A 144,179-nucleotide genomic window follows, 5' to 3' on the forward strand; every position below is an offset into this window, starting at 1 on the left:
TTGATAGGTGTGGTGTGTCGCCAAGATGAAAGCGACAGAGTAAACAACAATGAAGGGCATAGAGCAGATCTGGTTCTTGCTTCTCAGCATGTGGCTGTTTGTCACAAGAAGACGACAAGCATTTATTGTGTTTCAGCAGTATATTACCAAATGGAGCCTCTTTTGTTGTCTTGTAGCGCGCATGAGTCTCAATTCTCTGTCAACAAATCAACTTCTGCAGTGAGTCTAGCTCCACCCTTTAGGTACCAGACTATTGTGTTAGGTATCCGAATGAAAGGGTCACAAAAAAGTCTTATGGTACATTTCTGTATTTTGGTTCCTTTCACAACTTCTGACAATTGAAACGGAAATAATTTTGTACCTAACTATACTGTTCTATAATGTACCACTCGGTGGAAATGAGCAATGTATATAGAGACAAGTTTATGGAACATTTTGGTCCTATTAAATGTAGTCGAAATATTTGTTGGCACCGTTATTATCAGAAGTCTCATTGCTTAGACAAGTAGCACCTTTCCTTATAAACGGCATAGTTTGTTGCACAATTCAGGTCTGTAAAGTTTAGAAGTTTTAGATAACAAACTGAACAGTGATGCATGATTTAGCAAACACGACCAATGAAAACCAATCACCATCACTGTGAAAGCAGTACATTTTTCAGTTTTGAGAGTGACATTTAAACGTGCATTGTTATAGTGACTTTCTTGCAAATTAACACATGGAAGTGAATTTGGTTGTATAATGTGGTTGTCACTCCCATGACCAAACTTGTGTGTGTGTACAGGATAAGATTAAGCACTCAACAACCATATTTAGCTGCTGTTTGCACGTATTCTTATAGTAGGTGTGAAGGACAAGGTTAGGAACAGGTGCCCTATTGGAGGGTTAAATAGGGGGCAAACAGCTCCAACTGACCCAAATGTTGGCTTCTACTGTGCCAGAGACACTCATTGATCCCAACGGATGTCGTCGATATCTAGGTGCTTGCTCTAAGGAAGTCCTTTGGCCACATCTCTTGACCCTCCAGAGACTGTAACCCCAACAGCTTCTGTAGATACCATCAGAACTCTGCCTGTTCCTCTTTCTTCAAATGTTCTCCACACCCTGACAGCACACCTGTTTGGGAGCCCAGACAAGACCAAACAGCCGTCTGTGTGCTCTTTGCTGTGAGTCAGTGCATTCTAAAATGCTTGTTCTTGTTGTCTGGCTGCATGGCCCAACTAAACCTTGTGCGCACAGCATCTGCCGGACTATAGATCAGGCCTGAAAGTACATTATAGCCTCCTTGTACTGCTACTGCAGGTGCCCTTAGGGGTGGTGTGGAATTATTTTACATAAGCAAATATTTGGTCAAACGAGTAAAACCTTTGAGGTATTGTTGAACAATGAATCTTATTGATCCTCAAAGCAAAAATATACTTGGTGACAAAACTGGAGAATGGATGGAGGGATGAAATCAATATTTGGGGTGTGCCACTATGGACAACTAGTCGTTTGTCCAACAACAGACTAGCCAGTTAGTGAGGTCTAATAGTATATCAAGTTTTTTTCTTGTAATATATTGTAGTTTTACATGTACAAATCATAGAAAATCTTGGATTTGTCATAGAGCACCACCAGTTCAGCCATTCATATTCTGATTTTTCCGTAAATATGGAGTCTTTGGTCACTGCGATGTGTTTAATGTTCTCCTAAAAAAATAACATTGCGATATTTAGATTTTCTGCATTATATATTGTGATATGAAAAATACACTATTTTTTTATCAGATGACTTGAATAGCTTTATTAATAAGAAGTTGGAACGACTGAGGTGATTGTTATCTACATATAAAAAGCTGAAAAATAACAAAGGTTTTATCAATTCTTTTGCATGTGAACCACCCTTTTAGGGTTAACCATTTTGTGGAAAATGTGGGTGTTCACACACTAGACCCCGACATTCTGTGGGATGGGGGTTGTTGGGGTGGGTCCCCCTCGGTCCATTCGCCACAGAACACTTATAAAATAACAATTTTTTATTGTGATTAAATAAAAATACTGAATTAATAAGAAATATATTCAAATTACAATCATTGTATGAAAAATATTTATTTAATAGAACTGTAAAATTACAAACTAATAATTTCAGTAATCAAGCTTTTATTTTGGCAGTCAAATCATGAATATTGTGAATTAATTCATTAATTATATGCGCTGCTGGTTTCAGAGTGATTTGTGGCAGTGTGTTTATTTACGTTCATGCAGCTCATGATTTGGTGTTTCAGCAATCCATATATCTATTTAAATCGTAACTTTTCGCAAATTAACTATTGCATTAAGCCATATAATGATTGATTTTTTGTTATAATATATCATGCAGCCTCATCTCCAACCACAAACGTTGTATAAAACAGTTTCAAATAAAAATAAAAAGCTGCCTTAAATGCCCCTAAAAACCCATCTGTTTGATTCTGAAACCAGCCTAATTATATAGGGCTTACTCTAAAGACGAAGGGTCCATTTATACGACACCATTTTCAACTAAAAACTGAAAACTTTTTTGGGCCATTCATTTATACAAAAGCAGCGATTTGGGGACATGGACATTTTTGACAACGATACCTTTATCTTCTCCGTGTAAAAATGAATTTGTAAAAACGGTGACAATGCACATGTGTACTACATTTCAGTCTGAAGTAGTGTTTCTTTACAAAGTGACATCTACAACTACTGGCCTGGCATGAATGATACAGCGATTTTAGTTGTTTTGACTGAACGGTGTGACGGAGGGTTGTTTAGACAATGGTGTTGTATGTACGTGGATAATACAAAGGACTTTATGCTTTTAGTACATCATTGTCATGTAAACGTACCCTAATTAAGTCATGGGTTTCCACTAGTGTTCAACTTCAACGAGTTTCAGATCCACCTGGCTCCATCTATTGAAAATATGTAGTTTTGAACATCCCTTCATTATACACGACCAGTATCTCATAGTAAGCCTTTACTGCTATTAGCTCTATTGAAAAAAAGATCTATAGCGGAGACCTCCATTGGCTTTTGTTGCCCTTGAAAGAATGCTCTGTACAAGGCCTGAAAGAGCCAACCTTTTTTTGCGCATTTCCCCAACAACCCCTCCTCCAAGAAGGACTGCAAATGCTTCACTTATTAATTCAAGGTATCTGGTTGCCCGGTATCTTGTTTTACAAAAAAGCCTGTAAAAGACAGATTGGTTATCAGGACCAGCTGTCCAAGGCACGGCGGCCCTACTCTCTAGGAGGCCGGCGGACTTGTAGACACAAGCCAAGAGCAGATGGATGGATTCCAGGATCAATCCCGTGAATCAATAGCCGGCGTCTGACTTGAGAAAGGGGGTTGGAGTGGAAAGGTGAGTTTAAGCGAGTGATACGGAATTGAGAGGATATGAGCAAGATGTACTGATGTCACTACCTGTGCATTTCAATAGGGGGCATGAGATGTCAACAGAGGCGGTGGGTTTTTCAGTGGCTTTATATGCATTTTACAACTAAGAAGTACATTTTTAAAATATCAGTTTCTGTTGAACAAAATAGACACTTTAGTAGGTCAGAGTTATATAGTACAAAACATAAGTTCTTTCTTACTGTTGTATTATTGTCTCGTCTCCAGAGTCCCATATCTAAACATTCCTAAAAGCAAGACTTTTTACTTGAGAAGCAAAAGTACTTTAGATATTAAGTCAAAATTTGTTTTGAGTTCTGCCAATGGCATCAGAAAAATAAGCTTAATTTAAAGGGAAACCAATAATTCTCGTTTTAAGCAAAAACTCACAAAAATAAACAAAACTAAGTATCTTTATTATTTTGCTTCTCAAGTTAAATGTATCTTGCTTTCAGAATGTTTAGATATTTGTACTGCTAGACAAAAAACACTGAGTAAGAATGTTCTTTTTTTTTGCGGTGTAGCGAGTTTTGTTGACAGTTTTGAGCGACTGTGTACTCAATCAAAAACTAGAGGTAAACGCACAAAAAAAACCCTACTTCCTCTCACATTCTGTTTTTTTCTCTTTCAATTTCCTTTTTTATATGAATACAAACCATCATCCGTCTTGAATAGTCTGAAAACTAATTTGAATCACAGAGAGAGCAGAACATGGTCTGGTATAGAGCTAAGCAGGCTAATTTGTTCAATCGTCCATCCATCATCCTGCATGTATATGTTGCCTTCGTGAAACAATAAGAGCCTGGGTCAGAACGGGGAGCTCCCAACAACAGGAACAAGACAACCTGTTTTCAGCCTTGTCTGCTCCCCTCCCCCCTTTGTAGTAGCATCTGTTTTGTGTTAGCTTGTTAGCCATGTTATACTTCAAATATACATCAGGTAAGCACAGACTCACTAAGCTAAAACTATGTTTCATAAACTGACTAAAAAAAGATAATATATATATATATGGTAATATATAAAAGGTAACTATGCTGTGACTGTTTTTGTGACTGTAAATGGTACAAACATAGCTACCGGTCACTAGCAAGTCGAGAAGAGAACTACCGGTTGCGAGACATAAGTCAGAGGGAGTGCACTAATGCACAGGGTTTCCTGTGAGGGTAATGAGTACCCACAGTTCCCTGCTGAGAGAGGAAGTAGAGTGTAAATAGAGGGATTCCCACCTCAGCAGCGCAGCCGTTGCCGTTGAGATAAGAATGGAAATTTCACAATGGCTCCCGTTAGGGGATTCCGGCCTCCTGTTCTCTACCAGACGCTTGTCTTGCCTGTTCAAATATCTTTTGGGTTTGCCTGCCTGGCTGGTGGGAGATTCTGCTAGTTAAAACTGTTGCACGCATGAGCTGATGAGAGTCATGAAGCACAGGAAATCCTCATGTTTGTTTTCATAGTTAGTCTGAAACAAAAATATACGGCTCTGTTTAAGTAATGAGGATGTAGCAAGCAAAAGAATAGAATATATTAAAGCTGGCATGAAATGGAAATCTTTTCTAAATGCATCTTATTGTGAAAAATTCATACATGCATGTTTCATTGTCCATTTTTGAGTTAGTAAATGTAATCGAAATCTCAACTCACCTTCCGATTGGTGATGCGTGCCGGATTTCTCCAATCATTTTGTCCGATTAAACCCCGCCCCTTTCTTAGAAGTGACTGCAAACTCACGGTCAGATCTGCTTTCATCCAATCAGAAAGTGGTGGATTGAACCATGCCCCGCACTACATTTTTGTGATTAATAAAATTTCACTTTAATTTGTACAGAATATAATACAGAAGAAAAGGGTACATTTTATTGCTGCTTTAATTGTAAAGAGTATAATTGAATTTAATGTATTTTTGTATTTAATTGTATTGTTTATATTTTCTTGACGTTAGAATGCAACTATGAGTAACTTTTGTTTTTCTCTCTTATTTTAAGCATCATAACCAGCCTAACACAACAACAACAACAGCCTAACTCAACCAATGCCATGAGATTGGGGCGGGACTATTTGTTAGATCCACCAATGAAAGAGGAATGTTCGGGAAACCAGTTTTAAAACGATGCTAATGCACAGAAATTACTCACTTCAGCTATAACAAAAGTGCTCATACATAAAGAAAAGTGGCACAATTAAACTGCAAAGCTTTTTAAAGCTCTATTTATACCCCTCGGCAACTGAATCTTTGCAGCTTATTAGAATGGCAGCCTATTATGATTTAGAGGCCTTTTCAAACATGTCAAAAGAGTCAGCTGGTGCTGCTACAACACCTAAAAGATCCAGATCTAAATCCTTTGTGAATTGATTCAGCTCTTTTGAATATTTAATGTTAATGTAATGGCTTGGTGTAACAAACCAGACCCAAATCTCAATTTACCCTGTCAAGCCGTCATTGATTTAATTTCAGGATTTATAGAAACATTCTCCTTTCCTGGAGGCAAGGATAAACGACGTTGGTGTAAAGAGCAAGCGAAGCGCACTGTGAGATTTTCTTTCTCCTTTTTACATTTCAAAGCATCTAACTATCTCATTTGAATTATTTACTCGGGCACGTGACGGAGAGCCCAGCAGAAGGGTATTGATTGGACTGATTTAGGACCTGCTGCTTGGCTAAATGCAATTCTCTGCTGTGCTGATGCGAGTGTGGGAGGTCTGGCCATCTCGGAGTCCATCGTAAAAATAAAAAAAAAGCATCAATCAATCAGTATGTAATAAGGTATGGGTGTGAAAACCTGCTCTGGTTATTTAGCTAAACACAGGCAGCTAAATGGCTATGGCCGTACAGTCATTAGCTATTCAATCAATGCACACAACAAACAGCAAAAGGATTGTACATTTTTAGGCTCTGTTCCAAAACCTAGTTAGCAGCAGGCAGCTGGTTTTTAAGCAAAATTAAATGACCGATTTGGATCGTTCACACAATTGATTTCAACAGAGTTTGTCATTAGCATGTAGCTATGCTAACAATGCAATACATAGGGAATAAAAAATACACAGCAAACACATCATAGAAGGCAGCCTTTTTAAAATTGAGTTTTCAGTATTAAACGTATATGTACAGCTCACCATTCACTGCAAAGTAGCTATTTTAGAAACAAGCATAATTATGTTAACTGCCTTTTAGAACACATACAATATCTTAAAAGGCTGCCTACACAAGTAACTCACTTAGATCAGAGCCTTATTTCTTCACTAAACTTCAGCGTGCGTTCATATTTGAAAATATAGCTGACAGCTCTTTAAGGGCACCTTGGGAAAAACAATTCTGTAGTTACCAAATCGTAGTTCGCACTGAGAGGACAGGGAGTGATGATTAAGAGAATAGCCAGCACGGGTCAAAGGATCATCTGTCCCTCTCCCTTCTCAGGCCAATGTGCGCAGATCAATACATAATATCTTACAAATTGAATTCGACCTGAATCGACCCAAAGAGGCGGGAGCCTTGCTCTGCGATTTGTAGACAGCTTCACTACAAATCCTGATGATCAGCATGGATTAAGTGCATGTGTGCGTGTATGCGTTTTTGGGGTGTATAAATAGGTTTATGACATATGGACAGTGCGAGTAATGGAAACAGAGAAGGAAGTATGGCCTCCACATGCACATATTCACAAATACCCTCGATTATACACATACCATAAACTGCACTGCTGCGTAGAACAGTTCCTGCTTTTGACTTCCTCTTTATTCACCATAAACACGCCTGTTTTAAGGCTAGTTCACATTTTACCCTCCCTCGTGCCCTTTAAAAGCTAACAAAAACATTATGATAAAAGTATCATTAAAGTGGTCCACATGGCATATGTGCATAGTCTTCTGAAGTCATATGATAGCTTTGCGTGAGAAACAGACTGAAATTTAAGTTGTTATGGCTGTGTCATATTAGCAAAACTTCTGCAAAAAATTTGCAGGTAAAGTAGTCCAAATTTTACAGTGTTAGTTCACCCAAAAATGAAATTTATGTCATTAATGACTCACCCTAATGTCGTTTCACACCCGTAAGACCTCCGTTCATCTTTGGACCACAGTTTAAGATATTTTATATTTAGTCCAAGAGCGTATCCAATTGTATGCACACTTTACTGTTCATGTCCAGAAAGGGAATAAAAACATCATCAAAGTAGTCCATATGTGACATCAGTTAGTTAATTAGAATCTCTTGAAGCATCGAAAATACATTTTGGCCAAAAAATAACAAATACTACGACTTTATTCAGCATTGTCTTCTCTTCCGCGTTTGTTTTCAAACCTCAAATAAAGATTCAAACGGTCATGAATCAGCTTATTGATTCATGATTCGGATCACGTGTCAAACTGCTGAAATCACGTGACATTGCCAATCTGAATCATGAATCAATCCGCTGATTCATGACCATTTGAGTCTTTATTTGAAAATCTTTATATGGACAGTATAGTGTGCATACACTTAGATACGCTGTCAGACTAAATATAAAATATCTTAAACTGTGTTCCGAAGATGAACGGAGGTCTTACGGGTGTGGAACGACATTAGGGCGAGTCATTAATGAATAATAATCAGTCCCTCCAGGATTTCGCGGGCCTTTTTTGTGACTGTTGTGGCCTAAAATGCCTGATGTTGCGGTCACTTTTCTTAAAAGTTGCGATGAAATTGAGATGTTTTAAAGTGCTCATATTATGCTTTTTTGCTTTTCCCTGTTCTTTATTGTGTTTTTAATATCTTTTTTTGTTTATTTTATAGGTGAAAAACTGAAAAATCCCAAAGTGCACCACAAAGGGACTTACCATGTCCCACAGAAAACACTGTTCACCTTCTGCTCTATTGTACTCCAGCGTGGTGTACCTGGTAAATATGAAAAATCGTGTTGCAGGGGGTAAAATAGGCAGTTTTTTTGGCAGGGTTCCAAAAGTAAATTGCTAAAATTCACATTCCCGAGGCCAAAGATCCCATTATCGGGGTCGCTTTAATCCGCGGATGTGAAAAACAGCCCTCTGCAGCATTAATTGCATTTATGCACCCTAATAAAGCGATGCAATGCAATATTGCAATTAAACTTTACCTCATGTAAACGCAATACTTCAATCAAACTAATACGATCAAAGGTTTCATGAACCGGCTTTTTACATTTTTTATATACATTATTTAAAAAAATACCTGTTGTCTGAGGTCAACTTATGATCGCATAGTTTTTACATTCAAAAACATATAACTAATAAGTAATAGGCTATTTTCTACACTGGTTTTGAGACAAGGGTTCCCTTGTCAGTTCATAGGAGGGATTGTTTTGAAAGTGGCAATCGGAATAATTCTCTGACAGGGAGCTCAATTTATAACTTGGCCCAGCGCCCAATTGGTGGATATAAGCGCAAACCGTGGACGCGCGCTCTTCAAATATCAAGTTAAGATAGTGAACAACAGATGTTATTTCACTATTGAAAATTCACCAACGTGCTAACTTTTTGGTAGCCCTTGTGGAAAACACATGCACCATTCCTGTTGGATCCAATATAGAAGGCACAGCATTGTGTTTTAATCTCAATATGTCTGCAAATCCAGTGTTGACCTGTGTCTTGTTTACAAACGATTATCTTGCTATCTTCGTCGTGTTTACAGCTCGTTTAGCTCCACAAGGCGGTGGGCGGGGCTATCTGTAGAGCCGGCATTTTCCCCTTCTACGTCATTGATTTGAGAGCCTCATTTTCTGGGCCTGGTGTCTATAAAAGCTTTTCTTTTACTAACAAGGAATTTTTCAGCTTCGAAATTTACAGGATATTCTAATGTTACCATGATCTTTATATATCAAAGGTTCAAGGGAAAGTTGATTTCTCAATTCATCACCCCTTTAAGGTCATAATCGTAAGAACCATAATCACATTTAACTTAAATCGCAATAAACAGGCAAGCAAACTCTTTAATCACATTTTTATCGCTCTGACCAAAGTGCGCAACCCAAATCGCTAAACTTTGTCAACACAACTTGCTGCGCAGTCTCTGTTCTGTATCTTCATCAAGATGGCGCAAACGTGATGACAGCGTAGGAAAACCTGGCATTGCCATGCTTAATAATATCCAGTACGTCCATAAAAATGTATTTTGAATTTGATGCGAGTAGATTAAAACAATGGCCAGTAACATGCATAATGTAGGCCTATGCAAATCCGAGTGTGGTATAATCATACTTATTAGCGAATACTCAGAATAATGAAAATTGCATGTAAACTGGAGTGAAGAGTTCTGCTCATATAATATAAACATTTTACTGCGATTAAGACTTTACTCTGATTATTAGAAATAATTTCATTATTTATGCACATGCAAACATAGTCAGTGTTTAGATAGCCCGATGCCATGGGAAAGCTGCGGACTTGGGCAACCCTGCTGCTCACTGCAGAACCAATGGATGGAGCTTGATGTCCAGCCTGCTGAAAGTAATGGGTTGAGATAGATGGTCCAACCACACCCTACTTCTGAATTTAGTTTTTAAATTTAGTTTTGTTTTAAGTTTACAATGCTTTTAGGAAACGCAGCTATGTTTCTCTAGTTCAACTCGCTCTCTTAGTCCTGTTACAGCAAAATGTAGGCCTATTGATCCTTTTCCTCTCACAAAGCTATTGTAGCATATCTTTAGTCTTTGCAACGGCATGGGAAAGAGCAATCAGCCACGTTTATATAATGTATATATTATTAACTCTTTTCCAGCCAAACACTGAATTTTCCGTAATTTGTGACAAAAAGCTTCCCAGCGAAACAGAATTTTCCAGCTTTCTGTGTTTTCACTGTTATTCTATGACACATCTTCTGAAAGAGTACTGAATCCCCTGATCAAAGCCCACGCGAAGAAGTTGCAGAAACAAGCGATATCATATATGATTATATGTATGCAAAATAACGCAATCACCAACTTTAAACGGCATATAAATCAAAACTGCCTAATGTTACTGAATGAAACGTAAACCCAGGATGACCTCCATCTATGTTTTGATCACTGTTCTAAATCCGATCAGGACAAAGTAATTTTCTTCTCTTTTTGCTAAAATGTTGCTTTTCTTAATGAAACTTACCCACATTCAAGTGTTGATAAGAAAATAATGACTTCATGCATTATTTTCTTATCAACACTTGAATGTGGGTAAGTTTCATTAAAAAAATGTTGTTGTTTTTTTTGTTGCTGTTGTTTTTTTAAAACAAAAAGTCTTTTCTTTCTCTTGCTATATTACATGTTCAGATATCCATACAATCAAATATTCTGGGGCCATGAATTTTTTAGTGAAAATGATCAAAAATGCTGTAGGTGGCTGGCAACTATTTTTCTCTTTAAACACTAGTGGGGAAAGAGTTAAGAATTAGTCACACAGACTGGGGAATAGCATGAGGATTAGTAAATAATGGCAGAATTGTAATTTTAGGGTGAACTATTTGTGTAACACACTAATAACCCTCAAATCATCAGAATTTCCTGGTATTATTTGTTTGTTGTGGCAGTGTGAACTAGCCCTTATATGGACTTCTTTTGAGAAGATAAGGAAGAATATTATGTGGCAATTGTTTAAATTCCTCATTATTTTATGGACTTTTTGTCGTGCTCTCACTGCAAATGTGTCAGTTTCAATGTCAACCATTAGGTTAAAGACAAGTGTCATGAAACCAAATGGGGGTAAAGCTGTTGCAACAAGGTCAACTGAATAAACGCATACTGTTCCTGTGTGTACCATAATGTGCATATATATGTGTCTTTATTCTAGAGTGCGTGTCAGTGTGTGTGTAAATGTGAAACTGGCTGTGTTGTAGCGACGTGCTGATGAGCTCTTTGGGTGAAATGACTGTTTCTCTGAAGATGTTCAGATATTTCCCAGAAACCATTTCAAAAACCTTAAAAAAAAAAAAAAAAAACCTCTCTCGGACATTATTTTAAAAGAGCAAGTCACATGCACACATCAGTGCAATCTCCAGTACAACGCTGTTTGCTTTTACAGAAACCACACAGAGTCATTTCATAAATAACTGCGTGATGCATTTCTCAGGGTTAAGTGAGACTACGATAATTGTCGCAATGCTTGCAATCTTTGCGTCGCATTACAACAAATGGGCTCTCGTGTTGGCGTTGGCGTGTGGGTTTTTTCTGCATATGCTCGCCAAGGTTAACCGCACATTCATTTGAGTCTATCCAATTGATGTCTTGCGATCGATTGAACAATGAGGCTCTTGGCCAAGCAACCCACCTACTCCCATGAGTCTTGGAGCACGGTGTCCGCCACCCCATCGGTCACATGATTGCAGATGTCTGAAAGACCTGCTCCACATTCTGCACCGGCCCGCTTAACAAAATCCCTATTGATTGAACCACCCCCCTACCCATAGAAAGGCGAGGACAGCACTTCGGGGTTCTTGAATGATCCCTCCATGAACAATTAAATCCAACTGAGAGGTGTTTATTTTGAAGCCTGGCGAATGTTCCTCAGATGCTGAGGCCTTTCTTGTGGCCCAGAGGGACTAAATATGTTGGATATTCAGTCTCTGGTGGAGATGTGTCTGAAAGTAGGTCATCAAAATGATTTAGTGACAAACATCAGTCTGAATTATTATGTGCAGTAGAGAGGCTGATGCAACAAGCACCTATTTACCTATTCTTTAGTGTGAAATAAAGCTGTTGTATGAGAGCAATCTGTAAATTTATAAAGCACAAAGGGTCCACAAAGGTAGTTAATATTTCCAACAGAAAAAAAACCCTGCCTCAAACACCTTGTGTGTAGCCCTGCTATTATTTCTGTGACTTAGCTACTTTACTATGTTACACATTTGCATAATGTCTGCTGTCTGCTTTGGTCCCTCCTCAAAGAACAGGCATTTCACTATGTCCAGAAAACAGTTTTTTCTTTGTGAGGGCATTAAAAACACTGTAAGGACAAACAGTATAGACGCTAATAGGGTTTACACCTGCTCATTAAACCCAGATATGGTAAGGGCCATTACATTTCCTACACAAGCTCTAAGCGGTTGACCAATCACAACAGACTGGATTTTCGGAAAGGCGGCTTTAAAGAGAAAGGGAATTAAAACTGAGCGTTTTAAGCAGAGGTTAAAAAGTGGTGCTGAAGCAATGAACAGTAAGAACTTTTTTTAAATCATGTACATGTACTCTAGAGCAGACCCTGAAAAATAAAATGATGAGCTTGTAAATAAGCATAATATCGGCACTCCTCTGAACAAAAAGTTCTTGAAAAGTTGAAAATACTATACAAATCTACAAAATGCCAACTGTGGTAATATAGATCATGTATTGCACAAGATTTCATTGGCTTAAACGCCCTATGTTTTGTTGTGGTTAACATTTCAAAATGGTGAGAAAGTATTTTGACAGCTGAATATGCCAAGGGTCTATTTAAACCCTGATTTGTTTTATTAGGTACTCAAAGTCATCAAATAGCAGAGCAATTTTGACATGTCAAATCAAAATCCTCAAACAATTTACTTTCTATATTCTCCTGGTTTTATTATGTGTTAAAAGGGACCCATTATGCTCCTTTTTACAAGATGTAATAAGTCTTAAATTTACCTAGAATGTGTCATCTGTAAAACTTCCGCTTAAAATACCCCACAGATCAAATACCATGCCGAAATGTCCCCTTGGAAGCAAAAACACACTGTTTTTGTGTGTGTATCTTTAAATGCAAATGAGCTGTGGCTCCCCACCCCCCTTTTCAGAAGAAGGCTGTGCCTTTAATGCTTGTTTTTTCTTATGCCTTTAAACCTTGTATTTTTTCTTCCCATTCAGTGTCATTCACACACAACTAGGGCTGAACGATATTCTGTTTTAACATCGACATCGCGATGTGCGCGCGATAGACACATTGCCGGAACATACGATCTGAAGGCTAGTAGCCCATGGTGTATTAGAGGTCCCATTCTTCGGATGTTTTCGAAGCTTTGATTATGTTTACAGTGTGCAATATAACATGAGTTTATGTTTCGCGTGTAAAAAAAACAGTATTTTTCACACAATTGACTTATCTGTACAGCGCTGTTTCCTCTGTCCTAAAAACGGCCTGATGATTTCCTTGTTCTATGAAGTCCCTCCTTCAGAAACACGTAACGAGTTCTGATTGGGCCAGCACTTCCCGTGTTGTGATTGGACAGCAGCTTAGCGCACTTTGCCCGGAAAGGTCCCGCCTCTTACCATAACGGGGAGATGCAATCGCTGAATGCGCGCTCTTCTCCACATGGGAGAGCAACAAGACCACTCCCCCTTTTTTGCATGTTCTTGTGGGCGGAGGGTTAGTCAACAAACGGTTCTAGTGACGTCATTACATCCCTGCACTTCCTGCTGTAGTCCAAACCGGCCTTTCGCTGTAGACTTTGAAAGGGAACTTCTGTTAAATAAAATATCTCACTTGGCATTGAACTTTAAGCTTTATAACTTTACAGGTATTATTTATGCTCTAAAAGCAACATTACACACTAACTAAAGTTTGAAAGATGGAATCGCGAAGAACGGGACCTTTAAGAGAACGGTAGCACACAGTAAACACGAGTTTGTTGCTGGGGTGACATGCACGTTCCACACGCCTGCACAGTGATTGTTTCGCTGATCCGCTGCTCACCGCTCACAGCCAACATTTACTGCTAAAAATGCACGACGAAGAGGATCCACCACACAAAATTATTTTGTACCAAAAAGAAAGTCGAAATCATCTATTTGGGACTATTTCGACTACAAAAAGGAGGATGGTGACCAAAAAGAGGTACTTTGCATGGAGTGTCATAAAGTTTTGTCTGATGGCACCACAAAGCTCTTTACGACGAATAAAAAGTCAAATCTGGTTGTCAACCAAAACAAACAAATATTTGTGATGCCTTTGCCAGTGTGACACCTTACCAGAAAGGCTCTCAACGACAGAAAAAAAATAACAGACGCAATAACGTTTTATATTTTTACCATTTATACCAATCAGGGGCTTGGTGTAAAGCTGCTGTTTTATTTAAAAATGTGTTCTACTTTTGTGTTCACAGAAATTTTCTAATTTTGGAATAAAGCTTATTAGAGAAATTATAAATATCAGAGAATGGTAATGATTGACTAACACAGTTATTTTTTTCCAATCTCGTGCAGCCATATCGTGCAACGCATTTTTGAGTCTTAAAATGTGAAACACAGAGAGTGTAAATGTAAGGTGCCGTTTTTTAAAAGTTAAGCTTCTTTTTATTTGAGCGCTGCGTTTAGAACGCCATTTCCTGCGCTAAATTTTGTTTAGCATTTAGCAAAGAATAGAAAAGTAGCGCTGTGAAATGAAAAAAAAAAAATCACATTCTGTGTTCACTGATACAGCCAACAACAGAACATAGTTTGTCTCAGCTACATGATAAACAATTACCCAATGGTACATCGAAACGAGCACGGAAATCAAAATGGATGAACATCTTGTACTGTGCGTGTCGGAATTTCCGGAACTTTATAATACAAGTTTGCGGTCATATAGGGACATCGGGAGAAAAGCGGTGTCATGGAGATAAATCTTCTTCTTCTTCTTACTATAACGGTTATTGCTATCGCTCGCTTCTTCGCACTGACTGGACACATACATATTTGCTGCTGATTTAATGAATTGAAATAGCCTACTTTGCGCTGGCCAGTGAATGCATCTGAAGGGCTACGCCGAACGCGTGGGCAAGTGCAGCGCAGCGCATTCCGCGTTCGGTGTGAAAGGCCCTTATGGATCCATTCTGGAAGGTAACCACCACTTTTTGTGATCCAATCAATTCAAAGTTTGGCTGGTTTGCATGAGCTATTTAGCCCCTGCTGGTAGATGTTTTGGCTACAACATCTGGACCCAAATAGCATGTTTTTCCATTGATGGCCATTGTATTTTTTATATGTAATAATAATTTTTTTTTTGTGTGTATTTTTCATATTATTTTTATTATTTTTCTAATTTCAGGAATAAAGTCAAATGAAAGTAAACCAGCCAAACTTGGCATATACCATTAAAGAAACGACTTGACAAGTTTGATGCTAAGTATTTTATGTTTACCCAGTGGGATGTGGCTACTGTTTCTTCACACGTCAAGCCAGAAATGATTTAGTATGTCAGTCAACCCCCTAAAACCTTTACACACATGCACACGCGTGCACACACACACACACACACACACATAAGCAGCACCTGTCCTTATTCCCTCATCAGCGCATTTCTGAGCTGAAGTGGGTGGGTGTTAAGACAGGGCCGTATGGGAAACCAAGCTGTCCGTGCGATTATCACAGAACAGGACTATCCGAGTAAGGGGGAGGGAACGGATAACATGGTAGGGGCTTTGTGAGGCTGACACATAAACATCAGCTGAAATCCAGACATTCATAATCACTGATACAGACAGAGAGACCTCATGGTGTGGATGACAGTGTTTTGGTTAACTCTTTCTATCTCAGCTCCTCTTTCCGTCATCGGCGAGCACGCAACACAACAAATCACACCTCATTTCTGTACCCAGGAGACTTCGCCTAGATGACATTTCTTTGATTGCAGCATGAAAGGAAACCACTGACTCATATATATTATTCATTCAAATCAAGGCAAATCTGCAAGAATCTAGAGCGTAAATTTCCAGAGGAATCGTGACCGCAGCACTGTTCATCGAGCCGGTTAGTTATTGAGAGGCGGTAAAGGTCAGGGGAAGGTCAGCGGTAAAGGGCTTCAGTCAGGTTCTCCTCATTGATCTAAACTGCAAACAGCTTTCAGGCTCTTCATTGCACTAGTGCGGTAAAATTAACTAGCAAACATACAAAATCCCTGGTAAAGATGACATTTACAGCCATTTTTTGTTAACCGTCCAGTAATAAACCTTTTACAGCCCATATGGCAAAAATATATATTTAAAAGCATACAAAAGGCTAATATAATTTTTCTACTCATCTAGTAAATCTACTCATCTCTCTCTATTTTGGTCAGAAAGCTTTCTGAGAAAACAGTGCCCTTCCAAACATCGGGCCATGGCTCTCGTGTAGCATTTCTGAGCGAGCGCTCTAAAGTTCATCCCCTCCTTTGTTTATTTTATGTCTTCGGCAGCTGTTCTCACTCGCTCTCTCTGTGCGCGAAATGACGTCAAAAGAGAGCGATTCGCGAGAGCTCCACCAGGGCTCCTTCTTTCAGTTTGTTACCATAGCAGCCGTTCCCACTTCCTGCCAGAGTGAGGTTTCCTGTGTTCATTCATTTCTTTTTCTCTCTCTTTCTCAGCTGGATTTAAAGCACTCTGCTTACAGTACCATAAAAGGACCTTGGTGCATTAAGTCGAGGGATCCTAGCTCATTGGAATCTGGAAGTTGAATACCGCATACATGCTGTTCCTTGACACAGATTGTAATAAAAACAACATTTTTTGAATGGTTTTGGCTGTGCAAAAGCTGCCACCATAATGTTAGTGTCGTGGGTGGTTACCAGAGCTTCTGTGATGAGCATGTTTTTTTTCATTATGATATTTTTAGGGGGCACGATGTAAAAAAAGATGTCAGTAAGATACAACTCTCCTGATATCATAAAATGATTCAAATGTGTACATACATGTTCGAGGTGTACAGAATTTGTTTTTTACTTATAACACTACTTAACATTTTTACACTACATGACACAAAAAAGATATATTTTTGCATTCCACTTTGCATTGTTTTTTCTAAATAAACATGCATTTACATTTTTGATTGTTGCACTCATGTCTTTTAAGTTTAACCCTTAAACACAAGACTGGAAGTCATTCACTTCCCTCATCCTCCTCATTAACTTTTTTTAAAGTTAGACATCAACAAATTAGACACACACACATATTTATATATATGCAAAAGTTTGAGAACTGTAAGGTTTTTTAATGTTTTTTAAGAAGTCTCTTCTGCTCACCGGGCTGCATTTATTAAAAAATTAAATAAAATAAAAAACTGTACTATTGTGAAATATTATTAAAATATAAAATAACTGTTTTCTATTTGAATATATTTTATTTGGGCATCACTATTCCAGTCTCCAGGAGAACTTAAAAAAATGAATACCTTCTTCAAGAATGCAATAAATAGGTCAAGTGACAGTATAGACATTTGCAATGTTGCAAAAGCTCTATATTTCAGATAAATGCTCTTCTTTTAAACTTTCCATTCATTAAATAATCCTAAAAAAACTATTTTCAACATTGATAATAATAATAATAATAATAATAAAAAATGTTTCTTGATAATGCAGCCTTGGTGAGCAGAAGAGACTTTTTTAAAAACATCAAAAAAATCATACTGTTCTCAAACTTTATATAAATAATGTATTACTACCACGTTTTGTAAAAACTGTATAGGATCACTAAGGACTCCGAGGTGTGTAACAGTGTAAGTATATTTTTTTCTGCACAACAATAATTGAATCATTGAAGACTGAATAAGTGCAATTCACCTTTATTCCACAAGGTGGCAATGTCTAATAAACAATGATCAAGTGACGTTTTACTCATAATTACCGCAGACAGAAAACAGATAACAATGTGAAGTATCATCAGCAAAACTTATGGCTCAGTAATTTAATGCAGACGCAATCAAATATTAGCGCCTCTGCCGTTTGATGGTGGGTTTGGTGAAGAAGCTTTCAGCGATTAAAACATTGATTTTGAAGATGTTAAAAACGATAGTTTTGTGAATATGTTTGAGATGAATATGTGCCAGATGCTGAACGTCCTGGGAAATGAGCTCTGACGAGGACACTGATGATGGTATAAAACATCTGCTCAAACTGAACCCTTACAAAAGGTAACTAAATATGTTTTTTATTCTTCCGTAATTTTTTCTCTAATATCAGGTGAGTGCGTCAGGCGTTTTAGATATAGATCCGGGTCTCTAAAGACCCGAATATGTAATAATGAATGGCGAAGCATTCTTGCATCTAAGGGTTAAAAAAAGCACGTATTTTTTTGGTTTTGTTTCGAAACAAAAAAACCATGTTCTCTGTGAACAGCCCCCAGGAACATACTATGTGCATTTTAAACTAGATTTTTCCTTTTCTATGTTGTGGAATACTCTTACTTGCCATTACCTCTAAAGTCTCTACAATATTCAGGTCACTAGATGTAGCACGGAACTGCTGTATTATATTTTTACCATTTTGTCGTACCTCATCTAAAATTCATTAGTCAGGTTGTTAGAACAGTAAAGCGCACCTCTCTTCAACAAGCTGCAAAATTTGAGGTATCATTCATGTCCACAAGCACCACTAATAACTGGCATTTTTTTGTGCGCCCCGCAGCCCACTTTCATTAGACGTGACACTTCTAACACATTTCAGACACTTGTACCCTTCAAGCGCAGTGCAAGGGACGGCACCTTTTGCACATTACAGGTCACCCCTGATATCTATTATGCAGATGAAGAAACTGCCGAAGGGAGATGCACTTTACGAAAGCCGCTGGCGGTTCTTTAATCAACACCTGCATGTGTCGCATTAGTAGCTTCGTTCTCCCAAGGCCACAGGATCCAGCTGCACAGATAACGGGTTTACGTTACAACACCCGTCTTTCTGGGCTTGTACTTCTCCTCAGAAGCGGAGTAGACATGTCTGTTTCGGGTACGCGTGGGTTGGCTGTATTTTCCACTCAGTCAAACCTCAAGGATGTCGAAGTCTCACCGTGAGGCACGAGACTGCAACCACAGTGTAAGTTAAGGCAGTTGCACAAGGTCTCCAGGATTTTGCACAGTTGGGTGCCGTTTGAAAGCCTTTTGCAGGGGTGTTCCTGAGGTGTCAGAGAGGGCTCCATGCCAAACTTTAAATGCCAAGTGTCTTTAAATGGCACATGTGCAATCTAACAAGGAAGCCAGCTGTTCTTCGCAAAGTAATGATATCCTGTAAGATACATGTCTGTAAAAGTTGCTCCTAACTGATGATCCGAGACCATCAGAGCTGACATTTAACCAGAGAAAGATGGTCTGTCTGGAGACCCTTCAGGAGATGCAGATTGGCCGTCTTCCCACCTGTTTGGGACCGCAAGGATTCCTTGGCCTTTCTCGAAGCATGCCGCAATAAATCATGTCATTTGCAGCGCAGGCCTTCAGAGCCTTGAGCAGCAACATGTAACACAATTAGCTTCGAAAGCCCGTAATTAGACCACAGATCATTTGGTGAGGTTCTGCCTATACTTGAGAAGCAGGTTAGGTCATGACCGGTAAATGAGAGGCAGCGATTATTAATTTCAAGGGTAACGTTTGCAGCATTCAATGTGTATGCTAAAACGAAGTGGTTTTGGCCTTCCGAAGCACGCGTCGTCATAACGCCTGTTAAAGGTCACATGTGAGGGGGCTCGAGCAGCGCTGTACTAGAAAGACGAGGACAGACCACACTTAGCGCATCCCACATAGGTGTGACACCAAAAAATGTCCCAGCGCTAATTACACAAACCACATACTGTTAAATTAATGTCATGAGAACTGGGGTAACAAGGACAAAGCATGTAGGATTTGCATGCATGATCACTGACAAATAGCCAAAATCTAAAATCTGCTTTACCACACCACAAAGTGGTTCAAGCAAGTCTGGTTCCATGCTCCAGAAAAACTCACTGTTAATTCACCATGGTGGTGGACCAGGGTGAAAGGTTAACCCTGGTGTTGTGACTGGACAGCTGGAAAAGCACGAGAACCATCCAGGACAGCTTGGTGTTCCAAAAGCAGTAGAGAAGGACAGAAAGTTAAAACTATGATGGTATTAAAAGTCCATTCAGCCCCAACAGCTGCATAAATAAGATGAACATTTAAACAGATCACCATTCTTCTCTTGCAAACTACACAGGAAACTAACAGACGTGGATGGAGAGCAACAAAATGCCTGTCAAGAAATCACATGAGGGTTTTCACTTCGTGTACTCACAAGGAAACCGTTCTGTAAACGTACTGCATGATGCATTTCAGTCATGTTTCACATGTTAAGTAATAATAAGAAAACCTTTTAGCATGAAAAATGGTCCAGTTTGTACGCGTGAAGGAAAAATGGGTACAAAAACGAGAATGTATAACGTTAGCTTTGTTCATGAATATATATTATATATATAAATGAATATATAATGTAACATTTTTTGCTAAGCACTAGCTATGATTACGGTCTAAAAGGCGTTTTTTTGGTCAATCAAAACAAAAATATAATGATTATGTCCCAAATTGAGTGGAAATGCCTCTGAACTTACACAAAGCATAATTTTTCAATCAGCTAATGCTAAACATAGAAAGTGTCAGTGTCACGTGACCAGTCTCAGCTGTGCCCAGTCGAACCGTGGAAATGTCTTCATAACTCAACCTCATGATCTGCAGTTTGTGGTTTAGGTCCTTGGCCACAGGCTCGTCTCTGTTCCCTATTGCTAAGTTTCGTTTTAAATACGCATAACTAACATTCGATAACTGCAGTTTTCTTCTCACCAGCTGGGTGTGGAGGCAGATGCAAAGCTAAGACAATACATAAAAGGCTGTCTGCTTCTGGGAAACTCGTCTGACAGAAGAGTTTTAGCATTACAGGAAACTTAAAAGGTTAGCCTTCAAGCTTTTGCTTGGGCAGCAGTTCTTACAATGCTAACAGTAGGTTGCAGCAGTTATACTTTGTTCTTGTGTCAGCATGAACTTGGACTCAAATTTTATACATTTTTGTCTCTTCATATCCTATTAATTTCCAATGGCAATTTTACATACGAGTTGCACATGTGGAGAGATCTATGTGAATTGCATGATGCTGTCAGATTCTAAAAATGCTATAAAACCACAGACATTCAGTCAGTGGTTGGCTAACTGCCTTTTGGTGGCACGTCTAGTAATTTTTTGTCATTTTATCCCTCTTTTAATTATTATGAATTATGAAGAAAGTGGTTGCAGAGCATGGATCATTTGAGTTGGTGCAGAATGAGGAAATGAATCAATGTAAAGTTCACAGAGACCTTGTTTGAAGCAGTGAAATGAAAATGTTAGGACGTTGCTAGTGCTACCATTGATCAAAAGCTGAATTTTTAGATTAGTTCATGGAAGGGGTTAATGGGTGCTAATGATAATACCTATGAAAACTAGCCTATCCGCACCTGGAAATATCCTCACTGAGGCAAGACCATAGGGAACTTGGGGAGTTGGCGGTTTTCCCTCTCTTGCCAATAAAAACTACACAATCTTCTTCTGGCACAGTACAGATAAACATCCATAATCCATTATCTATCTATCTATCTATCTATCTATCTATCTATCTATCTATCTATCTATCTATCTATCTATCTATCTGTCTGTCTGTCTGTCTGTCTATCTGTCTATCTATCTATCTATCTATCTATCTATCTATCTATCTATCTATCTATCTATCTATCTATCCATCCATCCATCCATCACTAGGCTGAGAGATAGACATCTCATTGTTGTTTTTGGATTGTTCTGCTGACTAAATACTGCAATCTTTCCAAGAAGTTTCAGCAGACAAAAAAACTCCAGACAACATAAGCTGTAGAAAATTACAAGTAATTAGTCAGCTTTATACAGGGTTTTTTTTTAACGGATGCCATTGCAAACAATTCTATCCCTCATGCATGTCATGGCGCTGCTCTGAATATTGTATATAGAGACAGAAATAAAGTAATACACCATTCCAGTTATATATTTAAATGTATGCTCATTTTCCTACCTTTTGTAGATGAAATTCATTCTCCGATCCTTCTTTGGTAACGATGATGTTAGCTATGTTTTTAAACCCATTTTTGCCAGATAGGTCTACTTTGTTTATGTCAAAAATGACTAAGGTGGATTTTTTTCTATGGATTTTCACAAAATTTCACAAACACATAAAATACAGTCGTAGTTTTTTTTAGTTAGCTTGATTTCGCTGAGTTATTAGCATGCGCAGATTCAAGGGCAGCATTTCTAACAAATGAAATCGTTCTCATGACAACCAACCAATGAGAATGAAACGTCCTCATGACAACCAACCAAAGAAACGATGATGACGATTCATCGCAGCTGAGCTAGGCGCTAAAATTACAATTTAAAAATTTAAATTGGAAAAAGATTTAGACCTTACAAGAAAGTTTCTCACTAATAAAGTAAAATAACTGTCTTTCAAATTAAAATAAAAAAGAATGATTAAATATAAAATTAATATGGGCATAAGAAACTTTTTATCCTTTATTTTGGTTGTTTCAGTGCTGAACAACTATGGAAAAGGATTGACACATTTATTAAAGATAATTTCCAGCAAGATATATCGTTTGGTTACTTTGACTCTGACCACACAAAAATAAAGATTGCTTTGTTATCAATATATAGCAAATTCTATATCCATAAATGTAAATTCATAAACATCAAACCCATTGTTGATACATTGTCTGTATACAAAGTTGTATATCATTAATGTCATCTATTGATTGCAATCCATAAAACAATTAAAAAGGAAATAAATATTAATGTTACTATTAACATTATAAATGTTATTTATTGACATTTAGAGATTAAATGCATTGCATTTGTCTCACTGCATGGTTAACTTAAGACTTAAATGGTGATTTAATATGGTGAAAACCTAAAATGGTGATCGGTCACAGGCTCACAGCACCTTTTAACGTACACTATATATTGGTATATTTGAATGTAGCAATCATAAAAATGTAGAATTGACAGAGAAATAGTGCAAAATCAAAAAAGTATTTTGTATGAATTTTACACTTTACTTTCATGTGGATTCAGACTGTAAATAATTCCATAGATCCATGACCCATTGTTCAATTTACTTGAAGCAATAACAGAGCTCAAAAACGCTTTATAATTGTGTTTGGCATTGCAGATTGAAGAGACCCAGAGGGAAGTCACCCACATACTATTTCTGAGATGACCCCACTCACTGGCAGAGATTTTAAATGGAGTAGTTTGAATTAACGCGCGTGGTGTGTGCTAGTGAGCTTCCTCATTTGAAAACCAATTTGAACTCCAATGTTCTTGTCTTTCTGCAAATGGCTTTCATTTATGTTATGAGATATTTTATTTCTCAATTCTTCGGGAGTGGGAGATTCTTTTTAAAATAGCATGTGTCTGTGCACCCCTTGCCTACTGTACCAGCCAGTTGCGGCTCACCCTCAATCTGTCATCCCGTCTCAGCTCTCGAGAGGAGGACGGACTGGCTGACAGATGGGGGGAGCGTTGGAGTCTCAGTCGCCATCACTTTGCTCGATCCGGCTCTGATCTGGCACCCCTGCGGTCGAGTGAACAGCAGACACATATAAATCTGTACGCTTTAAAGCTAGCTTTCATCATGAAACTGCGCAGCTGCTCTGACACTCCATGCAGTACGTGGAATACTCCACCCTCATTATAAACTAAAAGGAACTGGTAATAGAAAGACATGAGTGAGCAGTAAGGTAGCAACACAAGCTACCAACATAATTGCTCTGCTCCCAAACCCAGTGAGCTAGCTTTAGCATTTTAGCAAACATAGCTTTTTGAAGCATCAAATGTGCTCTTGGCACAAAGTTTGTTCTAAAAGTTGAGTATTTTAGCTATTCTGCCTATTGTGTTTTGGCCAAATTAACATTCAGACAACATGACAAACTCATTGAAAACATGAATACAAGATGGTGGACAATGCCTGAGTAAGCTATTGTTGATTATAAGTATCTATCTATCTATCTATCTATCTATCTATCTATCTATCTATCTATCTATCTATCTATCTATCTATCTATCTATCTATCTATCTATCTATCTATCATTAAATAACTTGTAAATTCCACAGAAATTCACAAATATAGTCACTCATACACAAAAAACACCAAATACACCAAAAAGTCATTTTTTTTCTTTCAATTTATTACCTAAAAAAAGAAAATGTTCTATCACAAGTCACACTGAAATGTATTGCTTAAGAAAAAAATATATTTAGATATTTTCCTTTTTTTTTTTTACTCGATTATTTCCATTATATTCCACAAAAACAAAACAGGGCACAGCAACGCCCTTTTTTCCACCATCTGCCCACTTTAAAAAAAGCACAAAGAAATACATAATTCACAGTTACCATTTTGGTTTCATAAATTAATACAGTCACACATGTGCTACACCGGTCTATAGCTAGAACATTGTAAATTGTTTTTTTTTCTCGACTCTTGTAATCAGTTTTCATTGGCTACAAGAAAGAACAGGCAACTTAAATGATGTGATCAGAACTCCAACAAACTATTGAAAATGCCCCCCGTTCCCTCCCTCCACCCTCAATTACCCTTATCCTAAGACTCAGATCATCTCCTATGCTTTTTTTAAGTTTTCACTTTTTTTTTTACCGTTTTACATATAGGTGAGGCACACACAGAGTATATTTCATACATATATAAAATTAAATAATGATTTTCTTGGGGGGAAGGGAGAAATCATCCATTGAATTCATTTATCTGAGAAGAAGGGAAGTGCATGTTGTCAATGTGTCCTTAAAGGACTTCTCAGTTGAGAGTTAGGGCACTTTTTCACTATAGCACTGCAGTTGAAACGTCCTTTTTCGATTAAAATGTGTAAATTTGTTGCTTCTTTGTAGGGCAGCAGGGTTCAAGGGACGTAATCAAACAAACAACGGAACACACTGATGGAACCTGTTTAACCTCCAGGTTGTGACTTGTAACAATCGAACCATAAAAGACAATATTCTACCAGAGCTCCTATAAATTGATAAAAACCTGCATAAATGCAAATCATTTGTTCAGATTTTTTTTTTTGTACACACGACAGGGCAAAACTTTAAGGCACCGAAGCCTTGACATAATAGAGCCTCCACCTCCTAAACACAAAAATTGCCCTAGAAAAAGTGATGCTTTAACAAAAACACAGGACAAAAAAAACAACAACAGAAACATCCCCATGTTGTCCACCACTCTGCAAGTGTTTAGATAATGAACGTTAAGGCCACTTGAACAGAAAAAAAAAAGGATAAGACAATGTTCCCTTTCAGGTAGGTAATCTCATTGCAAACTCAGTGAGTGCAACATCGATGTGGTTTAGGACATTTTCACGTTTATTTCCAAGTAGTCATTAGGGGCGAATGTTGCTTGCTAACATCCCTGTTAGTCCGCATCTGGACAGGTCAATAGGAGTGTTGGGGGGTTGCTCTGAAGATCCCATAGATGTTGGGAGTAGAAAACGTTCCATTGTTCCTTAGTCCAGGAATGATCCATGTACAGTAGAATTCCAGTCCTGTTTTGGTTTGCGACTGATATGTAACATCACGTTTCGAATTCAAAAGAAAAAAGAAAAATAGCTGGGGCAAATGTCTGGGTTTTTCCACCTCATTTTTCACAAATTCATGCTTGTATATCTTTTCTTTTCAGCACCAGTTTCTCAGTATTATTATTATTATTTTCTACAAAAAAAGGATCAGGATAATTCACAATTTTGCATGCAAAGAGAAGTCCCATATAGCAGCAGAACCGTCTGTCTGTGGAACGCCTGATTGAATATGTCAGTGCGTCTACGGATGAGGCACTATCAGAGTGTAAAGGGGGAGATTCGCTCCGGTCTGTATGTTTACGTGGGAAGAAGTCTGGTCGAACGAACAAATAAGGGTAATCTTGTTGAAATTGTGTCACAACTGTCAGCGTTTGCTGGGATAAAACCCTTGAACGGTGCGTTGTTAAGTTGAATGCATAATTGAGAGATTCCACCCTGCCATTATAATGCACATTTGTAAACTATTCTTCTGGCACCCCACTACTCTCTCTATAATACACATTTAGACAGTAATGTATTTAAGTGATTATACAACATCGGATTCATTTCACAGCTTGACTTGAGCCTTGCTGAGCAACTTCTGTTTTACATTTGGTTAGTTTGTTTGTTTTCGTGGAGGTAAAAAAGAAAAGTCGTTCTTTATATATATATATACTAAAACAACCGACTTCACAAGCCTCCTATATTCAGTCGCATCAGCATATTTTTGTTTCGTTTCTAGTTTCCTACTTGAACCTCTGACTCTACTGAGCTGTTGTTGAGAAAGACTTTTTTTGTACATTTATATACTAAACATGCACTGTGCCATCTCTTGGTTATGATATAATTTGTCTGTTTCAAATCACAGGTGTATGTGCAAATGAACCCTCCTCGTCTACAAGATAAAAAACCTGAATGCTTTGTGGGTAATGCTACATATTGTTTCAAAAATCATCATGATTCAAGAAAAACAGGACTTGAAAACGAAGATAACCCCCTTCAAATGATTCTTGAACTGTGAATGCCCAGTCGTAACGAAAAAAGGAGGAAGTAGGATCAGTATCTGATTTTTGTCAGTTCATCGTGCCCTTTATTTGGCCTGTATGGATCTTCCCCCGGATAAAAAAAAAAAGGAAAACATAAAAAAGGAAAGAGAAAAACAAATCCCAACACAGATGACGTCTGCTATGCTCATTTGAGTTTACTTCTTGGACGTTCAGAGTCCAAATGCTGTCTATTCATCAGTCCAATCCGTATCCAAACATCGTCATTTGGAAATTAAAGTCTATTCCAAGATCGTAGTCTATCAAGGACGTAAGGTAAGTAAAAGTCTGTGAATCTTCCTTTGTGTAAAGTCTTCGCGGTCACAGGATAGACGAGGAGTAAAGCCTACCAGATTCTGAATGTGCGTCTGTTTTTACAGTCTTCGGAAATTCTCCTCTCTAAAGTGTAAACCCCAATCTTCCTCGAAAAGGGCGCAGCCTTTGCTGCTTCAGGCCATGATGAACTCCGATTTCATATCAGCTTTGACGTCAGGCTTCCACACAGAGTCCTCAAAGTCCAGGTCCAGGGAGCCTTCGCTAGACATGCTGCTGTTACTGTTGCTGCGCCCGGCCTTGCGATTGGGAAGCCAGTGGTACGGGGCACGGGAGTCTCGCCGGGCCTTCCTGCGGAGACGCTTCTGCTGCATGAGCAGCTGCAGTCGCTCCACCTTGCAGCGTGTGGCTCGGTTCTCCGTCTGACGCAGTCGGTCTCCTGAAAAAACAGGGAGAACAAGAATTTGAGTTAAAAAAAAAAAAGAGTTAAAAAAGGAACTAGTCAAAGAATTGTTGGTTCAGACTACTTGGCTTAGATTAGATTAAACTAGCTAAAGTTGCTAAAAATGTGAAAAACGTTAACAAAATCAAAACATTAACTAGTCAATCAACTAGTTACTCAAGCACAACATCTTGAGATGGATCGGTAATATGCATAAATCGCAATGGTAATTAATACTTAAATGATCCCAAGCTAAAGACTAGCATCCAAAACACAACATAAGGTGGGGACTATCTACACTAGAGCAGGGGGAAGTGCTGGTGCAGTACATATTTGGTCTAGGACAGAATGACTCAGTGCTTTGGATCCCGACTGCTGATCCTGCTGAATGTTATCAAAGGCCGGGTGCTGAATAAATAAACTAAAGTCTGAGTGGTGACGTCAATGTTCTTAAAAAGGCACGCTGCGATTACCTCCGGCCCATCACTCTCTCGCTCTCTTTTAGCCAGTACAGAAATAAGCACTCTGCTGCCGTCTCGTTTTAGAAGAGCATCTCAGTATGTGGCAGCAAGTTCTCTCTTCCCTTATCAGAAGTGGCTCAAAATGTCTTGGCAGGCGTGCCCTTGAGATACGCAAAAGGGAGAAGCGCGTTCTCACAAAGGAACCTACACGCCCGAGGAGACCTACGCCTACATGTGCATGCACACACACATTCCTAACCGATACAATTTCTTTAACAGGAAGCGAATACCTTGCGCTCTCAGATCTCACAAACAATGCTACGGTTTTAGCGGCTAATGCGCCAATTAGGGAGGGAAAAACACAAGGGGGTTTTCCACTCCACAGCTCAACCCTAAACCTTTCATTTATAAATATATTCAAGAGAATGGAATAAAGAAAAAGAAACCACAATCTATTAGCCAGCTCCATTAGGAACTATCCCAGAATTAAATAATGAAATAGCCGGCTAGAATGTCAATAATCCCGAGCATAGACTTTCATCGCATGTGCTCCGCCACACATACACACACAGCACCAGCAGCAGTAGCTTTTAACATGGATCGATGGCAAATTAAAAAGACCTATTGATTAAACCTTAGCTCTAGCGCAGCAATCCATCTCCAGGCGAGGACACTGCTATTGGCTTTCAATAGAAAATGCAAGCGAATGGAAATTGTAAGCGAAGTGAGCCGGGCCCTTTTTTCCCCCTTTCTTTTCCTGGCCTGGGCTTATTGAACGAGTAATCACCCACCCAACCCCCCAATACCGAGGCCCCCACCCCCATATGCACAAATGCTTCACCCCTCCCCAGAACCTCTGGAGAGAAAGACAGACAAGGAGGTAGAGTGAGAAAGACATGCTCTGGAATTCCACCCAGAATGCAATAGAACAACGGCCCAGATGCATATTCTCATTCACTAATCAATTTCATCCACCTCTCCATATCAAAATGAAATCAGGATTTTGCTCTTCAATTCCCCCCTTTACTTAATACCTTTCCAGAGTGGGTGGGTTTAAGCCATCTAGTAAGGATTTGCGATATAAATGTAAGTGGTGGTTTTAATCATTTGAATATTTGTAGAGAAAGAACAGGCTGTACAAACAACAACAGATATCTGGCAAATAGTTCCTTCCTAACCTGGTTAGACAAATCAGATTTGGGGCTTGTTCTGGCATTTTAGCATGATTAGAGTGGCTCTGGTCTTATAGGACTTTACGGGTTAAGAAGGTCTTTGTTTGACTGCACAAACTGAACAGATAAACCATTCAGAAAGGGTTGCTTTTTTTCTCCTTCATCTGCCCTTTCAAAGAGTCTCACTGCAACTCTAGGCCTCAAAAGTAGGCCAGCCACCTCACCTTGCAGCCTGTCAGCTCTTCTCTGCATACCAACTGGGGCTAGTGGAAAAAAACCTTGCTGCATGAGGCAGCGGTGCCCCAAGGGACCTAACTACAAAAATATGCTAGGGGAAAAAAATAAAAGCAGAAGAGCTCATTAACGGCACTGGGCACGGTATGCCACTGTCAAGGTATTGTACGAAGCCCACAATGGTCTCAAAGATATTAAGGCAGACCTTTTGCTACTAAGCCAAGTTCCTTTTTGTTCTTTGTGAGAATCCGTGGCCTCTGCCAATGTACTTTCTCACACAGTCGCCCATCCAAACAGATCCACAGACACTCTGAAAACATCACCACTAGTTTGGCATTGGCTTGGGGACTGTGCTGCAAGGAAAAACAAACTTAACTTGAATGTTTCGAACAACCCCCGCATCATTATAAAGACGAACGTGGCTGCCCGGGGCAGACTCAATGCACCCGTTTAGGGGGGTTATTATTAGACTGTGGCATGGCTCACCAGCCTGAAGCCACCCCAACAGATCCGCCAAAGCTGTTGTGAGTGCAAAAAGAGTGTACGGCTGAGGTGGGGGGGGGATACACTGGGAACAAAGGCAGAACAAGCAGTGCAAAAGCTCTCCTTCTCTGTCCCTTCGTGCTTCCTAGACCCCTCCCTATGCACTAAGGTTTGGACTCATACACATACGGGGGGTGGGTGGACAAGAACAGAGTTATTTTGCTGCCAGCGACGATTGCAAGTGAACATCACGGACAGAAAAAGCACCTCCCCCCTGCGTTCACCCTCTCTGCCCTTCCTCCCCTCATCCTCCTTCACCAACGATGCATTGTCTCAGAGCGAGCCGTGTGTGCTGCAGTGTCCTCACTGCGCACTCGACATTCTCAGGCCCACGGCTCAAATTAGGGGGGTTAGGGCAAAAAAAAGGCTTGTGACAAGCTCTGCCCAAGCCTCAGGGGAAAGGAGCAGGGGGAGGAAAGGACAAAACAACCCTGGCCCCGCCTCCTGCCACACAGCTGTTCGGGCCCGCACATGAGATATTCACCTGGCCTTCTTTTTAACCCCCTCCCCCAGCACCCGCATCCACCCACGCCCCTCCTCCTCAATACAGCCTTGTGACGGAGGGCTCAGAGGAACATAAATAAAGACAGAAATAGGCAAATGAGAACAAGCCATGGAAGGTGGAAGAGATTACACAAAAAATCCCTCTGGAATCTAAAAAGTAGCAGCGTGCTGGCGAACAAAAGCTGGGATGTTATGTGCTCGTCTCATGCTTTTTGAAGGGAACGAGCTGATGCATGAGAATGTATTGATCCCTGCATGGAGGGAGAAAGATTCAGACCGAGTGCTGATAACCACGTGAGAGGGGAAAATGGAAAGGAGGAGGATTAAGAATGAGGAGAAAAAGAGAAACGGAGGGAGGATTTTTACCCAATCGATGAGGCTGTTGGCCTGTCTGCAGGTATTAGGTCAGTTAAGCAGGGTTTTGGGTAAACATTAAGCTCGACCCAATGTGTTGGCCTACAGTACAGCGATCTGGCAGTCTCTCTGAGATTCCCTTTTGCCATTGATCCATTAAAGATCAGCTTAATTAACACTTGTCTTTGACTTGTTTGTTTGTCTTGATAAGTCTTGTGATCTTTTTGAGTCTGGGTGCAGCAATCACTCTACATCAAGGGAAGATGTCTTGGCAGTGGAGGAGGGAGTTACACAAAAGTATGTCACAGAGTGTTAGACATCAACCACTGGCATCTAATAGTCATTTTTTGTCCAGATCTAGCCTATTGATTTACCCAAAAATGCTTTGAAAAAGCAATTCACTCATAAAAAGAGTTGTTGAATATGCTTTCTCTATGATGATCATGGTTTTAATTTAGGTATTCATTTATCTTGTTATATTTTGGAAGCATAAAGGTAAAAAAAACTGATTCTAAACGGATTCAAAAGGGGGAAAGAAAAGGATACATAGAGAACATTTCTAGAACATGGCAAGTTTTAAACTAAATTTAAAAAGAGTTCCTTTCTTGTGGCCACTCTCATGGGTCATTTACCCATCTATAGCCATTTGTAACATTTGCGTTGTTCAACCAAAACTCAGGATCAGGATCTTCTAACAGAGTGACCAGCTTTGCCCCCGAGAAAATAATCTTTTATAATTCTCAAGCCTTTGCAATGCTCCTTTTAAGACGAACTCTGAGATCAGTTGGTACTCCTGTTCTATAAGCCAGCTGTAGCTAACTCCCAGAGAGCTGGGATGGACGCCAGTGTTGCCTCTAGGTTGGGAGGAGCTTGGAGTGGGTGCACAGTATAGGACAGGCATTGTGTTCAGCCATCTGCACCCCTAGCAAGAACTAAACCAGGGGAGCGGCCAAAGCCTGACATCTCCATTGCTTCTCTGATGCGATGGCATCAATGACCCTGCAGGGAGCCGTGGTCTCGAATGACCACAATTTGCATACTAGGAGCAATAAAAGACATCGGATATGGCTAGCCATGGCCCCCGCATGATGAGGAGCTAAGGATAGTCAGCCTGGGGGGTTTCTTACATGCTTGTTGGCAGTGAGCAAGGAGGGGGAATTAATTATTTAACCCTTGGTCGAGCTGGGCAGGTCTGAGCACCACAGTGACATGGTGAGAGCCCTGGGGCATTTGATCAAGCGATCCACACAGAGGCAAATTGTCTCTTTTGGGTTAGGAAAAGAACGTGGCAATGTTTAAGCACCAGGGAGCCCAGGACAAAGAGGACCGAAATCTTGACATTTCACATCACCGCAGTATGTACACAGCAGCCAGTAGCGTTTGCTTTTGGCCAGATTAAATGAGCAAGGGAAGGAATTCAAGCACCCTACCTTGTTCTTTCTCTCTCACCCTTCTAAAATACAGCTCCACCCTGACGCTCTTGCACAGCCCAAACTAAGCTAACCCGAGCTGACAGATAGTGCAGAACATTAAGGGGCGAAAGCATTCCTGCACTTTCCGCCCCCTCCCAGTTTGAGAGTCATTCCATCCCCATTCCCTCCTTCCGCTCAGTGCTGTGGCCAAGCAATACCAAATCCAAAGGCCAACCCTAAGTTTTCATTCTTTCAGTCTACAAAAGGCGAGGCTGATACACTACTGCACTATTTGAGCATGCTGGTCAAACAAAGGGGTTGCCTGCAGAGGGCAAAGTGCTCTGAGAGACCCCAGCGAGCACAGGAATTTGAGTCAAGAATAGGCGACCCTCTTTGCACCCCCAGCTCTCCATCCCCCATATTCTCCCCAATCTCTGCATACACTAGACATTTGGCCTCGCCAAACTGTAGTCAGAGTAATCCAACAACACTGTGCATAGATGGCTGTCAAAACAAGTATGGTGGGGATATCATGTTCGTTTGGTCTGCAATCACATCAAGTATACAGTATAGTGAGAAATGATGATACCCTGCTAAAAGTATGTGACATTTCAAAGGGGTCATGAAAGTCACAGGTGTCTGTCCAATGTAGACAAGTTGGTCACCAGGTGCTAAGAGATAAAGGTCTTAAAGAGATCAAAACAACTGTCTAGCATTTTTAAAACTAGGCTCAATCTTGCCCTACACCATGGGTTCACAAACATGTTGACACGCAAGGCAGTTTGTCCAGAAAATAGGCACAGCGCCCTTCCCTTTTTCTCTCTTGCCCAAGAGGAAGTGCCAATTAATCAGTGGGCAGTCACTGGCCGGATATAAACAACAATTTTATGAATGGACTCTTGGTATTTTCCCTCTGCCTCCTCTTGCTGACTTTCAAACACAATGAGCATTCTCTTGGAGCTCATATATATTGTGTAAATCTCTATTTAAAGGCTGATAGGAAAACAAGCAACCATTGACTATTGACTGGCTGCTGGGACAGTTTTTGCAGATGAGCAAGAGGGGAACCAGTAGGATGGCCTATTGACTTTCAATGTGAGAACAGTATAAAGAGAGAACCGGACAAATGACTAAGCATTATGCAGGCAGAAGAGGGATTAAAACACGGGAAAAGTATGCATCATCTCAAAAAATGCGTAGGATTCCCTACCCCTTTGTGAAAATCGAGTGACCGAAGTTATTCCACCCAAGTAGTTGATGATATGTTTTCATATTGTGCAGCGTAAGCTTGGTATGCTTTTAATCTAGTCTAGATTGATAACAGGCACAAGCTTTGAACAGTGCTAGGATGATATTTCTTCATTATCTCTGTACTCTCCAACAGTGGTGTTTCATGACAGAGCAGTTCAATTTCCTCCTCAGCGCTAAACCGAGCTGCCCCAGATAATCAGTTTTTACCAGACAGAGCGGGGTACCTGCCACACGTCTGTGAGTGCTATCTCGCTTCGTTATCTCTCTCGCTCTGGCTCTCTGCCTCCTTCCTCTTGGTAACAGAGTAGTCCACCCCCATTCTTTGCCTCTCAGAGGAAAGAGGACACCGTCAGCACAGAGACAAAGCCAGACATGCTGTGGCTGCTGAAGCATGACTACCAGGGCCTGAAAGAACAAGCCTAGTTCTTCCTCCCCCTCTCTAACATCTTCACGTTTCTTATCCTCACACCCTTGCCTTGGACCTTCTGAAGCTATGTTAACAATGCCTTAGATTTAAATCCTGAACCTCTTGGCTACAATCTAAATACTTTTGGCTACAGTAAAAAGTCAAAATTCTGGCAAATGCAATAAAACTTACCGGGAGGCTTGCACATGCGGATCTGGCTCTGGCATTGCACCAGTGGGTGGAGGGTGGGCTGAATCTCAGAGGGCACTGTGGTAGGCAGGCCGGTTAGTCCGGGGGTGTGAGGAGGTGAGGGCGGTGGTGATGGTGATGGTGCTGGCGAACTTGGGCTGTTGCACTGGGTCTGGTAGCGGAGCTGTGTGAGCGATGGTGGCATGCCCTGGTAATGCCGGGTGGCACTCAAAAGGTCATTCAAGATTTGGAGGATCGTGCCTATGTCCCGCCTGGGACGTCCGGTGCTGTCCTGACAGTTGGGGTGCAAAGTGCCTTAGGGAAGAACCAATATAGATATTAGATATAGACTATAAATATAGGTCCATTAGATTACATAAATCTTCTATATAAATAGAAGAGCTAGCGTTGTATGTTGAGCCTATCAATTAATGCATTTATTGAGAAGTTGTACCTGAAAATGTCCCAGAAAAGACCCCAGGAGCATGGTTCACAAAACTTTCAATGATAGCGCCTGGTTTGCGGGATCGTGAAGGAGTGTTACAGTTGCCAGGCGTCTTTGCTGGGCAGTTGGCCTGTGCAAAAAATGAGCCAGTGGTCAACCCTTAGTATGGTTTAGACATCTTACTAATCAACTTTATTGCCATTATTATACAAAATTGGATAATGTAGGAGAAACAATGGCTCACCTCTGGACAGGATGCTGCAGGACTAGGGCTGCTTGGAGAGGTGGGACAGGCCGACGATGGCTGTGGGGAGTGAAGAAAACTTCCAGGGAGTTGAGAAGGGTTCAGTGGAGGGCTACAGTGCCCTGAGGCTGAGGTGGGGTACATGGGAGGAACAGATGGGATAGAGGGGGAAGGTGGGGCGGCTGCAAGGTTAGATGGGAGCTTTGTGTTTGGATGGTGAGGATGAGGGTGCGGGTGTGAGTGATGTGGGTGGGGGTTGTGTGAAACCCTCGCCATCCCAGAGGCAGAGCCTGAAGCTCCATGAGACTGTCCTGTTGTACCCTCTGAACTCCCGCGTGATATGAGATGCCGATGCTGTAACTGTGGGCCGCCCGAGTGCTGCGCTGCCAACTGCAGTTGGACAAACATCATATGATCGCCTACTCGCAGAGCCAGGGTTAAAGGAGACCGGCCAGACAGGAAATCACTGACCTGTGGACAGGAAATGAAGAGGGGGGTGGCTTTAGTAATTCCATTTGTACTGCTATAGACTGGAAAAGGATTTGGCAATATGACTGAATGTGAATGCCTTTTTATGAATAAGCAGAAGTATACAAAAGGCACACACATATACACAACACTCTACCATTCAGCACACCCACGAAACACTAACTTCTGTCTGGCCCCAGGCCTGAAAAATCTGCCATAGAAACAGGATACAGACCCACTCGCCACACAGTCACATAATAGCTAATTGTTTGAAAGGCTGGACCGGAAAGGCTTGTCCATTTTAGGAGTACCCAGAATGGTTGTTGAGCCATGTGTCTTTTTGACTCCTTGAAAACAAATGAAATGCAGAGTTCTTTTCTTGACTTTGCTCTCCAAGCAACCTCCTCCTTGTTCGATCTCAACCCTCAAGACTCTCTTTGTTGCACCTGCCACATTCTGAGAATGTTCTTACTTCACCTATGTATAACAATAAATGCCAAGACTCAAAATGACTCACAAATAAAGAAGAATCAAAGGTCCCAGGGAAAAACAAAAAGGAAAAAAATGAAAACCATGAAGATTCCCTGAGCAGATCTAACAGATCTGAGCGGATTCATTGTCCTTCTATTGAGTGTGCTTGTGCTGACTGACCTGTTGTTAACCTTTTGGATCACTGGGGTCTACCCTCCATTGTTTTTTTTCTCTAGCTCTTTTGCTGATCTATTTTTCCATCGAACAGCCACTCTCACAGTCGAGTGACCTTTACCACTCTGTGCATTTCACTGACAGACATGGAGAACCAGACACGGAGACCCTTATTCCATCTTTGAGAAGGATAATGTAAAAGAAAAAAATTCCCCTTGATATCTATGTATGACAATGAACAAATGAAACGAAAAGTACACTAAATTTGATTGCGACCTGTTTAAACGTCAATTGTGAAATTGGTGGCTCACCTAAACGTGAGGGTGGATCGGATCCTACCCCCGATTGACAGCTGTCTTGGGAGTTGATTTACAAATGCGCAAATCAGACTCCAAAAAAAAAGACCCTATAATTACTCTGCTTCCATTACCATATAGCAGAGTGACTTTGCAATGAGAGAAAGGCTTTGAATATCTACAGCAAGGAGAGCACTGAACATCTAAGCACTAATAATTAAAATTATTTGGGCCTGCGAATCATCACATAAAGCATGCCAGACCCCACATTAGCCTTGCAGATCAGTCATCATAAAGCCCTAGCATCTCACTGACTCACTCAAAGCCCAGACTCATCCCACATAATGAGAGAGTGCGTGAACCCCCATAAACCAGTAAAAGTGCCTCTGAAAGGCGAGGACATGGTCTGCAGAGACATTCCCCACAACAGCCGTCAGTTTGAGTCACACAGACCTTTGTCAATGCATCGGCCAGCCCACACGCTTCTGGTGCAATAAACGAATGACCACAGCGGGTTTACAGATCTTCACTTACACGGCATCTGAGAAATGTGTGCACAAGTATACATTGAACAATGTTCTTGACATGACTGGAAAAACTAAGATATATTAACAGACCATTATGGACAGTCTCTATGCTTGTGAAAGAACGCCCGTATTTAGTTGTCATCAAAAGAGTTTTGGAAGTCTTGTGGACAGAAATTCCAGATGTTGGCTAGATCTATAACACAGATATATAGAATCTGTCAAGTGTATGGAGCCTGAAGTGTCAAAATGAAGTCTATAATGCCTAAAATGGATAAGGTTCTCGAAAGAGACCGCAAGTGTACGTTTGCACAGATCTCTTTGTTCTAAAGGCCACTGACTCGCTCTCTCGTCAAGGCACACAGATCAATTTCTATAACCGAAGTACACTTGACACTGGCATGGAAATGCTTTTGAAGGCCTACCTGGATCCACCCTTTCTTTACTCACTACATGAAAATAAACAAACTAGAGATCACAAACTCTAAACAGACCCACAAGGAATCTGCGGCCACAGTTTTTTTCAACATTAAGCATTTCTTCTCCCTTACATATCAGTTTATATGACATTTAGGCTAACAGTCCTATGCTTTTAGCTATCAATAATAATGCTGTACAATGCAGAAAAAATATAACTAGTATTTTTTACTTAATTTTACTTAATAAAGTATTTGAAAACAATTTTTTTTTAATCTGAGAATTTTCTTTCTTATTCTGAGAATGTATATTTTTTATCTCTAGGACTTATCTTCTATAACTTTTGTTTTACTGCATTGGTAGAGTTTTCACTTTTAGTAAACAAGCTCCCTAAAAGTGAACATATATAACTTTTCTCAATACAATTCTCTTATGCAGAGTTTTCTCCTCATGTAAAAGTATCTTTTTTTAAGGATTTTTTTGACATTTTACTGAAAAACTAAATGTAAAACCTTTTTTGCACATCCCCAATCATTCTGCAAATTTCAGTGCAAAAAAGGCGGGAAAAAGTCTGAATGCTCTGTTTGGGAGATACTGACATGTCTATGGCAACAAGTTAACGTGTTGAAGAATTCTACACTTGGATAAGCCAACATTGGCTCACCTAAAACTGAATAGAACTACTATTCCTTTATCTTTGCACTTCGTCCATTTTGATTTGTTGGGGAGGCATTTTGCTCTGCAGTGGGCTGCGGTTGCTATGCAGTGAAGAGCGAGTGAAGGAGAGAGAAAGAAAACATGATAAGGGGAGACAGGGGAGGAGGGCTGGGGGAGAAACCTTGTAGCGAGAGAGAGGGTGGAGGGGTGTGAGGATGCCAGTAGATGCTGATGAAATATTCAGTGAGAGTACGCCTCTGGCTCCTTCCGCTTTTTTTTCTCTCTTTCCCAACTCTATAGCTGACAGTTTTATTTATTGGGGTCCCTGCGGTTCAAGGAACTCATTTGCAGGCGGTTTCTTCTGTAGCACAGGAGCTACGGGCAGGAGCTCGGAACAGCACCAGGCTGACGTTCACTCACAGTCTCAAAACACCCATCTATGAAGGGTCAAATCAGAAAGCAGGTTCTTTTGATACCAAGCATGACTGAGAGACTACTGGTCACCTTTCGAAGGCCTCAGCAAACACAGAAAGTTAAAAACCAGCTTATTAACCCTCATCATCGACTGGCTGGTTTTGAAGGCACCAGGGGGTATAGTCTTCACAAAGGGGCACGAAGAGTGTAGATGCAATAACAAGCTCCTTTACAATAATCAATGACTTGCATCTTTCTCCAAACCCTGAAGAGAAGTAAAGCCCTGCATTTATGCCCGAGCCCGACGGGCCCCGACTTTTTTACGCCCCTCGGGCCGGGCTTCGGGCCAATTTTCATGTCATACCTAAAACGCGGGCCGGGCTTCGGGCCTTTTTATAGGCTTCTCCTTCGTTTTATATTTATTTTATCAATTAAAAGGAACAATGAGTTCTGCGCTGGTGGAAACAACACGAGACCATAATAGCTAACGCAACTGTTAAGATGGCTCGCACAGTGTTCAGAGCATAGGTTCAGAGTCCGCGCCAGCAGCAGCGCACGTTTCTTCAGCGCGGAGACACACTGCAAGCGTGGTGTGAGCATGGTGTTTCTGTTGCGTGTCATCCGCGGGGCGTCTGGTGCTATTAATGTACAGGGAAGCCCTATACTTCATGTTAAATATAAATATATTGCCTATTGATACAGCAAAGACAACTTCGGCAGTAGCCGGCCCATGCCATATCCATGGTATTGACGGCAAAAGGCTACAGAATAATTCGTTCTGTATTGACTGGTTTAATATTTCAAAATCGATAATTAGGCTATGTTGTCTTTTATTATTACAATTAGGCCTATCTGCATTTATGTTAACCTACAGACTTTCAAACATTATGTCATTATGTGTCACAATGTTTTATGGGCTATATGTTGTAGTCAGATAGATATGATGGTGCTGCAACACGCATCGCCGCAAATGACTAATGCAAGCCAACGCAAATGGCCGTAAATGAAACTTAAAATAAGTCTAAGATAGTCAAAAACACCATCATCTTCAATAAAAATGAATGAGATGAATGAGATCATTATCTTACCAGTGCGTCGCGCTCTCTTATGTGGTATTTGAATCTGAAATAAGCTGCTGAATAAAATGCATCTTAATCTTTTGCTTCCGTTGCTGTAAACTCCGTTAAATGAGCATATACCCCGGGAATTGAAGATGGGATTTATATTCATTTGCGTAGGTGTAAGGTAGGCTATAAGACAACCTGCATGTGCTTTTTTTATTTTATTTGTTTTTAGATTGTTTAGCTCCGTTTGCGAGAGCCGCGAGCAGAATCAGCCTGCCTCAGCTCGTCAAAAATGCCTTTTAGGCTACTGGTGGTAATAGTTGGCGAAATTAACTAACATTGTGATGCTTGAAGTGTTTTATGGATTTTATTATAGGCAAGACAAGTCAAGAGTTGATTTGAGAGACTAAATTAATTAAATATGCGGTTAACTCACTGTCGGCCGCTGGCCGCTTTTGGTCGTCACTTAAAAAAATTAAAACTTTAATTTAACAAACAAAAAAATGCTCTAAACATTTTTCTTAATTAACTTACTAAAGAAACGAAACGAAAAATAACTACTTTGACATTAAAAACAAAACAGAACTATTTTAATGGCTGCAACAATGTAAAAAAAAAAAAAAAAAAAAAAAAAAAAACGGGCTCCAGTCGGACTCGGGCCGAGAATTTTGATAAGCTGTCGGACACGGGCCGGGCTAGGGCCTCAGCGTCTCGGGCCCGGGCCGGGCTAGGGCCTAGATTTGAGGCCCGTGCAGGGCTCTAAAGAGAAGGCTACCTTCAAAGATTTTGCTTGAGGGGTTTGACCTACTCAAGGTCTACATGAGATTGAATGCTGAGGATTCAGTGGGTAAAGGCTAAATTCGATCATTCAGAACTTGCATGGAGCCTCTTTCCATCATATTTGCAGACTAAAACTAAATCATTTTAAGGCACAGACAGAAATTATTCTTTTTTAGGGATAGTTCACCTAAAAAACAAAGCTGCTGCTGTCATCCTTTATTCATGACTTCTTCAGTTGAGCACAAAAGAAGATATTCTTAAGACTTTTGTTTTCAACAGAATAAAAAAGGTCATACAGGATTGGAAGAACTTGAGGCAAATCTTCATTTTTTGCTACTGCCGTGTCCCCTTCCTCATTTCTCTGAGCTCCGGGTGGCCAACAAAGATATGCGCGTGAAGGCACAACACCTTTTTCCTCAGATGACTGAACAGATTCGTCTGGGTAGGCGAGAGACTGAGTCAAAACAGACGTGTCACACTTGCAGCCAACGGGATTCAAAATATCTACAATCAAGGGACTCAGCAATAATTAATTACTTTAAAAAAAAGAATGTAGCGAAAGGTCACAGAATAAAGAAACACTAAGAATGACAAATATTTGGAACAGCGCTAAAAAGTAACACTAATTAAGTTTAATTTTAACACTAATTTAAAAAGCTGGTGGCTTGGTTATCGGCTAAAGATAAGTTCTCCATAGCCCCCCCCCCCCCCCCCCCCCACACACACACACACACTCCCCTCCCTACTTTTCAGTTCAGTCACGAAACCAAGCACTTCAATCACAATGGCGGATGGGAAACAAGAACAGTCACGAATCCAAGTGATTGCCCATGTCAGCTTAGTCCCCCTTGGATCGGGAGTGCTCTCTGTGCAAACACACATAGGCATGGCCCTGATCACAGATCAGATTAACGCAACCGAATATCTCCTCCCATGTGTCAGCTGTTCAAACAACATGCCAACACCCTCCTTTTCCATTTCAAATATTTGCAACCCCCCCAAAAAAAAAAAAAATCATTGTGGATATGGCACGAAAGTCATCGGTATCCCGTAGAGCCTTGTGACGTGCCCGCTCACTGCTTCTATTTCTGTCCTCAATCTATACCTGGCATTCTGACTCATCACTGTCCTTCCTGGTAATCACATACACTCCAGACCCTCCTCAAGGGTGACGTCACTACATCCATTTCTCATATTCAGTTACTCTCATCCCTTGCTCCCTCTGGGAAGGGGGTTGGGTGGGTGGAAATGACAGAGAGGTGACTCGCTCTATATTGTTGAATCCCATTATTTGCATCTGTCCATTTTAGACACAATGACAGGCACCGGACCCATTCTAAAACGAGTAGGTGGGTGTCTAGAGGGTGGAGAGTTATGACAGGAAAACATCTCTAGTCTGTGGCACTGAGACCGATTGCTTGCAGAAACAAACCGATATGTTATCCCCCAAGGACAAAGTGCGCAATCTACCTGCCTTTAGAGGTGGGTTAGCACAGAAACCTCTAATTAACGTACTCCGTCGCCGGAAGAATCAGACACCAGTCATTATTTCTACTTGACGAGCAGAGTTTCCAGCAACAAAGCGCAGCTCGAATGCAAAAATGTTGTTTAAATGTTCAAGAGGACAGCTGATCAATCAAATGGACTGCATAAACTAGGCTATATTTTCCCTTGGAACTAAGAAACTCCTTGATGTCATTCTGTTCTTCCTCTTTAACGGCGGAGAGGGTAAAACCGGAGACTATGGAGAGACACGCGAAACCACAGCAGCTTTAAATTATAGGCCAGAAAAGGCTGTTAGGCCAGAGTAACAAGGGGAAAAATGCCATTCCAATAATTGCAAGCCTTCCCTTTCCATAAAACAGTCTGGTTACGAGGAAGTCTGAGATAGATCTTTCCCTGGAAGCTAACACTGTAGCTCTTGGAATTCTGCTATGTGTATGTGGTCGTCCACTGTAACTACAAACCCCGACCGTAACTAGTCATACATGGCAAGAAGGGTAGGATTCATGGAGTGCAGATCCCTTTTTACAATCGACTGCGTTGACTAATTCCAGTTCTGAAAGAGTGATATGTCTCACATTTGGCAATGTTACTGACTCAATTCATGTCTGTAACCGTGAAGCTAAAAAAAAAGACCCAAACGATGACTAAAAATTATGATTTCCAAAACGTGGTCGTTTCATAAGCGACCAGATGAAACCGTTTACAAATAGCACATTAGATCAGAGAAAAACACAGCTAATGTTTGCACGGCACTGCAAAAGGTTTTCTGATTAAAAAAGGCTAAACGTGAGACACTTTTAGCAGGTTAAAAATCTTTTCTACAGAAACAGGAGACATCGCAGCTGCCGGGAGAAGGCGTATTGAGCACTAAGAGTGATGCACTCCCCGTCTACCCTTCCCCCTTGTACACACAACCACACTTCTCTGTCGTCATTACGGATTTACGCTTTACTCTCCTACACAAATGCACACACATATCACAAAAACCCAGGATTTCCCAAAATATCAGCAAGAAGATGCAGTTAAGGGCGGCTATCCAATCAATCAAAACATTGAGTGAAATGAGATAAGAATAGCTTTCATCATGAGGCTTACCCATTACCTAAAACGGAAATACACATTAGAAAGTGGCCATAAAATAGTAGTTGCAGAGTTTCTTTCATATGAAAAGTGGTGGGGTTTCTAGGTGGGGTTTGCCTCGGCTCACAGATGTTGCCTAGAAACTGGAAGGTGTTTCTTAAAATATGCGTAGTAAGTGTGTGTAGGTCTTCGAGTTAAAAGCTTAGAAGGGCATCATCTGTATCCCATTACCCTATGTGTCAGTGCAACATCTTGCCCAGTAGGGAGTTCAAAAACATACAAATGATCCTTAAAAAAAAAAAAAAGAGCCAAGTTCGGGTGTTCAGTGCTGCCCTGGCAATTAGGTTAAGTGTACGCACAACTGTCCATTTTAATGGGCCACTGTGTAATTCAAACATCTACTGGGATGACCTTATTAGAGTGAAATCTTACCTGCGTTTCCGTCAAGCTCTCCAGCGCCTGCATTACTGACTGCTCGGGTCTCGATGCTTGAGACTTTAGGAAGAAAGATACAACAGGGTAAATATGAGTGTGACAAAAAGGGTCAAGGATGTACAGAGAATATAACGTAGATCACGCCATCTTTACCATTAGTCCTGCTTCAACTGTCGGAACCAGTGTTAACTTGCTCCCATCCGTTATTCCCAAATCTTGAAGTTTTCCTGAACTCAGGCGTCTAAAAAGGACAAAGATGTTAGACTTCAAAATTCCAGCATGTAAGTTCCAAAACAGAAATAAGATATTTTGAAGATTGTTATTTATTTTCATACAATGAAAGTAAAAGGGGTACAACATTTTAAAATAAATTTTATGTTGCACGGAAAAAGAAAGTCACATAGCTTTGGAACAACATTACGGTGAGTAAATGATTGAATCTTCAGTTTTGAGTGAACTATTCCTTTTTACTGTACACAATACTAGCATTAAAATAACAGTTTGGTTCGGACATAATGTACACTTATCTAGATATCGATATTTATACAAATGCATAAAACAAAAGTAAGCTACTACATGTGCAGCCTCAACCAGTTGACAAAAAAAGGTGTCTGTGTATATATAAATCAGCATGTTAAATCCAAAAACACCCCCGCATGTATTAAAATGTTTCATCTACACCGTCTCAATGTATTTTTAACACACCAATCCATTAAAAATATCTTTCCTAGTGGCATAGATGTGCACACATGTGCTCGGGCTAAATGTCACCACCTCCTGCCGAACAAAGGGACTGAGCACTTGGCCTGGAGGCAGCTAAACCAAACAGAAGAGATTAAGCGACTCTTCGTTTTAAAAGGCTGATGTAATTTGGTGGTGATTACTTGTGAGGGCTTTTCAATCGGCCCAATTCAAAGCACAAACAATGCAACTGTTAGGGTCATTTGCAAGTGACAAAAGAGCTTCTCTCTCACCTCCTAGCTCCACCACCCAAGTGCAATTGTTAGGCAATGTGCAAACTGCACTGAAACTAACATTGCCCCTTATTCTCTTAACGTTCACTTAAATATTCTAACACAGCAGTGCAAGTCCCACTAGGAATGCTTTATTCCTCCGACATCAGGCTTATAATGAAAATTACTAATTCCATGCATATTTTAACTAAGCAAACGAACCAGTTTAATCAAGAAATTAGGAACTTCTATTTATATGCGTACTAATGTCAACGAGAACACCTTTGGGCCCTTCAAGCTGTAAAACTTATATTTCCTGCATAATGTTTTGAAATACTAGTACGGTTTCATATATGGTCGCAGGTTTCTAGCACACCTTGCACATGGCCTATATTAAACTGACTTCCACAGTACACTGTCAACAGCTTAGATCACTTTCATTTCTTTATTCAAGAGGATGTGGAGTGTCACAGAGCAAAAAAAATGAAGAAAAATCACGGTATGTAACATGGACTGCAACCAGGGCTCCAAGATGCATGCCCCTATGGCAAGCCATTTCCTTAACTAAGTACAGTTACTAGTACTTATACTTGTAGCAGTAACTAACTCTCTTTGTCATGCTAGTACTTATTCCAATAGTGACTACTATCTATTCAGTAAGCCATCAGCTGCTCATTGCATATAAGTGATTATTATTGTAGTCAATATTCCAATATTAGGCCTACTAACTAGAACACTGGTATAAATAATAGTATTTGAATGGTTAAAAACGACTGAGCAGTTAGTACTACTACCTAATGAGTTTGTAAAACTGGAATACATCAGCGACTAGGCTATAAATATAACAGTATACTTGTCATTACTGAAATAGTCTAGTAGCTAAAGAATATGCTATTGTACTTAATGAGTAAGTACTAGTGACTAACTGAATCGACACTAAATTCAATGCACATGATATTTAATGCGTATTTGCTAGTGAAAAGATACTGGAATATAAGTATTAGGGGTTAAAATATACTAATAAGTACTAGTAATATGTAAATAAAATTTTTAAAAAAAGTCATTTTAAATGGATAAATGTTTAAACGGCTTGCCATCGGACTTGGCTGAAAATCTCCAGTCGGAAGCCCAGCAAAAACCAACCTTCTGACGTGCTCTTCTTTTAACCATTGTTAAAAACAGCCAGCCGTGCAACCTAACAGTAACACATCAGGCTACTACTCACGTTTCTTTGTGTAGCAGAGCGAGTCTTTCTTTGGGGACTTTCAGTCTTTGAGAGAGTCTTCGTTTTAGCCCTTCCACGGTCTCTTCTGCGGGAAGGGAGAGCTCGAAGCGTGTGCCGGTGGTGGAGTGGATGTACAAATTCATGGGGGGCTCGCCGGAGACGCTCTCGCAGGACGGCGCAGCTCCGCGACTGCTGCAGCTCCGGGCGCTCGGATGCTGGTCCATTCGATAGCCTACGATAGAGGAGACAGGGTCGATGGAAGCGGGCGGATAGGGCTGGATCTCTCAGTGGAAAGCTATCTGTAAAAGCTCTTGGAAAATATTCCCAATGATTATTCCCGTTTGGTGATCGTTCCTGCGGTGAGCCTCCACATTAATAGCTTCTTTAGCGGCAGTATTTAATTCTAATTTTCCGATAGTGCATAAACATCAGTATTCTGTAAACTGTAGTCCTTTGTCGTTGACAGTGTACTGCAAAACCAGCGCAACGGCTTTTTTTAAACCCCAGCCCTCATCGCGAAGAGAAACTCCAGTGAAACACGCATAATAATGCCCGTTGTTTCGCCGTATCTCACTTCCACAGTGCCGCTATGGTTACACCCACAAAAGCGCCGTCCAATCAGAGGAGGATTCTGTAAAGACGTCACGCTCTCGCAGCCAGCGGAGAAGCGTACGGCTCACCCACGTGGAGCACAAACCCCGCCTCCTTTCTCTCCCCCACATCGCTTTCCTCATTGAGGACAAATCCAATCTGAGTGGGCGAGGAGCTCCAGTCCTGGAGTTCCAGCCCACTCTTAACAATTCCACACCATTCATGAGGCAAACTGTCAAAGTAACAAAAGTCACCGAATATAACCTTGAATGTTTAAATGGCAACACTAAACGGGCTGTTTCCAAAACAACGCTTTATGCATTATAAACGTGTGCATAATAAACAAAAAGTGTCTTAGGTTGCATCTTAATGTTTCCCGCTGACTTTTAGGTGTCGAATTTTCTGTCAGTTTTGTTCTAGGTTCGTCTTGTAAACCATTTTTAGCTATTTTGGTGATATATTTGTAATAATAAAATGTGTGTTCAATAGCGGAAATATGAAAAAATATATAAATATAGGCTATTTTAATTAGTATTATTTCATTTCTTACACGTTGATTTATGGGTGATTCTTTCGGGAACATAAATAAAGGAAAAATGTTCTGGGTGTGGGATAAGTTCAATATAAAGAAATGTAACATACAAGAACATCTTTAAAAATGAGTGCGAATTTAAAGTAGCCTACAACGCTTAAACGATATTGAATAATCATCCATATGCAAATATACACGCATGTTCTAAGAGCCTGTAATCGGTCTACTTGCGCAGCTTACGTTTAAAAGCCTGTATTATGATTATCATTATCTCTATTCAAATAGTCCTCAATAAAAGACAGTATGCTCTTAAGGAAACGTCGCGTCCCAGTCATCCAGCGTAAGCATCGCTTGGGGCGATACACAATTGACACTTACGTCAATCACTCACTATCACGCTCTCGTGCCAAATGTGCTGTAAGCTACAGTCTGCAAACGTCTACAGATGGATGGGCCAGCTATGATATAACACCTTATCTGTACACTACTGGAAAAAAATAACTTGTTTCGGGTTGTATAGCAAATCTGCTTTGCGAAATGTAAAAAAAAAAAAAAAAAAAAACTGGCATAAGGCTTAAGTGTTTGTGCCTTATGCCAGACTTTACAACTCATTCACGTGGTTGCATGAGCAGAGCCATCACTGACTTATGTGAACCCGTGTAAGAAAAACATATCAATCTACAATTTACGGTGTAGTTTTAGCGCCTACCAGTGGCCAAACGAGGTACCATTTTACCCGAAGCAGGTCCAAAACAAACTTTTTTTGTCGTATAAGCAAGACATAAACATCAAGTGGAAGCTTAGAAACCTCGTGGGGGGTTTTTTGCAACTGAGAGGAAAAGTTCACGCAAAATTGAATTTTCTGCCATTTGCCAACACTTCTGTTGACGCAAAACCATTTCGACTAACTTTCTTCCGTAGAGAACAAAAGGAAACTTTAGGCAGAACTCAGCATCTATTTTATGAAAAAAAGATGCTATTGCATCTAAACTGGCTGTCAGTTCCTATTCTCCTTTTGTGTGCCACAAGATATAGAAAGTGACACATGAGGGTTTGTAAAATATGACTATTTTAATTTTTGACTATATTTATTTAATTAAAATATCTTTAAAATACAAATAGTCATTTAAGCAGGTCAAAAATTTAACCTAACACTGCAAAACTCAGCAAATAAACAGGAAACCAGCTGTTGCATAAAAAGTTCACCATCCTTGTCAAAAATGATGACACTTACCAATAATTGTGGCGAAAACTTCAAATTTTCGCGACAATGTCTCAGAATCCTCCACAAAGTTGCCTAGTTTTGGCATGTATATAGAAAAAAAATGTATATAGTTTAGATTTGTCCACAAAGAATATCCACTAAGATGTGGCTCGGCCGTCCCAGACACCGGTTAAAATCCCAAGTCTATTCCAGTGCTCCTGCTATCCGAAACTACACCGTGTGACAGCATTCGAGCGTCGGAGTTGAAGTACAACACCTCTTTACAAAGCTGCTCATAGAATGGGTGGAGACTTTGCTTCTTGCGATGTCAGCATGTGATTTAAGGTGGAGGTATTTAATCACATGCTGTATTTCATTCTTTATGGACGTTTCACAGTATTTGTATTCATTCCTCACAGTAGTGTCTTCAGCTGTACTCTAAGATTCAAAATAAGCTTCAATTGGTTTGTAAAACGCAGATATAGACAAGGTATGAGAGAAGAGCCACCTTAAAAGAGACTACAGTGGAGAAGCCTTTGATTTAGGAGGGGCGTAACCATGCCCTGACGTCATAAAGAAGTAACTGGGCAACCAGTCAAGGAAAACACATTGCTTGGATACGAGAGAAGTCGACGGTAAACAACAAACTTACGTGGAATTCGAATCTCAGGAAGTTGGTGACGCCGCTTCGATAAAGTAGTAGAAATACCAAAGATAAGACATTATCATGAAATACTTCAATACTGCAAGACAGAAAAGTATTATGTCATGCAAGCAAATCATTTGAGCATTTTATTAAAGAGATTTAAAATAAAATAAAAATAAAAGGCCAACACACAAGAGCAAAACCAAACAAATATTGGAGAAATATATTGGTGTCAGAGTATATGTGACCCTGGACCACAAAACCAGTCATAATGGTCAATGCGATTGAATTTTTTTAAATTGATATTGATATTATATTATAATATATTATCTAAAAGATTAATAAATGAGCTTTCCATTGATGTATGGTGACCATATTTGGCCGAGATACAATATTTGAAATTCTGAGGGTGCAAAAAAAAAAAAAAATCTAAATATTGAGAAAATCGCATTTAAAGTTGTCCAAAGTTGGCTATTGCCACAAACATACCAGTGCGACTTATGACAGGTTATGACTGGTTTTGTTAATACATCATAATTATAATACATTTTATTTGTAACGCACTATATATATATATATATATATATATATATATATATATATATATATATATATATATATATATATATATATATATATATATATATCAAGTTATAAATGTGTTTTCTCTCTGGTTTACAGATGCGCTGTAAAGTACAGTTAACTTAAATGTTTAAGTCATTTCAACTTAAATAAGGCTACATTAAACTAACTTGAAAAAAATTAGTTGAATCTTGCAATGTAAACATGTCGTCATAACTTATTGATCATATAATGCTTTTGCAGTGTGTTTTTAAACATATAGCACAAAGCCTATTTAAATGAGTATAATGTTTGTATATTTTGTCAAACAAACTAAAATGACCACCCTAATTTTATAAAAAAAATATTAGATCAAGGCTATTTTCATAAATGTAATGTGGTTACAAAATGACAACTGTAATTTTTTTAGGGGCTATAATAGTGAAAATGTTCAATAGCTATTTTGTAGCCAAGACTATAAGGTGCCTATACATTGATTAAATATATAAAGTAGTCTAAGTAATGATTATGAAATTACTTTACTGTGTGATTTATATATGCACATTTCTGGAATCCATAACTTGGACACAGTCTCCTCTGATAACAAATGACTCTAAATAGACGCATTCATTTTCTGTAAAGCTTCTTTGAAACGATATGTATTGTGAAAAGCGCAATACAAATAAATGTGAATTGAATTGAACCGAATATCTGATTTCTTCCAAATGTCCTAAAATACTACAGTACTGAAATATATTTTATATACTCCTGTAATTATTGAATCTAACACCTTCCCTCATTGCCTTTTCAAAGTGGTGAAGAGGCAAGGTGGAGTCCGTAAACCTGAAACAAATTGTTGATGAATAATGAATTCTTTGTACAGTGCTCCTAATAAGCTGACACATTGTGACGTGTTGTAAGAACGTTTAGCCGCTTTCCCCGCCCTAAAGGGAATTACATTGAAGAGGTTGTTTGCTCTTGTCAATTAAATAGATTTCAATGAGTCAATTAGCCTTATTCATGCTAGAGTTTTTAAGTAGAATGGGTAAATGTGAAGGAATTGAAGTGTCACATACAATGAATATCTTTATAAGCATTCAGATGTGAGACATGTGTGGGACATATGTGGGCGTCTGTGCATGTGTGGGTGAGCAGCATTCCAAACCATCAAAGTCACTCCGGTTCCCATTTTCATGTTCGAGAAATTTTCAACAGCCCATATCCGTCAGCCCATTCCGATTGTTGTTTACCCCAGATTCCTTTGTTGAAACAGAGGGGGAAGGCTTGGGACATGCCTGTCAGTGAGCAGGGCCATGGCTCATAGGTCTGTCAACAGGAAGTTGGGGATAAATGAGTACTGTGGGAACAGAAATTACACAAGAAATTGTTACACATCCACCTAAAGGCTATGAAGTGAAAAGACAACAAAGTGTACTTTGCAGGTGTATTTCCTCCTAGGGTGTGGGAGATATACAATGTGTATGTGTTGACTTTTTTTTATTTTAATATATTTTAATATGTCATTAACTCCTGTGATGGCAAAGCTGAATGGCGTTAATCAATTGAGTCACATGATCCTTGAGAAATCATTCTAATATGCTGATTTTTTGCTCTGGTATCACTTATGACTATCAATGTTAAAGGGATAGTTCAGCCTCATGATTATACTAACCCTCAAGCCATCCTAGGTGTATATGACTTTCTTCTTTCAGACGAATATAACCGGAGTTATATTAAAAAATATAATATTATCAGAGCATTATAATCGGTTGTGAATGGCAGCCCAAAATGTATAAATGCACAAAAGAACGTAAATGGTGCGACTATGACGTCGGACGTAGCATAAGCGTTTTGAACAGCGAGAGGCGATACACTTTCTTCGTAAGTTAAGTACGGAAGGCAGTCCACCGGAAGCTAGATATTTTACAATATATATTTTTATATATGGATACTTTTCTTACACAAACCCATCGATTTCCTTCCGAAGGCCTTTATTAACTAGGCCTTTAAGGCCTTAGACCTAGTCCTTAAAGGGATAGTTCACTTTGAAATTAAATTTTGACATGTTTTAGCTTACCTCATGGGCATCCGAGATGTAGGAGTATTTGTTTCCCCAGTAGTTTCAATTTTGATAATTTTAGGTCAAACCGTTCTTGTCTGTGCCACACATAATGCAGGTCTATGGTCACCACCTCAAAGAGCATACACAGAGAAGTCCAAATTAAACAATCCCCCATCGTGAGTACACACTGATGGCCTAAGACACGAAACAAGTGGTTTGTGTGAGAAAACGAACAGTATTTATATCGTTTTTACCTCTTGTACACCACTACGTCCGACTGATCCGAAGGCGTGCGTGTTTCCTATGGTGTACAAGAGGTAAAAACGATATAAATACTGTTCGTTTTCTCACACAAACCGCTCGTTTTGTGTCTTAGGCCATCAGTGTGTACTTACGATGGGGGATTGTTTAATTTGGACTTCTCTGTGTATGCCTTTTGAGGTGGTGACCATAGACCTGCATTATGTGAGGCACAGACAAGAACGGTTTGACCTAAAATGATCAAAATTGAAACTACTGGGGAAACAAATGAAGAGTTTGGTTACAAAACGCGATAAAGGCCATTTTTTGACATTTAGATTTTATTATTGGAAATAATAAATTTCCAATAATAAATTTCCACTGTTTAGATGTACCTTAATCTATGTGTGAATTGATTAAGTTTCTTTACAAAGTGCGATAAAGAACGTTCAGGATGCTGCGCGAGCTCAGGATCTCACGCGTGGAGAGAATCACCGCCGGTGAAGTGCTCCGAGTTTGCTCAGTGATTTAACGATAATAGCAAAACAAAAAACATATTTTTAAAAAGAGGATTCAATAGGCTAACTAAAAAAGGTTTACCATTTAATTGTTTATACTGTAGGCGAGCTGTCAGTCACGTATAGGCTACGTCACTGATCAACAGCTGTCTGTCAGTCAGAGAATCAAAGCTTCAGAGTCAAGCTTAATGTTATGGATTTCGATGACGGATTGGAGCCGGTCAGGAAGGCATCTTAAGAAAATCATCAAAGGGAGAAGACCAAACGGCAAGGCATTCAGGGGAGCGAAAACATCCAAAGATTTATTTTTGTCATCGTGCGACTGCGAGTAACGTTGGTCTGTGTCATGCGCGCACACACACACACACACACACACACACACACACACACACACACACACACACACACACACACACACACACACACACACACACACACACACACACACACACACACACACACACACACACACACACACACACACACACACACAAGCTTTTCTTAATGGTATTACAGTAGAATAATATAGCCTATGGTGGATATATAGCGTTTTGCAAAAAAAAACATTATGTATGTTCTGGCCAAAACTTACTCAGAATCTTATTATTAATCAATCTTTGTATATACTATTCCATATATTTATGATGTATTGTTTTTTTAACCAATTTAAGATGTTTAACAATGTTAAGATAAATATGTTGCATTTTGGCATGGTTTTTGACCTATTTATGAACTATTTATGGACATAAAATAAAATTAAAAATATCCTGGATTTGAAGAATATTGTGTCCTTGGCCTGCACTGAGCTCAAGTAATAGTTTAATGTACAAAAATTGTGAATGAACTTGACTGTTGATGTCTTAAATAATAATGTCAAATAACCAACATTTCTCAAAATGGATATATCTCGTTTTGCAACGAAACTCTTCAAATACTCCTACATCTCGGATGCCCATGAGGTAAGCTAAAACAGATCAAAATTTACTTTCAAAGTGAACTATCCCTTTAAAGCTTCAGCTTCCTGTACAAAACAATCGGCCAATGTAACAATATTACAGAAATGAGGTTTATTCTGTTACACAGCACGTTTGGTCTTCCTCAAGAACCAATGAGGTTTGTCAAGAAAGGCAATTTTGACTAAACCTCCCTATACATATGGATTAGTTTTACAATCTCTTCATGAACTTTTTGAGTCAAAGTGGTAGTTGCGTAGACTGTCAATGGAGTACAGAACTGACTCAGATTTTATTAAAAAGATCTTCATAAGATGAAAGAAAATCTTGCGCTTCGGAACAACATGAGGCTAAATTTTTGGCTGATCTAACACTTTGAAATATATGACCAATGAACGCTAAGATTAACCAATGAGTATTGTTCAAGAAAGAGTTATGTATGAGAAGTTAATACTGAGCCCTTAGGCCAAACTGAAATAAGGAACTAAAATAACTTGTTTAGATTATGACATTTATATCTTGCAATTCTGACTTTATTTCCCAGAATTGCAAGTTCATATCATGCATTTCGGAGAGAAAAAAAGTCAATTTAGTCAAAACAAAATGACCTTTTTTATTTTTTATTCAGTGCTGGAAACAAGCTTCCATAGCTTTCATTTGGAGTTATTAATCTTCAGCTAACCATGAGCCCATTGATGCAGGTATTTTAGATATATAATCACAATATTACCTCTTTTGTTCCAGGACTTATTAGCTTTGTAGGCATATTGTATTTGTATAGTCTTTTATAAGTAGCCACCTGCAGAGCTTGGCCCCATTATAAATTATGGAAACCGAGAATAAGCACAACAGAATCCGACACGTCAGCCAAATTCCAGAGCAAGTGTGTCTTGTTTGTTATTAATCCACATTTCATTTCATATTCTACAACATCATATGATGAATTAAGACAAAACGAAATGACAGGGGTATCTTTGTTAGCCTCATGTTCTGCAAGGTTTATTTGTTCTCCGCAAACCCTTGTTATCCACCACCCACTCAGCAACCCACACTCAAACAAGCATTCTCCCATGTACTCTCCATGTCCTGCAGGCTTAATCCTGGGTTGGCTCGGATTAGCAACTTCCCACGATAGGCTAATTTAATCAGAACACAGCCTCTATAGAGAAGCAGTGCACGGGGGCTGAATGGCACACTGACATTTCACCTGCATCCGCTGTTTGGGGTAATCTAATCATTGATATGGAAGGTTATTCTGGCCCTCTGATTCCACCTGTGACGTAGGAAGCTCGGTCATCCCGCATCCAATCAGACTTTAAAAATAGAAGCACGCACTTCACAGGAATTCCATTATTTCCCGTCTCTCTCTGGGCTGCAGTCCCCACGACTGGCGTTTCTCGCTAATGTGCCTTATTGCTACTTCCTCATTTCCCTGTGCTATTCGAGTCCACCACAGAGAGTTCAATTGTGTCCATCCGGTAAAGCATTTACATATGGGCCAATGAGCTTGTTTACCTTTACAACTTCCTACATAGTGACAGAAGGAATCAGCTTATGACCTCTATGAAGTGTTCTTGGAAAAAGCTGGGTTAAGTCTAAAACATTGACATTTCCTAACAAATGAACCCGGTTTCTGAACAAGATTGCAGAGATTGTAATCTGAAAATGGTCGCTTAATTAGTGACTTCAGAAGTTACTAGCCATATTAAATCTCATATCAAGTGTTGGTCAGGTTCATTATTAAAACAAGATAGATATTGTGGTTGCACTTTATTTTAAAGTGGGTGTACTTACAGTGTATTTTAACTAAGAAAGTACTGGTTCATATAAGGTAACTATGGGTTAAGGTTAGGTTTAGTACTAAGTACTGTACTACTGTAATTACTAAAATAAGTACTTAGTATGTACACGGTGAACGGGAAAGTCAAATAAAGGGCTACCAATATTGTTTTAAAAAGTATAATGTGCTTATATACTGGAAAAGTAGAAGTTTCAACATTCTTATACCACTTCTTTTCAAAGGAAAAGTGTCCTCATGCAAATTATTTCTTCTTTGTACCTTTCAGTTCCTCATTAGTTGATATTCAGACAGCTGCAAAGGTGTTATACAACACAAGCAAGAATTATACAATACAAAACTGAATAGAATTACAGTTGGCATTAACCACAAATAATGAAAAGGCACAGTTGCATTTAGTAACTATCCGAAGAATGTTATATACAATAACTGTAGAAAGCTATCCGTTTGCATTCACAGTAATTCCAATGGCATTTGCTCGGCTGGTGTTGAGCCCAGTGGAAGTATGTAATGTGAAATCTGGCATCTTTGCTCATGAGCACTTGTTTCTGCAGCCAGCCATGTGACTAATCACACACGGCAGCAAAATGACGTGGCCACAATGCTAATTGGCTGAGGAACATACACGCACTGTACAGCCCTGAACTGTTCACTGAAGATTATGCTAAGTTGTGTTGTGAAAAGGAGCGGAGAAAACAAATGTGGAGCTAAAAAAACTGTCCATAGGAAATATAGTGCAGTTACAACATCTACCAGCAGGGGCTAATGGGCCATGCTAAGAAGCAAAGGCTTGACTCTTTATGTTGCATCAAGCATTCTACATGATGACCATTTTGTGATGTAATCCCTTTTTAAAAAGTTTGAAACGTTGTTTAACCCGGGGGTTGAAATGACGATAAGCGTAGTGAGAAAAACCTAATAGCGAACATCAGAGTATCCAATGTCCGTTGGGAGGAACAGTGCACTGGTAATCATGACTTTCCACTGAATCATGGAACCAAACCTTAATCTCTAAATACATTTCAATTCATAAAACTTCCCCTCAGTGTCACAGACAAGGCTTAAGATAGTCCTGGAATAAAACGCATGTTTGAGCTGTTTCAACTGAAAGCAACTTGCATTGACATATCGTAAAATATACCAGTGCCATTGTTTTGTCTCAATGATGCACACCACTGTTTTTATCTAAGGGACGTTTATAAAAGCTACTTAGATGTCTTAATTAAACTAAGCCCTAATCCTGGCTTAATCTAAGCCCTGCCTATGAAACCAGGCCATTATGCTAAGAGGCAAACAGAGACCGATGCAGCCCATTTTTGGTCATGTCGGGGTATAACAGATCAGAATATTTGATATGGGAAGCAGTTCTAGTGCCTAGCAGTTAATTTGTCAAAGAGGTCTATTTTTGTACACTTGTTAACCTATCTGGCACTAAGCACGAGGATGTGTTTACATGCGGTGCTATGTTAATGTTATGCTAATGTTTCTGAGGACTTATTTGCTTTACTAATGTGCATCATTTGTTGGAGTGTGCGTCAGCATACTTAAGGTTCATTAGACGTTTTGTACCCTGATATTTCACACTGTTCATGAGGTGTTCTTTAAAAAAGACCACACCAGCCACCTTCTACTTACAAGCAGCGGCTTCCCATTAACTGAGGCCTTGTGAATTCTAAGAGGTGATCTATTTGGGGGATTGTCCTGGATTGAACCCTGTATTTTTTCGCCCATGTAATACCCTATCAGCATTCTGTAACCACTGTGATAAAATGTATGCTATATAACACCAGGGCTAAACAGTTTAGATGTGTCGACCAGTCATCAAGTTATGTCATAAATCATGTCCAGTTGCTCCCCAGTGCACATGGAATCGTTTTGATTCGAGTCGCCCTAAATCTGAAGCATAAGCAAGCTTTTACTAGCTTGAGTCAGTCCGGAAAATGTGAAAGCTAGCTTTAGCATTCATGTTGACTATCTTGAATGATGACAAGCTGGGAACATTGCCTCAGAGGGATCGTCATAGCATAACTTGGAAAAGGGCAACAAGGTGGTAAACATAAATAAGTTCTGTCAAGCCTTCGTTTTGACATATATGGCAAGGCTATTAGTTTGGATGTTGCAAAACTGCTGTCATCATTACCTCTCGTCATCATGCCCACCATAAATGTATGTGACCAATTGGCACCATTCTCCATCTAGCGCCTACAGTCAGTGCATTCCTGACCTTGCCTAACAGCCCAACCTTCCCCGCCCTGCCACCTGCTAATACCGGGCCAGCTGACAGAATTAGATCAATGGCCTGGCTCATGGTTATGTTTGATCTGCTGTCTGCCAGCACTGAAAGCGTCATACATTTGCACGTGGGTGTGGGGCCTTGCACCAAAGTCCGGGATTTCTCCTAAACAGCCAGCATAGCCTAAGCGTGTAAATGGTGCTATGTCTACTTGGATAGTGCTAGATGGAAACTAGCGTGATGGCATATTTTCCTAGTGCTTCAGCCTTCAGGACAAAGACATGTGATTAGGAAACCAGCACGAGTCACTCTGTTGGGTAGGGACAGGAGGATACATTTGAATATACATTTGCTAGGCTTTTCAAATGAATGTTCTTATTTTTTATAATGAATTATGATTATGAAAAGAGGTAAACTTATTTATGCCCATCGCCTGTATGTAAATTCCATTAGGGATATTCCAATATCATGTAAACAAATTAAGCTTTACAAATGCAAAGCAGCATATTTTTGCAAACTATACGTTCAGCATAGTTGCTCCTACACTGTAATTTAAAAAAAAAATATAAGTTACCTGTCTGCCTTAAAATTTTGAGTTGAATTCAAATATCTAAGTTAATACAATGTACATTTTTGAGAATCGACAACCTTTATTCAAATATTATTAAACGATTTTGTAAGCATATTGGGTAATTTGTGTGTTTTATTGGTGGTGAATGAAGCAGTGAAACATGCCAAATTGTGCTATTTTCATGATTTATTAAATTTTTTATGGGGTTCAGATTAGGGATGCACCGAATCCAGATTTTTGAGGTTCGGCCGAATACCGAATCCACTGGTTAAGATTCTGCCGAATCCGAAACCGAATACCGAATCCAACTTCCATCCTCAGTCCATTATCACAGTAAACATATTAATGACATAAACAACATCCACAGCATTGTATTTTTAATTTAATTTAAATTTTAAAAAAGGCAACATTATGCCAGGATGACTGTGTTGTATTGCTGTCTGTAGATTCCTTCATGCACAACTCTTATTCTCTCGGATGGGAAGTTCGGTTCTTTTCCGCGAAACGGTTCTTTCGGACCTTCGGATCACCAGTTCTTTTACGTCCTTACGTAATGACGTCATTTCTATCATCCCGGCGGATGAAAATACATTCAAACACATTCATATAATGTATTTGTAATCAAAACTTAGTATGGTAATAATTTATTATTGTCATCATCATCATCTTGGATATGTTTTTTAATTCATGTTTTGCAAAAGCACTCAATACAGCCACTGTCTTGCAAACACTGAGGTTTTACACAGATTAAATATCCTTACATTGACATAACATAAACTTACACAAATCCTTGGTTCACCCGTGCTCATATATTATCAGCATCAGTTTTCCGAGAGAAACAGCAGCCGTCCCACTCCGAGAGAAACAGTTCGGTTCAAGACGACGCTATCACGCATGCAGTATCTCAGCTCACCGGTTCTCACAGCAAAATGTCTCAGTTCAGTGAACTGTTGGAGTTACAACATATACTTCAAGGTATTAGTTTATTTCTAGTCTGAGGGACTGTCTCTCATGTCAGAAAGTGAGTAACTATAGTAACTTGTGGGATCAGCGCTGATTTGAGATGCGAACCGTTTAGAACGATTCAGTCCGATTTGGTGAACTGGTTCGACCGGATCACTAAAAATATCCGGTTAAAAAGAATGATTCGTTCGCGAACCGGACATCCAGTGGCTGTTGTTTAGGGTTCTTGCCACCACAAGACAAATCGGCATTGCAAATTGAACATATAGCTCAACTTGAATTGCCTTCTTGTGACTGAAAGTACTGCCAAACAGCACATTTGCTGTTCACAAGTTCCATTTTCACTTTCTCACAGCCTACTGCATTCGAACGGTGCACCTAGTAAACACGTTGCCATAATCAACCGCGGCATCATCGACCAGTATCGCGTAGTGCAAGCGGGTTCGGTTCAGTGAAAAAAAATTCTAAGGTTCGGCAGAAACCGAACCCAGTCAAAAAGCCCAATATTCGGCCGAATCCAAACCCGAAACCTGGATTCTGTGGATCCCTAGTTCAGATACAATAATATTTTGAGTTTCTGTGTACTAAACCAATTTCCTTCATTGTTTCAACTTAATTTTTTTATTTCAATAAACTCAAAATTAAGGCAACCACGTTACTTATTTTTTAAAGTCAAACCAAGGCACCGCGACTCACTAAACCCCAATAGTGACCCTGGACCACAAAACCAATCATAAGTCGCACGGGAATATTTGTGGCATTAGCCAACAATGGGTCAAAATTAGCACATTTTCTTTCATGCCAAAAATCAGAAGTTCAGATCATTTAATTTGGACAACTTTTTTTTTTTTTTTAAATAGTTGTATCTCAAATATACTCTCAAATATACCAAATATACTAACAAATCATACATCAATGAAAAGATTATTTATTCAGATGATGTATAAATCTCAATTTTACTGACCCTTATGAGTCAGGGTGCGTTCCTACAAGAAAGAGCACCACAGAACTGCATGTGGATGTAGACCATCACTTACAAAACAATGGTCAGGCTGAATGAGCAAAGCAATTTATAGAAAAGTGACTTCACACAGAATCCATTTTGCATTTAAACACTTGAGATGATGGGCAATGGAAAGAAAAAAAATAGGGCAAGACCCAAGACAAAAAAAGTTTACTGGGAGAGTTGCCATTGCAGTCTTTTTTTTCTGATATTGTGTGCAAACTCACTCAATGTTCTTGCCAAACAAGAGGTTCTACTCAGAGATGCATGCACAGAAGCGCGAGTTTACCTTTTTTAGTTAAACAGTAGGTCTATGTGACAACTGCGTTGGCCCAATTGGTTTTCCATGCAGTGCCGCAGGGTTGATTCCACAGTGTAATGCATTCTAACGGGCAATGTTTTCAGAGCTTTTTTCCAGCTGGATACCTTACGTGGGAAAAAGTTTGAGACAAGTGTTTCTTGATTGGTAAATTTGAGACTAGACACTTCTAGGTGACATGGAGTCATTCACTGGAGATCGAAAGGGTAGTCTTTGGATTCTGGCAAGTTTAGGGGGAAGGATTTGTGAATTGTCGGTCATTTCTTCATGTGCCTTACTGAGGAAAAAAATGAGTGCACCTCAATTTCTGCAGCCATAGACATATATTTAAACCTTTACATCATAGGAATGTACATGTTATGAATACTCAAACATAGTTTAACTCAAACCGTGCTGTAGAGTTGTTGTACAGGGTTTCACTCTACAAGAGACCCCTGTGCCCACGCCTCACCCTTGCTTTCCCAGTCAAGTGATTTAACAACCTCACCCTTCTGGAATGTGACACTTTGCTTGATGGAACGTAAGACCACCACAGACCTCACTGGTAGCATGAGGAGATACAGAGAAAGTTAGAATGTCCTTTTTCTTTACTTGCAATCAATAAAAAGAAGGTCCAACCTGCCTCTCTGCCAAGGTTTGTGGAGGACTAACGCATTTGTCTGGACAAGTAGTTCTATAATACCCTGAGAAAGTCAGCTGTTAACATTCCCAGTTATCTCCATTGCTTAACTTGCATAGGACCCCTGGAGGTAAAAGTCTGGTAACTAATATCTCTGGAAAGTTTGCACTATTTGCACTATTTATACTTTTTATACTATTTGCAGCCAGATTATATGTGAAGACATTTACTGGCAGGGGCTAACTTGCTTGAGTTGAGCATGATAAACAGTCAAAACAAGACTGGGGGAGTCATTTAATCGCTAATCTGTTTAGTACTGCGAGAAAGAAAAAAATAATTATACTCAGTATGACTCATGTGAAAGTGCTGCAAGGGGACACTATCATAAATAGCCAAATGTATAGTTGAGTTACTTGAGATGCCAATCAGGGTTATTCATCAGTAGAGCAAAGCTGACAAAGTTCAACCACAAGTTTTTTGAGGTGTGTTGTGGATTTGCAGGTTTCTCTAGAATGCTTGCTCTACGTGCTATTTGTAGATACCTTTGCAAGTGTGGGTGGGAATGACAAAAAAGGATGTGGTGTAGGGTCTAGATCGAGAAACAGCCCTAAAAGACTGACCTAAGACCGGATGCTTTTCTCGGAACTCCAGCCGTAGTCGATTCCAGTAATTGCAGAACTGGTCGCAGATCTGCGCTGGTCCGTATGTCTGCGTAGGCGGGAGTGTCAGGCCTCCGCGCCCACTCCCAGCCTGCATGCAGTATCTCACAGCCACCTGAGAGTCTGAAGCCCTGCAGACTGCAAGCAAAAACAGGTCAGAGCTTTAAGCTGCACTTTTACAGTTCTGTCCTCCTGCAGACATTGCAAGCATGACTGTGACTCCTAAGCCAGTGGTTTCCAATCCTGGTTCTGAGGTAGGCCTAACACCATCACTGCATATTTTTGATGGCTTTCTTTTCTTACACACCCATTTAATGTCTTGGAGTCTTTAGTAATACTGGAGGTACTTCTGCTCCTGCGGGAGTTTGGAACCACTGACCTAAGTAAAAGCCCTCCAACAAAGGTGTCCAATCCTTTTCAATGAGAGGACCATTTCTGCAGTTTAGCTCAGAGGTGTCCAATCCTGCTCTTGGAGAACCACGTTCCAGTCGTGTTTAGCTACAGCACCAATTAAACACACATGAACCAGCTAATCAGTAATTCCCATGTCTCGTCAGGAGATGACCCCTTCAGCTTAATCTTCAAAACCACGCTGGTCCAGCGTTATATCGTACAGAGGTATTAATTCCTTTTTACTTGATTATTAAATTGTCTAATTACGGTTTAAATTCTAGTTTCCATGACAGAGTTCATGCCACTTTGTTACATTTCATTAAACAGCAAGCACAAACTATGCAAAAGCGGCAACCCTTCCGGCACACTCGTTTTCCGAATTTACTCACTCATTTTAATACACTCCTTCAAGTGGACTTTATGTAATGTGGGGAATAGTGAAGGAGGGTCAGCTGCATTGAAGCAGATTGGAGCTAACCTGCAATTATTAATTCAGAAATTAACACTTTCTTATATTCACATTATTTTTCAAGGTGGAAGCTATTTTCTGTGAATGTGCAAGACCTCAGTTTCATTTGCTTTAGGTAAATAACTAGAACAAATTACAGTGAAGAGTAAAACTATTTGTGACAGGTTTTGGGGTAATACATTGCAAGTAACTTGAGTTATGTAATCAGATTACTTTTTCAAGTAGTAAAGAAACTAAATTTTTTTACTTGTTCAAATAAGTAAGCCCATTTATTTGTATTCCCATTTATTGACTGAGAGCTCTCTTGTCCCAATGTTTAGAAAAACCGTAAGTGTAAAGGTGTTGTGTGTAAACATTGTTATGTTAGTTCTAGGCTAAATGAGAGCATGCATTTACTCATCTCACTTGCATAAAAAAGATTCAGTAGTCCTCAAAACGAATCTTCTTCTTCTTTCGGCTGTTCCCTTCAGGGGTCGCCACAGCGAATCATCTGCCTCCATCTAGTCCTATCTCCCGTATCCTCTTCTCTCAGACCGACTGCCTTCATGTCCTCCTTCACTACATCCAAAAACCTCCTCTTTGGTCTTCCTCTTAACCTCCTGTCTGGCAGCTCTAACCTCAGCATCCTTTTGCCGATATATTTACTCTCCCTCCTCTGAACATGTCCAAGCCATCTCAGCCTGGCCTCTCTAACTTTGTCTCCAAAACATCTCACGTGTGCTGTCCCTCTGATGTACTCATTCCTGATCCTATCTATCCTCGTCATTCAAAACGAATAAAAACAGTAAAATGCAAAATCTCAATGCAATGCAAACCTCCAATAAGTTAAATAATAAAGTATCTTTATGCATTTAATCTCACTTTATTGACAACTTTTTTTCTCCTGCATACTTCTTCTTCTGTCAAGAAAGACAAGCCCAGTCCAGGTAAGAAAAAGTTACGTAACATTACTTTTCATAAGAAGTAACTAAGTAGCACAATTAGTTATTTTTCAAGGGAGTAATACAATTGTAATGTATGACTCTCAAAGTAACTTTCACCAACATATAGACCGGTGTGCTTATGGTGACAATATCAAGCAGCATAGGGGGACAGTTTTTGCCCAAAAAGGGAATGACACCTGAGGCCTTGCACATTGCGCAATGGCCATGCCCACTTTTGCTTTTAAGATAATGTGGACAATGAAGATGGCTTTTTTTTCCTTTGGACATTGCTAGATCATTTTATATCAAGTTGGTATACCATTTTTTCACAACCCTTTGGTGCCGTTGGGACATCTTGTTCCTAAAGTTGAATACACTCATACATGGTTTATAAACTTATGAAAAGTTTTACTTGGGCAGAACTTCTGACCTAAAACTGTCCCGTTCTCCAGACTGCAGAGCGGTAATTATACTATCCTGTAGAGGAAGTTTTAAGAATAGAGGCTATACTCACACTTGAGATGTAGGAACAAAAGATGCCAACAAGGGAAACATTGTGGGACATAAATAGAACCCTGTGGTTCCCCAAACCATAAGTACTCTTAAATTCGTATATATCAGTCTTTGCCACACTGATTTCTGACACTGCCTTCATTGTCTGCATTTTTTTTCCCATTATATTTGATAAAGATTCCTAAGCAATCCATCACAAACATAATAGTGAAAACATGCAAGTTACGCACAAGAAACAATTTAGAAAAACTATTGAGCTTATCGCCAAAGAAAAACAACTTTTCTTAGCAAAGGGCGATTACTGCAGTGTTCTCTGCCAATTCCGTACATGTGCAACTGGAGCAAGCTGTAGCATGTTGCCACGATAGACGTCTGACATTCATAATAACGCATGTGGTGTAGTCTCATAAAACTCCAGTCAGTACATGCATATAGCTCTGGAGCAGCCATGTAAAGTTACCCTGTACTTAAGCAAATTCTGGACTTTATGTCTGTATGTTTCTTCTTGCACCATAGACTAGCTGTATTTTTAAATCTGTTGCTGGCTTGTCAGTACCTGCTTATCAGTTTTTAGAGATCTAGAATGCATATGAAGGCACCTTAAGTAGGCTGAAAATTAGCATAACAGCTACTGGGGCTTGAAGATGGACAAGAAACAAATGCAATATGGGTAAAAACAACAGTACATCTTGCACAAGTATTAGTGTCATTAGCTATGTTTCCATCCAAAGTTGCAAATTTAAAGACCCCCTGTAGTGAAAAATCAAGTTTTTAATGTTGTTTAAAGGTACACTCTACCTTTTTTGTAAATTACACTCATTTTCCAACTCCCCAGAGCCCTGTTGCTTGAAGCTAGCTGAACAAACTGAGTTTCAGAGTAGGTTTAGAGTTGACAAATCCAGATAAATCCAACCTGTTTTAGATCAAGTTCAACCGTTTCTCAAAGCTTGGTATTAACTTTCTCTGTCAACTCAGGTTTAATCCAGAGCTAGTGAATAACTCTGAAGCGCGTGCATCTGAAAGTGTGACACGTGCGGCAAACAGCCAATCCCAGTGTCCGTTTGATTCACTTCTCTTCTGAAGATTGAGAGATTGTTTTGAAAATTATTATGAAATAAAATGTGTTTACAAGGCAGGAATAAACACTGCTGCTGCGGCGAGAGTTTGAGAAAGCAGCTGAAAGAATATCTGACTATATCAATGCATGATGTGAATCAAAGAAATATGCCTAATAATTATAGGTTCACAAAGAGCTCAAATGAATACAGATTGTTTAAAAGAATTATGAATGCATGTATTATATTTATATTACTATTTGGCTACTTGTCAATCAATATAATATTAATATGAACATATTATATTAATTCAAAGTGATTATAATTCATATAATAAAAATATAATAGATGCAAAATTTTATTTCAATTTTTATTTATTTATTATAAACTGCTTTAATTGGGAACAAGAGATAAAAGGTGTGTGGCTTTATTGCGTCTTTAATTGCAGCTGATTGGTCCAGTTTGGGTTTGCGATCTCTAACCCAGAATAAAACCTGCTCCAGAGCAGGTTAGCAGTGTAGTGTAAGTTACCATGGTGATGAACATTGATAAAAACCAATACACGTTCTTGAGCCCGAAAAACCAGTTTGCTCAAACTAATCTCAAACTTACCTGGTTAACAACTGAAACCAGCTTTGTGCGACAGGCCACTGGTTTTAAACAGTTGAGTTTTACCGTTTTCGAAACCATTTAGAAACGTTTAGCATAGTTTAGCATGAATCTGACCGTTAGCATCTTTCTCAAAAATGACCAAAAGCGTTCAATATTTTTTCTGCTGTACCATGGGTGCATCGGCGCAATATTACGCCAGAAAATAGTTCCCAGCACGCTGTACAAGCAGTTTGTCTGGTTTATGTTAACGGAAGTGGGACTATTTTCAGATGATGCGTAATATCATTGAGCCTCTGCACCCATGGTACGGCAGCAAAGTTCCTTGATTATTATGCAGGAATAAAAGAGTATAGTTCCTAGCCATATCAAATCACAACTTTTAATTTTCTGTCAGTCTTAGTACACAATGTAACTACAGAAGAGACCAGTTTAAAATATGAAAAATATTGAAACTCTTTGGTCATTTTTGTGTGAGATGCTAACGGTCTAATCAGATTGCAATGGTATATGCTAAGCTATGCTAAAGGTTTTACCGTCAGATCTGGAGATTGGCTGAATGGATTAGAAAATGGTAAAACTCAACTGTGTAACTCTAGGGGAGTTGGAATATGAGCCTATTTTTTTTTTAAAAAAAGTGGAATTCTTAAAGTGTTTTTAAATTGCATAAAAACAAACCATGTGCAAATTTATATCAACACCATTGAGCATTTTCTCCTAACAAACTTAAGTTAAAAAAAAAAGACAGTTTGAAATCGCTGGTGTTTCTAACGTCACAAACTATGTCTCAAAAGAAGCCAGGTCATCCCGGTATTCTTCTGTTGATATGAAAATTCAGGTACATTTAGCAATATAGCAGGTGAATTATGTAGGTGTTTTATGTTATGATGTCATGATGAACTATCTCTTTCTCCATTGACGTTCTATCGATGTTCAAAGTGTTAAGCATGCTGATTTTTAGCCTGAGATGGTGAACGGGAACATGTAACATTAGCAATACATTAGCCAAAAGGCTAATCTGTTATGTGTCTGACGTTGTAGAGAGCGATACATAAAATGCATTACCATTGATACATCGACTATTAGACGAGCCTGAACGAGGGAGTGGAGGCGGGGCTCACTCGCATATTTATGAATCTGCGTAGGCCTACACTAAACGAAGCAAGGGTGTAGTTACATTCAAGCAATTTTAAGGCATGAATACCTTTTTGTTAGTGGACTCCTATTTTTTTTTTTTTTTTGGTAATCAATGGTAAGTTGTAAGAGATAAAACATTTAACTACAGGGGGACTTTCACTTGGAATAACACAAAATATTTGCAAATAAAGCAGCGTTTCCTTCCAGTTAGCCGAAGAGAATAGTCTGATAAACTGGTGCTAAATCACTGGAAAACTGGAAGTTGCTGCAGTAAGAGAAGCCACTATATATAATTATTTTATATATAATAAAATTACCTGTGCCTCAGTGTGCAGTTGAAACGCAATAAAGTTGTCTTGCTTTCAGAGGCGGATACCTGCTGTTTGGGAACGCGGTTGTGCTGGACAGTTCTGGGAAGTAATTATACTGAAGCACTTTGACGACAGGCTTTGCTATTGCTTTTCAGAATGACCACAACAGCATTTCAGAAGCTGTGCAATGAGATAGGTCCACTGGTTGGTCCAGTTATGCCATCTTATCTCAGTCACATTACTTTTTTGATGCACATCAAGGAATGTCTTTCGGTAAATGTGTTCCCATCGTAGTTTAATGTGCATGTTTTCTTATCAGATAAAAAGTTTATCTGAATGAATTTAGCACACACATTTTTTTTTTTAATTTATGCGCATCTTGGCGTTTCCACAAAATCTCAAAACGCTCATAAAAATGTGGTAACATCACTTGAATGAATAATAAGAAAATTGATTCACTCCAGTTTCCTTTGGTAAATGGCTCGGTGATCCTTTAGGTTTCAACAGTACTATACTGCCCCCTTTCTGTCATGAACAGTACTGCACTCAAACAAATCTATAGCAAAGCAAATACAGCTTGAATTATTTAGTGAAGCGCAAAGACAATAAGTGACAACGTGTTATTTCAAATAAATTTATTGTTCATTTCATCCACTGTACAAAGCAAGCAGTCTTGCGGTTTTTGACTTCACTGGGGTGGGGAACAGACAAAGCCGGAAACTTATTCACACCGACAGAATTTCCTACTGAGACACAAAAAACACAATAGAAATTGATTAAGCATAAGTACATTCATATGCAGCCTTTCATCTAATTTGCCAAAAAGTGAACATACCAACACAATTTGTTTACTCCAGCGCTTTGACGATTGCCTCGTTTGCCTCTATGTTGATCAGAACCTCTGCCCGGGCTGCCTCATCTGAAGCGCTCACCAGATCTGACTGGGCTTTCTCCAGGTTCGCTTTCGCCGCCTACAAAAAAAAATAAATAAAAAAGGACATGGCACTTGACATTTGGTTCACATTCACTGTAATCTTGACAGTGATGTATCAGGTGAAAATTCAATCTATAACAGCTGACATTATAAAAGGAGCCATCAATTGGAACAAGTGTCGTATAGATCTGAAAACTTCAATATCTTGAAGCACCTTATAAGTGAGAAAACTCATCTTTGCCTTAAAAATCAATGCTCCTGCTACTTGAGCCACATTCTACACTCGCATGGCCGTTTTCTCAACAGTGAGAGCAAATAAACGTGGCCTCTTTCCTGTGAAGGACATTTGTCACAGTGGCGATTACACAGTGTAAAGGCCAAACATTGCTGGGAGTTAAAGGTCTCTCAGTGGGGATTTGACACATCTGCACCACTTCAACGGTGACTGACCTTTCCTTCCTTATTAACCAGCGAGGCCCCCGAGCATAGCTATCTCTAGGAAGAATAAAAAAGCGGCCTATTTATGTGGAATAAACCCGTAAAGTGCTCTTTATTCCGTGTCGGAAAAAGGGCATGTCCGAGAACATCCCGTTTGGAATAAGCTTGACGTGTCATTCGGAACATTTGACTCGGTCTGAGAAACAGGTGACTAACAGAATATAAAGAGTATTGCATTTCTTTTAATGATGTTGTATGGAGGATAAATAGCATGAATACAACCAAAGGGCGTCTTGACACAGTTTTGAATGCTAAATTTAGATGATAATCCAATAAGAGGTGTCTATACAGTCAGACAGACCGAAAATAGGGCGTTTCCGAAACTGTATGAACTTTCAAATATGGCACAACTACACAGATTCAACCTCTTTAAGCACCTAACAAGCCTACATTATAATCTGATGAGTGTGTTTTTCAAAAAACTATGAAAACTCATCCCTTTATTTCTTAACATTGACCTAGTAACCTAGCCTAGAAATCCAGACGCACCCTAGCGGCAGCAAATTTAATCTGCCCGTGAGTGTCGTCTAGCAACTCTCAATACCCTTCTGTGCTGTAATCGCCTAAACTCTTGCCGGGCCAATCACATCGTGTATAGAGTCTGTGGGCGGGGCCATAATGACGATGGCCGAGTTGCGCTTGCATGCTTCTAGTAAACACAGAAACTGGCGAACGGTGGTCTTTCGAATCAGCTTTGACCGCGATTCTGGAAGACTTGGAGTTAAGCTTTTCTCTGAGAAAAGAACGGCACTGAAGTCATTCTTAAAAAGAAAAGATGTGTTCGGAGTTTTGCCGACCGGATATGGCGAATGTTTAATCGATCAACAAGCTCTGTTTCACCTTCGTTGCTCTGGTTGGTGTAGCGCTATCCTATCGCGTGCAGAGGGAGTTTGAAAGACAACCATTTATCCCGCCCCTCGGATTGAGCCCTGTCTATGGTGAGTTTCCAGACCAAACATCTTGATGTGGGTCTGGCTTGTCAGGCTACTAGTAACCCATTTTTCCTTCAAAATGGTGCATATCTGATTGATTACAACACCCAGATTGGAAAATGTATTTGTTTCAACTTAAAGCAAGTGTTTGTACTTCCTTAAAATTGTAAGTTTAGTCAACTCAAATATTCAAGTTCTCACTTAGTATAATGTTTAATTGTCCAAACTTAAAAATTTTAAGCGTTAGTTTACCCAAAAATGTAAATTCTGAAAATGTAATGTCGTTCCCAATCTGTAAGAGCTTTGTTCATCTTTGGAACACATTAAGATATTTTTTGACGAAATGTAAGAGATCTCTGGCCCCTCCATAGACAGCAATGTAAATAACACCTTCAAGGTCCAGAAAGATAGTAAAAACTTCGTTAAAATAGTCCATGTGACTCCAGTGGTTACATGTTAAATTTTATGAAGTGACGAGAATACTTTTTGTGTGCAAAAAACAAACAAAAATAACTTAATTCAAAAATGTATTCACGTCTGTGTCAGTCTCCTATGCAGTAGATGTAGTAAAATAAATACAGCTCAGTGCGTCAGAGTTACGTCAAAGCTACGCCAGAACGCCGGCTTACCATTGGTTGATGCTGTTCACATGAGCACCACAATGCTAGCCTGTGAAGCTGACACAGCAGCTGGCCAACATAAACTGTGTAGGAGACTGACACAGACGTGAAGAAATTGTTGAATTAAGTCATTATTTTTGTTTGTTTTTTGCACACACAAAAAATTCTCGTCGAAAAATGCTTTGTAAAATTAAGGTTGAACCACTGGAGTCACATGGACTATTTTAACAATGTCTTTACTACCTTTCTGGACCTTGAAAGTGGTAATTAAATAGCCGTCTATGGAGGGGTCAGAGAGCGCTTGTGTTTCATCAAAAATATCTTAATTTTTGTTCTGAAGATGAACAAAGGTCTGAAGAGTTGGGGAAAAATGAGGGCGAGTAAAAAAAAAGAATTAAAAAAAAGACAATTTACATTTTTGTGTGAACTAACCCTTTAATGCAACATGAACACTAAGTTTAAGAAACTTAAGCAACTTTTTACTGTGCAGGATGGGTTGGATTGTGATTTGGAGAAAGGAGCTATGCATGAATGAGTTTTTCCATCATTCTTTGCATTAAGTTAACAGCATTGCTGGAACTCACTGCAAGGTCCAGGCTGTCCAGAGGAACGGCCTCTTCTGCCAGCAGCTGCACCGAGGAGTCGGAATTAACGGTGACTGATCCACTGCTCACTGCAAAACACAGAGCACAGAAGGAACACCATATTATTAGTTGATGCTTGAAGAGGCTCTCATTTCTAGGACAAGCCTGACCCCTTCTGGGTAGATTTCTAAAATCATTTGCAATAAGTAGTCAGGCAGATTGCTTTGAAACATGCTTGCTTCACCACAGAAAATCATGTTACAAATATCCCTCTGAAGTGTGCAAATGAGGACCCAAAATACCCACAAGTAATAGCCACACCCAACTTCTAGTTGCACTCTCCTTGCAAGTGTTTCTATAATTTACATGAATTACTTTTATAAATTGTATCAAATATGGTCTATTCTTTTTAACAGGACTCCACCCAACACAATCCGTATTAGCAACACTTCAGCGTTTGTAAAATACAACATCCAATAGAGCTTACAGTTTAATTTGATTTACAAAAAAAAAAAAACTAATGAAAAAAAACCTTGAATCACTCTGCTTCCAATCATTTGAATATAGAAATATCCTTTACAGTACCCTCTGAACGCACTGCAGAAAAGTGATGTTCTTCTTGCTCAGTATTTTTGTCTAGTTTTTCAGTGATGGAGATTAAAAATGACAAATTATGAAGTCTTTCTGTGAAAATTATCAAAATGAAGTGAGAAATATCAGCCACCTTGCAAAAGCTGAATAACAATCAAATTAATTCAAAAGGAAACATTGACAGATATTTGTTCTTGTTTAAAAAGCATAAACAAGATATTTTAAAACCTTAAATTTAAATTGCATCTCAAGTAAATGTACCTTGATTTAAAGATGGTTAGATATTTGTATTGGAAAAAATAACGATGAAAAATAAGATATACATTTTTTACACTTTTTCCATAAGTTCAATACGGAAGGTGAATCGCCAGAAGCTAGATAATTTACTTTATAAAAATGTAAATATGGGGATACATATACATATATATATATATATATATATATATATATATATATATATATATATATATATATATATATATATATATATATAAATAAAACGCACTGTTATGGACTTCAAAAACAGAACAACAGTCACTGCCATTATGAAGCTTGCAAGAGCCAGGATATTTTTAATATAATTCTGATATTTGTCTGAAAGAAGAATATCATATACACCTAGGATGACTTGAGGGTGAGTGAATCATGGGGTAATTTTCATTTTTCAAAGATGAAAATTCTGTCATTTAATCAGTTGTTCCAAACCTGCATGAAAGAAAATCATACAAGAAAATCAGTTGTTTGAAACAACTTAAGCAACTAATCAACTAAATGATTTTCATTTTTAGGTTAACTATACCTTTAAAGCCCTGGCAATGTATGAACTGATAAAAAGTATGCTTTAAAGAAAACATAAAAAAGCATCTGCCAGTTGCATTCATGTCTACATATTGATATTGACCGCATTCTACAGGTTTGTTAATTCATGATGTACACTTTTTTACCATAAAAGTATTACACTATGCATAACCATAAAGGGAGAACAATCCTACACTTCCGATGATGCTGAAATTATCCTTATGTAAAGTCACTGTCAGCAGTGCACTTTTTGGTTTTGCGTGATTTCAGCAGTTTGGCGCGATCCGAACTGCTGAAATCACGTGACATTGGCGACCCGAATCATCAGGGTTTTTCCTACATTTAAATTTTTTTGGCGGGCGCCAAAGCAAATTTTTTTCCCGTCAAAGCCTTATTTGATGAGTTATTGTGATTTATAAATTGATGTAGATGACTAATGCGCGTGACTCTCTGCTCATTCTGCGCCCTCGCGTTTATATTGATAATGTGTAGTAAATTAGCTACCACAAAAAAAAAAAAAATTAGTTTAGACTGGAATAAGGTGAAAGCAGAACAACGCAAGTTAAATTGTTTATGGCAGAGAATTAGACTATTTGTTATTACATTTTTAATGCTGCTTTTTAATAATTGTTGCCAAAATAATGAATCAGTAAACCATGCAAACTGTGTAAAAATGAGGAACTAAAGAAACAAACATCAAGACATCATACATAATGAAATATCAAAATTAGATGAGCAACAAAAAGCAAAAACAATTTTTGCATTTATTTTACATTTATTGTCATTATTGGGCTCACAGATCACGCGGGTAGATGCTTTTACTGTTGGGGTGTGTGTGTGCGTGCATGCTTGTGTGTGGAGGACTATGACTGGTCAGCCACCACCGTAGACCATTTCTGACCCAGGAAAACCCCTGATCATTGATCAATTCACTGATTCATGAACCGTTTAAATCTTTTTGGAGGAACATGGAAGAGAAGACAACGCTGAATAAAGTCGTAGTTTTTGTTATTTTTGGACCAAAATGTATTTTCGATGCTTCAAGAGATTCTAATCAACTAACTGAAGTCACATATGGACTACTTTGATGATGTTTTAATTATCTTTCTGGACATGGACCGTAAAGTGGGCATAGACTGCATATGCTCTGGCAATAAAATATAAAATATCTTAAACTGTGTTCCGATGATGGTTACGGGTGTGGGACGACATTAGCATTTAATCATTTTAGGGTGAGTCATTAATGACAGAAATTTCATTTTTGGGTGAACCCAAACCAACCCTTTAACAGACAACACACAAACGGCTATCCACCTGTCACTCAAAGTGGCCACGCCCTTAATAAACACGTCCAATTAGAATAAAGGAATGCACGCAATGTAACTGTCAGCTGGAGTGACTGCAATTACACCCTACTGAGTGGCAAAAAGACTGACCCAGCCCCATATACATGCGGGATTCACTCGAAAAATGTAAAGACTGACATTTATAAATATTATAAATGTCGAAATCAGGATCAAATGTCAGGAAAATACGTTTCCTGGCTGGCTGCTGCATTTCATTATCCATGGATCACTGAATTGTTGGTAAGTTGTAAGGAACACTATATCAAGCCCAACCTTTAGTTTAAACTGATAATCGTTTGCTCTACTCGCGTTTTCCTCTATTAACTCCAGTCACGCAGCAGCTCTTTTTCCACCCAGCCCCGGCTGAGGGGGATGTGTTCAGGGAAGGAAAGTGACGTTGATGCATACCCTCTAGAGACAGAGTGTATTTAGGCCACGCCCACACCAGGAGGAATCCACAATCCAACCCTCTCCATTGAGTTTGCATTGCGTGAAGCGGCCTCCTTGTCATTTCAGACTTATTACAAAAAACTAAACAATGTCTAAAAGCTGATATGTGACAAGGTGTGCAGCAAACAAGCTAAAAAAAAACATAACTAAGTTTTTATAAGCTGTCGACCCCAAAAAATTAGCGTTTAAAGTGCATACAGGCAATAGGACGTGACGTTTCAGCAGGAATAATGGGTACATTTTGGCACTCAATATGCCTACGTGTGCATTAAAGGGGTACTTCAGCGCTAGGAAGATGAATCTGTATTTAAACTGGGTCACCAATGTAGTAGAAATGTGAAATTATTTTTGAATTAGGTGCCTTCTAGACTGAGAAAAGACAGAAAATGTATTTTTGTCTCATGGGGATGAAAGACTACAATTCCCAGAATGCTTCGCTGCCCTGTGAGGCCACTCCCAAAGCCACCAACTTGATTACTGTGACGGAGTTGGAGAAGACACTACAATTAAAAACTGAACGTGTCTGTTCAATATAATGAGTAAGTCACCGCGCGAGTCTCACAGCACTGAGCACTAACTGCAGGAGTCAGATAAATGAGCTGATGAGGTCTCGTGATGAGAGCTGAGGTAATCGCGACTACACTCGCGGCATACATTCACAAAGCGAGTTCAGTCTGGCACGCGTTTCAGTTCATGCCTTTGCAAGCTTAACTTTCATAGAAAGTCATTTGAGAAGTTAAAAGACTTACATTGCTCACCATAGCTCTGTTTAAATGAGTGCCTGTAGCTGCGAGCTGAGCTCTGAGTGTGATCTCCATCCCATTTTATCAAATATCCAAACGTCATTTTTATATATTTTTTCTGTCTCTGATGACGCTCCCCTCCAGTGGGCGTAGTTCTCAGTGTAATATAACATGACGCGCTCTGTCTCTATTGCATTTATGCACTTTTAAGTCTTTAAACGTTTTTTTGGGTCAGCAGCTGATAAACACTTCTGGGTTTTTTAGCTTATTTTCTGTACACCTTGTCACATCAGCTTTTAGACATTGTTATTTTTTTTGTTATAATCCAGAAATAACAAGGAGGCCGCTTCCCGCAATAGAAAGTCAATGGAGACAGGTGGTTTGGGCGTGGCTTTCAGATTATGACTCGTCACTCAGTCTCTATAAACATGAAAAGGGGCGGGGTTATGAGCTATACTGGGATCAACCACCTGAGGGCGATCAAGGCGCTTTGGCTTTACTTTTCAGGACGTGTGCGGCACGCTTCGTCTACTGCTGCTAGAACTCACCGAAATACTTAGCAGAGGAACCATCTTCATTGAAGACGGTGACTACGCCAGGCCGGAGCACCTGCAGTGTGGGGACGTGGGCTGGCAGGATACCAAAGGCACCTGTCAGTGTTGGGACGTCAATCTGTTTTACGCTGGCTTCCTTGAAGAACACCTGCAATGCAGCAGATGAACACAGTTTGAGGACGGTGTAGAACCAAATGAGTCAAAGTTTGGACTCCACAAAGAGCAACAAATTAATGAATGTGCTTAACACAAAGATACTCTTCTCCGATAACTCTAGGGAGATTTAGTACAGGTACAACATACTGTAAGTTGCTTTAAACATTAGCTTAAATTTTCCCCAGTGTTTTTTTAACAAACAAATGCACACTTCATGATCATAAGAGACTTCTTTCAAAAACATTTTGAAAAATTTGACTGCTGTATGCATGTGTAAGGGTATCTCTCTCTGTGTCTGTGTGTGTGTATATGGGGGAAACTATAAAATATGGGTGCAGCAAAAAATAAAAAGCCTAGCGATGATTTCCTCAATATTAGTTTTGCAATCAACTAAAATTGTATGCGCACCTAGGGTTATATATATATATATATATTTTTTTTTTTTTGTATATTATTTATATCAGATTTGTTTTTTTTAAAAAATATGTTATGACCTTTGTGCATTATGGATTACTTTTGCATTTGATGTTGTCATAATTTGATAATCAGGAACCAAATGTACAAATTATATTTAATGTATTATTTATATTACTATTTATCATTTTAATATACAATGTATTTATACTTTATAAGGTACATTCAAATACAGCCATTTGGTATAAATGGCATTTTCTACTAAGCACATTTTTATATGGTTAGTAAATAAATGCCATTATGCCCTTCAATTCCATTATTAAAAGGATTAATAACAGTCACTAAATTATTATAGAAATTCCCTTGACTTTTAAAGATTACATTTCAGGGATTGTATTCTTCTTCTGAATAATTACGCTGCTATTTCCAGGATGAGGGTGAACAAATTTTGTAGTAAAGACTGTAACCTCCCACTTAAGCACCAATATAGCAAAACTGTGTGAGATGTACAATTTAATGGTTCATAATTTCAAAAGAAATCACACAAGGCATCAGCTGCCCTAAGACCTTTTAAATGATCTTCCTTCTGATCTGTCAAAAAAAACAAAACAAGTCAAGGTGATCGGTGGCAATGCTAACACGCTGCTAAAGTCATTCAAACTTGTGTCCATGTTTTGCAAGTCAGAAAACAACAAACTATATACATATTTAAAGTGTAAACATTGTATCGTGTTACATTAAATACATTTAACGTTACTGCAGGTTCAAAATAATAAACTATACCATAATAGGTATAGTTTAATATTGACGAGCTCACCCACGTAAGTAGCACGAGCAACATGCACTCGCGCACACAAACCAAACTGTAGCTAAAATAAAGAGTAACGTTATATATACGCCCGGATACGCTGAATCTATATCGTGACATATAGGAGATAAGTTATACTATAACTGAAATAATCCCGGCCGGTGGTTAGCGTGTTAGCAGACCGTGTAGGCCCGAGCGTCAGTACCTGTGTCGGCGATGCGAAAGTGAAGGACATCTCAGCGGTGGCCGCGTCGGCATAACAGCGCACGTGCCTCAGCGCAGGGACCGCGCGACGAAGGAGAAACCTCGCTGCCATCATTTTTACCACGGAGAAGTGACCCGACCTTTACAGCACGGCAATGCACAAGCCTCGGCTTCACTGTCCACACACAGGCACTCAAGTCAGACAGTGCGCTGGCTGATAGGACAAGGGCACGAGCAACCTTTCCCGTCAGGCTTTGCGAGAACTGTGGGGCTGATGGGACCTGTAGTTTTTCTTTTCTTTTTTGTTTTCTTCTTCTGAGACGTAGAGGATTATTTATACATTAAATTTTTTTTTTATTTTTTTTTTTATTTCAATATTAACAAACATATAAATATTAAATATAAATATAAACAACATTTAAAATAAAAGGAAATTATGGTTAAATAGCTAACAGAAGAAATATATAAGAAACGTAATTAAATATATTGAACGATGATCCTAAAAAATAAAGACAGAAGAAGAGGAAAAAAAGAGAAAAGAGAAGAGAAGAAAAATATTTTTATTATTAGTTTTAAAGATTTACAAACACAGATAGACAAAACAGAAAAAAATAACATAAAAAGACAAAAAAGCACACGTTATGTTTACACTTTTTCCAATTTAATTTTGTGAAAATCTAAAAATCAATTTTTTTCTCTCGCAATTCTCAATTGTGACGTCACTTCCACCAAAACAAACATATTGTCCCCCTTTCAAGCTTATATACTCTTTTTTATTAATCAAATATACAATAGTGTTTTGAAGAGTATTGTCAAGATCAAATATGAGAGGATGTGTGAAGAAAAAAAGCTATCACCTGGTAAAATTATTGTATAGCATGTCATTGCTAATCCGGCTGTAATCCTGTCAAATTATGAAAATGTGTAGGCCTATTTAGGGACATAAAATGCTTTAAATTAGCCATAGCAAGACAATTTATTGGGTCGTTTTATTGAGAAGGGAAAAAAACTGTTAAATGAGGTGGAAATGAGTAACTCTGTGGTGGACTTATATTGTTAAACAATATGTATATAGTTATAGTACTGAATTCTCCTGTAATGTGCATGTATGCTCAGTGTTTTTCTTGTTTTTTGGACAAATAATCGATTGTAAAGGTCAAACAATTGGTTTGAAATATTAACTTTTCCATTTTTGCTGTATCGTTTTGTCATGAATGTTTAATTGTAATCTTGCTCATATGCCCTTAGAAAAAAAAAATACTAGGCTAGTAAAATTACTTTAGGAAATACCATAGTGTTTTTGTGTCAGTGAATTGTAGTAGACTATACTTTATGATTTAAAAATTGACTATTTGAATAGACTATTTTAATAGTAAATAGCCTACTATAGCCTACTATAATATACTACAATTTACTGTACTATCTTTACTATAGTAGCTATGCTTCAAAAACACTAGGCCTATAGTATTTACTAGAGTAATTTTACTATAATATAGCCTACTATTAGGCCTTTTTTTCTATTAAGCCATTGGGGCATAGGACCTACCAGCCTATATCAGTAAGCTGTCTTTATAAACTATCAAAATGTTCGGTATCCTTTCTGTCGTTAATTTATTGTTGTCTATAAAACATTCACAAATAAACTTACTGTGAGAAATATTAACTGAAGAAAAAACTAGCCACATTTAGAAGGGTGTAACGGGTGGTACGACCAGGAGGGGGCGCTCAGTAAATATCAATTTAACATATTCATCGCACGGATAGAACTGATTATCATATTCGTTCTAGTTCAAAATGAGCATCCCTTTGAGACATAATAATGATTCATTTCAAATGGATTTATAGCTTACTGTTTGATATAGCCTATGAGCCAAAATAGCCAAAAGTATTTTTTTCTTCTATTCAACAGGCACCATATTTATTAGTTCATTTGAACAGGGACAGTACCCAAAAAAAAGCAAAATATGCACTGCACGTATTACAGCATATGCTAATTTGCATCTCAGGTCCATAGAAAGGCTTTTATAAGAAAACTGCCAACCCTGCTTACCTAAAGTCTACAGCTTATGTTAACCAAAAAAACACATTGAGACCAGACCGCGTGGGGATGCCCGTTATTGAGGATTTTGACTGACTCAAATGGGGGATTACCTCATTTCCATAACATCATCAGAGGATGAGGGCGTGAGAGACACACTCGTGATAAGTAACGCCGTACCTCGCTTTGACGTCACATTCTGTGCTTCTCACTGGGCGATGATGGGTTTGTGGGTGTGTTTAACGGGGCACTTCATTCATAAATACAAAAAGATTTAAAACCCCAAATTAAAGAGAAGACCGGGGAATCGTTTGCGAGCGTTTTGTCACATGGACCACGTGAATTATAGTTAGGTGAGTTGTGTTTGCTTGTCATTCACGCAGCTATTGTTTCTGTGATGAGCGCTCAGTGTCTTAGAATGACATCGTGCTTTATTATTGAAGATGACGGGAGTCTAAAATGCGGAGAGCATCTTCAAACAGCGAGTTTGGAGAACAGACATGGCTTATCTTATGTTATCTTATGTTAAACGGTTATCGATTCGAAATAATAGCTAGGACATCACTGGTTTGGAATTAGATTTAAATTCATTTGAGGTTTGAATCGCCTGTTTGTTAATGCACACTATGGCAAGCGGTTTGAACATTTATTCATGTAGACTAACTAGTTTCTAGTTTTATCTTTCTAATAGTTTTTTTTTATTTTAATAACAAGTAATCCAACACTGACTAATCAATTTCACTATTAACTATTCATCTGATCCTAATGCTAATCTCTAGTAGCCTATTCCAGCTTACTTGTTTTTTTTTTTTTTTTTTTTTTTTTTTTTTTACTATTTATTAGATTATTGTATTTAGGCACTAGTTAGACTTAGTCAGCCTACTAGATATTTTTCAATCTCACAAATTCTTTTTTTACATGTCATATTCATTGAACTCTGAATAGCTGATAATAATTGAATATATGGTTAAAAATGTAAACAATAACACTGTTATTGTTAACAAGAACACTGTTCTAAAATTATATCTATTTAGTATGACCAACATGTGATTAGTTCCTGATTCGTGCAAGATATTCCTAGATCAAAATCTTTATTGATTCTGGTACAACATTCCAATCAACCAATCAGATTTGATGGACAAGTTTAGGTTTACAAACAGAGTTGGGTGTTTCTATATCAGTGTTATTCACCAATAATTTCGCTATAATGTCAGGGATAACTTATGGGTGTTAGGGTTAGGGATAGGGTTAACAACACAAAATACAAGATAACATATACAAAATATGTCGATCCAGGAACGTCTTGGCGAAAAAACAGAACCTAACCTGAATAAGCTGTAGAAAAACTGCAATAGAAACTTTTTGAATTGTTACAACATAAGTAATAGTACATATGTATTTTTTTTGTCTGAATAAATTATATATTTGAAAAAAAAAAACATTTTTGCAACAGAAAAAAAATTCAATCTGTTATCAGTTACAATTGTTAAAATAACAATATATTTAAACAAAATATTTTTGGCTTAAGTTACCTGGTTGAGGTGACAGAGGTCATTTTAAGGGTCATATCAAGTAAAAACACTCTTATCCTACAGCAAAATATTGAATTACAGAGAGAAAGAAGTGCATTAACAGGGACAAGGTAATAAAAAAGAATGACATCTGAAAGAATAGTCCATGAATGGTACAAATGGGTCTCTCTTGATTTGTCCCAATAACTATAACTAATAATGCAGTACATTAGGCGTGAACAATACAGCAGAATTATGCCTCCGGGACGCTAAAGAATGAGCTTAAATTATCTCAGGAATGCCTAACGCTAAAGTCTCCAAGAGGGAGAAAGAGAGAGAGAAGCTATGAAAACAGGTAGGTGGGCAGAAGCTGGATGAGTATGCAGTAAGAGCCCAAGGCTTTGCAGTCCGAGCCGTTAAGCACAAGGCTATCTCTGCATCTCATGCACACAAACGCACGCTGCCTTCAGATAATGGGAGAAAAGGCGGCGTCGCAGTATTAAAGAAGCGAGGACGGCTTGGGAGGTGAGTGTGCTGGAGTGTGAGAGAGGGGCTTTTTGCAGTTCAGGCAGAAAGCTGCGGTGTTAATGGCATTAAAGGGAGCATATGCTGCTGGGCCTCAGCCACTGGATCAAAAAGGAAATGAAAAAGGGTTACTTTGTTGCAGAGGGTGACATTGGATTGCATAAGTATGTTTTTGCATACATGAATTGTGAACAAAAATATGTTTAGAAGGAGATTGGGAACTCTACTCTTGTTTAGAAGCTAAGGAAAACGGTCGGTTCGGGATGCATTTGTTTTATTTTCTTTCTAAAAAAGAACTCGAATCCTTCTTTAGTGCCCTAACCGGCTTCAAAGCAGCTGCCTGACTTCCTGTAATGTCTTTCTCAGGGGGGACACTCTCTCTGGCTTGGACCATGAGCAATGAGTCTGCCATATGGAACCTAACAAAACACCCCACCGTAAGTACTGCTTCCTGTGCTGGTTACTTTCATTACGTCCATTCCCACTCTTTGCAGAGCTATCTCCAGACATTTGAATCAAAAATATCCTGTTCTGCATCCCTTGTAATTGGATCCACCGCAAGATCTAAGCAAATTAGCCCTTGCGAGAGAACTTTGTGTCAGACCGAATCCATCGCGCCGTCAGACGATGTGATAGAGCATCAGAACCCAGAGTTACTGTCAGGAACTTCAATTACCGGCATAAGCAGCATCATTCGATTAAGTTAGAATAGAGCGATTTATTCAGGAATAGTGAGCATTTCCTGGATGTCCTGCGATTTGTGGACCTTATGTAAGGCTTAAAGGAATGATTAACTCAAAAAGGATTCATTTACTTGTTCCAAACCATGCATGACTTAGTTTTTCTAAAAAAGGAGAACATTTAAAGAATGTCATAGCTGCTCTTTTCCATGCAATTACAATGAATTGGGAATTCATATTTAAATCTTTACTTGTGTATTCTTTTAGCAGACATTTTTTCCAGATAGTCTGAATGAAGCCTTACAGAACGATGTAGCGATGTGTGACTTGTGAATGAATCCTTCTTTTTCGAGTCAGATGTTTTCAAGGACTCAGTTGAAAAAAATTGTTCTTTAAATGTTCTCCATTTTTGTTCCATGGAAGAAAGAAAGTCATATAGGATTTGAACAACAATTAGTGATGCGCACATTTTTTTTTTTTTTTACAGAAACATTCAAACTAAATGTCAAAATTGAATTTAGTCTTTAACTTAACCAAAAATAAAGTTTAGGTAATTAATTTTAGGTATTGGACTATTTTTTAGTTCAGGGTGTCATTCAATTAGGTTGGAATAGAGATTTATTCAGGAATAGTAACTAATTCCAGGATGTTCCGGAATATTTGGACCTTATGTAAGGCTTAAATAAATGGTTTACTCTGCTTAAAAAAGGTTTAAAATATGAATTAACTATTTCTAAACCTGCATGACATATAGAACATTTAAAAAATGTCCTAGCTGCTATTTTCCATGCAATTACAATGAAATACTATTTCAAGCTTTAAAAAGGTGAAAACCACTATAAAGACTAATACATGTGGTTTATATAACTCATCTTTGTGCATTAATTTATCAGACATTTTCCCCCCAAAGCAACTTAAAAACAAAGCCATGCGGTAGCTTTGTGTGAGGAATGTAGCGATGTGTGGTTTGCGTTTTTTTTTTTTTTTTCCAAAAAAAAAAATCAATTCACAAAATGGTTCTGGAAAAATCTTATTTTATAGAAGAAAGAAAGTCTTACAGGTTTTGAAGAACAACTAGTGATGCTCCGATTTCTTTCTTTTACAGAAACATTAAAACCGAAATTTCAAATTTTGAAAGAATTTGGGTTGCAGATTTGCTTGTGGACCGCTCATAGTGAAGCTTGGCACCAGATAACTTTCAGAGCCTTTACAATAATCTTGATGAAACAAATCTTAATCCTAACGAAAATTTGGAGAATTTGTTTACCTGAGTTTGGCTTGCAGTTGCAGTTCTTCACCAATGAGCCACCTCTTGTAATTTTAGCCGAACTAATTGTTCATTTTGCTACTGTAGCATAATTGTGAATTAGCATAATTTTTGGTTAGTTGTTTTAGCTTATGCATGTTGTGGATAACAATAGATAGAAATGCAAATTGAACACGCTGTTTCGATCAGTGATTAAGCTTGCAAAACGTTTTAGTCCGAAAACAACAATTCTTAAAGTCCCCATGAAATCAAAATTAAGTTTTTTGGCTTTTAGCATGAATATGTTAGTCTTACTGCTATCTATAAACTAGTGTGTGCCAAAACAATGACAAAATTTGCATTTAAAAGATATAAGCATTCAAAACTTACAGTCTCTCACTTCCACCAATATGGATCAATGATTTTGATGATATCACTCTGTTCTTCAGCTGCTCATCAGATTTTCCTGTCCAATCAAATGATCTCTAGAATCTAAAGCGTCCCGCCCTCACATGTTCACACATTTTCTACATGGGTAATGACACATAGTTCACTATATTGGTGATCAGGAACGATTCAGGCAGTGTAAATAAGATTCGATTCATGTAATATGTGTAAATATGTCGACTGGGGCAAATTACGTTTTTTTCGCATTAATGTCAGGCAAACCGCCGCAGCGTGCACACATTCTGGTCCAGTCCAGAAACACGATAGCACAGAGCATGTGCGAGTCGGCGCAGACCACAGAAGGTATTTGACTCAATTTTAATATTGCAGCGAACGCTATATTTTAAAGCCATATGTTGGAGATTAGGAGGAAACTGCGGCTTTACAGAGCTCAACAGCTGTGCTATAAACCAAACCCTATTGACTAAAAAAGGGGAGGATCTGCCTGATATGCCCCACCCTGTCTTCCTGTTTCAGTGGAAATTGTCAACACATTGGATAAAGCTGCGCGTTTCAATGCACTTCAGCGGACCTTTAAGGTGAAGTTGCATTTTTGACCAAATTTTGCAGGCAAAAAAGGACACCTGTTAATAGTGTATTAATATCTGCGTTTGAAACTTTTTTTGCCCTCGCGTTGTCCCTTTCTTAAAGGGATAGTTCACCCAAAAATTGCTTTCATCAATTTCTCACCCTCATGTCGTTCCAAACCAGTAAGATTTTCGTTCATCTTCGGAACACAAAACAAAGGTATTTTTGATTAAATCTGAGAGCTTTCCTTCCCTCTGTGAAACTTTGACTCTTCAAAAAGGTCATAAAGAGATCGTAAAACTTATCCATATGAATTAAGCGGATTAGTCCACATTTTCTGAAGAGACTTGAAAGCTTTATAAGATGAACAGATTTAAATAGGTGACAGAATTAAACAAAAACAGACAAATCAGTCTTCCAAACGCTTTCATTCACAAAATAATAGACCCGATCTGAATAAACTCTTATCTTTAACTGAACAATGTCTTCTGGGTAATTAGGATGCTGTGCTCCACCAATTGAAACTGTATAATGTAAGAGTAATTGTAAGGTGTTACAGATATGGGTCAAAGACTTGTTCAGGCCTTGTTCTTTTGCTCTTACTTAGCATTCTTTCCATTGAACACCTCTTCACATAGATGACAATTAAACAGGTGGCAGGATGAAAGGTGCTGTATGGCTTTGTGCTTTGAGGAAGAAACCTTCTGTCTTTTTCGTTCTTGTCTCTGTGGCATAAGCCTCCACCTCTAGATCTTTCTACCAACTCGTCTTTGGTAAACACTATACTTAACATCTCAACTCAGACACAAAAAGCCCCCATACCTGAAGGTCCTCCTCTCCAGAAGGGGAATCTATAACCATATTGGGATCTATGGTTCCATAAATAACCTTTTAACATTCACGGAAGCTTTCCATTGGACAAAAGGTTCTTATAGTAGAGAAAGGTCCTTTAGATTATTCAAATGTCATTTTTCTTTAAAGAACTGTTCACTGAAAGGTTTGAGGAACCAAAATGATTCTTCTATGGCATTGCCCTTTTGGAATCTTTAGAGTACCCGTACCAATTTTTGCTTACATGCCAAAATCTGTGTGTCTGGTTTATGTGTATGTCAGTAAAATTGTAACACTGAATGGTTTTTCTGAAAACGTAATTGGAGAAACCTATATAATATGAAAATTCAAGTCATGTGTTTTTACTCAGAGAAGGAATTTCCATTTTGACTGGTTTGTTTCTTTCTCTGTTGTTTACTTAGGACGTCCCGTCGTCGCCGTCGTCGTCAGAGACAGAGAATGGCTATGTCCTCCTGCTGGTCCTCTTGTCCATCTTTGTGGGGGGGACACTGGTCCTGCTGTCTGTCCTTTTGATTGTCTGTCGTCGATGTTGTGACCCAGGGGACAGACGCCATGCGTGGTAAGACCAATACCTCCCAATTTATATGCTGATATTTTAAATATTTCTCTTTAGCTTTAATTATTTTTTTATTTCTCTTTTATTTTTAGTACTTTTAGTACTTTTAATTTGCATTTTACTTTTGTTAGTTGTTTTTTTTTTAAAGTTTTCATCAAATATTTTTATGTTACCTCAGCTTTACTTAAATTAATTACACTTATCTTTTTAAATGGTTATCAATAACAACACTGACTAGTACAGTAAAGGAGCACTTTGTTTATTTTATAAATCTATCTATCTTTTCAGAGCAGCCCCTCTGGATTTTGTAAAATTTACAGAGCCATTTTCTTTTATTTATTTATTTAAAACCATTAAAATGGTTGCAACATGAATAACAAAAGGATCCATGTTAACACATTGTATCAGAGATTGATTTTAATAATAAAATTCTGGATTTTTAATTTTATTTACATAATTGGTGGCACCGCCTGACAGATGGTCACACCAAATGCTAAGACCGTGAGGTTAAAGGGATAGTTCACCCAAAAATGTAATTTACCCAATGATTTACCCACCCTCAAGGTCAAATTTTAGGTGTATATGACTTTCTTCTTTCAGACGAATATAATCAGAGTTATATAAAAATAAATTCCTGGCTCTTTTAAGCTTTATAATTGCAATGAATGGAGGTTGAGATTTTAAAGACCAAAAAAGTGCATCCATCCGTCATAAAAGTAATCCTTACGGCTCCGGGGGGTAAATAAAAGCCCTCTGAAGCTAGGCGGGGCATTTGTGTAAGACAAATATCCATATTTAAAACTTTAAAAACAGTCGTTTGTTTTGCTCTCTCCTCTGCACTTCCACCTTCATCACCAGAGCATACGCTACGCTTGCGTCCTACATCATACACCACTCTCTCGTGAATGCGTGAATGACACTTGGCGGAAGCTAGCGATTACAATTTTTAAAGTTTTAATATGAATATCTTTCTTACACAAATGCATTGCTTTGCTTCGTAGGCCTTTATTAAAGCTGCACTATGTAACCTTTCCTTCCGAGGGCGCCTATTCAAAACAAAGGTGTAGTTTGATGACACCATGTTTGAGCTCAGAATCTTGGGACATGTGGTCTTCACCTCACAGCCGGTGGGAAAGAATCGGGATAGGGCTCGGGCAGAAATCATGTTGATGGATGTGGTTATTAACGTTACTGTAGTGTGAAGCAGAGAAGGAGCGAGTGTTGAGGAGCTGAGAAAAGCAGCTGGAGCGATTATTACGCAACACACGGCTCGCAAGTAGCAGGACTTTTATTATGAAGGGACACAGTCACCGGTGCCATTTCCGCTTTTCCTGTCATGAGTATGAGGTAACGCAGCTCTGTTTATCATATCAGATACATTTAAGTGTGTGTAAAATGATGTTATGACGTTACTCTGTGCGTTCGCTCAGCGGCTGCTGTGAGACTTGTTCACACTGCTAAGAGTAAAGCGTTTCTGCAAAATAAAACCGGAAACCGAGGGTAACGCAGATATGACGCAACTGACAGGCGACTCCCTCAGACGTCCCGGCTCAGCTCCTTGGTTAAAATAGCAATTTTCTCACAATTTACAAATAGTTGAAAACATTTGGGATATTATAAGAACTCAACTGAACAAAATATATAACACTGGCCTGGTGGTTTTTGGATATTTTACTGCAAAAATCCTACATAGTGCACCTTTAAGCATGTGGAGTACTTTTATGATGGATGGATGCACTTTTTTGGCCTTAACTGCCATTATAAAGCTTGGAAGATCCAGGAATTTTTTTAATATAACTGATTGTGTTCGTCTGAAAGAAGAATGTCATGGGTGTACGTATGCTTTTATGCAGGATGTGTTTTTACATTCAGAAGTGCATTTAACTTAAAACTGAACCAATTACAGTTTATACAGTAAAAACAGCAGAGATGAAATGAGGGCTTTCATCATGACTATACGTTATGACAGTCGGCAGATTGTATCATCGTGGCATGGTGTTCTCATGTTGGTGTCATTTCTGACAGACGATGCATATGATTATGTTTGACGCTAAATTATACATCAAATAGAACCGTAGCGCAGAGATTCAACTGGAATAAACAGATCCTCCTGCGAAGCCAAGGATGCTCAGCCCTGAAAATGTTTTCTGTGCACATTCGTCACAGCTTGGCTGTATTTGTCGGCGGCTGCTGAGAGGTGTAGAGTCTGTCTGCTCTCCAGGCAGCCTGGAGGAGTGCAGGCTCACACAAATGACGAGTATAATGAGATCTCATAGCAGCCATCAGCCACGATAAATCACTCCTGGTGCGGGAGAGAGTGCACTCTAGCCAACACCCACTAATACACACACACACACACTCACAGTGTGGCACCGTGCGCTGTGGTTAGAGGACTGGAAACTCATTTCCAGTTTCTCATTACCCACAGTGCCTTATGGCGAATGAAATTGTATTTTATCGCAATAAAGCTTGTGTTGTTATTGTTCCTATCATATGGCATTTAGTTAGATGTCAACGCAGGTGAATGTGAGTGAGGTTTATTCTTTCTTTGTGAATGATTCACAATTGGGGCATTCTCACAATCTTTTTTTGAAACAGGAAGTTTGGGCTGGACATCTGTTAGTTTTAAATTTCATCACAGCCATGAACTCTGATTTACGACTCATATGGTTTGCAGGACGCATTTGGGGAAGGGACATTTTCATTCCAGCATTTGATTGGATTGTAAATTATAAATGTGTATTTAAGTTTTTAACAACTTTCAGTGGTTAAAATATAGATTTCCTGAACAGCCACTTTACATTTTGATTGAACATACAATTTATTTTAAAGGTAAATCACCAAACATCTGGTGAGGAAATCTCTATGTGTACATCTGGACAGGAAGTACTTTTTCACAATTTTTGGATTATAATTTTTTTAACATCGACAAAACCAATAAAACCAAATATAAACATTATTGTTAAATTTAAATATATTATGATTTACTTTGTAATATAATATAATAAATAATATGTGCAAAACTATAGAATAAAACCACTTCATATTATTTAATACTAACTAAGTGATACATTTAATAATATAATATACATTTAACAATAAAAATAAAATGTGCAAAACTAACTTAATATAATTGAATACTAACTAACTAATAATATAATATAATATAATGGGATTTTCAGTGCAAAATAAAATAATAAAATAATATATAAAATAATAAAACTATAGAATAAAACCATTTATATAAATGAATACTAACTTTGTCATTTTGTAATATAATATAATATAATATAATATAATATAATATAATATAATATAATATAATATAATATAATATAATATAATATAATATAATAAAATGTGAAAAAAATAAAGATTCAGCGAAAGAACTCCGGGGACATGTTTGTCTGGATATTTTGAGAATGACCCACTTATGCATGCTGTGAATGAGATCTACATAAATTTGAATTTGACTCATTACATGTTTGCATTGAAGGTTCATTGTTTGCCTCAGGGCTAGCGATGACACCGAGAAAAGTAATACCACCTATATTGAGGAGGCCCAGCCAGTGCATGGTAAGAAGTTCACTAATAAAGTTAATGTTCATATTATTATATGTCAACCTTTAAGTTAATAATTTTCATATAATTTCCATATAGGCTTCAGGTAAAATGTTGAGGTCAAGTTTAAGTGACATTTCTACTTTATGCACATACACATCAGCTGAGGGTATCATGTGAAAAACAAATACGTCCTCAGGTCTAATCTGTCTCTCCACGCACAGAGATTACGATTCGCATTGATGAGTCAGACTGCCTGTCGGCAGCCAGCTCCCACGACATGGAGACAGAGCGTTTCCTTTCCACGGGCACAACCGGCCGCCGGGTCTCCTTCAACGAAGCAGCACTCTTCGATCATAGCAAAAAAACACAGGAGAAAGGTCGAAGGTCAGCCGCCCACTCACTCATGCCGCCCACTCCAGACACACAGAGCAGCTCGTATTCACAGCGCTTACTGCCGCAGCACACTGCAGCTTTCATTATGCCTTTATGTATGCGATTTACATTTACATCTGTGCTTGTCAGATCGTCGCATTAGCTCTTGATGAATAACACGGGCATTTGTCAACATCAAGATTTTGGGTTTAAAATTAATGGGAATGTATAAGGGAAAGTGTATATTAAAAAACATTTTAATCACCTTTCTCTTTTTGTAGTAATTAAGCCATGTCATTTGACAAATGAACATCTGAAAGTATTTTTCACATAGTCTCTAATTTATTTGTAACGTCATTAAAATGAATGCACAAGTATGAAATAATTAATTGTATATTGCAAATGTGTGTGTGTATATATATATATATTACACTTTTGTTTTTAAAGAGTACTTTAAAAAGCATTATAATTCTTTCACTTTTAAATATTTAAATATTTAAATTGTATTAATAATATATATATATATATATATATATATATATATATATATATATATTATATATATGTGTATATATATATATATGTATAACATATATGTGTGTATATGTCTCTGTGTGTGTATTGTTATATTATTATTATTATTATTATTATTATTATGTATTATTAAGTTTGAAATGTACATCATTTAAAATGATTTTTAATTCTGTAATACTTGTACCTAATTTACTTTTGACTTTTGAATTGCTACAAAAAGAGAAAAATGTGATTTAAAATGCTGGTTTTTAAACACGCACAGGCGCACACACACACACACACACGCGCACACACACACACACACACACACACACACACACACACACACACACACACACACACACACACACACACACACACACACACACACACACACACACACACACACACACACACACACACACACACACACACACACACACATATTTTTCTTATATAATTCTTTTATAAAATAGAATTATTCAACAGGAACAACGCATAAATCTAGCACAGTTAGCTCGTCAACATTTCAACATTCAACAAACACTCCCTTGACATATTTGTGATGTGAATCTATAATGAAGTGATAAATTCTAACAGTGTGTCATTTTCCCATCTCACCTCAGGTACACGCTTACGGAGGGCGACTTTCACCACTTGAAGAACGCGCGGCTCACCCACCTCCACTTCCCTCCACCCGCCCTCCAGATACTCACCATCCATGAGTGTGAGTCATCAGAGAACAGCATTGCCATGACAACGCGCCCCGTCGCTAAATCCAGCCTCTCAATTTTTCAGGTGACAGTCACATTGCTCTGCTAATAGGAGAGTATGATGTCAGTCATAAGAAGGGCAGCATGAGTTTGTTTGAAGCATTAAGGTCATAATGAATTGTCAGTTTGTCAAATGATGTGGTGTGTAAGGAGACGGCTATGCTGTGGAGGAATTGATTTATCTAGATATTGGGGTCATGAATGTTTAAACATGTTAGCTTTTACTCCTACTTTACCGTAGACATGTCATGATGAAGTGGCATGAGATAAATCCTACTGTATTCCTCAAACTGCAGCTTGTTTTTAACGCATTTTTAAAAAATCGCACTGCCGCTAAACTTTTGATATCACTTAAGTGTATTTGCATTCATATATGTCCAAGAAATAAATACAGCTATTTTGGAATTTTATCTCAACTTGTGTAAGAATGGCCGTCTAATCAAATAAAAAAAGATAAAAATAGCAAGCTGGGAAAAGATTGTAGGGAATTTGCACTGTAGGGTACAGCACACAGCACAGTGTACTGTACTCTGTTGTATATAATTCATTTTTGCAAAAGTAGTCAGTCGTATGTAAAAGTAGTAAGCGAGGCATTCACATAGGACATTTGCATAAAGTACACATTATTTGTGCAATGTGTTTTACAAAAATAGTTAGAGTGAATGGTAGTTTGATATTGAGAACAAGGCCATTCCACAACATAGCCACTCCCTAAGTCAAATCTCATTAGTCTAAAATTCTGTACAAGAAAAATCAAATATAATCCCCTCCAACAATCAAATCTCATTGGTCTAAAATTCTGTTTAAGAAACATAAAATATAATCGGATTGGCTGTCGCATTTTAAAAATTGGTTTCAATTGTCATTCTGCAAGGAAGCCCCTCCCACAGTAAAATGTCATTAGTCTAAAATTATGTGTAAGAAAATTAAATATAATCTGATTGTTTGTCACATTTTAAAAATTGGTTTCATTGTCATGCCACAAGAAAGCCCTTCCCACAGTCAAATCTCATTGGTCCAAAATTCCATATAAGAAACATCAAATATAATCTGATTGGCCGTCGCATTTTAAAAATAGGTTTCATTGTCATTCCGCAAGATAGCCCCTCCCAGAGTCAAATCTCATTGGGTAAAAATTCTGTAAAAGAAATATCAAATATAATCCCCTCCCACAATCAAATCTCAATGGTCTAAAATTCTGTATGAGTAACATCAAATATGATCTGATTGGCTGATGCATTTTTAAAAATTGGTTTCGTCATCATTACGCAAGGAAGCCCCTCCCACAGTCAAATCGCATTGGTCTAAAATTCTGTATAAGTAACATCAAATATAATCTTATTGGCTGTTGCATTTAAAAAAATTGGTTTCATTGTCATTCCACAAGAAAGCCCCTCCCACAGTAAAATCTCATTGGTCTAAAATTCTGTATAAGAAACATCTAATATAATCTGATTGGCTGTCACATTTAAAAAAAAATGGTTTTGTCGTCATTCCACAAGAAAGCCCCTCCCACAGTAAAATCTCATTGGTCTAAAATTCCATATAAGAAACATCAAATATAATCCCCTCCAACAATCAAATCCCATTAAAATTCTGTATAAAAAACATCTAATATAATCTGATTCGCTGATGCATTTAAAAAATTGGTTTCATCGTCATTATGCAAGGAAGCCTCTCCCACACTCATCCCATAGGGTCAAAATTCTGTAAAAGAAACATCAAATATAATCTGATTGGCTGTTGCATTTTAAAATTTGGTTTCATTGTCATTCCACAATAAAAGCCCCTCCCACAGTAAAATCTCATTGGTCTAAAATTCTATATAAGAAACATCTAATATAATCTGATTGTGTGTCGCATTTTAAAAAATTGTATTGTTGTTATTCCACAAGGAAGCCCCTCCCACAGTCAAATCTCATTGGTCTAAAATTGTGTAAGTAACATCAAATATAATATGATTGTCTGTCTCATTAAAAAAATTGGTTTCATCATCATTACGCAAGGAAGCCCCTCCCACAGTCAAATCTCACTGGTCTAAAATTGTGTATATTAAAAAAAAACATCAAATATAATCTTATTGGGTGTCTCATTTAAAAAATTGGTTTCATCTTACCTGGTTAGTAAATGATGTTGGAATGCTTCTCCATTAAAGTTATTCAGTCTGAAGCTTTTGATAAACATTTTTTATATATGTACTAGAATGACTGCATGATTACGCTTGTTTAGGTTTGTTTCTCATTACTAGTATAATCAGTTAACAAACATTGTGTTTGTCACATGCACAGCCACCAGTATGTTCACTGCCACAGACTGCCCTGACCAGCCGAAGTCTCAGTCCCAGCTCTGCCCTTCCTGGCGATTCTCTCAACTCCACTGTAGACACGACGTTCTGTGAGAGCATCGCAGTGGCCTGTCCTGAGCCCTCCAGTCCATGTCTAGTGAGTCACATACACTGATACACTCACCCACTGACGCATAATAATTAGCAACTGATTTCTTCATTGCTGCTATTTTAGAGCGAGGGCCGATATTGGGCCAGTATATATTCCCAGGCTTAGACGTTCTCAGTGCTTCCAACACAACCGGCCAAACAGATAAATGTATTGGCCGATGTCGATAATTAGAAAATGCCAAATATATTGGCCTTGGTGTTCTATTGGTCAACATCTGATTATAATAAATACAAAACAATCCACCACAAACACATGCTGCATACATATCAGAAGATCATCTTATTGTTAATCTCCATAATTTATGTATTGCTATTATGTAATCTTCCGAACAACAGATGGAGGTCAGAGGAGTCGGCAGGAGCACAGGCATCATGGGTAATGGTAGAGAGGGTGCATCGGCCTCAGCCACAGCCCTGACCTCATCAGGAGGGGCCCCTCAGGGCCCCATGCTGCAGTTCTTCACCAAGCTCCGCCGACATGCCAGCCTTGAGGGAGCAAGTCCCTATTTCAAGATCAAGAAATGGAAATTTGACAGCAGCCAGAGAGCTTCAAGTCTAGACATGAGAGGTCAGTGACACATCCAGAACCCGGTGGGAATTTCATTATGAATATAGAGACTGTTCATTATTTTTTTGTGTTTTTAGTGCATATTATAATTGAATTGCTATATGATTATGATTTGTAGAGAAAATATATATTTTTCGACTGTATTTAATGCCAAGGATTATACTATTATAGTACTATATAATAGGACTCCCTTCTTAAAATATACTATTTCCATGGGCTGACTGATTCTTTACATAGTTACATATAATATACATATATTTTTAGGTACTTTAGTTAGCTTTAGCTGTTAGAAAGGGCATTTTAAGAGTGCTTAACTTTTTTTGAAAATGGCTAAATTGTATTATTTTTAATAAGAAAAATAATATTATGAATATAACTAAACATTTATGTGTTTGTGTGTGTGTGTTTGTGTTTATATATTTTATATATACACATAAAATATACATTATGTTGCCAAAAGTATTGGGACACTCCTCCAAATCATAGAATTGAGGTGTTTAAATCACTTCCATGGCCACAAGTGTATGAAATCAAGAATCTAGGCATACAGAGGCTTCTATAAACATTTATGAAAGAATTGGTCGCTCTCAGGTCGCGCTCAGTGAATTCAAGCGAGGTACTGTGATAGGTTGCAACCTGTGCAATAAGTCCATTCGTGAAATTTCCTCAATACTAAATATTCCACGGTCAACTGTTAATGATATTACAACAAAGTGGAAGCAACTGGGAAGAACAGCAACACAGCCATGAAATAGTAGGCCAAATAAAATCACAGAGCGGGGTCAGCGCATGCTGAGGTGCACAGTGTGCAAAAGTCGCCAACTTTCTGCAGCCAATAGCTACAGACCTCCAAACTTCGTGTAGCCTTCAGCTTTGGTTCAATCTCGCCATTTTCTGTTGTCTCTTGATTATACACTTCTGGACAAGAAAGAGGGCCAAGCCAAAAATGGCAAAATAATTTAGTGGTCTTCCAATGGTCTTAACCATTTTAATCACAAATCATTGGTCAGGAAGTTGGTAAGAATTAGCACAAATACTGTAGATATAGTTTTTCTTTTTTTTAACAGGAAGAAGAGTCACTCAATGTTAATGGCTTCAAACTGTTCGTGAGTAGTTGAAAAAATGTCTCTGTTCATTTTAGTTTAATCTGAGACCAAATATTCACTATGTGGTTCCAATCTGGGCTCTTACTAGGCCAAAGCCTGATGGACAGTAATATCTGATCATTCCTCTTTAGATAACAGCTTTTCAATTGTGGGAAGCAAGCCATTCTGCATTATTCTCCTGTACTCCAAACCATTAAATGACTTTTCACAGTGGAGGATCTCACCAATACCAGCAGCTACAAAGTCTCCCCACACAATGATTCTCTTCCTCCATGCTTCACTGTGCTAGAGATGCAGTTATTATTATATTTTTCAGCAGATATTGACACCACTCTGGAGCATCACCATGCAACTTGTGTTTAATTGTGATTCATCCCTCCACACTCTACTTCCCATATTATGCCAAAAACTTAATTCTGTCTTTGATGTTTTTCTGAGATAGCAATGGCTTTTTAAGTAGTGCATTAGCTTTAAGTTTAATATCTTGGCCAAAAATTTGTGGTTAGAAATTTTGCCCATAAATTGACAAAACGCTCTCTGAAGCTTGCTGTGCAAGTATGAAATTATTCTAGCTAATATTTAAATTATGAGAAGCGCATGGTGTAGCCAATGGGACTGAATGAATGAATAAACATGAATGAATAGCTTAACTAGAACACTGTTGTTTGATTATATAAGTTTTACTGTAAAACTCTTTCGGCTTATCCTCACTGCTCTGTCAGCATGAAAGGAAGTGAGATAACACTGCTGTGGAAAGTACAGACAGTGTTATGAACCTGTGAAGCGATCAGTTTCCTAGCCTTAGGGGATGCAAAGCAATATTGAATGTTTCTTTGCTTTTCATTTAGCCCCTGCATTGTGTATTACCTTGGAAAATGATTGAAGACCTTAATAGAGTTTTAGTGCCTTCATGTAGCATGGAGCAGAGAAACTGTGTGTGTGTGTGTGTGTGTGTGTGTGTGTGTGTGTGTGTGTGTGTGTGTGTGTGTGTGTGTGTGTGTGTGTGTGTGTGTAGCAGACTATAGAATACTCTCTCAGCCAAGACGGCGCTGCTGTATTTGTGTGCCAAGACTCACTCTCAAGCAGATGGCCAGTTGACGCAGGACTCTTCCATTCCAAACTTCTTTCGTTTTTTTTTATTTATTAGAGATAGCGAAAATGAGCGTTCCAAAATGCTCAATGTGATTTCTTTTGTTTTGTTTTTCTTTTATACTGTGGAATATTTAGGTCATGGATAAAGCAATGGTCTCCATCTAAGGGATTTCCATTGAAGAGTATGGAAAGTATTCAGACCCGCTTAAATGTTTCACTCTTTGTTATATTGCAGCCATTTGCTAAAATCATTTAAGTTATTTTTTATCATTAATGTACAAACAGCACCCCATATTGACAGAAAAACACAGAATTGTTGACATTTTTGCAGATTTATTAAAAAAGAAAACCTGAAATATTACATGACCCTTTGCTCAGTATTTAGTAGAATCACTCTTTTGATCTAATACAGCCATGAGTCTTTTTTTTGGGAAAGATGCAACAAGTTTTTTACGCCTGGAACTGGGGGATTCCCTGCCATTTCTACTTGCAGATCCTCTCCAGTTCTGTCAGGTTGGATGGTAAACGTTGGGGACAGCCATTTTCAGGTCTCTCCAGAGATGCTCAATTGGGTTTAAGTCAGGGCTCTGGCTGGGCCATTCAAGAACAGTCACAAAGTTGTTGTGAAGCCACTACTTCGTTATTTTAGCTGTGTGCTTAGGGTCATTGTATTGTTGGAAGGTGAACCTTCAGCCCAGTCTGAGGTCTTGAGCACTCTGGAGAAGGTGTTCATTCAGGATATCCCTGTATTGCATTCATCTTTCCCTCGATTGCAACCAGTCTTCCTATCCCTGCAGCTGAAAAACACCCCCACAGCATGATGCTGCCACCACCCTGCTTCACTGTTGGGACTGTATTGGACAGGTGATGAGTAGTGCCTGGTTTTCTCCACACATACCACTTAGAATTAAGGTCAAAAGTTTTATCTTGGTCTCATCAGACCAGATAATCTTATTTATCACCATCTTGGAGTCATTCAGGTGTTTTTTTTTTTTAGCAAACTCCATGCAGGCTTTCATGTGTCTTGCACTGAGGAGAGGCTTCCGTTGGGCCACTCTGCCACAAAGCCCCGACTGGTGGAGTCCTGCAGTGATGGTTGACTTTCTACAACTTTCTCCCATCTCCCAAATGCATCTCTGGAGCTCAGCCACAGTGATCTTTGGGTTCATCTTTACCGCTCACACCAACTCTTTTCCCCTGGTTGGCTGGACGGCCAGCCCTAGGTAGGGTTCTGGTAGTCCCAAAAACCTTCCATTTAAGGATTATGGAGGCCACCTTGCTCTTTGAAACATTAAGTGCAGCAACAACAAAAAAAGGTAACCTGGGCAGATCTGTGCCTTGCCACAATTCTGTCTTTAAACTCTTCAGGCAGTTCCTTTAACCTCATGATTCTCTTTTGCTGTCATGCACTGTGAGCTGTAAGGTCTGAAATAGACAGGTGTGTGGATTTTCCTAATCAAGTCCAATCAGTATAATCAAACACAGCTGGACTCAAATGAAGGTGTAGAACCATCTCAAGGATGATCAGAAGAAATGGACAGCACCTGAGTTAAATATGAGTGTCACATCAAAGGGTCTGAATGGTCTTGAAAATGTCAACAATTCTGTGTTTTTCTGTCAATATGGGGTGCTGTGTGTACATTAATGAGATTTTTTTTCTCATTTTTTTCTCGTGTGTGTGTGTGTGTGTGTTTTTTGTTTGTTAATTATGTTTTTTGAATGAACAGTTACAAGAAATTTTGAATGTGGACAGTTATTTTTTCGGCTGACCTTATTGCATATGCTTTGTTTCCCGTTTAGATGTAAAATTTAGGGAAGGAGAGTATTTAAATGAATAATGTAAGGTTTGCGCTAGTCAATTTACTGGTATTTACGCTAGGGATGCAGGATATATTGGCCACCATATCAGTATCGGCCATATTTATATATATAAAATTAATACAATATATATAAAAAATTGTGCGCTTGGGACATGGCTTTTAATGGTGAGACTTTTGTTTTTGTAATCTGGCTCTCAAAAGTGTATTTAGATTTAGATTTATTGGCCAATATATCAGTTATTGGTTTTCAAATAAAAAGAATTATCGGTTATCGGTATCGACAAAAATGTTCATATCGGTGCATCCCCTAATTTTTGCCATTATTTACTGCCCTAAAAAGCATGTCTACAAGACGCTAATTTGTGTTGCTCTTGGTAGCAGGTCATTATTGAAATGATCCGGCTGCGCCTGTGTTCTTTCATTTGCGCGTAGCCAGTAGATCACACGCAAAACTTTCAACTCTGCGCTTTTTGGGAATTGCGCTCTTATGATGCTAATTTACCCATTTTGGTAATCTGGCCCTTAGTATGCAAAAAAAGGGGCAATTAAAGGGTAATTTTCATATAATTATTAAATAATTGTATATTTTAAAATAGTACAAATTATAAGTACATTAAATACATTTGAATTAATTTTAATTGTCAGTTGAAGTCCAATAATTAAAATTCATTTGATAAAAAATAAAATGTGTCATTAAAATGTATAATTAAACACAGTTTATTGACAACCCTAGTTATATACCGAAAATGGAGCCAGACCAATGGCAAGTTTGCTAAAACAATTCCTAAATAACTTACTGTTTTTCTTTCTAACATATTGGTGGTCATATTTTAGTTTTGCGTGGATATATTCATACATATTTTTTTCATTTATTTCACTATGGTGAATAAGCAGAGAATAACGACGATAATTTAAAAGGGGGGAAATGTAACAATTGTGCATGAATGTTGGGGATAAAAGTGGCTTAAGTCTGGTTGGTGAAAAAGGAAAGTGGCTTGCGAAAAGCAAGTTATTGCATTTTGATTAGAGATTACAAAAACTTATGGTCATAGTTGGCTTATACCAACAAGAACCTATGATGTTTGCAAATGTTTATTGGTACTATGGTTTTGAAAAAAAACTAAACCGTTGAAATATGTAGGTGACGACAGAACTTGCGGCCATAGTTGGTCAAGAAACTATGCAGGTTTTTTTGGTGGATCAATGAATCGTTCACAATAAAACCTGGAATGTGTTTTAAAATGCTTTGTAAGACTATTGACGTCAAATTCATGTCGTCCCCAAAGGCTCCCCCAAACGGAGGCAGTTCCAGCGGCAGCGTGCAGCCAGCGAGAGCATGGACCAAGAGGAGCATGACGCCCATCACATCGACCTCATACAATACATCGCTCGCACAAAGGATGTTACCTACTGCCCCACCCGGCCCAGTCCACGCCTTCTGTCCCCCCCCTCCACACCCCCACCCTCCCTCGGCAGGTATCTTTAATTGCCTCGCCCATGCATTCGCTATAGCAACCATCTGCCACTTCACTCCTCATACAGCAGACCCCATTCCATGCTGGACTGATCGCAGCACACTGATCGCACTGCCTTATCATGGTATCATCAGCTTACGATGCAAAAAGCTTTGCTTTAGAAGATGGAAGTTGTTTTGAATGTGGGTATTCCACAGGTGTGCATTTTGGTATTTGTAGCAATTGGTTTGCATATGTTTTGCAAAATGGACCAGGAAGGTCAATACGCAGGGTTTTGATAATTAGTATATTTGTTTATATTTGCTTACCTATTATAACTGACTTTCTTGTATCTGTTGCTGTGCAGTGTTCTCCTCAAATTAACCACCACAGAGTGAGTCACAACCATCTGTGCGTTCATGAAGGCATCTGTTTTAACATCTCTGAATATGGGCCTCAAAGCTTTAACGGAAAGAAAAAAAAAAAAAAGCAGAATATATTTAATATACAGTACTGTTCAAAAGTTTGGGAATGCATTTTGAAAGAAATGAATACATTTTTTAAGCAAGGATGCTTAAAGGGTTAGTTCAACCAAAAATGAAAATTGTCATTAATTACTTATCCTCATGTCGTTCGACACCTGTAAGACCTTTGATCATCTTCAGAACACAAATGAAGATATTTTTGTTGAATGTTACAAAGTCCATCTCACTACAGTGGTTCTACAATAATTTTATGAAGCGACGAGAATAGTTTTTGTGCACAAAACCCCCCCTAAATAACGACTTATTGTGATGGCCGATTTCAAAACACCACTTCGTAAAGCTTCGTGAATGACCTTAATGAATCAGTGTATCGATTCATGATTAAACCATTGATTCTATACACTGATTCATTAAGCTCTGAAACTTCAGAAGGGCAGTGTTTTAATCAGTCATCACTATATAAGTCGTTATTTAGTTTTGTTTGCACACAAAATCTATTGTAGTCACTTGAGATGGACTTTTTAACGACGTCTTTAGTGCCTTTTAGTGCCTTCTGAGCCATCGGATTTCAACAAAAATATCTTATTTTGTGTTCCCAAGATGAACAAAGGTCTTATGGGCGTCGAACGACATTAGAGTGAGTAATTAATGACAGATTTAAATTTTTTGGGTGAACTAACCCTTTAAAGCAATCAAAAGTGGCAGTAAAAACATGTACAATGTTACAAAAGACGTATTTATTATTTCCATTTTTTTAAATAAATGGTGTTCTTTTGAACTTTCTTTCGGTAAGGAAATAATCTTGAAAAAAATCAGTTATCAAAAGTCTCACCATTAAAAACCTTGTCCCACACACACAACTATAATTTTATGTAGCCTATATGAAAGACTTATGCTGCACATGTTGCACTTAACTGTATTTTTTTCTTTTTTGAAGTGATTCCAATAATATTTCAAGCCATTCAAAACCATCATGATGAACATTGTGCATCTGAAGTGTCTTGGCTGACGGAAATAATTCATCATTTATACTGATAAGGTTCAAAATTAACATATATTGGCCGATACCGATATAGTTTGTGATATCTCGTCCATCAATAAATGTATTAAAATTAAGTTATTTTAAATTGTAATAAACCTTCAGAATATTACTGTTTTTTCTGTAGTTTCGATCAAATAAATGCAGCCTTGGTGACAATAAGACTTCTTTTAAATACATACAAAATTGCAGACCTCATACTTTTGAACAGTTGTGTTGACCCACACTGACACAAAACATATTAATATAGAAGGGATGGTTTCCAGTGGGTTAATTTAGACTAGACAGTTAGGTGAATAGTTAACCTTAGTTTTGATCTGTTTATTTAAAGCTTTACCGGAAAGGAAAAATAAACGTAATTTATTTGACAGATCCACACTGACATGCTGTGCTACATTGTGGCATTTCAAGAAATACTGTCAATATGCTGGAATATGAGCTTGTCTGATTCCATATGTGTACTGTTCTTTAGGTTAGAGGTGGAGGTGATGGTGGAGCCCAGCTGCAGCAGAGCGATTGGTCCCGGGGTGATTGGCCTCACCTCCGAGACCCCAGATGAGAGTCTTGGAATGGGCTGTCATCGGGAGAGCTTAGAACCTCAGACATTGTACCGTGATATTTGGACACTTCGTGCTTCCCTCGAGCGGTATGTTTCGTCCGACCAGAGCAGCAACAATGACAAAGACTCAGTCCGTAGTGACGCAGACAGCGTATGCTCTCTAGGGGGTAAGACCGAGATGGGAGGGCTGCCTAGGTACCCCTCGCAGGATATTGGGGATGAGATAGAGGGGGATGTGGACTTGCCTCTAGATGAGGGATCCGAGAAAAGTCGTAAACAGGATAGTGTTGATTCTGAAAGAGGAAGTGATGGGGAGCCGGGAAACCGCAAGCTCCTCCAGATGGACAGCGGCTACGCCTCAATAGAAGCACCTTTGCGTGCTCCCGAGGAGCTGCGACTTTTCGGAAGCAGCAGTAGCAGTAAGGACGGCTCCGCCGTGGAGCGCAGACACTTCTTCAGTTCCGGCCGCAAAGGGACCGTTTGCGAGAGCTTCGACACGGACATCTTTGACGAAGAGCTCGAAGAGGAACCTTTAGGTGCCAGCGGTGGTGTGGACGGAGTGGAAAAGGACAAGAGCACTATTCAGTGGTCCCCCTACGGCCAGATGTTCTCTCAACGCAATGATCAGCCTCACCCCCCCGTCCTCTCCCGCCGCGACTACAGCATCGACGAGAAAACCGACGCACTTTTCCATGAGTTCTTGCGGCACGACCCGCAGTTCGATCAGCAGGAGTCCCCGCTACGCTCCAAGCATCGTTCCCGCGTGCACCTGCGCAAGCAGTGGCAGCGCTCCAAACAATACAGCGACCCCGGCCAGCGCTTCCAAACCTCTTTTGACCGGTACCGCACTCCGCTCCGACGTGGCGAAACTGTCAACTACCCTTTAGAGACTAGCTACCAGAGCACGCTCCCACGAATCATTAGTGCACCTGATGAAGAGAGCAGCGAAGGTGCAACCAGTACTCCTGAGACACCCAAGGCAGATCAGGATTCCGCTACCGATGTGGATCCAGACAACATGAGAATATCTTCCAGCACCGAAAGCAGTGGAACCATCAATGAAAAGGAAGCCCTTGAGGCATCGCAGCCCCTTCCAACAACTGACATTGCTGGAGAGCAGTCAGTGGGCCGGGAGAACTCTAGGCAACCATTGCCACCCCCTGAGCCTCCTGATGAATGTACGCACTCATATACAAGCTACGGCCCACAGACATTCACAGAAGAGCTGAGCGACAAGCTCGCCGCTACCCTCGAAGAGCGGCTGTACCCGGATCTCCGCAGGACCAGGGAACTGCCCGAGTGTAGTGCAGTGACTATGACCTACACATTGCCCGATCACAGTCCAGTGTAGCATGCGGCTCCCTTCATCTCCACGTACAAGAACACTTTGCAACATCTACTGGTCCAAAGTTTTGATGGACATTGGCTCCAAACTGGAACAGGTTTGCTTTGGTCATTTAAATGATGTTGAAATCATTGTCATTATGTCCTAGGTCAGTGGGGTAGAGACGTTTCTTCCATGCCCATTGTTAAATAAAAGGCAGTTAAGGCGCATAATGGCGTTGCTCAATGGACCAAGTCTTAAACAAATGAAATGTCAAAGTCCGTTATTAAAGCTCTCCATTTAGCTACGTGTTGACTTAAAAAGCCAATATTTTCTCTGCACTAGGTAATCCACTGTGAATTCGGGTGCTATTAGATTAAAGATTGATTATATTTGTAAGTGCATGAATTATATTGCAATGCTGCCTATCCGGATGTCTGTTCATAACCCAAATTAATAATATTATCTTTTTCTTTTCTTTTTTGTTGAAAGTACAAAATAGCCCTCCATTTGATTTACTATGTACTGCTTTCGGAAGCTAAATACTAAATACTATTAGCATCTGGGTTTTTTGTTGTGTAGCTAAACCTGCTCTTTTAATAAATCAAATTTCAGATTAAAGTCCTATAAATTATGAATAATAATTAGCATAAACTGTAGAAATTTCCTGGTATGGGTAGATGTGTCTAATTATGTCACATAACCTGTATTTCAAAAAACAACAGCATTATCAATATTAATGGCAAATTCCAATCGGAAGTGGGCATCCATATGCCCTACTCGCTCCGAAGGGCAGAGTCCTTGAACTGGGAACTTTTGAGGGAGCAGGGCATAATGAAGCCATTTGTAACACACATTGTGAAGGGAGCAATGAAAGACCACTTAATTTCCTCATTAGCCCCATATGGAATATTGTCGTAGCCTAGCATTTATTTAATACAAATAAATGTACATTTATAATCAAGTTTTTAAAACATGTTTTATATGTTTTGTGTTCCCGATTTGCTCTTCTTTAATTTTATAAGTTAAGCATTAAACACATAAAGCATTAAACACATTTCTTACCTATAAAACCTTTTTAAACGTAATATGAAATGCATGAATTATTCTGTTAATACGTCAACTCTAACTCGTCCGCCATGTCGAGATGAATCTCTTTTGAATCTCAACTAGGCATTTTCCCTTCACCTACGGATTTGTGGAAGGGCCTCTGTCAGTTGCACACTTCCAGTTGGAATGCTCCTACAAATGGGATGTTCCTAATTCGGAATGCCTCTACAAATGTGGCATTCCAAATTTGGAATGCCCCCTTTCCGAAGTGCCCTTCAAGGGTGCAAACACGCTATTTAGAATTTGTCCTAAATGTCTTGCTTTATCTGAAACACCATAGCATTGTCCAATTCCTAAGTTAACTCTTTCCCAGTGTTTTTAATTTGGGTTAGATAGGATAGGATTAGTTAGCTTGTTTCTCATTGACACATTTGCAATCCATTATTAAGTGTCCTTGTCATTAGGGGCTTTCGCACAGGGTAGTTCTTAGAAATTAGTAATAGGAACTAACCACTAGGGTGATTCCCCGAGAACTAAAATTTCCCCTAGGGCCGTTTTTCTAGTTGCACTCGCACTGCCAGTAGGAGCTCTGAAGCGACGCAAGCCGCGCTTGTTGTTGTGACTTTTATTTTGACGGCGCTGAGAACTCCAGAGCCTGAGCACACAGCTCTTACATTCTCCGTCTTTATCAGTTTACGATCTGTTTAACAGTCCTGTCTAATACGTTATTAGATAGAACTGTTATACAAAGAAAGTAGACGGCATATGAAAAAGTATTAGCATTTGCCATGTGGCTGATGTCCAATGTCGCTAGCTGAGCAGAAATACATAATCATGTTTCTCTTGGTCCCCTCAAAGTTGCGTTGGATTTTCTCTTTAGCGTAAATGTTGAGAGTTCTAACTATCATGTTTTTTGTCTTCGTAGAGTCAGTTCCTGGAGTAAATATATATAATGTTCTGGTGTTTCACGTGCGCTCGGCCAATCAGTGTACACTTATGTCACTGGTAGTTCCTATTGTGCTGAGTTAGACCCTACTCTGACGTAGGAGCTAAATTAGTTCCCCAAAAGGAGTTCCTAGAACTAAAACCGTTCCTAGTTCTTGTGATGCAAACACGCCAAAATCCGGGCACTTCCCGCCAATAGTTCTAGGAACTATGAAAAGGTTTCTCCGGTGCGAAAGCCCCTGTTTAATAGCGTTCATTTATCGTTGAATTACTGAATGGCTAAAACTGCCTCTTTGTGAAATACTGTACTTTTATGACCATTGAATTATGACTGTGCTTTTCATCTTTTAATTATATCATTTGTTCTGTACTGTTGATCATATCTGTGAGACTGAAAAGTAGAGTGAACAAGTTTATAGTGCCAAATTGTTGTCAGGTAATACCAAGATCAAACAGGAAAACACTGTAAGCAACAGTTGGGAAAGAAAACACAGTCCTGCAAAATATGGATCACACAAATGCCTCTCTTAGGGTTTGAATCATGAGACATTTGAATGAATTTCATTGAGAGAAGGGCATGCCTTTTCTTGCATGTACTTCACAAAATGAGCTCTGTCACTTAGCATTACTTTTACATGAAGAGGACCCAGATAAGAATCCATAAAGGTGATCGGCAGCACATGTTTCCTTTGGACAAAACCGTCGTTTAGAGTCAGTTAGAGCAAATCCCACTGCCCAGCATAAGCCATTGTTGTATCTAGGTACAAATGCCACCATTAACATTAATCCGACCCATCCTCTATGCTAGTACACCCATCTGTCAGCAGCTGCTCTTGGGTTGAGCCCACAGCATGGGTTTGCGTATTGATCGTTCTGGGTTTGATCTTCTCGTAAGCATGCAAACAAAAGGTTGTCCTCTGCGGATTCTCAGTTGTGATGTGTTAGAAAGTCTATCATTGTGACATATAGAGGCTCTTGATGTAATGAAGCAACGCTTGTGTAGCATCCGTAGGCTTTGTCTATGAAGGCTCACAATGTCGTGTGCCCTTTTAGGGCGATTGTTTGAGCTGTCGAGTAGTACACTACATGCAATTTAGGCTGCAGCTGAAGTGCCCTGTCCAGAAATAAAAAGATTTAATTATCTAGGAGGTGAACAATGGCGAATGTGCATGGAGTAATTAACAATGCCAGAGAAAAGAGCGCTTCAGACTAGCTGATATTGATTGATTGTTACGGGTTAAAATGAAACGTGCAGATCCTCTCACATGATTAATACGGTGCCTTCCTGTTTGTTTAACATTTAAAGGGATAGTTCACCTGAAAACTATCAATGAAAAAAGGCCATACAATGAAAGTGAATGGGTTCAAATCAGTGTTATTTTAGAATCATTCAAATAGATACTATAATAGTTTTTAAATTGCATTTTGCATACTTAATTTTAGTTAAAGTTTTAGTAAAAAATAAAATAAAATGGGGGGGGGGTGCTGTTGTAGTTTTCATAAGATATCTATTTAGTTTTTATTCTTTTTTGTTTTAGTTATTGGTAACACTGTTCACACTTTAGATTCTCACTATTAACAATGACTTTTGCCTCAATAAACCCCTATTTACTGCTTGTTAATAGTAATGAGGTTGTTAAGTTTCGGTATTGGGTAGGATCATAGACTGTACAAAAATATGGACGTAGTGTCCGTGACATCACCCATAGGATTCCGAAAAGCCGTTCTGAAGCTTAAAGTAGAGACGACCTGGGCGTTGCCATCTTGTGAGCGAGTCATCGCTCGTCACTTCCGGATAACAGAAAATGGGCAAAAAGGCGGGATGTAGGCGGAGCTTAGGCGACGCAATGACTATAGACGGTGGATAAATGGCTATCCACCTGTAACCACGCCCTTAATTATGCCAAATTTTAAGGCTTTATGTAACATAAATGAATGAGTTATAAAAAAAAATTCACCCCCCTCACAGTTGTCATGAAGGTCAAAATTAGCCGTATAGGCCAAAACCACAATTTGTACCAGGCTGTAAACATGTTTTTTCTGCTGTAAAGTTGAGAATTTTAACATGGGGCTCAATAAGATTCTGCTCCCTTCTGGAGCCTGTCCCTAGTGGCCAGTCGATGAATTGCAGTTTACATTACTTCCGTATTGGCTTCAAGAGAGATCGCGGGGGGTTGCCGCTTGGGTAGGATATAGGGATGTATAAAAAGGGCATGCAGAATAAGGCATTAATATGTGCTTTATAAGTACTAATAAACCGTCAATAGTAATATGCGTGCTAAAAAGCAACTAGTTAATAGTGAGAATTGGACCCTAAACTAAATTGTTAACTGCTTTACAATAAGGTATCATTTGTTAACATTAGTTAATGCATTAACTAACATGAAATAACATTGAGCAATATATTTTTACCGCATTCATTAACACTGTATAATATAAATAATTCACCTGCTATATTGCTAAATGTACTGGATTTTTCATATCGGCAGAAAAATATACGGGATAACCTGGCTTTTCTTGAGACTACCCTGCTTCAGAGTGGTCATAGATAGTTAATGATATGCTAAAGCCCGCCCACACGCTGATGTGATTGGTTACATGTTCGTGACTAACAAGAAAAAACGGCGATTTCAAAACACGTTTTTTTTTAACACCACATAAACAACTTGATTTTCACCACAGGGGATCTTTAAAAATTTTAGGTTTGGAGAACTTGACAATTCCACATAATTAAATTTTTTCAGTTATGCATGAAGTTAATTTACTTAATAATTCTAAGGTGACGAGTTTCCTCCCTTTTTTAAGTTAAGTCAACTGATCACTTTTTACGGTGAACCTATTTAATACAAATGTCCATTTGAGTTTACAGTGCATTAACTAATATCTTTTTATCTTAAATGTATTAGTAAATGTTGAGATTAAGATAAACAAATATTGTAAAAGTATTGTTATATACAATTTTAATTATTATTTTGTTTTTATTTATGTTTTATTATTTATGTTTTTAGTATCAGTTTCAGTTAAATATAATAACCCTGTTTGAGACCCCATTGAGCTATACAGACAAAAACAGTGGAAACATTATTCAAAATATCTTATTTTTCTGTTCAACAAGAATGTGAGGAAATTATGCAAGAATTTCTATTTTTGGGTGAACTATTCCTTTAAGAGAGCGAGTGTTGGGGCAGAGATCCCACGAGAGCACTTATTTCTTAAAACTCAGTTTGAACTTACATAATTGAATAGGCCAAATTACCTTACAGAGGTTATTTAAAAAAGAGAGAGAGAGAAGCTGTTGTTGCATTGTGGACTGCAGTACATTTACGTGGCATTGTCAAATACACGTACACAAGGGTTAGCGGTTACAAAACCAGAGCTTGGTTTTGATTAACTGTAATCTGTAACATGTCAGGGTCAGCTAAATGGATAGTAGAGTTGTATATAAGCACAATGACGTCCCATTTCAGGCACTAGATTAGTATGTCTTGGATTTGACATAAACCTAGTTGGGACTTTTGGGTGATATGTGCACAATCAAATAGCCTGTCAGTTGATGGATTTCTGTGTATAGATTTGCATGTGATGACCAATTTTTGTTTAGCAGATCCAAAATGAAGCACCAAATCAGATATTTTTTGTGTGAATCCGAGAATGAAAAGAAATAGACTTGGTACTAAAATATTGTAAAGTATTTTAACGGAGTCTGTTATTATAGAAGTTCTGCTTTGCTGACTTGATGAGATTTTTTGCCATATTTCCATGGACAAAAAATAATTATTTCTATTGCTGGGTATATTTCGATGAAAGAGGAAATATATTTATGTGCAAATTTCCTTGTAGAAAAAAACAAAAATCTGTAAAAATCTGCTTGACTGATTTACTGAGTCAAAAAAAGAGAGAGCGAGGCGAGCTTTCTGAATGTTTGTTTTGTTTACCTGGATCTCTTTGTTCTAGATCTACTGAGCCTTGAGGGACCAACTAATCTAAACATTTATTTTCATGTTATGTTTTTCCAACTAGTCAATAAAGAATGATGCATTATGACTTTGCCTGAGTCCTTTTCGTTTTTTATTTCATCTCAAAATCAAGAGATTGCCGGTTTGCTCCGGCAAACCGCTATCTGCACCTGTCTATGTTCCACCCTGCCGTTCTCCATTTTAGGCGCTGAAATATCCCTTTGGGAACATCAAATATTTATATCACCAAGCTAATAAATTAAAGATGGCTGTACAGTCATTATGATTCTAAATCAATAGCAACCCCATGTAACGAGGGAGAATGGGAAAGGGCCTTTACTCTTGTGATAGTGGCTATCAATCATCTGCGTGACAATGTTAACAATGACACTGCTGACGCATCCTATTTATTCATGTCTCTGAGTTGTACTGAATGTTCCTCATCTGAATCGAAGATGACCAACCTTATGGATGGCATAGGCGTTTGAGATTCATCTCTCCACTGGGGACTGAATGTTTGATCAGAAATCAATTTGACATTAAAACTTGGAGCCTAAACACTTCGAATAATTAATCACTATGGTGTTAAAAGATGATGAGAGAAGGGAAGATAAAGAGGGAAAAAACACTGACCAAATCTAGACCTTTTTTTTGTCAAACGAGCATATTCCTAACCCTATCACTAACTTCAACTCTAACCATTGACTATCCAAAGTCAAATTTCTTGATGAAAAATGTTGCTCAAAATCTGATTGGCCGATTGGGATGTTGTTCCAAGACCCACAGGAAAACACACTTCTTTTGAATAAGTCATTACTTTGTGACCATTAAAAAAGTCATTTTTATATAGTATGAATCTGTGTAATATGAATATAATTTGAATGTACTACATTTGCAATGTTGTCATTGTCATGTGACCTACCAGTGTCAGTTGTGAGAAGATCCCGCGGCCTCATGGGATAGTAAATTGTCCATTGATGCAGACTTGAGAATCTCGCCCCCCAAGTAGAAGACCATCCAGGAACTTTTCACCTACTGTCTTATGAATACTGTGAATAAAGACTCTTTTTACATACTGTTTTTTTAGCCTGACAAGCCAGACCCACATCAAGATATTTGGTCTGGAAACTCACCATTGACAGCTCAATCCGAGGGGCGGGATATACGGTTGTCTTTCAAACTCCCTTTGCACACAATAGGATAGCGTGACAACCAACCAGAGCAACGAAGGTGAAACAGAGCTTGTTGATAGATTAAACATTCGCCGTGGCGTTCTTTGTTCTTTTCTCAGAGAAAAGCTTAACTCCAAATCTTCCAGAGTCGCAGTCAAAGCTGATTCGAAAGACCGCCATTTGCCAGTTTCTGTGTTTACTAGAAGCACGCAAGCGCAACTCGGCCGTCATTATGTTAAGCCCCGCCCAGAGACTCTATACACAATGTGATTGGCCTGACCAGAGTTTGGCGTTTACAGCTCAGAAGGGCATTGAGAGTTGCTAGACAACACTCACAGAAGATTAGATTTGCTGCCACTAGGGTGTGTCTAGATTTCTAGGCTACTGTTTTTTGCCTTCTAAATAGTTGGGAAGTATGTAATTTTGGATGCAGCCATGGTATATCTTTACCATGGTATAAGTTCGAACATGCTTAGGGCTAAAAAGGACAACAAAAATATGTTCATCCAGTTAAAGATTGCTTAAATTCGTTCGACAAGCACTTCTTCTGTTGATGTACTTCTTATTCAAACTAGTTTAGCCTTGTCTTTGCCTGCTATCGGAAGTAACGTAGGCCTAAATATTAGTTTTTTAGTCAGAAATTGAACATGAAGCCTGGGAAACTTAAATTACCTAAGTTGGGCTGGCCACAAACTTTAAACATGGCTGAAGAGAAAAGCATTTCTGTAGTGAATGGTTGCCATAACAGTCATTTCATATTTACGTTTATTAGTTCCAGTCTTTGGTTCACAATAAAACATGGTCACACTTCACCCAACGGTTCTCTGTATAACTGCACAACACCCTTAGCAACCACTCTTAGCAACGTAAACATACGTTTTTTCTCACTAATATTTTTCATTGAAGCTTACTGTATGTTGAGTAGAGTATTGAGAGAGAGAGAGCGAGAGCATGTGTATTACCTGCATATACAATTTTCCTTCAGATCATTCCTATGTGCATAATAAAAATGTACAATGTACAAATGTTGTAATGTCCGCTGCAATATCTTGTATTTTTAACAGTTAAGGGGTTTTCCAGTGACCTGACACTGACAGCGCTAGTCAAAGCATTTGTCAGTTGCGTCTTGCTCCGTGTTGACAACAAGTTTTTAGTCCTTTCAAAATAAAAGTCTTCACTACTGACCTGCTCATAAAAACAGTCTATGTCAGCATCTAATGTCCATATAATGTAACTTCTGTTGCTGTTCATGGTTAGGGTCTTTTTCTTTTTTTCAGCGGAAGGAAGAAAGCTTTTAGTGATTTAAGTTTATAAACTTGCATTGATACTACATATTTTTGGCTTTAAAGGAACACGCCAAATTTTTGGGACTTTTGCTTATTCACTATATCCCCCCAGAGTTAGAGAAGTCCAGGCATACCATTCTCATCGCAGGAATGAGAGTGTAGTTCCTAGCCATATCGGTTCAGAAAATTGCAACTTTTCATTTTTCGCCAGTCTTAGTACATGATGTAACTATACACATCACAACATGTAAATAGGAATTTGTTGGTGTTATTTTCTCACTTAAGCCCCTTTTACACTGCACGTCGGACCCGCAATATTCCCGGAGCATTGCCGGGTCGCCTTCTGTGTGAAAGCAACCACGTCCCGGGATTGATTACCGAATTCGACCCGGGTCGGGGACCTAGTAATATTGCGGTATTCGACCCGGGACGAGCGCTGTGTGAACAAAAGCCGAAACTAATGCCGCAACGTGTACGTAGTTATCGTGTGACTCCTAGAGCTTGTTTTTTCAATAATACAACCCTGCAGTGCCAGAAGAGCTCGTCAGTGTTTTAAACGCAGAGAGTGTTCGTATACAAATGAAACTAAAATTAAACAAGCAGAAATGTGCGCAAAGTGGACACAAGTCGAGACCAAGGAGCTCCTTACTATCCGCGCTGAAGCTGAGATCGCTCGCCATTATACATCACATCAGGATGTCACGTGTCAACTCGACCCGGGACCGCTACGGGTTGTGTGTGAAAGCGCTCATATTACGGCATTTCGCTGGCAGTGTGAATGGACCAAATCTAGTGGCCCGGGAACAAATGCCGGGTCGCATTATCCGTGTATTTGCCGGAATCGCAGTGTGAAAGGGGCTTTATTGAGCAGAAGGCTAGATGGAGCCGTTTACCTCCAGTCTTAGTGCTAAGCTAGGCTAGCAGTGGGTGCGTCAGACAGAGTTATGGCACGCACCGAGATGAGAATGGTATGTTTGGACTTATCTAACTCTTGTGGATACGGTGAATAAGCTAAAGTCCCCAAAAAGTTGGCATGTTCCTTTAATATTTGTATTGTGTGGTAACCGTTTTATAAAACCAATAAAGGACTTAGATGTGGTACTAGAGGGAGGGGCATCCTCTTTGTAAAGAGAATTTGATTGGTTAAAAATCTGTGTAGTGCAGGATGACCATCAATATCGAGTACAATTTTTGGTCCACTGAGAAAGGTTACACTCTAAAAAATGCTGGGTTAAAAACAACCCAAGTTGGGTTGAAAATGCACCGACCCAACAATTGGGTTGTTTTAACCCAATGGTTGAGTTGTTCTTACCCAGCAATTGGGTTGTCTTTAGCAACATTTAACCCAACCACTGGGTTAAAACAACTCAACCACTGGGTTAAAACAACTCAACCATTGGGTTAAAACAACTCAATTGTTGGGTCGGTGCATTTTCAACCCAACTTGGGTTGTTTTTAACCCAGCATTTTTTAGAGTGTATACATTTTAAATGGCTTATATCTGCCAAGATTTCATTTTCTCAACTTTTAAGTAGTAATAAATATTGCCCTTTAATTCTTATTTGAGTAGAATGGTTTCTGTATGGTCACACATGTAATTTATTGCATTTTAAGCTAATTGAAACCTCATTCTGTACTTCGGCAGAAAAGCTAAGAAAAGAAAAAAGACTCGTCTCACCCTTCGGAGCTTGGCACTCATTAGGATGACTGTACCCTGTGAAGCGTGCTTGGTGTACATATGCACCGCTCAAGGCTACAGAATAGGATGTGCTTCTCATCATCATAGTGACAGCACATATGGTTTCAGTGGAAAGAGCTTTCTAACACTATCATTTCATAGTGTCTACTAGAAGCAAACTGCTCTTGCAGACTTATCTGCGCATATAATTTATTCTTAAAATGGAAGCGTCAACTGTGCCTACAAACCAAAATCACAGGAAAAAATGATGTCTGAAATATCTAATAGCTTTGTGAAACAATATCCTGTGCAATCCATTAAGCAGAGATGGCCAGTGAGTCACCAGCAATGCACAAATTAATGGAGATGAAATGTAACTCGCTCCCAACCCCATCCCATCAACAGACAGAATGGTACTCTGAAAAGCATCAACATTTCAATTGCCCCATTCCCTTCTACGAGGGAAAGAGAGCGAGAGAGATAAAATGCGTGGGAGACACCGGTGACTCAGACAGAATAAGACACACTTTTATCAGAAGGTCACTCAGGCTCTCCTCTCCAATTAAGCCGTGCTGAAAATGTTAAAAACTGGTTACTGGATTTTTCCACGTACCAGACTTCAGAAGCATCGGAATGTACGTGCCAAATATGATTCGGTTCCCACAGGAAAGAAAAACGCAGAGCTGAGATCTCTTTTATATATTATTGGTTTCTCCAAGACACCAATCAGATGAGCTTTTTTGCTTAAGTCTCCTGCTTCAGATATATTTCTCTTCAAATTCTACCAAGACCAAACTATAAGAGCTAAATATACACAGTTCTGGTCAGAATTGTTGGCACCCTTGATAAATATGAACAAAGAAGCCCGTGAAAAATAATTCTGCATTGTTAATCTTTTGATCTTTTTTTTTTTTAAATCACAGCAAAAAATCTAACCTTATTTTTTTTTTTTTGAAGAAAAACAATTGAAAATTGGGAGAAGATTATGACATAAATGGTTTTCTCCAATACATATTTACCCCAATTATTGGCACCCAATTATTGCAACACCCTTTTCCCAAGATAACAGTCTTCTTCTGTAATTCCTGATGAGATTGAAGACCATTCCTCCACGCAGAATCTCCCCAGGGACTTCAGATTCCCCGCTCCATGTTGGTGCCTCTCCTTTCTTAGTTTTCTACATGATTCAAGTCAGTTGACTGGAACGGCCACGGCAGAACCTTAATTGTGTGCTCAGTTTTGTGTTTTGGATCATTGTTCTATTGGAAGATTTAACCACAGACATCCAGATTTCTAGCAGAGGCCGTCAGGTTTTGATTTTTTTTTATCTGTGGTATTTGCTAGAATCCATGATGCCATGTATCTGAACAAGAAGTCCAGGACCTCCATCAGAAAAATCTGGTGGTTTTACTGCCAAAAAGCTCTTTTTTAGTTTCATCTATCCATAGAACCAGGTCTATGACAGCTGAATATGCTGGCGATTTGATTTCGCCCTACAGCTCAGGCTGGAAACCTGTACATTGTTTTATCCTGCTTCTGTTACAAATTTGCGGGGACCAATCACAAACCAGCTTATCCACCTGGCACCATTGGCGGATAGAGAAGCGATGGATCATTGGTCTGATTGGTTAAAGGACTATCCAATTGTGTACAGTCATTTGACCTATGCCCGTTGATCACGCCTCTTGTGGTCTGATTGGCTGAAGGACTATTCAGTTGCATACAGAGTCATTTGAATTATGCCCGTTGATCACGCCTCTTGTGAAGTAGAAAATACAGAGCAGACTCCCCAGACCAATGTTCAATTTTAAATGATTGAGCTTGGTCTGGTGATAGCCAGACAACTGATGGTGGAAATGGGGATTTTTGCTTCATCTATTTTTTAGAGACACTTTCTATTTTGTGAAACTCAACAATACTTTGCTGCACATCAGAACTATATTCTTGGGGTTCCTAGTCACTCTTGTGTGCTAAAAATATAAATATGAATGGGAATATACCTACTACAGAAATATTTTACTTATAAGAATTTCTAGGGGTGCTTATAATTGTAGCCAATGTGTATTAGAGAAAAACATCTATTTCATGATGTGATCAGATTTATTTTTACAAGCTTCATATTTACCAAGGATGCCAATAATTCTGACCACAAGAATACATATATTGTAGCCTGGATGCCAGCCGAACTTAGCCCCGCCCACAATTTTTTTAGGTCAGGCAGTTCGGTCTGTATAGAGAAGTAATTATCCCCGAACAGAAACTGTTCGGACCAATGAAATCATCAGGACAGGCTTTAGACAATGATGGACAGATGATCAACAGTTACATAATCATGCACGTCATCAAAGGGGCTTGGATTATATTTGTTCGAATCCTAAACAGAGAGCTTGCTTGTATATGCATTCACCTTCATAATTTCTCTCAGAAATGATGATCATGTTGGGTAAGTACCCTGTGTATCATTAAATTATTTTATTTTTTTACAACACCGGCAAAGATTGTGTATTCCAGCCTGATTTCAGCTCACGTGCAGACAGGGTTGCCAAGTTTGTACAACAAAACCCACCAACTACTAGCTCTAAACAATAGATTCTCGGGGGGTTCTCCGGCGAAAAAATGGCGTTTGGGGGGTAAAATGTGTGTTATTTTGGGAAGGTTGCCTGCTAAAATTCGCACTCATGGGTCTATATATCACATAATAGTCGCTTCAACCCGCGGACATAGAAAACAACCCGCGGAAAAAACGCGGACTTGGCAACACAGTGCAGTTGAACTCTGTTGACATTTGACAAAGCGTCGCTTCGTTGCTCTGATTGGTTGTCTATCCAATTGATGTCTTTCCTGGTTCGGTTGAAACACGCCCCATAATCACAGCCCAATGGAGCAGTTTCAGACTCAAATTCTGACTAGAATTGAGTATGACCACGTCAGGCTACATATATTGAGTTTAGCTGAGACAAAAAATGACAAACAAAACTGAGTAAGGAAAGAGCAACCTTTGTCTTATCTCTTCCTTTGTCTTATCTATCCTGCAGTCGCTGTGACGTCAGTTTATAATCTTATGTTTTGGAATCAAATAAAACACGGATGGACTTTCAGATAAGTCTGTAACTTTAAAACCATCCTTGTTTGTGCATTCCCACCCAGATATGAGATGCTAATGCTTCATGCCATGTTATCCCCAACCCTCTTTTACATTCACTATGATGAATGGTAATGGCTGCATAGGGAGCATGATGTGAGGTGATTTTAGCAGATGCTTTCCTAAGGGGCCTGGTGGGCAGAGGAAAGTGGGAACTTGTTAAGAGATTGTGCTGGTGCTTATGAATGAGTCATAGGGAGTGTTGCCCACATGAATGGGCAGGTGCCACTGCGATGGAGAAAGAAATGAAAAGAGACAAAAAGAGAGAGATGAGGGGGAGACCGAGAAGTATAAAAAGAGACATATAGATAGAGAGGGAGAGAGAGAGAGATCCCTGGAAAGCTGATTAGGATCCAACTCATGCCCACACATCCACCCACACGCTCTCCCTCCTCCGCCTCTCTTCCTCCTCTTATGAGGATGATGAGCGTAGGGTTCCTCTTGTCTGCGTCCACCTCCATAACAGCCCTGTTGCGTCATTCTTCTGTGATAGTCTTTATCTTGAATGATGCTAATCATAAGATAGCACAACCACATAAATGTCAAAATATGTTTATTTTTTATAATGGATATAATGTTATGCTTGAAGAATAAATGCTAAATCATATAATACTCTACCATAATACAATAAGATTCAATGAAGCGACTTAACGTTACTTTGAACATGGCTTGCTCACAAATGTTAAATTGTTAAATTGAGATTTAAATCTGTGGCAGAAGAACACAAAAGAGCGTTTTTAAAGACACTGGTGTTTCTTATCTCACTTGTACCGTCAAACTTGTACCGTCAAACTGTATAAACGTAATATCCCACTCATAGCCATGCAATATGGCAGTATATCAGCATGATGACCTACGGCGCTTACAGCCGTGCTGATATACAGCCATATCGCACTACTACTCATGTAATATAGCTTATATACACCCACGTGCATTAATGAGCCTTGACTGCCCATGACCCTGTCGCCAGATCACCCCGTTCAGGTATAACATTATGCCCTAATATTGTGTTGGTCCCAAGCAGCAACCTCCCACGATCTCTCTTGAAGTTAATATGGAAGTACAGTAAACTGCAATTCATCGACTAGCCACTAGGGCTCCAGAAGGGAGCAGAATCTTATTGAGCCCCATGTTAAAATTCCCAACTTTACAGCAGAAAAAAACATGTTTATAGCCTGGTACAAATTGTGGTTAAATCTAATTTTGACCTTCATGACAACTGTGAGGGGGGTGATTTTTTTTTTATAACTCATTCGTTTACGTTACATAAAGCCTTAAAGTTCTGCATAATTAAGGGCGTGGTTACTTTGAGTGACAGGTGGATAGCCATTTATCTGCCGTCTATAGTCATTGTGTCGCCTAAGCTCCGCCCGCATCCCGCCTTTTGCCCAATTCCTGTTATCCGGGAGTGACACGCGATGACAAGCTCACAAAGATGGCAACGCCCAGGTCGTCTTTACTTTAAGCTTTAGAACGGCTTATGGGAATCCTATGGGTGACGCCACAGACACTACGTCCATATTTTTTTACAGTCTATGGTTGGTCCCCATTTTGCTGCCAAAACAGCCCTGACCCATCGCATCACACACGCATCCAAAGCACCACACTGCCTCTGCCGACTTGTCTTCTTGCCGTAGTGCATCCTGGTGCCATGTGTTCCCCAGATAAGCAAGGTTTCCGGCCATCCACATGATGCAAAAGAAAACGTGATTCATCAGACCAGGTCACCTTCTTCCATTGCTCCGTGGTCCAGTTCTGATGCTCAAGTGCCCACTGTTAGCGCTTTTGACAGTGGACAGAGGACAGCATGGGCACCCTGACTGGTCTGACTGGATATATATATATATATATATATATATATATATATATATATATATCCAGCACTCTTACATTCATGCATTCAGTCCAGCACTCCTACATGGTTGTTTAATAAATTAAAAGCTACACACTCCATCAATAAGGGTTAGCAGAACCACTGTCTCTAGTGTCTTTTGCTATAGTACGCTTACTAACTGGCCTCCGTTACACCAGCCATGCTAATATGAAACAAGCATTCAAAACATGGCTTGGCAACATAATGATGAATGGCTCTCAGTTATATCATGATCATGGCAGAACCTTCCGCTCGGACAACACAGAATGATATAAGTACACTTCACATAGACATACGTCATCAACCTAATCAGGTTGTCTCGTAATCAGCGATGATAGCAGCACTACCATTGTAATCATTGGGTGTAATTATGCAACAATTAGACTCACAAATATCAAATAAAATCTTAGCTTGTCTAGCACAAACAACAGTGCCCCTCTGTCATGTGTACTGCCATTTAAATGCAATTGACCTCTGTGCCTGTGGTTTACAGAAAGTCATTTCCCCGTCTGACACCGGAAACCACAAAAGAATGCATACCGAACAGGAGATACGGCCGTGTTGAAAGAAAGACACAAGGGGGGAGCACAATCTATTGTAGAAGTGTGACTATTCCGCTTGCTGCAGAATGACTCACAGTTGCCATGGCAACTTCACCACTCACCACTTTCTAATCGGCTATTTCAACAGCACGACGGAGAGAGCCACAGCTGAGTAAAATGCTACATGCCGGAAATAATCAACGCACGGCGCTGGACAAAAATGGTGCTGCGACACTTTCTGACAGGTGTTTTGAACTCTAATGGAACCGGAATGATGGCAAGACAGTGAAAGTGGGAACCAAATTAACTTACTGGAGTCTTAAATAGGTAAAATCAATGACTGTGTTGGAAATCCTTTTTTTTCTACACACTTAAACTGTTATTCAAAAACAGAGAGTGCTTGTTGTGGTTCAGTGTGAGTCTACTTGAAAATGGGGTTCGGAACCAAAAGTAGGCCTATATATGTTTGCTGAATTTAGGTCCTGACCAAGCAATCAAATGTGTAATTTATGTGTAATTATTGACCCTGGACCACAAAACCAGTCATAATTTGCACGGTTGTGTGCAACATTGTATGGGTCAAAAAAAATTATTTTATGCCAAAAATTATTAAAATATTAAGTAAAGCTCATGTTCCATGAAGATACTTTCTAAATTTACTACCATATATATATATATATATATATATATATATATATATATATATATATATATATATATATATATATATATATATATATATATATATATATATATATATATATACAGTCTTGTTCAAAATAATAGCAGTACAATGTGACTAACCAGAATAATCAAGGTTTTTAGTATATTTTTTATTGCTACTTGGCAAACAAGTTACCAGTAGGTTCAGTAGATTGTCAGAAAACAAACAAGACCCAGCATTCATGATATGCACGCTCTTAAGGCTGTGCAATTGGGCAATTAGTTGAAAGGGGTGTGTTCAAAAAAATAGCAGTGTCTACCTTTGACTGTACAAACTCAAAACTATTTTGTAAATTTTTTTTTTCTGGGATTTAGCGATCCTGTGAATCACTAAACTAATATTTAGTTGTATGACCACAGTTTTTTAAAACTGCTTGACATCTGTGTGGCATGGAGTCAACCAACTTGTGGCACCTCTCAGCTGTTATTCCACTCCATGATTCTTTAACAACATTCCACAATTCATTCACATTTCTTGGTTTTGCTTCAGAAACAGCATTTTTGATATCACCCCACAAGTTCTCAATTGGATTAAGGTCTGGAGATTGGGCTGGCCACTCCATAACATAAATTTTGTTGGTTTGGAACCAAGACTTTGCCCGTTTACTAGTGTGTTTTGGGTCATTGTCTTGTTGAAACAACCGTTTCAAGGGCATGTCCTCTTCAGCATAGGGCAACATGACCTCTTCAAGTATTTTAACATATGCAAACTGATCCATGATCCCTGGTATGCGATAAATAGGCCCAACACCATAGTAGGAGAAACATGCCCATATCATGATGCTTGCACCTCCATGCTTCACTGTCTTCACTGTGTACTGTGGCTTGAATTCAGAGTTTGGGGGTCGTCTCACAAACTGCCTGTGGCCCTTGGACCCAAAAAGAACAATTTTACTCTCATCAGTCCACAAAATGTTCCTCCATTTCTCTTTAGGCCAGTTGATGTGTTCTTTGGCAAATTGTAACCTCTTCTGCACATGCCTTTTTTTTAACAGAGGGACTTTGCGGGGGATTCTTGAAAATAGATTAGCTTCACACAGACGTCTTCTAACTGTCACAGTACTTACAGGTAACTCCAGACTGTCTTTGATCATCCTGGAGGTGATCATTGGCTGAGCCTTTGCCATTCTGGTTATTCTTCTATCCATTTTGATGGTTGTCTTCCGTTTTCTTCCACGTCTCTCTGGTTTTGCTCTCCATTTTAAGGCATTGGAGATCATTTTAGCTGAACAGCCTATCATTTTTTGCACCTCTTTATAGGTTTTCCCCTCTCTAATCAACTTTTTAATCAAAGTACGCTGTTCTTCTGAACAATGTCTTGAACGACCCATTTTCCTCAGCTTTCAAATGCATGTTCAACAAGTGTTGGCTTCATCCTTAAATAGGGGCCACCTGATTCACACCTGTTTCTTCACAAAATTGATGACCTCAGTGATTGAATGCCATACTGCTATTTTTTTGAACACACCCCTTTCAACTAATTCAACTAATTGCCCAATTGCACAGCCTTAAGAGCGTGCATATCATGAATGCTGGGTCTCATTTGTTTTCTGACAATCTACTGAACCTACTGGTAACTTGTTTGCCACGTAGCAATAAAAAATATACTAAAAACCTTGATTATTCTGGTTAGTCACATTGTACTGCTATTATTTTGAACAACACTGTATATATATATATATATATATATATATATATATATATATATATATATATATATATATATATATATATATATATATATATAATATTTTATTTATAATGCACTTTTCATTCCAAAGAGTATAAAGAGTATAAAAAGATTCTCTCAGAATGGCAGTGTCTCTTAGAAGTCAAGAGGATCGCCAATTTCCCCAATGCTGTGGCGAAAAATAGTGGAGCAATATCAGAAAGGAGTTTCTCAGAGAAAAATTGCTAAGAGTTTAAAGTTATCATCATCTACAGTGCATAATATAATCCAAATATTCACAGAATCGGGAACAATCTCTGTGTGTAAGGTACAAGGCCGGAAAACTATACTGGATGCCTGTGATCTTCGGGCCCTTAGACGGCACTGCATCACATACAGAAATGCTACTGTAATGGAAATCACATCATGGGCTCAGGAATACTTCCAGAAAACATGGTCGGTGAACACAATCCACAATGCTATTCGCCGTTGCCGGCTAAAACTCTATAGGTCAAAAAAGAAGCCATATCTAAACATGATCCAGAAGCTTGAGATTGGGTTTCATGAGTGAGTGTGGCATGGAAGCTTACACATATGGAAAGGCACCATCAATGCTGAAAGGTATATCCAAGTTCTAGAACAACACATGCTCCAGATACCGTCTCTTTCAGGGAAGACCATGGATTTTCCAACATGACAATGTCAGACCACATACTGCATCAATTATAACATCATGGCTGCGTAGAAGAAAGATCTGAAACTGAAATGGCCAGCCTGCAGTCCAGCTCTTTCACCCATAGAAAACATTTGGTGCATCATAAAGAGGAAGATGCGACAAAGAAGACCTAAGACAGTTGAGCAACAAGAAGCCTGTATTAGACTATATATATATATATATATATATATATATATATATATATATATATATATAGTCTAATACAGGCTTCTTATAATAATAATAATAATAATAATAATAATTATAATAATTATAATTATATATATATATATATATATATTAAATATATATATATATATATATATATATATATATATATATATATATATATATATATATATATTTTTTTTTTTTTTTTTTTTTTTTTTTTTTTTTTTTGCACCCTCCAGATTTTCAAATTTGCACCCTCCATTTTCACATTTTAATAGTTGTATCTCGTATCAGATTATGTATAAATCTCAATTTTAAATAAAAAAACCCTTTTGTTTTGTGGTCCAGGTTTACATATTTCTATATTGTCTGTGATTAATTTTATTGTGAAGCCAGAGACAATTTTCCACAACATGGATAATAAAGTAAACTAAACTAACACCTGAAAGCATATCAATTGTGTAACCTGAAATGGAAATGGTTTGAACATTCATCTTTTGATCTCCTTGGGGAAAAAAGAAGAACACAATTTCTACCACCTTACACAATTGAAATAATCATTGTTCCATGATTATATGAATACAAACAAGCATTATTCAAAACCAGGGTAAGCTTTTATTAATCAAAACAGGACATTGAGGAGTTAACAAGTTCCAAGAAAGAAAATGTATCTTTAAAGCAAATTCATCTAGATTTCTCGCTGTTTACTTGGAAAATTACACTCTTCAAAAAAACTGCATCCTGATTTGTAAAGAAAATCAAACTTACATTATGAGATTGGAGCACATAATTAAATGTGTAATGGGTTGGCCCTGTCTGACCTGGGAAACCTTCATTTATACACTGCACAATATCACACATTTTTTCAATTTTGAATGGATAGACTATTGCAGAGGTCTCCAATTAGCAGATTGAGGTGTAGGAGGCAAGAATGGTTACAAATATCCTTGAATTAAGTATTTTCTGGATAAATTAACAGGCTTATAAATACTATTCTGACTGTTTATAATGTAATATTTTGGGTCAAAGACATTTAGATGAAAACACTTAAGCTGAACATTAGAAATGTTGCCTTGGAGTTAGTTGGAGATTTGGATTTGGTTTCAGGCATTGAAACTGACCCTGTAAACCCCTTGCTTAAATTATCAGACAGTATGTTTTACCGTATGTGAGATCCTGCCTGCCTGCAGTTAAGAACTTAGAGATGAAAATGAGACCCCGATGTTATCCTTAAATTGAAGGGATTCATTTTAATGCATACAGTATGTTTATCCAACATCAACTTGAGAGTTTAAAATACTTTTTTCAGACACAGCAACAGTTGTTAAAAATTTGAGTATCATGACCTCAAAGAAAACAAGTTTTAGCCAGCTCTCGATGTTATACAAACTATGACTAATATTGCTTTTATCTTGTCACAAGGGAATAAAGCTCAATGTTTTGACTTATCAGACATTAAACATAAAATGGTGGAATGATGCCTGCCTGTAATGGTGTATGCTTTGGTACAAACCTTAAAAAACAAACGGATACAAGATAGTCAAAGATTACTGAAAAAAGCTTTTCAGCTTTCTCACCAAGGACAAATCTATGAGTGTGTGTATTTGTAAGCAGGAAATAGAAAAAGAAGGCAGAGAGAAAATGAAATAAACCCAGAGAGCATCTATCCATCAAATCATTTCATTTAAGAGAACATGTAGGTTTGTCGCAGTTACAGTATTTTAGTTTAACAGTAGGTGTTTAGAAGCTGCAGTGTTTTTTCAATTTAACCCGAACTGATTGCCCCAGAAGATGCCTTTGCACAAAAAGTCATTCACTTTTGAGAGTGATTTGTTTGAAATGACAAACTAATGTACAAGGAGAATAGATTAGCATATTAAGCATGAAAATAAATAGAAGTGAGTCACGTTTTGAAGAATTATCATACCGAGGAACAATTTGGCCTTTACTTACAAGCGGCAAAGATAGGTAATGTGTAATTCTTTGACCATATGGTCTCTAGCATAATCGACAAAAGGACATGACTACTTTCACGGAATGTGTGTTTATTTTTATGTTCCCTAACCATTACCTGTGACAATAAATGCGAGAACTTTGCCATTCCACTGTGAGTCATCAAACCTTGCTTAGTCCCAAAATGATGCAAACGCAGCTTAAGGTCAAAGTTTCTTGATGAGGAATTCATATAACAGCTGATTCACTCAGACAACATGGTCTTTATGAATATGTAAAAGACCATACCTGATCCATGTTAATCATGCAGAATGTAAATTTCAGCTTCGCAAATGTGACAAGTGGAAAAAGTTCTAAGATTTGAATATATTCCATGCCGAAAGAACATAGAAAGGATATAGACACATGCTGTGCATACACACAATAACTTTGTGCTTAATGCTGTTCCTCAAGACAAGGACATTTTCTGAAAGATGTCATTAAATATGCATATGTTTCAGCATGGTGCATGCATCCTACGGTAAACCCCCTTAACGCTGCTATCTGCATGGAGCTGTGCTGTTAATTTTAAAGACCTGTCTGCCCTTTTAGTTGTTTAAATATTTATAACGTTTTTTTTTCTTCTTTCAACCTTTGGCTCATATCCTGCTTCATGTTGAGTACTGATGTGCCTCTGTGATTGAAGGGTAATTTATTTCATAGAGGAGTAAATAACGGCTTCCCCCTTCATTATTCTGTGTAATGGTGAGGACGTTTTAGAAATAAAACATAAGAAAACGGAAATAATTGGAAAAAATACCAGATACACTACTCTCCACTAACCTTAGTTACACATACACTACTCTCCACTAACCTTAGTTACAGACACACTACTCTCCACTAACCTTAGTTACAGATACACTATTCTCCACTAACCTTAGTTACAGACACACTACTCTCCACTAACCTTAGTGACAGATACACTACTCTCCACTAACCTTAGTTACAGATACACTACTCTCCACTAACCTTAGTTACAGATACACTACTCTCCACTAACCTTAGTTACAGACACACTACTCTCCACTAACCTTAGTGACAGATACACTACTCTCCACTAACCTTAGTTACAGATACACTACTCTCCACTAACCTTAGTTACAGACACACTACTCTCCACTAACCTTAGTTACAGACACACTACTCTCCACTAACCTTAGTTACAGATACACTACTCTCCACTAACCTTAGTAACAGACACACTACTCTCCACTAACCTTAGTTACAGATACACTACTCACCACTCACCTTAGTTACAGATCATACACAACTCTCCACTAACCTTAGTGACAGATACACTACTCTCCACTAACCTTAGTGACAGATACACTACTCTCCACTAACCTTAGTTACAGATCATACACTCCTCTCCACTAACCAACAGACACACTACTCTCCACTAACCTTAGTTACAGACACATTACTCTCCACTAACCTTAGTTACAGACACACTACTCTCCACTAACCTTAGTTACAGATCATACACTCCTCTCCACTAACCAACAGACACACTACTCTCCACTAACCTTAGTTACAGATACACTACTCACCACTAACCTTAGTTACAGACACACTACTCTCCACTAACCTTAGTTACAGACACACTACTCTCCACTAACCTTAGTTACAGACACACTACTCACCACTAATCTTAGCTACAGATACACTACTCTCCACTAACCTTAGTTACAGACACACTACTCACCACTAATCTTAGCTACAGACACACTACTCTCCACTAACCTTAGTTACAGACATACTACTCTCCACTAACCTTAGTTACAGACACACTACTCTCCACTAACCTTAGTTACAGACACACTACTCTCCACTAACCTTAGTTACAGACACACTACTCTCCACTAACCTTAGTTACAGACACACTACTCTCCACTAACCTTAGTTACAGACACACTACTCTCCACTAACCTTATAACAGACACACTACTCTCCACTAACCTTAGTTACAGACACACTACTCTCCACTAACCTTAGTTACAGATACACTACTCACCACTAATCTTAGTTACAGACACACTACTCTCCACTAACCTTAGTTACAGACACACTACTCACCACTAACCTTAGTTACAGACACACTACTCTCCACTAACCTTAGTTACAGATACACTACTCTCCACTAACCTTAGTTACAGACACACTACTCTCCACTAACCTTAGTTACAGACACACTACTCTCCACTAACCTTAGTTACAGACACACTACTCTCCACTAACCTTAGTTACAGATACACTACTCACCACTAACCTTAGTTACAGATCATACACTACTCTCCACTAACCTTAGTTACACTCCACTGACCTTAGTTACAGATACAGTGGTGGAAGCCATCAGTCCGTGTTGGAGCTGGCAAAACAGTTGAAAGAATTCAATCATTTCGTTTCTTATTTTCACACCATTAACAGGTCAGAGTCTGTTCACTTCATAACAGCAAGAGAGCGGGAAAGGGAAAAGCTCCTGCTCTCGCTCAGCCACAGAAGCTCAGACGCTGGCCCAGCGCGAGGATGTTACGCTTCAGTCATTTGTTGCCATGGCAACTGTGTCCTGACCGTCTGAGCTAGCAAGCTTTTAAGAGTTGTGAACTGTCTAAATATATTAAATTAAATATTTTTTCACTGAGGCGTTAAAACAGAAATGATTCTACTTCAGTATTGCCAGAAATAAAAACAATGAGACAATTTTGTTTTCTCTCCCACAATTGTAGCAGTTTTAAACCCACAAAATATAATAATACAAGTTTTATATAGCGCATTTCCAGAACGTCAATGTTTCATTAAATGGAAACAACATTTCTGTTAGTGCCACATAATTTGTACTACCCTTCTAAAAAAATAAACAAATTTATAAAAAAATGAAAACTGCCCAATCTGGTTAGTTGTCTTAACTTGACAGACTTAATTTAACTGGGAGACAATCAAACAATCGTTTAAGCTCCCCCCACCAAGTTTAATTCCAATAATCTACTTATTGAATTGATGTTCTGAAACAATATATTGCAACAAATGTCTATAAAACCATTCATAATGGCATTGCTACCTTGATAATGCAATTATGAAGTTATTGAAGTTATCGTAGATGGAAGGGTTGGTAATATTCTGACAAGTTTTTTGTTTTTGCAGACATATCATTTGTTTGCTGGTTCAACAGATTGATACTGATTCAACATACAAACAATGGTGTAATGCAGATCATTTTTAGCCTCTTGTTTTCTATTGAGGGTCATTTTCAAGTGTGTCGTGAGTAAGACAGAATGCATCAGTGCATCACAATAGACATAATATGCACCTCATTATTCAACTAAATTAGACCTCTCTCTCATCTATGACTGTCTGATGTTCAAATATGAAAAGCCACTGCAATAGCTCCCATTAAATCATTCAGTCAATCTCTAATTACAATGTAAAATGAGCTGATTTGTCATAGTTATTTAATCTATCAATCACACATTAAAAGTGTTTAGCAAAAATGTTTTTAATAAAAAACTACAGCCAAGAACTAAAATGCATTTGTTAACTGTCTTTGCTCTCTTGACCTCTCCACTTATGTTGAAACACCCGCTCCCTAGTATCTGAAGGCAATCTCAACACCTTTTGCTGAAGACCAGTGTTTTGATCAACACATCACGACTCGCTCTCATCCTACACCCACTCATTTCAGTCGCAATATCATACAGTAGTTCAGTTTGCCAAGTGTCATAGAAGGTGCTAGTGCTAACAGTGCCACCTACTGTACAGCTGGTCATTTGTGCACATATAGTATTAAACTCATCAATCATCTGTAGCATTTTTCTAATAGGCCTACCAGACTCAGCCGGCTATTACGTTTCCATTCTTCCACTACATTCACACAGTCATAAACATGTGACACACCAAATGTCTTGTTCATACCACAAATTACATACAATATTAGAGTTGCGACTCGCTGTATGAACCCGATATCAGTCCCCCTTTTCTTTTCAAATTATAACCATAGTAAAAGTACTATTACAGCTGCTGACATGACGGGAGTCCATTAGAGGTGTGAGTTCATCCTTCTTTTCTCTATAACCGACAGAGGCTTTTTCGAGACCGGAGCATTGAGTTACCCGCAAAAACACATGGCGAAAGCAGATACGGTGGAAACAACAGTGACTGGACCCAAAGCCTTCAAATGACACACAGCTCATTTACCTCTTAATGAGTTTAACGAAACTGAAGACACAACAAACGTGGCAGATTATTTGATGTGACAGACGGAGTTGTCCATGGTTATGTCCACACAACGCAGTTTGATTGACAGGCGATTTTACCAATCACAATCCACCATCCACCGAATCCGTCATTTTTGTCCGATAAAGCAGTTAAGAGAGTTCATAGATTAAGGTTGGTGGACTTGAACTTAAAAAATGGTGTGTACTGACTTCTTTCTACGGTAAAAGCAGCATTTAGTGTTCATTCATGTTTATTTGATACTATAAATGAACTAGAAGGAAGAGATAATCGTTCACAAGCAGCTTTAACTGAGGGGCTACAGCGACCTGTCACCACACATTAAAGAGACACAAAACAGTATTTATTGTTTACATTTTTTTTTATAAAATGACAAACTTTTAGGGTTGAGACTTTGTCCTGTCTGTCATTGTCAGTATCCTCTTTGCTCCGCGATGTTGGCCTGACAAGCCAGACCCACATCAAGCTGTTTGGTCTGGAAACTCACCATTGACAGGGCTCAATCCGAGGGGCGGGATAAACGGTTGTCTTTCAAACTCCCTCTGCAGGGCGTGCACGCAATTGGATAGCGCTACGATCAACCAGAGCAACGAAGGTGAAGCAGCAGAGCTAGTTGACAGATTAAACTTTCGCCGTATCCGGTCGGGAAAACTCAACACATCTTCCCTTCTTAAGAATGACTTCAGTGCCGTTATTTGTTCTTTCCTCAGAGAAAAGCTCAACTCCAAATCTTCCAGAGCGCCGTTCGCCAGTTTCTGTGTTTACTAGAAGCACGCAAGCGCAACTCTGCGTCACTATATTAAGCCCCGCCCATCCAATCTATACACGATGTGATTGGCCTGACCAGAGTTTGGCTTTTACAGCTCAGAAGTGTATTGAGAGTTGCTAAACGACACTCGCGGGATATTAAATTTGCAGCCGCTAGGGTACGTCTAGATTTCTAGGCTACCGCAATGTGTTTTTCACTGCGTGAGAACCTGTGTGAGAGCGGCTTGTCAGACATAGCAACAGTAACTAAATGGGGAGGGTTTTTTACGAACGGTCAGTTGTGAGTTTTGGAATTTTACGGATCATGAGAGTTTGGTTCTAGAATGCTGTTTTCATGTAAATAACCTAAATTTGAGGGTTATTAAACACACTACTCAACAGTATTGTTAGCTGACTTGTTGCCTCGCTGCCTTATCAGGCAATGACTTTGCCGACAGCGTTTGCGATTAGATGCCTTACAAAACTGTCAGACTTCTGAGGCAGTGTAACAGTTTAATGATCTACAGAAAAATAGAGCAAGCTTTAATGAGAACTAAACAAACATTTAAATACTATAGTAATTTCTAGCTCTAAATGAATCAGAAGTGGAAAATGTTGGTCAAAATTGTACATTGGACAACAATATTAACTAAATATTAAAGGTGCACTATGCAGCTTTCCATCCACTGGAGGGCGCCTATTCAAAATAAATGCGTAGTTTGATGACGCAAAGTGTGAGCGCAGCATCTTGGGAGATGTGGTCTTCTCATCACAGCTGGTGGAAAATAGGACTCGGGCAGAAATCACGTTCATGCATGCGGTTATTAACGTTACTGTAGTGAAGCAGAGCAGGACCGATTGTTCTGGACCTGAGCAAAGCTGCTGGAGGGATTGTTAAACAAATACCTGCCTCGCGAATACCGGGACTTTTATTATGACGGGACGGGACACAGTCGCCGGGCGCCTGCATAGATCCGCTCTTCCGGTTATGATTTTGAGGTAATGGAGCTCTGTTTATCATATTAGATACATTTAAGTGTGTTTAAAACGATGTTATGACTTTACTCCGTGCGTTCACTTGTTCACACTGCTAAGAGTAAAGCGCTCCTGCCAAATAAAAGCCGAAACCGAGGGTAACGCAGATATGACGCAATTGACAGGCGACTCCCTCAAATGCAATGCTGAAACGTCCCTGTCCTTAGTTAAAATAGCAATTTTTTCACAATTTACAAATGGTTGGAAACTTCTGGGATATTGTAGGTACTCAACTGAACAAAATATATAACACCGGCCTAGTGGTTTTTGGATATTTTACTGCAAAAATACTACATAGTGCACCTTTAACTGGTCTTTATTTTTCTAGCTCAACTGTCACCGAATTGAATGCATAGGATTGTGGGATATCAAAGGCAGCGAAGGATACACCTAGGCTGCCTTCAAAAATCCATCAGATGAAGCTCTCTCAGGAGACAGGAAGTGAAGCTAACATTCGGGTGTGCCTTGATGCCGTCCTACCTTGAAATGTATCCCCCAAAGGCAACATTTTCTAGTATCCAGACGCAGTATGTGCGTTCTTGTGTAAATTTTGCAGGCCCTGGCTCAGGAGAGCTGAAATAAAGCAGCATAATCAGGAAAAAAAACATATAATTGTGTATCACATTAGCAATGATTACCTTATCAAAATGACTTCACATGCAAGGACATTTCTGCAATGAATACTGCACCTGAAAGAACCATTTACCGGATCATCAAGAATTTCAAGAGGAAGATTCAGCTGGAATAAAGAAGGCTTCAGGGCATCCCAGAGTGTCCAGCAGGTGCCAGAACCATCTCTTCCTGAGGAATCAGCTATGGAATCGTGTCACCACAGTCAGCTTGATCAATATTGGCAGCAGGTGGGTGCGAGTAAATCTGGCCAAGACTTTAGAACCACGGCCTGGTGTCAAGAAGGGCAGCAAAGAAGCCACTTCTATAAGAAAAAAACATCAAGGACAAACTGAAATATTGCAGGAAGTAAGGATTGGACAGCAGAAGACTGTTATTTATCTTCTGACTGTTTGAGACATCTGGAAAATCGATTGTCCGGAGAAGAAAAGGTGAACCCTACCATGAGTCATGTGTTGTGCCAACAGTGAAGCATCCTGAGACCATCCATGTGTGGGTCCAGTGAGAAGTTTTGCACAGAGGACTCCGATAAACACAAATGTTTTGATGATTTAAAATACAACCCCATTTCCAGAAAACCTTTTATTTAGTAGATATAAACAAATTTAGATTTTGATGGCTGCGACACACTCCAAAAAGTTGGGACAGAGACTAAACTTTTTTAAAACAGTCCACAATAAGTAGGGGAACTGGTAATAGATGAGGATATCTCAGTGTTGAGGAAAGTTACTTTGAAAAGTAAAGCATTACAATATTGCATTACTCCCTTAAAAAGTAACTAATTACATCACTTAGTTACTTTTTAGGAAAAGTAATGTGTTACATTACTTGTGCATACATTTTTTCACCTGGGCTGGACTTTTTTTTTTTTTTTTAGCAAATATAAAGACGCTTTCACACCAAAAAGTTTGTATAGTATTCTGATTTTGCATTTCACAGATTTTATTCATTTTGAGGAATACTGAATTGTTTTTGTGTGCAAATGAGATTAGTAAATGCACGCTAGAACTACAATAATCATCATGTTTAGACACAACTTCTTTACACACTACGATTTATCTGGATGTGACTGCCTGCCTGAAGTCTAGATCTGTCTCCTAGGTATGGCCCATCGTGAAAATGAGAATCTAACACTGATGACCACAGACTATTGAGCAGCTGTCTTGTATCAGGTGAGTCTGGGCAAAAATTGCACTTAACCCAATGCATGGTTATTTCCTGGTTTTCGATAAGCCAGATCAGGCATTTCTGGTGAACTGTTAGTCATTCCGTACTCGATGTACATCCACACAATACCATCAATGGTTAACAAAATACATTTTGTCAAGGTGAAATATAAAGTACTCAAAAAGGCTCATGAAAAACAATACATTTTTTTGTCAATGAATTACGCTTCACAGAAAGCTAGCCCTTTATAGTCACATGAAGCTGTCAGTAAAGCTCACTTACAACTCCTATTTTGTTCAGTGAATCTCCAATTGAAAACTTTCTTGTGAGTAACTGATCACATCTAAATTTTGTAATTGGCCAAATTGAATTTCTGTTAATTAAATTGCATCAATTCACAGAAATTCAATTTGGCCAACTGAAAATGTTCAATGTGATCAGTAAACATTTTCGGCTGTATTGAACATACAGTTTTCCTGTAGCTCAAACAGTAGAGCATGGTGCTAGAAAGGCCAAGGTCATGGGTTCAATACCCAGGGAAAGCAAGAATTGACGTAAAAAACGTGTAAAATGCATTTTAAGTCGCTTTGGATAAAAGCGTCTGCCAAATGCATAAATGTAAATGATCAGTCACTACAGTGTGGATGCTTTTTTTTCCACACAAAAGTGTAAAAAACTGATGGTCAAACTGATTAATATAGACATGTATCAAACATTAAAGGAGTAATGAAATATATTAGGCAAATTACAGATTAACCAAATGGTTCATTTTAATTAAAGTAGTTCTATTTCATTTTTAACTTTTAAAATTATAGAGATGTTACTGTTTGCGTTAATGAAAATAAGTTTACATCTGCGTCCAAACTCAAGTTACTGCACTGTAAAAAAAAATATTTAAAGCTACACTGTGTGATATTTCCCCCCATCTAGCGGTGTAAAGGTATATGACCATCCAGTGAATAATAGTTTCTGTTCCTCTCAATTCTGATTTCGTTTTAACTCCTACGGTGGCCGATTTAGTCCAAGATTAACATGGCAATCCCCCTCTTCACATTCGACACATTTCCATCGAGTGTTAAACCGCGAAAGGCGAAGCTTGAATTTACGGGTATGTCCCTCTTTGGCTAATGTACTTTCAAGATGAAGGAGCAACATGGCGACTGGCATTCGAACCCCTCACCCGTATGTATTTTCAATGACTTATTATAAACTTACGAGAATACTTTATTACTTGAAAGAAGTAAATATACACTAATGAGCACATACATTTTTGAAAGAACTAAGTGTTTTTAGCTAAGAATAAACTAAAAAAAAAGTTACACAGTGTATTTAACAAATAAATTACCTGGTTGCCTTACATTTTTGAGTTCATTGAAATTAAAAGTTTGAGTTAATACAATGAACATTTTTGAGAATCAATAACCTTTATTCAAATATTATTAAACGATTTTGTAAACATATTTGGGTAATTGTGTTTTTTTGTGATGATGCAGTAAAAATTTGTGCTATTTTTATGATTTATCCATTTTTTATGTGGTTCAGATACAATATTTTGAGTTTCTATTTATTAAACCAATTTCCTTCATTGTAACAATGCAAATGTTTAATTTCAATAAACTCAAAATTTTAAGAAAACCAGGTTACTTACTTTTTTAAGTTAAACCAACAATATTTTTTTTTTTTACAGTGTGCTACTATCAATTCAAGCTACTGTCAAATGAGCATTTCCAAGAGATAAACTATGTAAGGTAATATTATATATAGTATATATCGATAAGGAGCTCCCAGGCATGTCCATATATCACTCCATTGAATCTGGCCCCATTTAAAAAAAGGTCAGACACCCCTGTCATACCTTAATATTTAGCGGACACCTTCAAATCAGAGCTTTAGGGACATTATTACTCTCTACAAATCGATTCACTTAATTGTTTACTTTGTCAATTCGACTGCAAACTGTGTGTGATGTTTGTGTCCCCTTCACTGACATAGACCTGAGTTGACATCAGTGAAGGATGCTTCCATTGCCCCAAGGCTCCCAGGCTTCCTGCCAGCGCGCTCTCCTTTGAGTCTGTGTAGCGTCAGAGCACGTCCTTTGCAGCAAGATCAGCACCCCATGGTGTAGCCGGCTAAAAGAGATTAACTCACCCATCAATGAACAGCTGGAGGGACTTGAAATGGCCATTAAGAAAGAGCCAAGGTGTGAGAGGGTGAATGAATTAGTCAGGCTACTTCCTCTTTGCTAGATTTTTCAGTCAGCAACACACAAAAAGGGGATTAACTGATTGATCTGTCACGTGTTTGTAAGACGAAGAAAAACTAAATGAAACGTCAATACTAAACATTTTTACTTCACCTCGTTAATCATCGAAGATTAATCCACAATGTTTATGACAAAATCGTGTTTTTAATGGCACACTGTGGCATTAGGCACATTCATCTGTCGCCATTTGAGCTTTTATTCTGCATCATAGATGTGAATCAAAGCTTTTATCTCATTAGGAGATTAAATGAATCATGTGTTTATTCTGTTCTGTTAAAATCCCTCGAATCAAATCACAAACATAATTATTATCAGCATTATGCAATATAATCCCATTAGCAAAGCATCTTTATAATTTATTTGTTTATTGTTAAACAGAACTAAAAGCACCTACACCAAAGGATGACAAATAATAAATAACTAGTCCTGAAAATTGGATTAATGTGAGAAGTGCATGCATATTTTATTTCAAGCTCATCAAGTGCAAAACTTTTTTGTGTAAGCCTACTACTTTATCAGGAAACAATTGACGAAATACAAGGCAGCATTGTTTTATCACGAGTCATATGCAATAAGCAAATATATTGTCTAATTCATCATTGCTGGTCTAAACAAAAATGAAATAGTCAATCTTGCTTCATACAACCACCAGTAGAGGGTAGCATTGCTAAATAATGAGGCTTCAATCACTAGGACCACTGAGACTGTTAAAGGAAGTGAATTTCAGTGAATTGTATTTAGTTTGGCTAAATATTACAAAAAGGAAGAAATGCTTCAACTTCTCTAGACTAGAGCCATTGAATAATGTATAATTATTATTATTACTATTAACATATTTTGACTGCACATTTTTAACCTGGAAATATCATAATCATGTTATATTTTATCATAAAATCAAATGTTTAAGATGTTTTTTAAATAATTTTGTAGAGAGGGGAATTATATCTTGTTGAAAAATGTATTATCTAATGTATAAACAGTATATTACTTTATAAAATAATACTCATATAAAATATTTTCATATATCCGATATATATATCAGTCAGGTCCATAAATATTGGGGCATCGCCACAATTCTAATATTTTTGGCTCTATACACCAACACAATGGATTTGAAATTAAACCGAACATGATGTGCTTTAACTGCAGACTTTTAGCTTTAATTTGAGGTTATTCACATCCAAATCAGGTGAACGGTGTAGGAATTGCAACAGTTTGTATATGTGCCTCCCACTTTTTAAGGGACCAAAAGTAATGGGACAGATTAACAATCATAAATCAAACTTTCACTTTTTAATACTTGGTTGCAAATCCTTTGCAGTCCATTACAGCCTGAAGTCTGGAATGCATAGACATCACCAGACCCTGGGTTTCATCCCTGGTGATGCTCTGACAGGCCTCTACTGCAACTGTTTTCAGTTGCTGCTTGTTTTTGAGGCATTTTCCCTTCAGTATTGTCTTCAACAAGTGAAATGCATGCTCAATTGGATTCAGGTCAGGTGATTGACTTGGCCAGTGCATAACATTCCACTTCTTTCCCTAAAAAAAACTCTTTGGTTGCTTTCGCAGTATGCTTCGGGTCATTGTCCATCTGCACTGTGAAGCACCATCCCATGAGTTCTGAAGCTTTTGGCTGAATATGATATAATTTATATCCTTTACAGACAAAACATATAATGATCACCCAGTCTTAGCTTTCGAGCACTGAATAAATGTATAGCAACTGTAAAAACATTCACATTCTAGGCTTTTTACTTTCCCTCCCACCAGGACCAGACCATTTTCAGATTTTGTCGAAATCGTGCCAACATAGGCTTCAGACTTGCAGTCTGTTTTTGATCATAACAAATCAAAATCAGGCAACTTCTCGCACTTGCTTTCGCAGCTCATAAATAATGTGATCTGCAAAAACGAGCATAAGGACATAACATACGTCCAACTGAGTCGCAGACAGGTCTAGATATTCAGCATGTTAAACATTTATAGTGAACTTTATAGATTGGCTTGACATTAGAGATGTAGAAATGCTTCGACTTCCGGGCCGAGAACAGTTTGTAATCGTGCAATGCTGCGACAGGCTCAAATGGAAACACAACTGTAACCGTTCCTTACTGTTTTTAAACCGTTCAGCCCGTCGGCTTTGATAATGTGCACTACGCGTTTGTCACTTACGAGAATGAGCACTGATTTGCCTCCAACTGTTTCAGCGATTTCCACAAAACTGTCAGTGGTGAGTAAAAATCGGTCGGTGTTGTATTTTTCCCGCCCCTCCTGCACTGTGATTGGACGGCTGGGTGAAGAGTGACAGTGATGAGCCCTGCGTTTTACTCAAAGGTGAACATTTTTTAACATTCTGCGACTAGTAAAAAACGCAGAACGCTCAGCGCGTGAGCATGAAATACACTCATGTTACACACATGGCATTCTAAAAAAGCGATTGAAAACAACTGAATACGCCAGCCAGCTGTGTGAAAAAAACGCTTTGGTGGACACATGGCCTAACCCTAATCAAACACACCTAAACAAGAAAATCAAGGTCTTCAGAGTTACTAGAAAATTGCAGGAAGGTGAGTACGATCATGGTTTGAGCTAAACTCTGCAGGAGAGTGGCTCTCCAGGGCTGGATTTGAGGAACCCTGATATAGGGCAAGAGAAAGTTCGGTTGAGGACATGAATGCCCACTTCCCTTAGCAGGGCAAGGGCAGCCTCCATGACTTTTGTAAAGACGTGGGGCGACAGGGACAGCCAGAAGGGGAGGACCTTGTACTGATATACCGACCCTCAAAAAGCAAACCGTATGTTTGTGTCGAGGTAAAATCGAAACATGGAAGTTTCTGAACTGGACCTTCAGGTCGATCACTGCAAACCAATCTTGGAGTGAATGCACGGGAGGGCGCATTTCTTAAATGGGAGTTTGTGAAGGGCCCGATTGAAGACAAGCAGATCCAAGATCGGCTGTAACCCACTGCCTTTTTTGGGTGCTGTGAAGATCGCGCTGTAAAACCCTGACTTAATCCCGGGCTCTATTACGTCCTTTGCCTGCCACTGAGGTAAACAGGACACTGATGAACCTGGGGAGATGCCAGGTGAACTGAAGATGATTCCGGGCGAACTGTGAGGCGGAGACAGCCTGTCCAGCGGTACATTAAGCCTTGGTGGCAAGCATGGCCGAGAACTTTTAGGCCTTGCGGTGCAGCCAGTTCTGCCAGGTGGCAGCCGTTTGCCAACATACATGCGCCGCAATTGCACCTGAGAAATCTCCACATAACACTTGGCTGTCCCACTATTAAGGGGAAGTGAGAGCGGAAGAAGCAGTGAAGTGGCTTTGGGTAGTAAAAGGTGCCTTTCACGACTTTGTTACCTGCTCACGCACCTTTAGGATCCGTGCCAGAATGATGCTGTGCACTACGCCCCATGCTGAGAAACCAACTGTGGGGGTTCTGGCCCAATGCTTTAGAAAACAGCAGAGTTTCTGTAGATCCAAACCATGTGAGAAAGTCATTGAGCGAGTGCTTTGGGCCACCCACCTCAAGGTCAGCATTCGCTGAGAATAATTGTACATCAACAGAACACCCCTATTTTATAAACACAGATATAGACAGTTCATGTGATTCTTTCATTTTCTTCTCCCCCTCTGAGATCAAAGACCCTCCATTGAGGATCAAGAAAAATGTGAAGACCTGCAAAATATTAACTGGCATGCAATTTCATACCACGGCGATGGGTGTGCCAACGAAGAAAGAATGCCAGTGCACGACTATGGGAGTTTACATCAGAACTCAAGTTGCCAATATAAACCATGTGTTCCTCTCTCAAGGAACTCCTTGACTTCAGCACAACATCTTAATGAGCTCCATGCTCGGCGGACGGTGGTTTTCCACATGGCTGAACGGCCCATATACACACTAAGTCTCTTCTATTTAGCGGTCACGGCACTGACTTTCAGACCACGTTTTGACAGTAACAGTCCACGGATGCTCCTGCTAGGCCTCACTGCTTGTCCCGTTAGGTGGCCACAGCATTGTTTATCTACATTTATCTAGCCACATTTGTCTCTTATCAGTTAATTAAACTGTATACTAGCTCAAATATTCAGTTGAATTAAGCCTAATTCTGCCCTCCGGTTGGAGAAATTCTTGCACACAGACTTCTGCAAAACAAAACTGACATTTTGCTGCCTTTTCAATTGAATCACAGAGGATGCTAAATTAAGTTTTCAGAGCATCAGCAAATAAAAGCAGCATCATTTTGAATGTATCAAAGTACCTTTGTTGTATTGATCAAAATTGCCAAAAGTCTGTACTCTAACAATAAATGATTTAAGCTTTTCTATTTAAAAATTCCTAAGATCTGACATAAATTAAAATTATTGTGGATTATATTAAAAAGTGCTTACCTTTTATCATTATGCAGGTCATTTAATAAGTATTACAGATCATTTTTTGGACAAATATTACATATCGCAATTAAAATTTAAGTCAGGTGTCAGTCAACATGTGTGTCACAAGTGTTAAAGGCTTCCGTTTATAATCCAAGGAACAAGGAGCGGGACATGTAATTATAGGACTTTAATTATCACGAAGAGCGAGAGAAAACAGAAAGAGGCCGTTAGTCAAATTTAGGAGGAAGGCAGGGGGAGGAGAACACCAGGTAGGATGCAGGAGAAGATGGAGCCGTAGCGACGAGTGTCTGAGGTGGAGCCAGGGGGCCAGAGGATTGAGGGGGAGCCGGTGGGACTGAGGGCAAAGGCGATGTCGGAGAGAAGGCGTTGCCCGATGGAGCTGAAGGGGTGGAAGGACAAACCACAGTTGAAGACGCTGAGGCCGAACGCACGTGAAACACCAGCACCCGTCATTTTCTCCAGGAGCTAAATCTACGAACGTGGAAAACAGTGACAGATGGACCTCTCAACCTTTACGCTAAAGAGAAAATCCAAAAAAAAACTATTAGACTTAAATGTTAAACAGCTTGAAAATTAATGAAGACGGAGAATGTGACAGCTGCTTGCTCAGGTTCTGGCGTTCGCAATGCTGTCAATATAAAAGTTACAACAAAAACACGGCTTACGTCACTTCAGAGATCGTACTGGCGCTCCTACTTTCCTATAGGAAAATCCCTAGGGGAACTTTTAATTCTCGGGGAACCACCCTATTGGTTATTTCCTAAAACTACGCAGTGCGAAAGCCTTAAAGGCGAAGCCGGAGGGACGCATGAGCCCGGTTAAGCCGTAACCACGATGGTCCCAGGTGAAGCTGAGGGAGGGATGAGCCAAGGTGATGCCGACTGGTCGACGAGCCAAGGTGGAGTAATGGGCTTGACTGGTGGAGGCAGAGCCAGGTGATCCTCTGTCTGGGCTCTGGATCCAGAGTGGGGCTGGTGACATCCTCCACAGCACGGCAGATGGTAAACTCTGAAATTACGCATGAACGCCCTTTGATGTCATGTTTACCACTGGGAAGTTCGGAAATCATTTTGACACCCAAATTCCCGAGATGGGCGTGCTATAAAGTTGCTGTGTCAGGTATGATTTATTAAGTTTTTCTCCACAACAGCTTGATCGTCTTGTCATAAGATTTTCCCAATAAATAGGCAAGAATAAACCTGGTGTCCATGTTCATTCCAACCACAAAGCACTTGAATGCAGCTCATAATCACGACTTCTAAAAAGGGAATAATGACATTTCCGATAGCACGTGAAGGCAGCATAAATACACAGGGAGTAATGAATCATGAAACAGCGAACAGGTGCTAACACAAATCGGTGACAAAGATAACTAACAATGACAGGAAAACATACAGAAACAGGATGATAAATGAAACCATTTACACACAGACTGCGTTTTGAGACATTTTGCTAATTATAAATGTATATTTTTTTAAGCTCTGTTATAAACAGCTATTGTTTAAACGACGTTAGGTCTACAAAACTGAGGTTTTGATTCAAACAGCAGTTACACAAATTGTGTTTTTTCAAGCAGTGGTTTTGTATTTTGGTCAGAGTCAGACAAGATTCAACTATTCAATTAAGGTAGATTAATTTGTAACTGAAAGGTTGATCTTCTCAGGACAGGAACAGAAGGATAACGTTAGATTTATATTTATATTTATACTATAAATATGTAAATATAAATCTAACGTTATCCTCCTGTCCTGAGAAGATCAACCTTTCAGTTACAAATTAATCTACCTTAATTAATACAATACAATCTTATTTTTATGGGCAATTTATAGCAATGTTAAACGTTCTCTTTTCTTTAAAAAAATATTTTTTTTAAACGCCAAACTTGTATTGAATTTAAAAAATAAACACCATCAGAAATGTGCATTGACTTGGGCTACATGCAAATATCTTTTCTATTATTAAAATATCATGGTACATTTAGTGGTGAACTGAGTTCAGACAGACTGAGATGAAGTGTGGGAGTTTTTCAGCCTCATATCCGAGAACTGACTCAAGTACACAACGGCATCAGCAACGTAACTGGCTGGAATTATCGCCCATCCCAGAAGCATAATTTACTCGGGCAAAATATTTATACAGAGGCGGACCAAAATCATTTACAACAAGTCCATTCACGAAACCGAGTGGAAGCAACCTATGCTAAAGGCTCTGTAGACTTTTTATCATCTAAATACTTGTAAGGAAAACTTCTGGTTCAAACATCCGTGTAGAGTAGCCTATTCAGCAGCATCATGAACTTTTTGGCTCTTCTACACTGTGTGATACTTATTTCAGTTTGTGAAATACTTGGAGAACATCGAACAAACGGTAAGTGAAAGATAACATATTTTACTATATTTCACTTTCCGTGAGTTTCTTCAGAAATTTAGATGTCAGTAACTATATAAGATATTAACACGTTTTATCAAACTAATATTTGTTATAGGCTACTATATATGTAATACTAACTTTTAATGGTGTTTTAAAGAAAATATTTTAAATATTAATCTATAACAAATAATTATATTATAAATAATGAACTTTTTGTTCAATTTTAGAAATCGTGCAGCTGTTGCTATGGTTACCTGGTTACACAAAGGGCTCGCGGTGCAGATTTGTAATTTTAAAAAAAATGGTGGTTACTATAATATTTGAAAACAATAATATAATATTTAAATAAAAAATAAATAATATTTTAACAATAAAAATATACTTGATTTAAAAACAATATACTTTAAAGACTGCCATCCGTTTTCTTTGACATCTTTTACTTGTAAGATACGTGATAATAATGCAAATGAACTGCATGCACCATCAGATTTAATGCATTTATTGCATACTTTATTAAACTTAAATGGGTGACATCACGTTAACCAGCTATGTATTCAGAAACAAACGGAAATAAGTTTTATTTATTCTGAAAAAAAGAGAAAAGAATAATAGAATACTTCAATAAAATGACTGTTTACTAAGTCTCAGAGAGAAAAAAAGGTCCTGTAATTCTGAGAAAAAAATATTCTTGTAATTCTTGTTTGTGAGAAGATATTTCACATATGACATATTTTATTGGGCAATAATATGACACATCTTAGGTAATCTTTATTTTAGGGATAAAAATAGTCTACTTTCCAAACTTGTGTGCAAATGAGAAGGGATGGAAAAAATCTCTTAAAGCTGATATAAGGGTTGTATAGTTGCCATTGTCCCGGAGATGGATCATATGATTTAACTCTGTGTTTGTGTGTCTAGCGGGAATGTGCTGGCTCCAGCAGGGTCCAGAGCACCGCTGTGACATGGTCCTCATGAGGGGTGTGAGCAGGGAAGAGTGTTGTTCGGCCAGCCGTCTGGACACCGCCTGGTCCAATACCAGTCTGCCCATCAATGAAGTCAGCCTGCTGGGATTCCTGGGAATAGTTTCCTGTAAGCCGTGCAAAGGTACAGACTCATCTACCCTCCGTTCTCAGCAGGTAGACTGGGTTGTCCCGCTGTGCAATGTTCCAACTTGTTGATATCAGTGAGAGACTCTTGGTTGCTACCATTTTAAGCATTCTACACACATAAGAGAACATTCCTCATTTTCAAATTAGGGCTGAAACCATTTTGCTTGATGAGATAAAATCTAGTACTGTTGGCCAAATCTTGGTTTGGAGAGTTTTCTTTGCAAATGCAATGCTTCAGCAAGTTTAAAAAGTGTGGATCTACACCAGATGTTTTGTTTAACTTTCTCCTTCTGTTGTGGAAAGCGTTCAGTACTGGTAGCCTTGGCCAGGTACGTAGGTTCATATAAGGGCTCCAAACCTCTACTATCATCAGACATTTTAAATACAGTGTTATATCACTGGAGTAAACAAGTTAGCCGACATGGCAATTTTAACGAATTTCCTCAGCCCAGCCAGCCCATAATTGTGCTCAAAATTGTAGTTTTGTGGTTTTTAGTCCATATCTATTAGCTTTGAGGTCATCTGTATGATAGTGTACTCTTAAAATTCACTTTTAGCACAGGTGCATTTAAAATGTATAGTCATCCTCTTCCATAAAAACAGACCAAAACAATTGATGACTCATCCTGCACTTATTTATTTCGTCCAATCAAATGCTCTCTAGAATGAGAATGTCCTTCCCACTAAAGTCGCAATAACATGATTATATTTTCATGGAAATAAAAGGTCCATTGGTCACACAGCTCACATAGAAGACACTTTCAAACCAAACCAAGCGGCTTGGATGACCAACTTGAACCAATTGCGAAATTTATGAGGAAATTCGCACCTTAGTTTTACAGTCATGTGGATTCCTATCTAAATGACTAGATTTCGCCCACAAAAAATTACAAAATAACGGCAAACTCACCTCAGTATGACCTACTTCTGATTACCCATAGCAAGTAACAACTTGTGGCTCATGACTGTGATTTAAAGGAACTTGGCTATTTCGAACAAGCATCTCTATTGACTGTTTTCTCTCTCATAGGAAAGTCATTTGGCATAAAATAAATAAATAGTTTGACACAATAGCAGATTACAACCCCGCCCCCCTCGACCCGTTTCTCTCCTCCCTCTCTTACTCTTTCCCAATGCTTATTGGAAAGCAGACTTGTTTTGCCTTTCCCTCTCTGCGATGACTGAATTCTAGCACACCGCAAAGAAAAATTTGTGCCACATGCTGGAGAGGTCTGGTCCTCATAAGCCTCAAACACAATAAGCATCATTAGACACTTGGGGGGGGGGGGGGGTTATATTGTTTGTTCCATGGCGTTTGCTTTCCATTATCATAAAACTATATGGACTAGCGGACCCTACTGTGTGACCTCCCCAGCGTGTTCTCAATGTCAAATGCTTCAAAGCATTCCTCAAAGCTCAACTCACGCTTAGCGTCTGTCCGGCGCATTTCCTTACATTTGTTTTTCGGGGGCAGACAAGGCAGTTCGTAAAATATGTGTGACTGCCTGCGGATCTTGAGGAAACATAACAGGGTTATGCTGGGATTTCCAGTGGAGGTGGAGGTATCTGATTCGGTCTCGAGTGATTTAGTTGACTTCACAGGGAAGGGGAGCAACAGGATATTAAAGGACTTGCAGGAATGGGAACCAGAAGCTGAATCCATTTCAAAGTGTTTCTGATGGGTTTTGTTTTCTCTGGCTTCACAGATGAACGGAGAAGAATGGACACAGTTATTGAAAAACATGTCAGTGGATGACACTGTAGACCTTTTCACACTTTAAATAGTTAACTCTGTGTCATTCGAAACCCTAGTTAATGGAGTCCTATGTTATCTTGCTTCACCTTTCACACTGCTCATACTTTACTCGGGGGTCAACAATTCATAAGCTGGTACTTCACACTGTACATTTCTAAACCTATCTGCGTCACTGTTTGGATGAACACCTCATGCAACCTCCGCAAGCATTGCACAGCCTCATATGACACATCTCTGACTGTACAATCAAGATTTTTTGTTGAGTATACTTTTCGGACTATAAAAACAAGACCGAAACAGCCTGATCTTTACTCCAATTGACACATTTCGATTGCCTTTTGATATTTTTCCCATCAAACGCTGAAACTACGTGTTTCTGTGATTGTCCAAAGCATGTGAATATGAGGCAAGCGATTGATTGTCAGTTGCTATGCATCTAGTCATAACATTCCAAGACTGCATCGTTTCACACTTCACAAGTTTGGCACCGCAAAAGCAGTGTTAACAGTGCTTCAAAAGCAAAATTTTCCCTGAGTAAAAGGCAGATATACAGACTTTTAAATTACAAGTTTGAAATGTTTCTTAACTTGGTGTAAAGCACAGTGTGAAAAACCCTATTCATGACTCATGAGCTTTCAATTGATTCCAAGAGAGTTTGACTTTAGCATGTTCCTAAGTTAGCAGTGTAATACCAAAGACTTTATATACCGGTGCTGGTCATATAATTAGAATATCATCAAAAAGTTGATTTATTTCACTAATTCCATTCAAAAAGTAAAACTTGCATATTGCACTTATTCATTACACACAGACTGATATATTTCAAATGTTTATTTGTTTTAATTTTGATGATTATAACTGACAACTAAGGAAAATCCCAAATTCTGTATCTTAGAAAATTTTAATATTGTGAAAAGGTTCGATATTGAAGACACCTGATGCCACACTCAAATCAGCTAATTAACTCAAAACACCTGCAAAGGCCTCTAAATGGTCTCTCAGTCTAGTTCTGTAGGCTACACAATCATGGGGAAGACTGCTGACTTGACAGTTGTCCAAAAGACGACCACTGACACCTTGCTCAAGGAGGGCAAGACACAAAAGGTCATTGTAAAAGAGGCTGGCTGTTCACAGAGCTCTGGGTCCAAGCACATTAATAGAGAGGCGAAGAGAAGGAAAAGATGTAGTAGAAAAACGTGTACAAGCAATAGGGATAACCGCACCCTGGAGAGAATTGTGAAACAAACCCCATTTAAAAAAAGAGTGGACTGCAGCTGGAGTCAGTGCTTCCACTAAGAACCACACATACAGACCTATGCAAGACATCGGTTTCAGCTGTCGCATTCCTTGTGTCAAGCCACTCATGAACAACAGACAGCGTCAGAAGCATCTCACCTGAGCTATAGGCAAAAAAGACTGCTGAGTGGTCCAAAGTTATATTCTCTGATAAAAGTAAATTTTGCATTACCTTTGGAAATCAGGGTCCCAAAGTCTGGAGGAAGAGAAGAGAATCCACATTGCTTTGGGTCAGTGATGGTTTGGGGTGCCATGTCATCTGCTGGTGTTGGTCCACTGTGTTTTCTGAGGTTCAAGGTCAACGCAGGGCTAACATAAAGTTTTAGAGCACATCATGCTTCCTGCTGCTGACCAACTTTATGGAGAAGCAGACTGAATTTTCCAACAGGACTTGGAACCTGCCCACAGTGCCAAAGCAACCAGTACCTGGTTTAAGGACCATGGTATCCCTGTTCTTAATTGGCCAGCAAACTCGCCTGACCTTAACCCCATAGAAAATTGATGGGGTATTGTGAAGAGGACGATGTGGTATGCAAGACCAAACAATGCAGAAGAGTTGAAGGCCACTTCACATCAGAGCAACCTGGGCTCTCATAACACCTGAGCAGTGTCACAGACTGATCGACTCCATGCCACGACACATTGCTGCAGTAATTCAGGCAAAAGGAGCCCCAACTAAGTATTGAGTGCTGTACATGCTCATACTTTTCATGTTCATACTTTTCAGTTGCCCAAGATTTCTAAAAAATCCTTTCTTTGTACTAGTCTTAAGTAATATTCAAATTTTCTGAGATACAGAATTTGTGATTTTCCTTAGTTGTCAGTTATAATTATCAAAATTTTAAGAAATAAACATTTGAAATATATCAGTCTGTGTAATGAATGAATATAATATACAAGTTTCACTTTTTTAAAGGGGGGGGTGAAACAGAGTTTCAGTCAATCTCATGTCAGTCTTGAGTACCTATAGAGTAGTATTGCATCCTTCATATCTCCGAAAAGTCTTTAGTTTTCTTATATTTATAAAAGAAAGATAGGCTGTACCGAGTCTTTCCGGAAAAAAAACGAGCGGCTGGAGGCGTATCATGTGGGCGGAGCTAAAGAATCACGAACGCGCCCAGCTATTGCATTGAGAACGTCTGAAAGCTGTGACATCCTCAAGCGTGGAAAAGATA

General features: G+C 38.8%; 4 protein-coding genes and 1 long non-coding RNA gene across 9 annotated transcripts in view; 2 read left to right on the forward strand and 3 right to left on the reverse strand.

The window, feature by feature from the left end:
• Positions 1 to 5,138, reverse strand: part of LOC137039823 (uncharacterized) — a 10,226-nt gene extending 5,088 nt beyond the window's left edge. The window contains exons 1-2 of the long non-coding RNA XR_010897765.1: positions 5,040 to 5,138; positions 4,628 to 4,857 (exon numbers count right to left, since the gene is read on the reverse strand). This is a non-coding gene — a long non-coding RNA (uncharacterized lncRNA). The remainder of the gene's footprint in view (positions 1 to 4,627; positions 4,858 to 5,039) is intronic.
• Positions 5,139 to 24,223: 19,085 nt separating this feature from the next.
• Positions 24,224 to 47,654, reverse strand: midn (midnolin). Its single transcript, XM_067415897.1, has 8 exons — positions 47,422 to 47,654; positions 45,065 to 45,296; positions 43,040 to 43,127; positions 42,884 to 42,946; positions 34,601 to 35,071; positions 34,366 to 34,486; positions 33,915 to 34,226; positions 24,224 to 27,382 (listed from the first exon to the last, which is right to left on the reverse strand). Exons 1-8 carry the CDS (start codon positions 47,495 to 47,497, stop codon positions 27,120 to 27,122), a joined length of 1,626 nt encoding a protein of 541 aa, XP_067271998.1. The 5' UTR covers positions 47,498 to 47,654; the 3' UTR covers positions 24,224 to 27,119.
• An 18,912-nt stretch (positions 47,655 to 66,566) lies between these two features.
• atp5f1d (ATP synthase F1 subunit delta) lies at positions 66,567 to 75,836 on the reverse strand. Of its 2 annotated transcripts, none has more exons than XM_067414807.1 (5): positions 75,580 to 75,836; positions 73,991 to 74,144; positions 69,515 to 69,603; positions 66,782 to 66,917; positions 66,567 to 66,689 (listed from the first exon to the last, which is right to left on the reverse strand). In XM_067414807.1, the coding sequence occupies exons 1-4, from the start codon at positions 75,691 to 75,693 to the stop codon at positions 66,795 to 66,797; spliced, it is 480 nt and encodes a 159-aa protein (XP_067270908.1). In that variant the 5' UTR covers positions 75,694 to 75,836; the 3' UTR covers positions 66,567 to 66,689; positions 66,782 to 66,794. The 2 variants fall into 2 exon arrangements, with proteins under 2 accessions (XP_067270908.1, XP_067270907.1); XM_067414806.1 differs by having other exon boundaries at positions 66,567 to 66,692.
• A 1,972-nt stretch (positions 75,837 to 77,808) lies between these two features.
• Positions 77,809 to 117,333, forward strand: cbarpb (CACN subunit beta associated regulatory protein b). 4 transcript variants are annotated; one of them, XR_010897889.1, is made up of 11 exons: positions 77,810 to 77,969; positions 80,019 to 80,089; positions 83,807 to 83,964; positions 87,458 to 87,537; positions 87,747 to 87,909; positions 89,037 to 89,208; positions 91,472 to 91,624; positions 91,975 to 92,206; positions 97,511 to 97,700; positions 99,675 to 101,203; positions 116,681 to 117,333. XR_010897889.1 is itself a non-coding variant. In XM_067415901.1 (10 exons), exons 2-10 carry the CDS (start codon positions 80,045 to 80,047, stop codon positions 101,110 to 101,112), a joined length of 2,613 nt encoding a protein of 870 aa, XP_067272002.1. In that variant the 5' UTR covers positions 77,809 to 77,969; positions 80,019 to 80,044; the 3' UTR covers positions 101,113 to 107,124. The 4 variants fall into 4 exon arrangements, 3 of the variants coding, with proteins under 3 accessions (XP_067272002.1, XP_067272000.1, XP_067272001.1); XM_067415901.1 differs by lacking the exon at positions 116,681 to 117,333 and having other exon boundaries at positions 77,809 to 77,969; positions 87,476 to 87,537; positions 99,675 to 107,124; XM_067415899.1 differs by lacking the exon at positions 116,681 to 117,333 and having other exon boundaries at positions 99,675 to 107,124.
• A 21,101-nt stretch (positions 117,334 to 138,434) lies between these two features.
• fstl3 (follistatin-like 3 (secreted glycoprotein)) overlaps positions 138,435 to 144,179 on the forward strand; it is an 11,490-nt gene continuing 5,745 nt past the window's right edge. Inside the window, exons 1-2 of the mRNA XM_067414808.1 lie at positions 138,435 to 138,840; positions 139,762 to 139,947. Coding sequence (XP_067270909.1) covers positions 138,765 to 138,840; positions 139,762 to 139,947 — 262 coding nt within the window. The 5' untranslated portion in view covers positions 138,435 to 138,764. The remainder of the gene's footprint in view (positions 138,841 to 139,761; positions 139,948 to 144,179) is intronic.

The sequence above is a fragment of the Pseudorasbora parva genome, chromosome 14 (assembly GCF_024679245.1).
Source record: "Pseudorasbora parva isolate DD20220531a chromosome 14, ASM2467924v1, whole genome shotgun sequence".
NCBI classification, from domain to species: Eukaryota; Metazoa; Chordata; class Actinopteri; order Cypriniformes; family Gobionidae; genus Pseudorasbora; species Pseudorasbora parva.

Bases quoted from the DNA above. Each gene is read 5' to 3' on its own strand.
- cbarpb (XM_067415899.1), top strand. From the start codon at position 80,045: ATGAGCAATGAGTCTGCCATATGGAACCTAACAAAACACCCCACC. The intron at 80,090-83,806 runs GTAAGTACTGCT...TTGTTTACTTAG, and splicing joins ACCTAACAAAACACCCCACC to GACGTCCCGTCGTCGCCGTC. The intron at 97,701-99,674 runs GTATCTTTAATT...ACTGTTCTTTAG, and splicing joins CCCCCACCCTCCCTCGGCAG to GTTAGAGGTGGAGGTGATGG.
- midn (XM_067415897.1), bottom strand. From the start codon at position 47,497: ATGCCAAAACTAGGCAACTTTGTGGAGGATTCTGAGACATTGTCGCGA. The intron at 43,128-45,064 runs GTGAGTAGTAGC...TGTCCTTTTTAG, and splicing joins GCTCTGCTACACAAAGAAAC to ACGCCTGAGTTCAGGAAAAC. The intron at 34,227-34,365 runs GTACAACTTCTC...TTCTTCCCTAAG, and splicing joins CTTTTCTGGGACATTTTCAG to GCACTTTGCACCCCAACTGT.
- atp5f1d (XM_067414807.1), bottom strand. From the start codon at position 75,693: ATGATGGCAGCGAGGTTTCTCCTTCGTCGCGCGGTCCCTGCGCTGAGG. The intron at 74,145-75,579 runs GTACTGACGCTC...GCTGCATTGCAG, and splicing joins CTTTCGCATCGCCGACACAG to GTGTTCTTCAAGGAAGCCAG. The intron at 66,918-69,514 runs GTGAGTTCCAGC...TTTTTTTTGTAG, and splicing joins TGGACAGCCTGGACCTTGCA to GCGGCGAAAGCGAACCTGGA.